Source organism: Homalodisca vitripennis, chromosome 8 (assembly GCF_021130785.1).
Source record: "Homalodisca vitripennis isolate AUS2020 chromosome 8, UT_GWSS_2.1, whole genome shotgun sequence".
Taxonomy (NCBI): Eukaryota; Metazoa; Arthropoda; class Insecta; order Hemiptera; family Cicadellidae; genus Homalodisca; species Homalodisca vitripennis.
This window is the reverse complement of record NC_060214.1, coordinates 12,423,469-12,567,647: the sequence shown is the minus strand read 5'-3', so window position 1 is coordinate 12,567,647 and position 144,179 is coordinate 12,423,469. Positions and strand designations below refer to the sequence as shown.

The window sequence follows — 144,179 nt, the reverse complement described above, 5'->3', positions numbered from 1 at the left end:
TCTTCACATGCCCCATCCACTGTATTCTTCTTCCTTCCATTGTCTCTTGCAGTGAAACTACCTTCAATCTTTCTCTGGTTATTTCGTTCCTTATTCTATCTCTTCTTGTAGTCTTCTCTATCCCTCTTAAAAATCTCATTTCTGCAGCTTGCAATCTGCTTAAATCATTTTTAGTCCACGTCCACGTCTCTGCTCCATATAATAAAATTGGTTGGAAATAAGATTTATACATCAATACTTTTGATTCTTTCCCAATGTTCCAACTCCACACAATCTTCTTCACCATATTGAAAAACTTTCCACTCTTCCATATTCTGTTTCCTATCTCTTCTCTTATTGTGCCCCTATCTGTTATGATACTTCCTAAATAACAGAATTCCTTCACCTTTTCAAGTCTTTTTCCTTCAACTAACACGTCTTTGTTATTTCCATCCCTTCTCTCTACTTTCATTACTTTACATTTTTGTATGTTCATCTCTAAACCATATTTCTTCGCCACTTTTGCCCATTTGTTTAACTCTCGTTCTAACTCTTCTTCCCTATTTTCCCATATCATTATGTCATCCGCATATGCTATTGTCTTAAGTTCTTCTGCTCCTCTGTTTCCTTGTACTTCTAGAATAATTTCATCCATTATAATATTGAAAAGGAAAGGTGACAATATGCTTCCCTGCCTTACTCCTCTCTCTGTTTTAAAAGTATCTGTATATTTTTCTTCAATTCTTACCCTGTTTTTACATATGCCGTACAGGTTCTTTATTCTTTCTACTATTCCCTCACGCAATCCTCTCTTTCTCATACTCTCCCATATCCTTTCTCTCAGTACCTTATCATATGCCTTCTGTAGGTCTATAAACGCTACCATTGTATCTTTTCCGTATTCCCACCTCTTTTCTAACACTTGTCTCATCACAAAAATAGCATCCACCGTTGACCTACCTTTCCTAAAACCACATTGCTCCTCTCTTCCTGTTTCTTCCAGTACTGGTCTAATTTTCTGCAACAGTATTTTTTCATAAATTTTTTGTGTATGGCACAACAAAGTTATTCCCCTGTAATTCTCGCATTTTTGCTTATTGCCTTTCTTAAAAATCGGCACTATTATTCTCATTTTCCAGTCTTCTGGTATCTTCTTTTCCTTCCAAATCACTCTCATCACTCTGTACAACCATTGAATTCCCAATGGGCCCGCCGCCTTTATCATCTCAGCCGTCAGCTCGTCAGACGAGTTTATTTTTGTATTATACATAAATTAGGAACTCGTCTCAAATCCATAAATGACCCGCTTCAGAAACTTAGATTGTAATATCTCCATGCATTGTTTAAAGCACTATTATCTGTAAATAATAATGAAGTATGATTTATATTAATAATCTGTTAATAATGATGATTTATTATTTATATTTAAAAAATATATAAATATTTTTAAATCCATACTAGGGAGCTGTAATCTCGGTTACATGAAAATTACACTTCTTAGAAATTGTACATAGAAAAAGCTACTTAGTTTTGCAAAATTAAAATTATTTATGTTCATCACTACAAAGGTTTGATACGGAAGTATTCAATACCCCATTGTCAGCTGATTGCCACAGAACTGAACATCTCAGATTGGTTATGGGAAGAGGTATAACTAGGACGGCTTTGGGGGGGGGAAGAGTTGATATGGATTAAATCTTAACAAAAATAGGCCTAATTTAAAGTAAAACATTATCTTCTATATTTTAAACCAGTTAGATTGCTGTTAAACGGATAATTTTTAAAAGCTTTAGGGCTTTTGGGAACCCCCATCATGATAGTCACGTCACTGGTTATGCCATCATACATTCCTGCCACAGCGCTCTGTTCCGTTAGTACACGTACTTGCACCACATTTAACTATTACTGAATTACTTAAACAAAAGGTTCGTCCCTCCATCCCCATTCCCGTCTAAAATGAAATGAAAAATGTCTTTATTAGAGATGAAGTTAGGACTATAAAGTCCTCTATACCAACTAACCTAAAAAAAAAAACTAACACATATACATTGATAACTAAACATAAATAATTTTAAATTATATACAAAATGAACCTCAGCTTTAACACTATACATGTTTACAATATTACAAGACAAACTCGCTTTCATTCTACTTGTATTCCAACGCCCCAAGGCTGCCAACTGTTAATACTCCCTGAGCCTGAGCTATACCGACCTGACGCACTGGCGCTGTCCCAAAAGATAAGATACGACCCACTTGACTTGACACTACCACCAGAGAAAAGTTTGATGAGAAGGGAGTAATGAACACAGTCAAAAGCCTTTGAAAAGTCGAAAAGGGTCTACATGGTTACCTAACTCTTATCAATTCCAAGGCAGATATAAATTATTTTAAGAAACCAGATTAAAAATTTGATAAAATTTTATCATTTTCAAGAAATTTTGAAAATTGCTGATGAACAATCCGCTCCAGACACGTTGATAAAACAGGGAGTACACTTATTGGTCTGAGCTGTGAAGGATGTTTTGGAGCACTTCTGAAGTGGACGGCTGGCCTAAATCAGACATCCATGCCATTGGGAGCACTGAAGTAGCCTGGGAATGAAAGAGCTAGCCAACCGGGACTCAGCGTCAATTATGACAGGCCCTCAACCGTTCTGCGGTATTCCAAGGTGTGAATCCTTTGGGGCTGTCTCATGTTCATACTGAACATGAGAGAAGATGGAGGTTGCATCCAGGCATGAGAATGAGCATAATGGTACTACTGTCGCCTTCCTCCAGAGTGGCATCTGACCTTCTCTCACTAAGTAGATCGATGTCTTCTCGGGTTATAGGTCTGATCATGGTACATGGTCACCTGAGGAAGTATCTTCACAGAGTCGGCATCCTTCAGGAGGATCCGCTCGGTAGAATGTGTGATGAGCAGGATGAAACTGCTGAACACCTGCTCTTTGATTGTCCTACAATAGCAAGGGAGCGGTATGCCATCTTTGGTATTTGGACAAGGGTAGAGAATTTCCCCAGGAAAACCTGATAGGTTGTTTTCGGCAGTTTGTGGAACTGCTGAAATCATAGACTGGTAGGGCTCATGATGTGCTTCCAGGGTGCACAAAAGGCCCTTGAGGCCTAAGTGCATGGCAGTAGGCCGCCCCATAGAAGAAGAAAAAGAAGAAGCCAGAGGTTTATTGAAAATAGTGGTGATAGTTGGAAGAGTGACAGGAAGAGTATCTTTTATGAATTTTATAGAAATGCCATCGGCTCCGATAACGTTGCTGAGATGGTCGGTTATGTAACAATCTGCCAATAAACAGCCAGATACTTTTGTAACAAACTTCATACATAGTGCACGATACTTACCAGAAGTAGGACTTTTCAATACACAGCTTGCAGGTTTGATGGGTGCTAATACTTCTGGTGGTTTTGAACTTTGTACAGGTTTTGGTTGCTGAAAATTAAAACAATAACTTTCACAAAATTGACAACGTATTTTTTAAAAATTACCAAACAACCATTATAATGATAATATAAAGAATCAACAATAAGTCAGACACACTGTTTAGTAATAATTGTGTTGTAATTTTTATCAACATTTTAATACTTATTTTATTTGACAAATCTCCTTTCTTAAAAAAGACACTCAATCAATTCTCAATATAAATTGTACTAAGTCTGATAAAGATTACTGTTTAAAATTGTACATTTGTACAGTTTTTGGACTGTGTGTGTCTGGTAAAAATCAGCCATATCAATATGCAATAGAACATTTTTATTATGAATATAATACAAGAAATTAACACATATTTATTTCAGAGAATCATAAGGTTCTCTTTTAAATAGATAACTGAAATTTGTTTAAGTCAATACATGTAGAAAATAAACCTTTGGAAAATATTCTAGTTAGTTGAAATAGGTAACTTGAAGCATTCAAAAGCAACAAAAAGTGTACTACATAATTATGTAATTATTTTAAATTGACCAATTTAAACATTTGTTTTAAATGAACGTATCATTTTATTACTATTAATTTATAATACTACATTATACAAGGTACTTTAAAATGTATTGTCTACTGATATCTACTGACAGTACTTTCATAATAAACAGAGAGAAAGTTTGAAAGTTACAACAAATATACCAATATGTATAGGAAACCAGATTTTTCCAGACATTTGCCATTGTTCAGTGATACAAAATATGATTTTTTGCATCACAAAATGATAGCAAATGTTCAACGATAGCAAAATCCTGTTTCCTTCACAATCCTTTCATTGTCAAAAAAACTTTTAATACAGAATTAAATATGTATGTTCGTTATTTTCCCAATACTACCTTTAAAACAATCACAGGAGTTATTCAAAAGTTTCATAATATAAGTATTTGTCTGATTAATAAAGTGGTCTTTAACAACCTACCTGTGGTACAGGGGTTTGGGAAGACATGACTTCCTGCGGTGCAGTAGTTTTGGCAGACCCGGTCTCCTGCGGTGCAGTGGTTGTGGTAGGCTTGGCTTCCTGCGGTACAGTGGTTTTGGCAGGCTTGGCTTCCTGCGGTGCAGTGGTTTTGGCAGGCTTGGCTTCCTGCGGTACAGTGGTTTTGGCAGGCTTGGACATAAGCATTGCCAACTGTGCCAACAAACGCTGTTTCTCTTTTTCAATGTCCATTTCCTCATCATCAATGTTTTGCTGAGGTGTTCCTTGCTTTCCAGGTGCAATTCCAACATCTGTAACAAAACCCTTATTAAAGCAGCTAAAATACAAACAATATTGTGATATTTAACATTAAATTTATGTGTGTAATGATAATTCTATGATTTGTTCCTGAAAACTGAACACCAATGTATTCGAATCAAACAATTTGTACCGTGACAACGGTTTTTAAACAAATTTGTTGGTAAATCAAGGTTAAAACCATGCCAAACTTTGGGTCAGTGTGAGTCTTTATGTTCGTCCCACAATGAACAATATTCCGACTCAAACACTGAAGTAGAGGTAATAGAGGTAGAGTTTCACCACAAATTTTAACGATCTAGGTCAACTTGTTAGACAGTTATCTTGTGTACAGTCTGACAGAAAGTGGATTCTAGCTAAAAGATCAGCCAATTAGATAATATTCAAGATTTTTAACAATATTCACCAAATTTTGTAAGTTTAAATAATGATCTACAAATAAAAAATAACATTCAAAATATTGTTAAATTTTTATTTTGTTTTTAAATTTAAAAACAAAATTATGTGAAGGCAAATTAACTTCAAAAGGGTATTATTAATTTTATTTAGTATATATAATTTAAAATTAAAGCAAATGTAATTTGTTTTGTTGAAAAATAATTATTTTCATGGATTTTACAATTCAACAACAAAATTACTGACTGTAAAATTACTAACTAAAGAAAAAAAATGAGTGTAGGGTTTTCTTTACAATCGCGACTTTTATATATTAAAGAAAAATGAACTAGTTATTTGTAAAAAAAATATTGGAAGTAGTGCGAACTTAAGACTTACAGGCAATGAAAGAAAAACTTATTGAAATTATTTACTGGGTTATATAAGTAATTAACATAGTATCCTTTGGATATCAAAATATACAAGTTTGAAATATTAGATAAGGGCAGGTGATACAAATCTACAAGATCAAACTAGTTGGAACACATACATTTCTTACATAATTTGAGTCTAAAATTGTGAATTGAATGATGAATATGAAGCAGAAAATGAAACCTCAACAAATGTTTTATTTACTCTAACACTTTTACTAAAAATTTGTACAGAAACAAACTTAAAATGGAAATCTGATTCAGAAATTAAAAAATCCAAATCATTATAATTTTATAAAATGTAATGCATTGGAAATTTTTATTTACAGTTAGTAAACAATCTGAAAGAATATTAACACGTTAACTGCCACCATAAAGAATTCTAGAGTTCCCTGTATTGCCAAAATTTCTGTAGTCGTTGTCTATGTGATATTGTTTTTGTGGTGAATATAACAGTAAATGAAAACGATTTATGCAAATTATATGATATGGGGTGTTGGGCTTAACTTTGGACCGATCAGGTCGGCAGATTTATTTTTCATCCGAAATTGCCTGAAAAAATTTCTTGCCAACCCGATTGGACCGACATGGAAATCTTAGTACACTTTGAGATATTTAGTTTAAATAGCTGTGAAGACCCGATCGGCTTTTTAGAATAGCCCGATTGGGTTGGCAGTGCATAGTAGCAGCAAAATATTCGCCGACCCAATCGGGTCGGCATGGCAGTTAACATGTTAAACATAGACTTCTTCTTTTGACAATCATCCACACAATTTTACTCACTGATTGGACTGATCAGTCAATCTATCAATCTTTTTTTTGTGTTTTATACAAACAGTACATAGAGAATGATCATTTTTGTTGTTTTATATATATATATATATATATATATATATTAATTAATTGAATACAGAGAATTCAGTATTGGCATTCATCATCTTGATCCGTCATATTGAATATTTTAGATATTATGTGTGCCATCTGACAATTTTATCTTCTATGCTTGAATATTATTTTACTACCATATTATTACCTTCTTTGCTTCATCTAAAACGAAAACAACTGTCATCACTGACCTTCATTAGGTACTACGACCTTGGAGCCAGTAGGACTGGCATTCTTCGATGCATTTTCAGCAGCAGGCTGTCCTCGATCCAGCTTCTGTAACACATACTGTCCTCTCAATTCTGCAGTGAAATACGGCATATTTCCTTTCTCTGATTCTCCTTCTCCACTATGCTCTAGATTGGCAGTTAAAATAAAAGTAACAATAAAAGTTACATAAGTAAAAGGGAAGCGACAGAGTTTTACACACATAATGTACCTATGGTAGGAAGGGTTTATTCAATTGAATTTCGAGTTTAGCTTAAATTCACCTTCCTTTTATTGCTGCGTCTGGTATCTGACACTGTCTCAGACTTGACTCCTGGAATCTGGAGTCATTTTTGTCTGAAGAGATCGTCATGTTCGTCATCTCCATGTGTTTAAAGATCGTGTCTAACACATTGTATTGCGCTCTGATGAGACTACCACTTCAGTCTCTGATGTTAAAACGATGTAAATGATTCGTTTTGAGCTTTTTCGTCGTCGACTTTCTTTGGATCTCTCCAGATGAACATGACTCCAGATTCCAAGTCTGAGACAGCGTCAGATACCAGACGCTGCAAGAAAAGGAAGGTGAACTTGAGCTAAACTCAAAATTCAATAGAAGGGAAGGTTGTTGTAATGGATTACCTGACCACATAGAACAATGTTCAACAAAATAAATTTCACAATATGTGTGGTGGACAGGACACTCGATCTGAAGGGAGGAAGGAAGAATGGTATACGAAGAGGAAATCAGACAGAAAAGACTCTCTAGAAAGGATGAAGGACCAATTAGACAGGGACCTATGGAAACTGGCAGGAGTGGAAAAGGATGGTATATACCGGGAGAGATAAGGATGGCTTACTGATGTGAACCTGGTTATCCATAGGAGTGAGTAATATACACTCTTCATGCACACAAGCACTTGAGTCAGCTGTGCTGCAACGACCTTGAGGTGACCCACATGATCAAGAAAAACAGCAAATTTCAGTTCATTTTCCAGTATAAATAATTGTTCCGTCAGACACAAAAGTACTCTTATTTATCCATTCAATAAAACACGAGCCTTTGAGAAATTACCTGAGCTGCAGGAATTCGTGTCTATAATAATAAATTTGCCTAATTATGTTAAATCATAAAACTGTTTAGAAGTTTTTAAGAAAAAAGTGAAGGGCTATTTGCTGGATAAGTGATTTTACAATGTAAATTAATTCTGAACTGAAAGCAATAAGTTTTAAATTATTATGATATGCTTTCCTAGGGATTTTACTGTTCATGATCAATAATTTATAACTGATGCTTTATATTGAATGTTTTATGTTTAAATTTTAATACTGTATGTTTAATATGCACTAGTTAAATTAAATTTATATTTTACTAAATATAGGTGTTTTTAACAAACTGACATGCCAACTACTAAAAAGAACTAAAGCAATTTTTTACTTTTTAAGTTGAAGAAATACTTATTCTTTTATTATGCTTATTAGAACTACTTATTGTAATTATCTGCAAAAAACACGTAAATAAATAAGGTTGGGGAGTTATACTCCTTCAATTGATGTTAGGATTTTCTCATTATATAGTTTTTCATAATTGAACGTTAATTGTAAAATCTTCACTTTTTCTTAAATTTTTTTCTATTTTTAGGCACAATTAGGAGAAAAAACAGGAGAAAAATGAATTAAATCTTTAAATACACCATAATGAAAAATTGATAAATAACCAAACATGAACATGCAAAATGGTCTAGTCCACAAAACACAGACAAGGAAATTTATATTCTTTGGACAATTATATTCTGCATTTTAAGATGGATGACTTTAGGGGTGATTAGTTACACTTCTGTAGATTCTTCCAATTAACCCTGGAACTGGCAAATGCCTGATATCGGGCATTTTAGTCGCATCCTAGATGGCAGCGCCCGATATCGGGCGTTTTAGTCGCATCCTAGATGGCAGCACCCGATATCGGGCGTTTTAGTCGCCTCCTAGATGGCAGCACCCGATATCGGGCGTTTTAGTCGCCTCCTAGATGGCAGCACCCGATATCGGGCGTTTTAGTCGCCTCCTAGATGGCAGCACCCGATATCGGACATTTTAATATGTCTTTTATTTCTCAATATTAAGTACTTAAAACACGATCAAAGAGTATCGATATTGATACCAATCGAAAGAGGAAGGTTCAATTTATGTAAATAATACACTAATAAATAATTTTATCGTTTCGTTACACGTCCATACGTTTTATAATCTTGGAACTGTTTGTTTACATTCTCCCACGTACCTACCGCGCTAGTTGCGCATGCAGCGATGAGTCAACTGGTTCATTCGGCTATTGTTATTTCGTCAGCTGGATGGCGTTTTGTCTGGTTTATTGTTTGTTTGAGTTCGTTGTAATGATGGTTGTGTATATGACACAATAATAGTAAGTTTTTTGTGCGTGTTTACGTAATGGATGTACATGAAATAAGCAACGTTGAGGATTCCGATTTAGACATTCAATCAGAACATAATTAAAAAAATATATAATAAAAAATAGAAAATTAATATGAACTAATAGTTAAAAGATTGTACAAATCCAAGTGAGCTTTGAAGTTCTTACTTTTGTTGGTAAGTAGCAATTTCGAATATCAGTGTATGATTTTTGTATAGTTTACCACATGTAAAAATAAATACCTTATAAACTATGTGTTGTTTTATTTTTACTCAGAATTACATGCTCTTTCTTTTTTATATTTTGGATTTTTCATATCACTAACAACAACAATTTTACAAATCAAAAACTTTGAACTAACTTTTCTTTTTTCTAAAAAAAGTTTTTTCATGAAGAGGTAGAGTAAGGATATTTTTTTGTTTTAATTATATTATGTGATAAATGTTCCTTGAACAATGCTGAATTAAAAAATATATAATATGACATACGTACTTTATAATAAACATGTAATAATAAAATAAACGTAAGGCAATGTATGAAGTACTAAAATCACTCCACCACTGTGAGAAATATGACCGCCAGTTCCAGGGTTAAAACCCCACTTGGTCACAAAGAAGAGTGCTACCCAATTAAACACACAGAATTGGGCAGACTTCTCTCTTTCCCAAGGGACACTTTTTAATAATGAAAATATGATTTCCCAAGTTTCCCGTTTCCATCTACAGTTATCTTAACAGTAACAACCCTTTGGGGGATAGCCCCTTATGGTTGTCTGTCCTAATTCCATTGTACCATGTGACATAATGCTGGACACTATGTAATCATATATTCTATTCTACCTCTGCTTCCTTTGCTTTGTCTTCTCCACCCCTGTTGCTCCCACCTCTCTGCAGCTCCTTGAATCTCCTCGCTTCCTCCAGGAGCTGTTCCTGTTGTTTGATCAGCATCTCGTCTACGTCTCCTTCCAGCGAGAATCCATCATCTAAGACCATCATTAGCGTTAAACAACTCTCAGAGTTTTCTGGACACTTCGTTAAGCACTGATAACGCAGTTAATGAGTATGAAACAAGTATTTGTTGCAGCATTCTGGCCAATGCACACGCTTTAATATTTACATTGTGTCCAACATTTTCAAGCATTTCAAATGTTACTACCATTTTAAGGTGTCGCATGCACTACTTTGATTGCTCTATCATTGCTGTGATGCAATCTCCTACTTGTAGTATTGCGCGCAATAGTGGAGTCAAATTTATTTGTGAGTGTGTGTATGTTTAGTTTTGTGTGTTTTAATTTGTGACGAAGCCATCCACACCACAGCTACAAAGGTCTGAAGATGAAGGAAAAAAAGCATCTGATACGTGTCACCATAGAAACACATGACCATTCGGGGTCGAAAGATGATAGGATATGAACCTAATTTTTAGTGATTATATAAAGGATTCTGGGAACTACACAATGATTATGACTGAAAATAAAAGTTTTCTATAATATCCTTTTATATGTCTTTTAGAGGATATCACAAGCTGCCCTTTATTCAGTTTTTGTATTGTTGGCTATATGCTGAAAGCCTCTATGTGGGCCATGTCTTGTCACAGTAAATTTGCTCTAAATTAGTTATTATTATTATTCAATTTAAATAATGTTCAGTGTCATTAGATTTGTAATAATATCCTCTAAAAACTGTTATTCATGTAATTCTGAGAAAAAACTGCTGGTTTTTAAGATATACAAAGATTAAAAGTTTTAATTGCCGCCATTTTGAAAATACTACAAATAATTTAATGATAATTTTTTTGAATTGGCCTTGTTATCATAAACACTTTTAAACCAAATTTGGTATAAACTTATTAGTTTTTAAGCTATCATTATATTTTTTTCTAAAAAACACATACAAACATACAGATAGGAAACTAAGCATCAGAGACCCATGTTTATACGAGGTGTGTTGAAAAAGTATCGTGAATTTTGAATTTTCCCGGGTTACATATATTCAAATTTCGATTTTTTTGTGGCGTTATGTTGGCACATATGTCTCTCACTTATGTTGACAATTTCAGCCATTTTGAATGTTCAGTTAATTGTTGACAGCTGCTTTGCTTGCACGTTTTTTGGTTCGTCTTCAATTTTTACCTATTCAAAAAAATGGAACAAAGAACCTATATCAAATTTTGTGTGAAAAACTAAATTAAGTGCACGGATGCATTCCGAATGTTGACTGTGGCATACGGAGAAGCTACTTTGGACAAAAGCAACGTTTACCGGTGGTACAAAATGTTTTAAAAAGGCAGAGAAGACGTGAACGACAAAGAGCGTACCGGACGCCCGAGCACTTCAACAACAGACGAAAAAAATTGATGAAGTGAAGAAAATGGTATTGGCCAATCGTCGAATCACCGTTAGAGAAATTGCAGAGGATCTAGGCATATCGATTGGCTCGTGCCATTAGATTATAATCGATAATTTGGGCATAAGATGGGTCGCCGCAAAATTTGTACCAAAATTGCTCAATTTCGATCAAAAACAGCATCGCATGAACATTGCTAATGAGATGTTGGAATCTGTCCGCGACAACCCGAATTTGCTCCAGAGGGTCATAACTGGTGACGAATCGTGGGTTTATGGTTATGACGTGGAAACCAAAGCTCAATCATCTCAATGGAAGCTGCCGCACGAACCAAGACCGAAAAAAGCACGCCAAGTTCGGTCGAATGTGAAAGTTTTGCTTACAGTTTTCTTCCGATTGCAGGCGCGTGGTGCATCATGAGTTCTTGCCACAAGGTAGAACGGTGAATAAGGAATATTACCTGCAAGTTAGGCGCAATTTGCACGAAGCAATCCGCCAAAAACACCCGAATTTGTGGAAAAACAAAAATTGGCTTTTGCACCACGATACGCGACTTCTTGTCCAAAAACAACACACTAATGATACCGCAGCTACCGTGTTCCCCAGATCTGGCCCCCTGTGACTTTTTCTTGTTCCCGAAACTGAAGAGGCCCATGAAAGGACAACGCTACGCCACGATTGACGAGATAGAGACGGCATCGAAGGAGGAGCTGAACAAGATACAAAAAAATTATTTTTTGAAGTGCTCCAAGATTGGAAAAAACGTTGGCAAGGGTATATCCCAGGGGGATTACTTTGAAGGGGACAAAATAGATATTCACGAATAAATAAATAATTTTTGAAAATACACAAACTTCGCAATACTTTTTGAACACACCTCTATGGTGAAATATGTTTGTGGTATACCTTTGTGCAGAGAGTTACAGAACACCTATATATTGTTTTTTCCATATAACAGAAAATGGGTTCATATGTCAAAACTTTGGTATTAGTATTTAGTGTAAAAAGATAGTCTTATTACAATAACTGTAACTATTTTTAAGAAAAAACATGATGGATGCCTATACTGAAAAGTTGTTTGGCAATAAATGATTTGATTATTTATGAGCTTACTTCATTTTATACCCATACACCCATTGCCTATGTCATGTTAGTAAAATAATTGTCACTTAATAAAGTTTCAGATTTAATTAACTCGAAGCAATTAGTAGTAAAAACTAGTAGATTCTCACCAAATCCTGATGCTTCATCCAAGTATCCTGCATCGAAATTGAAATTATTGTTGTTGGAGAACCCAACGTTATCTCTCTCTTTTGTGTTCACATTTTCCTGTAATAAAAATACAAAGTTATAAATCTAAAAAGCAGTAAGAAAATAGATGATACTGTCCAACTTTCTTACTTTGCTAACATTTCCTTGGCTTTAAAATACAGAATTCATTTACTCGTAAAACTACAAATAACCTCACCAAAAGAGGTTGGTTATGTTATTCGTGTTTGTCTCTTTTCAAACGAATTCTTTAATATTTAGAAGCTGTAAGCTTGTTAATAAATCTTTAAGAAGATGACATCATCACAATACAAAATTTAAATTTCTTGAGATTAATTATAACAAAAGAAATAAATATGCCCTAGATTTACTACCTGCTAGACTTACAAAAACAAATAACAGCATATTTTGCATGAAAAATAGACTATTCAACAAACTGCCATAATCCACTCACACTGTCATTGTTAATAAATTTAAAAATTGCTTGAAAAAAATGGTTATAGGAACAAGTTTTCTACAAGGTTGACGACTATCTAGCTAATGATTATGGTAAATAAAAAAAAATCTTTTACTAATTTTGAATTGGCGGCTAAAGTCAGATTAGAGAGTTCAATGTATGTATTTTTATAAATGTTGATGTAATGTTTGTAGCCTATTCATTGGTCATTGTTTTAAATTTTGTTAGTTTTTGATGTTGCCTAATTCTTTATTTGTAAATGTATGTCTTTTAATCTGTTAATACATTTACATTTCAAGGTTAAAACTATTAAAATATAGTTTATATAATGTTATTCTATATTTATTTTAATTTTTACTTAAATGTAGTAGTTATAAACAGAATGCAACAAACGATAAAAAAGTAAAATTGTGTTATATTGCTATTGATGAAATCTATTGCATCACTGTATGTTTAATGATAAATAAAATCTTGAATCTAATGAGAAATTTCTGTAAAGAATTTGCATCCAATCTCCTAATTGATTATTCATAAATATAAAATGGAATAATTACTAACAAAACGTACAAAAACACAGCCAGAATAAGCCCTTTATAAAGTAATTTCAATTCTTTTTATTCTCTCAACAATATTTTAACACCTAAAATTAAGGATGTGTTCATTCCATGTCAGTCAGAACTCAAAGAGCAATGTGAGTGTTGAGTTTAGCTCCAATTCACCTTCTTCTTAGTGCAACGTTTGGAACCTGATACTGTCCCAGACTTACGTTATGTGTAGAAGACTTGGTTGATGCATCGTGCTTAGACATCATGTTTAATAGATCAAAGTGCACCTGCTAAAACGAGAATAACACTTCACCTAGATTACACTATATTTTTGCGTGTCTCTGATGTCGAAACGATGTAAAAAGTTCATTTTGAACTTCTTCTTCACCTACGTCTTTTGGATCTCTTCAGATGAACACGACTCCAGATTCCAGGAGTCAAGTCTGAGACAGCGTCAGATTCCAGATGCTGCACTAAGAGAATTGTGCATTCAACATTCACATTGAATCAACATTTCCGACCAAAGCTACGTCAAGACACAAACTTGGCAGCAACCTTTTTCATTCCAAAATCTTCCTTTAAAATTCAACTGAACCGAGGTCAAAGATATTCCACTAATCTCTGACAGTTGATCAATTATCTTTTAAAGGTCTGTGAGCACAAGCTCTCGAATTTTTCAACACGTTCATCAATCCGGGCATTAAAACAGTTTCAGTATTATTTTTACAGAGCAGAAAACAAAATTTCACAGCTGCAAGTTGCTCACAAAAGAAGTGCTATCAAGAACAATCTATGCAAATGAACAGAACATGCCAGGAGGCATTGAATCGCATAGAGGCAGGAATCGTACTACACAATTCCCACCCATGACAATGTTATTCTGGTTACACTTTGCCTCGAACATAGAATACAATGAATGATTCTGCTAATTTTAAAATGTGAATCTAGCCTAGAATTAACATGAGTGAAATAAATACAGCAAATTCTTATCCGTCATCCTTTTAATGAAACAATATCTACCTCAGCTTTTTTAACTTCCTTTTTCTTATTCTTGGAACTGTTCTGGGCTTGTTCATTGAAGATCAAGCTCTCCAGCATCAGTTGTTCCTCCATCGATTCTCCATCCAGCAAGCAGTCCGCATCTGTTACACAACAGTAGTGACTGGTTAAAATTGGCATGAAAACCATTTGTTACACTGCTATTCTCTATAAATGTGGTGGAATTAGTTACCAGACAACAGGTAGGCAATTTAAGAAAGTTGAATCGGGTCTTAGACACAACGGATAGCCTCAGTTAGTAATAAATAAGTGCAATCGAACCAGAAGAATCATTCCTGAGTTAGAAAAACAGAATAGTGATAAATCTGCGTTTATGTCAATCCCTTATGTGCCGGGTTTATCGGAGAAAATTAGTAGAGTAGGTAGAAAGTACAACATTAGAACTGCGTTTAAAACACACAATACTTTTAGACAAAGTCTCGTAAAAAAACCAAAAAATGGCACACAGGATTCCAAAAACTGTGATTACAGTATAAAATGTAGTTGCAATAGGAAATACATAGGCGAGACAAAAATACCATTAAACTTAAGGATAAAAGAACACAAAGAAATCACACAAAAGGGTATCACATTTGTCAAAAATTGCACACCATTTTTGGTCCGAAAACCATCATATGAATTGGGATGAAGCCAACATAAAACATCGGGAACCTCATTTATTTAAAAGGAAATAAATAGAGGCAACATACATTAAATTGGCAGACCAATCGATCCGTCAACCATCAGTCGAGAATATGCCGCACTGGTTGCCAATTCTGAAAAATGAGGTAAAAACAAAACCAAAAGTATCAAACAGATTAGATATTTGTAATAAACCAATGCGGAGTCACAGTATGGTTTTAAGATGTTCATCTAGCATAAAAAAGGCCCAATCCTGTTCCCTTCCTTTTTTGCCGCCATCTTGTTTCTGCCGTGGCGATCGCCATTTGCTATTGGCCTCTGGGCAGTCGTAGGTGGTTGGTAGACGAATACAGAACTACTGTGACCTGTATTCTGTAGTTCTTTTTTGATAATTAGTGTTGTGTTTAGTTTTGTATTACGTGCAAGTTTTAGTCAGTAAAGTTGATACACAACATGGTGATTGTGATTCCTGACTTGTCACAATGCTCTGTTATTCAGATTGTCCTATGCGATTTTAAGTCGACAGTTCTTTTGGTCTTCTGTCAACAGCCGAGGAGCAAATTTTGCCGAAACACCGTTCATTTTTATATAATGGTCAGATAAAACAATAAAAAATATCAAATTCATTTGAAAGCCAAATAACTGACAATAATAGTCAGATTAGTATAAGGTTTGTATAAATATTTAAAATAAGATGTGACAAGAATAATGTAATATAGTATATAGCGTGTATAATATGTTTCCAGTAGGAGATGACAATATAAGGATGTTACAATATTGTTTATCAGTAAGAATATGTTTAGGATTTTTTACAAGGTATTTGTGTATTATCATAACTTGTGTGTGTAAAATCTAGTATAATCTAATAGTGTTAACTTGTATTGAACATTATATTATGTCAAATGGACACGTTAAACATTATATTCTAAACGTGTAAAGGTTACATGTATTCAGTTTAAAAATATTAAAAACTTTAGTACTGTTCTTATATATATATTCATTGATATTTGTATAGTTAATTATATTCATTGAAATTTGTGTAATTGATTTATATGAACACTGTAATTTATGGAGTTGATTTATATATTCATTGATATTTGTATAGTTAATTATATATTCATTGAAATTTGTGTAATTGATTTATATGTACACTGTAATTTATGTAACTGTTTAATATTAATTGTAATTTGTGTAGTTGATTTATATATTCATTGATATTTGTAGTTGATTTATATATACACTGTAATTTGTGTAGTTAATTTGTGTTATATAATTGTAAGCATTTGCTTTGCTTTGATATTTTACTTTCTTTTAAGTGAATACTCTTACAGGTGTTAACAAAATTATCAAGAAATTTAAATAATAGTTTAATTGAACAAAAATTTAAAAGATTTAATTACTTGGAGGAGAAATATAAATTGACAACAAATATGTGATCAATTTATATTTGGGGGTTGTGTAACAGATCAAATTACGACATTTGAATATTTGCGGGGAATTGGCAGACTGTGACGTCAGTGAATCGGCAGACTGTGACGTCAGTGAATCACATGTTGTCGGAATTGAGATTTATTTAATTTATTAACGGAGAAATATATTAAACTTTATACGGGAACAAATTTAATTAACTAAAATGAGTTAAACATAACCAAAATTCGTGTTTTACAAAAGTACTAAATAAAATTACGCAGAAAAGCCAATTGTGGGATAAAATGACTTGCATATTCATGACGTCAGAAAGCACATGTTGCTAAAAATTTAAATAAAAAGCTTTGGAAAAATAATAAAAGAAAATAGAAAGACTTAAATTGATCAATTATAGTGAACGTGATAAATTTCGACAATTATAAGAAAAGAATCAAATTATGGAATAATTATAAACTTGGAATAATATGAGTTAGCCAACACGAAGCAATTTGCATAACCAATGAGGGACAGCACACTTGAATACCGATTGTGAGAAAATTGGGACAACAAAAGGGGGCCTGGAACGTAGCAAAATCGTACAGCCAACTGCAGACTGGAATGTAGCAGAAGGGCGACCAAAGTGGATCGTAGCAGAATAAGGCAAACCAACGAGGGGACCGCAGCAATCTTGTTTCATAGTGGATTGACGTGTATTTAGTTTTAGTAGTAGAATTCTTTTTAAAAAAAAAAAAACAGATTTGTAAATAGTTTTCTTTTATCAATAAATATGTTAATTTTAAGTCAAATGCCCTGTTTTTTTACATTTTTTGCTTTTACCTTTTATAATTTAGTCATACTCAAAATTAAGTAGAAAAATTCATTTTACTTGTCTTGGCATTATAGGAATTTTAATGGATCTATTAGTGGTGTCCGAAGGGTCACAAAAATATCAAACTTATTACTTATCATATGATACCAATTAAATCCAACATCAGTTTTCAGGATTTTTACGCTAAATCTGCGACCTCTTAAGACTTTTCTAAGGAGTACCTTCTCTTCCCCAAAAGGAAAAAACTTATTTCCTACAGTGAAAAGAAAACACATGAAAACTAATATGTACATATTTAAAGAGTTTATTTTCCAAAAGGTGATTGGAAGGAACCTCTAGACGAAATCAAGACTACAAATATTCAACCAAAGATAAAATAAGTAACATTTATAAAAATGATTTTTTGTAATTTATTGAATTACCTTGAGTATTTCCATGACCCAGTCTGTGTCCTGCATCTATATGTTCATGTTTCTTCAACCATTTCTGCCTTTGCTCTTCTTTTTTCTTATTCTCCTGTTCTTGACGCTTCAACAAATTCATCAAACATTACTCTTTAGAGTATTATTTAACATCTGTCATCATCCTATTCCACTATTATACATTGATAAATTGTTCAGGACAACTGATGTTGTCCATTGCATAATCAATTTTTAAAGAATGTTAAACTCAATTTTGGAGTTGGGAGCTGTTTCTCCATTTACAAGGGTGTATTAGTGATTACATAAAAGTTATGTAAGATAACATACACAGTTGCATGTAATTAAGGAAGGGTGATAAAAAAGGAATGAAAAGAAGCAATAGTCCCATCCATCAACAGCCTTCACACGCCGTCAACCAAGCCCATAGCTGTGGTCACACACAGACAGCAGCCAAGCCCGTTTCTGTATTTATTCATTCACTGAAAACAACCAAGCCCATAGCTGTGGTCACACACAGACAGCAGCCAAGCCCGTTTCTGTATTTATTCATTCACTGAAAACAACCAAGCCCATAGCTGTGGTCACACACAGACAGCAGCCAAGCCCGTTTCTGTATTTATTCATTCACTGAAAACAACCAAGCCCATAGCTGTGGTCAGACACAGATAGCAGCCAAGCCCAGTTCTGTATTTATTTATTCACTGATGGCAAACAAGCCTATTGCAGTAGTCACACACAGATGGCAGCCAAGTCCGTTTCTGTATTTATTTATGCACTGATGGCAACCAAGCCTATTTTAATGATCACACACTGACAGCAACCAAGCCTATTGCTGTAATCTTATGTTGATAACAACTAAGACCTTTGCTATCTTCACATGCTGATACATCCAAGCCCATTTCTGTATTCACAAACTAATTGGTTTATATTTATCAAGAATTTAAAAACTATCAATGATCCATTACCAAACCTTATTATTTGATTATAAATCTTTATTATAAAACTGTTATGAACACATTAATTTTCTTTATAAAACTATTCTTTAATATTCAAATAAAACATTTAAAAATTTAACTCTTTTTAAACAAAAACAGAAAACCAACCCTTGAAATAGTTAATGAAAATGTTTAAAGTGAGTGAGGATATTACTAACTTATGAAATAATACATGTTGTTCTGCATAATAACTTGGATGTTCTGCAATTATATATCATTGAGCATCTTTTCTCTGAAAACTGTTTTGCAATGATACTTCACTAACAAAAATTATAAAAACACATAAAAAATGTGTAGCTTTTTATATGCTTGAACATTTTTTCTCTGAAAGACAATTCTATTAGCTGAAGAATAAGATAAATTTCATGCAAATATCATGATATATGAGAAAGTAAAACACTTCGAAAGAGTCAATTTTAGCTGAACAGTTTGGCGTACCATACGTAATAAAAACCTGAACATTTTTCAGAAAACTTTTGTTGTTGTGTGTGAATAATCAAAGGATTGGCCTCTCCCAACGCCTGACCACAACGGTGGCCATGGCTGTTTTCTGCTACAGATCGGTCAAGTCATTAATTTATGACCAAGTCCTGTCCCTTAGCTCGGCAGGCCACGTCTAGTGGCCTTTGCTGTTTTGTCGTTCAGCTCGTCAGGCCACTAGACGTGGCCCACTATATTGCGCATTTATAGAATTCAATCCTTATCCAATTGTGATTGGAAAAGGTTTAATTAAAGTAACTAAATTAATATTTCTCCCGTTGTTTAGAATTATTATTTATCCAAGTATAAGAGTCACTGTAGCTGCTATAGTGTATCCTACCAGTGTACTAATATAATAAAGCATTTGGTGGAGACGAAGCTCTAAATATGGAAATGAGTTTAAATTTTGATAATATAGACCTACTTGACACCGATTGTATTTTTATCCTGCAATTAAAAATACTTTTAAAACAGATCAACCTATTAATTAAATTTCAAATTGCTTGGTTTGTTTAAAAGCAAATATTAAACAACCAATTGATAAAGTTTCAACATTGAAGCTAATAAACTCAGTCAATTATTTGAAAATTTAATGTAAATCTCAGTCATTTAAATAGCCGAAGGTCAAATACTACAATTTGAATCGGAGTAAAAGTTATGTACACTGTGACACAAGCGCGGCAACTATGCGTGGCCTGGCGAGTTGAGAGGACAAACACCTGAGACTCCGTCCGAACTGAGCGAGAGATTTGCCACATTAGAGGCCTTCCGATCACAAAGGGTTAAGCAGTACAGATTTACTTTTTAGAATTTCACTTACAATAATGGATAACTAGCGTAAAATCAAACTTGGAAAGAGTATTCAGACTGCAAAAAAAAGCTGTTCGAATCATCGCAAAATTGAACAACAGAGAGTCATGTCGAAGTGCCTTCAGGGAGCTCAACTTGCTAACTCTACCCAGCTTGTATATTTTAGAGACTTCATTTTACTGTCGATTTCAGTGTATATTGACATAGGGCAGTGATATACATAGATACGAGACAAGAGCTTGGGAGCGCTTTCGAGCCCAACAGCATAGAACAGCAACATTTGAACGCCTCCCTTCTCAAGCTGGATCAAATTCATTACACCTGAACCTACACTGGGCGAAAGATATGGAACCATCTACCACAACCATTAAGAGAGCTTCAGGGTAACGCTTTTAAAAAAGCACTCCATGACTTGCTTGTTGGACAGCCTTTCTACACCATTGACGAATTCTTGAACCAAGACTGGAGGTCTCAACTGGAACTCAACAATCGCTCTCAAATGTGATGCATCATCGGACTCAAAAATTATTTTTCCAAAACAAGTTTATCTAATTTCTTACTCTTTTACTGTTCTTGATGAATATGCTAATAAAGAAGTTTATCTATTGTCTATTAACAATCTCCCTGAAACACTAAATTTAGAAACAAATCCACAATATGTAAAACCCAATTAAAACACTACCTGGTGTATTGTGCTTTTTACTCAGTTGGCGAGTTCATGGAGCACACTTGGGATTGATATTCGCGGTGGTGTTGCAATCCTGGGGTTGATCCCACGAATTATGAATTTTGTTTCTTTGTATGTGTGTGAATGTGTGCCTGCGTGCAACTGTATGGAAAGTCGAGTGAATGGATTTAGTTTTTAAGATAAATACTGTAAAAAATTGGTATTATTGACTATTGCAATACAATGTAATATATATTGTCAACGCAATAAAATATATTCTGTTCTATTCTAAAATTTACATCATACCAATCGCAATTCCTAACTGAACAAAAAGATGACTTTCTTTGTTAAAAATTACAATTACATTTTTCTAGTTACATTAATTGTTTTCCTTATATTGGTAAACATAAAAGAATACAGAGATAACTTAGTGCGCTGCCCTCAAAATGTTCAACAAAATCTAATGTTTACATGAAAGCTTAACTTTTGTATTTGGGTATAATGGGTAAAATCTCTGATTGCGACACTAGATAAATACAGATAGATTTTGTCTTCAATCACTCTACATAGAATGTTCTATGTTTATTTCTAATTAAAAAATATTTTAACTAGAGCAGCTCGCAGGAAAATAGTCTGATGGTGGCTGGTGCAGATCCTGAATCTCTCCTCGACACCCCGCGTCCAACACTGTTACCAGTTTTACGTGTATGGAAAATTACTGATCCGTCTCTACGCCTGCTGCGATAAACAAACAGGCGAAGTTCGGTGGAGGAAGAGAGGGCTAAACAGCCCTAACTCCGCCTAAAAAAAACATTTCATTTCATAAATATCACCAGTTCTTACCGTACGCAAATATATGTACATTTGAGTTAATTCATCGGCCTGTTTCGCATAAATAGCTGGTCAGCAGCAATATGGCAACACTGCCTCAAAATCATCCGACTATTTTGGTGCGGACTGCTCTAATTTCCAATCCTCTAGTAGCGGTACACCAGCTACAGTTCTTACAGACATATCGGAAAACAACAATTTGTCAAATCAAATCAAATCTCTTTATTGTCGTAAGGCAGTTACATGCATTGACAACGTCAAAATTATCTACCAACAGGTTTTGTCAATCACAAACTGGTAGCAGTCAAACTTGGCATAAGTCCTAGTTTGGGTTACAAACTAATTGAAAATTCAAACATTTTAGCTATAATTATAAAATAGCCTAACAAAAAATTTAACATTTTTTTAGGTTTACGTTAAAAACAATATATGTAACAGACAACATATTAAAATTAAATAACAATAAAAAATAACAAGTTTCATTAAAAAATTTAGAGAAATTAACAAGTTTTATATATAGATAACAAGATAACAAATAAAATTTTTAAATAAACAAATAGGCCTAGTTAAAAATATTTGACATTAAAATTTATTGTATAGGTTAATAAAAATACCGTACAAAATTAAAAATATATACTTTGACATGTAAAGAATTCGCTCAAAGAATAAAATGGGTTCTTCAACAACCACACTACTAACTTATTTTTAAAGATTTGAGTATTGTACATTTTAATGAGGTGACTTAACTTATTATAAACTTTCTTTGACAAAACAGTATGACTTTTCAAGGTTTTACTTAGCCTGCAGTGTACAAAGGATAAATTATTTTTATTTCTCGTGTTATGAGCATGAACATCCTCGTTAAACAACCAGTCAAAAGATTTGTTAATAGCATATACAACAAGATCGAAAATATAAAGATTTACAATAGTAGTAATTTTAAGTTCTTTAAAAATAGGTTTACAGTGGTCAAGCCGTTCAGCATTAGCAATGATTCTTATAGCTTTCTTTTGAAGAATTAAAATTTCACTTAACCGACCTGAATTTCCCCAGAATAACAGACCATACTTAATAACAGACTGGAAATAAGCAAAGTAAACCACTCTAAGATAGTCTAAGGTAACAAGTGACTTTAAACGCCTTAAAAGATAGATCACTCGAGATAACTTGGGTACAATGTGGTCTATATGACTACCCCAGGTAAGCTGATTATCTATGACAACACCCAAAAATTTTACATCATTTACAGTTATTAGATTACTGTCAGTTGGATCAAAAGGCCTTAAGGTAAACACAATATTTTGAGTTTTATTTTGGTTAAGATAAAAGCCATTTGTTTCAAACCATACAGATGCATCAGCCATCACAGAATGGACAGTATTTTTAAGGTCGTTAATACTATTACTTATGCTAATAAAAGACGTGTCATCAGCGTACAAAAATGTTTTGGTCTTGACATTACAAGGTAGATCATTAATACTAATTAAGAAAAGAAGAGGGCCAAGAACTGAACCTTGGGGTACTCCAAACTCGAGTTCAATATCCTGTGACCACTCCCCATTGATACACACTCTCTGTCTGCGGCTATCAAGATATAAATATAAATTTGTGTTTCATACCTCATCGTCTCGATGCAGATTGAGTAAAGCATCCAGACGTAACTGCTCTTGTTGTCTTTGCCGGATCTCTTCAACGGACGGGGCTGACAGCAACATAAATTTTAAACACAAACACTGTCATGTATTTCACATACATAAATAATACAATATTTAATACAATTTGTTGTGTGGTGAGTGTTGTTTTTAGTTTTTTTTGTTGTGAGGGTATGCATGGTAGGAGTATCTATAGTGGGATGGTATAGTGTAGAATGAACCTTTATTGGTTTGTGGTGTGGTAGGGAGGGGGGAGTGGCAGATCCCAGGGGAGGGGTGATGGCCCCCTACATGATATTGAAAAGACGTTTCAATGAAAAAATTTTACATCATTCTTGTCATTAAAATGATAAAAAGTCGTATCAAAATGCAAAATCATGTGTTACACAAATCACGTATTAACTGAAACCAAGGTGTCCCCACTCCCCAAAAATCCCCTCGGGGATGTTTGTTCCCCGTAACCTTACGTTACATGAAGGATCCAGAAGACATTTAACAAGAGTCATATAATAATACAGTACCATGGAATATGATACCAGTTCGTTGAACAAAAAACTTCCATGGGTCACAGTTGCCATCTGTGTAAACCCAGTTTATTTTAACCATCAACATTTTTGTAATTTTTAAAAACTCTGCTAAATGCATAATTATATCTCATTGCTAATTTAAAATGCTACCAATTGATTTTGACATTACTAGAGACAGCCATGTAATTATTTTTGCAAAAGATAAGATAAATTGAATTTTACGCAATGAAAACCAAGGCTACAGAACAATCTTTAGGCATACTTGATTACTGCAGTTAATATTTAACCAGAACACCAGCTTTTTTCATTAATAAATATATGGTATTATACGTACATACAAATATGTTCATAATTCATACCATATTTATATTAAAGAAATCAATATTAAGTAACTTTAAAATGGATTAACAGTTTACAATTCTCGTTGACATAAAAGCTCAACACACCAATCTAAACAAACCAAGCATTTAATAAAGTGCTTGGTTAGTGGTTTAGTCACTCTATTTAAAAACATAAAGAGACTTAACAACATAAAGAAAGAAATGTTTTGATCTAAATGAGCGGTAGCTCATAAAGTCGCTTGGCGTTTTAAGAGTTAGTATTAACATGTTATAATACAGACAGATTATACTATTATAACCCAGAGGCAAACATGGTACGCTGCAGTTAACCTTTAAAGGGACCATTTGATGAAAAAACAATGTTTTACAAGTTTTCTGATGCATAATCATCTTAGTTTTAATTCAATACGTTGTTCATATACATGTTTACACTGTGTTCCAAATAATTTTTTATATCATGTATAACAAAATGGAGTAAAAGTAATTTTTCTTTTTATACCTATGGATAGAAAAAAATTACTGTACTTTCACTTAATTATGAAATATAGACAAATAAATTTTGTTTCTAAATGATTTAAGAAGAATGCTTAATGACAATGATCCAGTTCGAGAGCTTCGACCACTAACATTGCTAAGAAACATAAAATCTCTAGATATCTAAGTAGGAGAGTCCTGTTCTATGTTACATGTCAAAATTGAAAGGAACACTTTTACATTTCATAAACGCCATTTTGTTAATTTTCTAAACAGTTGACGTTGACGAAGGTACTCACCATGGCCTGCAGGGTCGTGTTGGTACTGCTCACCGAGGCGATGACCTAGGTCCAGGTGCTTGTATCTGGCAAGGTACTCCTCTTTCTTCTTTGCTAATTTCTGACAACACAAGCAATCCATACTTGAGTAGACAGAGCGAATATTCTTGTAATCTTTCTCCCTTTATAAACTAGATTCAAAGAGTCAAACACTGGATTTGGATGGGAACATTGGATTGGAATGGAAACATTGTATTTCACACTCACCACACCTGAAAAGTTCCTTAGGTTGGTAGGACGTCCTTTGACTACCCTAGTAGGATTTCTGCTGCATGTTTGTACAAAATCAATGTTTTTTACAAGAGTCTTAACCCTTCCCACGCAGCATTTGTCTTTCAATTTTGAGTCATAACGCGTAATTAACTTTAAAATTTTCTTTTAACATTTTACCAACTCTGATTTATATTTTAGTTAGTGGTGGTTATTAGGAATAAAAATAATACAGTATCACAAAATAATCAGACCCCTATATTTTTTTAACAAATTTTCAAATTTTACTAAAAATCGTCAGGATTTGCCATTGCATAGAACAATATAGACCTATATCGACACAACAAATAAAGTAATAACAAAATAAAAAGATAATATCATGCTAAATACAACAGGATCACGAACAGTAAATAAGGTAATATGGCAAAACAGCGTTAAAAACTAAAATATGCCGTGCCAGGATGTATCAGTTTATCGCGTATAGGTTCGCCGCGGACTGAGGCTAAATCACGCCACGAGGGACAAAGCCACGCCCTCCCACCACTGTGACGCGCCAATGAGGTTCAAACTGTAACATCTGCTTTTCGGAACAAGTATTTAACACTCCCTTGAACTCTAGTGGATTCCACGGCAACTACAATTTATTAAATAACACAAAATAGATTTTGAAGGATATATCCGTTTGCCGCGTTTCAGTCAAAATTAGGCCTAACGGATATATCTGTTTGCCACGTGGGAAGGGTTAATCCATTTGCTAGGTTTAAGTGGAGAAAATTAAACAAAAATCAGTAGTTCCTTACAAAAAAATAATGATTCTTCACCTTGGTGAAGCATCATTCAAAAAATTTTAAAAGTAAAAATAACTCTTAATGTGATTAACCCTACCAATGCAGTCATGCTAAATCTCTTAGATGAACTCCGTTTTATGTGCTTGTTGCAAGCCTTTTTTAACAATCTGTAAAAAATACTAAACCTGTTTAATATATACATTCTAATACATAAGTTTTTTCTCTTTAGAAACAGTTACTATAATTTATAAATGGTATTTTTTTTACTACATGTTGTCTTAAAAAGAATCAGAACTAGGAAAAATGTTTTGATCACTTTTTAGCGGTAAAAAAGCTTGTAAGAAAACTAAACACTCACAATGTGTGGAACATTATCCTTAAAAAGAATATGTGCTTATTTTCTCTGTAATAATTAGAATTTCTGTATTAAGTTAAAAAAAATTGTAAACAGTAAGCTAAGTATTTTTTTATGCCTTGGAGTAAGTGCAAAATTCCAAAGAAAATATTGTTATACTGTGAAAAGAATGCCATACTCTAAAATAACAATATCTATATAAAGATATTAATTTTTTTAAAGCAAGAAACAAAATAAAAAAAATACTCTGAAAACACAAATTTTTAGTGAAAACCTCGAAAAGAAGCCATAAATTAAGGCCTATACTGAATCTTCGTATTTTTATTGAAAATATATTCTACACAGGAAACTAATAATGTAATAGAAAATAACTACAACATTATAATACTACAAGTAATAAATTAAATATACAATAATATAGGGTGTTCGTTGGCATATTTTTGTAAGATATTTTGGATACATTCATTTGATTTATGTTACAGTTTAATCTAATACATCTATCAAAATATTCCAATCCTTAACTACTTACAAAAAAAATGTTACGACAGTTTATATGCAGTAATGTGTTTTAAAAGTGTTACAGCCTTCTTAAGGCATTTTTCAAAATTAAATTTTTGTGTTTCTGATAAAATGAGTGTTTATAAATTAACAATCAATGTAGCAATAAACATCTATATTCGAAAAGGTAACTGGATTTATTAACTCATTGGCCTACTAGTATTTCCAGCCTCTCAACTCCACAGTAAATCCAATTAATTTGGCCCAAAATGGGGAATTTTACTTAAAATTCCATTAACTCTAGTTGTACTGTTTAGATTTTAATAAAACTTGGGATATTTAATAAAAGCATCCTAAACTATATTTTTGACAAAAAAAAAAAATTAAAAAGTTAATGTTAATTTTTTTAATTTTGTTAATTTGTGTTAATTTTATGTTAATTTCAAAATAAACACTTTTTATTTTTTACTGACAATTATTTATTATTAAAATGTTTTTAAGTATACAAATGCTGTCGACTTAAAAATAGTAAGTTAATGTTAATTTTGGTTAATTTTTATTTTATTTATTTTATTTGGTCAAGATTTCGAATATTTACTCCTACCTGATTGCCTAAAAACACAATATTTTTAGGTTCGTTTGGCTCGTCATTCCATATTGGAAAATTCCATAATCCAGTTACACCAGAAGCCACACTGCTAAAAACGTCTTCAACATTCTGTAAATGTAAATCATTCATAGGATCATCGGCATTATTTAGGCCTACGTCCATCTCTTCAAAATCAATATCTGAGAGGGCATTGTCAGACTCACCGTCGCTGAATTCTTCATTACCATCAATCCTCCACTCTTCTTACACATGATTAGAACCGATTTCACCATCAGATTCACTTAAAATAAATCCGTCATTGTCAATATAACGATCAATTTCACTACTACGTAAAGCTCCATGTCGCGCCATTGTACACACGCTTAGTTTGTTTACTCGAGTCAGCTGTTTACTTGTTCCGATCGTCTGTTTATGTTCCCCTTCCCCAACTGCAGTGTTGCCAAGCTGTAAAGTTAAATTATTCAATTCCCATTATTGCATAGAACACAGAAATGAAGTTAGGACTGAATGGTGCTGACATCTTGTGAGAAATAGGCGAACTACTTGGTGGCGAGATGGTTTCGTCAAAGTATTTTACCATGCATAGCGCTAGCGGTGAGATGGTCTCGTCGAAGTAGGCTAATGGGTTAAGTGAACTATTTTAGGGCAAACTTCCAGTTCACTAATATTAGATAAAAAATTGCTGTAGTGTTTGATATGTCAGACTACATAAAATAATAGTTTATTTTTTCTTGAAATTTTTCTTTCAACGCATTGACGACGGTGGACACAGGTTTATTCTGGCTTACCTAAAGTTCGTACATGTGTTGCAGTGAAGGTGTTAACAGCACAATCTGTCGCTAAAGATGTATCACAGTGTAATACATTGACTGCGGTGGACACAGGTTTATTCTGGCTTACCTAAAGTTCGTACATGTGTTGCAGTGAAGGTGTTAACAGCACAATCTGTCGCTAAAGATGTATCACAGTGTAATACATTGACTGCGGTGGACACAGGTTTATTCTGGCTTACCTAAAGTTCGTACATGTGTTGCAGTGAAGGTGTTAACAGCACAATCTGTCGCTAAAGATGTATCACAGTGTAATACATTGACTGCGGTGGACACAGGTTTATTCTGGCTTACCTAAAGTTCGTACATGTGTTGCAGTGAAGGTGTTAACAGCACAATCTGTCGCTAAAGATGTATCACAGTGTAATACATTGACTGCGGTGGATACAGGTTACTACTGTAATATAGGATAAAGTTATAGCTTGGTCGATGATGATGGCTGTCAGTGGCGTAGCTAAAGGGGGGATGAAGGATAGAACCCCCCCCCCCCAAAATGAAAAAAATATTCATAAAACTGCCATCAACTTAAGAATTAAAATTATATAATTTATTCAAATTTACATTTACACCATACCCCCAAAATGTGTGCTCTTTAATAAGTTTCATCCTCCCACCCCCAAAGCCAAGTTACACTACTGATGATGACCGGAGAGAGTGAGGCTTCTTTGGTAATAGAGTTTTTAGCAAGCTTAAACACTAAGAGAATCCTGCTCTGTGTCTACTTTGTTATATCTCCAAGGTAGATAACTTTTATCTACTACAATATCAGAAAATAATGGATAAAACATGTTATGTTTCACTGGAAGTCAGAAAAAATTCTATAGGTTACAGTGCAATCACAATGCCCTAAATAAAAAAATTAGTCACAAAAACATTTTTACCTGATTTTTTTTTATATTAGTCTTACCTGAGAGGTCTTTCCTTAATATTTATTACATTTGTGATGTGTCTGATGAAGATAGCCTTGCTACCAAAAGGCTCACAAAAATAAACCGTTTTTAGTATTCGTTGGTCTATTGGCAAAGTGATTAAATTTATTACATTGCCTAAATAAAAAATGTAATTTCAATAGTTGTCCTATGTTCGTTTCTAGATGAATTTAAACAAAGCGGTGAGCAACCCTTGTTTAGATGACTATTGGAGTTTGGTGGGGTTTATTCCGTAACTATCAGAGGTTCTTGCTAGCCTCAACAAGGGTGTGTAACCCCCTTCTGCTTTGACTGGAGAGGCTGGTTCAGTGCTCACCTCCCCTTCTTCCAGGGGGACATAACTTTGAGATTAGTGCCCTAATTCTTCTTCAGGAATCTCGATAGGAGGCGACCTCTATCCCTAACCTTACCCATCCAGAATATCCTGTCACTCCAGAAGCAGCACTAACGTTCTTATAGGACTAAGGACACTTTATAAGCTTAAAAAATATTTACGATTACATCAAATCTTACTAGAACTATCTAATCAAGTTTGTGATGATTATTGAATATTGTACTACTTACCTCCCTCTCTTTGGCTTCACACTCAGCTCGTTTTATGTCATACTCAAACTGATTTCTTTGCAGAGCTTCTGCCCTGGACAGTGTTCTCTGGTTGGGATCAGCGACTGTCCGGTTGATGTTGAAGTGTTGAGAACCTGCAACCGCCCCTTCGGTCAGACCTTGGTTGTTACCTGTTGTAGTGGGTCTTAGATAGCCATAAGTATTATTAAAATCTTCCAACTCTTTTTCTATCTCGTCCAACAGTTTATCTAAAGTATTATTTACTGGATTTGTCGAAAGAAAAACGTTAGATTCCGGTGGTTCTACTGAACCTTTTTCTAAACTAAATTTGTCCAACTCAGATAAAAAAACAGATCCAATTGTGTTGCCATTTTCTGGCAGAGATGAATTTCCATGAGTTGTTTTATTGTGATGTGAATTCTCATTTGTTGGCACTTTAAAACCATTAGCAATTAAAATGTTATTTATTCTAGACCGGCGTTCTGCAGGGGATTCTTCTCCTAATTCGCTTTCGTAGGCGGTTAAAAGTAAAGATGACCTGCTTTCTTCTACGTTCCCTGAGCACTGTTTTACACTCTGTTGTTGTCCTGACAACCTATTTTTATTTTCTAGTAAAGAATTAGATCTATTATCTTTATCATCACCTGGTCGGAATCTTCTGTAATCGTTGGCTGCGTCAGGAGATCTTGTATTAGAAAATGACCTTTGATCATCGTTCTCTGGAGAGCGTGATAGTTGCCTTCTACCTGATTCTCGATTAGATCTGTCTCCACGTGACTGTCTGGTAGCAGAATATGTGTTTCTGCCAGATCCATTTACATCACTTATGTCCCCGTGATCCATAGACCTTCTATTATTCCTATCCCTGAAGCCGTAGCCAATGTTGTTGCTGATCGAGGCAAATGTTTGACTGTCGTCACTCAAATTATTACGGACAGGAGGTGGCTCAGGCTGCCGGACATTTGGAGCTTCAGGTGAAAGTATATTTTGCATCAAAGAAGTCGCAGCAGAAGTGATCAATTTAGACACTGGCATCAACGAGTCAAACCGTTCCTTCAAGTCAGTGAATATAGGGTTATTGACGTGTATTGGTTGTAGAAATAAATCAGCTGCACCCTGCCTGGGCTGGTTGTTCCCATTTCCATGCACAGATGATGTACTGCTTGATGAATGCGACCTTTTAGTATGTCCTCTATGGAAATTATTATTTCTTGAGTCAATGGGGTTTCCACGGCCTCTGTTAGCATTCCTATCAAATGCACCCCGACCCCTGTTGGGATGTCTATCCGACATACCACGACCCCTGTTGGGATGTCTATCCGACATACCACGACCCCTGTTGGGCTGTCTGTTTCCTGGGTCATTTACAAAAACCCAGTCATCACCACGCCTAGAATTATTTTGCTGAGAGACATTAGGCTGGGGTCTTCTGATCAAATTCGCATTTCCTTGTCCTCCACCTAAAAAATACAGACAAATACTTTGAAATTAACAAACTTATCTTTAGAACCGGATCAAATGAAAAGCAATAATAATAACAGGGGGTACCCAAAACTTCCCGGAATAGCTCTGCTGTGGGCAGGGCTTTGCCGTAGAAACTTTTGCCGCTAGATGTCAGTAGTACAACTCATCGCCATTTCTGTGACGCCTGGATCGTCGAACTGGCTTGTTCAGTTCTGTGCAGTAACAGTTTTTACTGTTTTCCTTTTTTTACGATGGCAAGTTTAAGTGAACAGTGTGCAGCTGTGAAATTTTGTTTCCTCCTCAGTAAAAATGCTGTTGAAACTGTTTTAATGTTCAATACTATTGATGACAAGGCTTGTTCCGGACATCCACTGCCCAAACACATGAAAACGTTCAAGAAATTGTGCTTTCAGACCGTCAACAGACCCCTGATCAAATTTGATTAGCGGGTTATCTTGGAGCTCGGTCCAGTAAATTTTATTTAAAGAGATTTGGAAATGAAAAGAGTCTCTGCCAAGTCTGTGCCTCACATTCTGACTGACGATCAAAAAGAACGCAGAGTTGAAACATGCCATTACTTGAAAGAACAACTTGAAACCGATCTTAATTTCCAAGTTTGAAGGTGATGAGTCGTCGTGCTATGGTTACGACCCAGAAACGCAGCAACAATCAAGCCCATGAAAGACGACATTGTCACTCCTTCCAAAAAAATCATCAAGTTAAATCAAACATCAAGACAATGCTCGTTTACTTTTTTGACGTGAGAGGGGTAACCCGTTCAGAGTTTGTTCATCCAGATCAGACCATTAATCAGGCATTTGGAAGTTTTAAGAAGAAAGCTGCAGTGTTTGTCAAAAAAGACCCGATTTGTGGCAGACTGGAGACTGGAGTCATGAGATAACGCACCTGCACACACACCTCCACATCTGTTAACCATTTTTTGACAAAAATGGCCTGGTTCCGCAGACCTCACACACCTTACTCACCTGACCTAGCGAATGATGACCATGTGATTTTTTGTTATTTCTACGCATGAAAATAAACATGAAAGGACTAGATTCGACAACATAGATGACATCGACAAAAAAGGGTATGGTGCCACCACAACCTCACACACCTTACTCACCTGACCTAGCGGATGATGACCATGTGATTTTTTGTTATTTCTACGCATGAAAATAAACATGAAAGGACTAGATTCGACAACATAGATGACATCGACAAACAAAGGGTATGGTGACGCCGCAAACCTTAGTTGAGAGTAATTTCAAGGGAATAGGGTTTGTAAATAAGAAAAAACTAAATACATAGCTTTTAAAAAGTAATTCCAGTTTTTTGGGTACCCCTTTGTATATTAACACTGCAAAGTGCACAAAGAGACTAGCTTAAATGACCAACTCCTTTGATGAATCTTGATTAGTGTTGTGATGATACTAATTAATAAGGTTACTAATAAAAGAGTTGTTAGTGTTGTTACTTTTGACTCCAAATTGGTAACGTAATTTGAAGAGATTAAATGTTAAAATTCACCAGGCAAACAATAAAGGCCTTATTTACATGTGTGATCAAACTCAATAATATACAGGGTAGGGTTATCATAAAAGAATGGTGCGGTTTTGAAAATGGTTTAAAGAAAAACCGAATTAATTACAGTTAAAGTTGTTTATTCATCTAATTTTTCATCTCAAACAATTTTTTTACATAATTAATAAATTTCAATATGTGCGCCCTTAGTCGCTTGATAAATGTCCAAATGATACTCAATTTCTCTCCAAACATTCGTTACAATTGTTCGGTTACGCTTGTCATTGCTATATTAATCCTGTGTTTTAAATTGTTCAGGTCGCAAATTTTTGTGAATAAACAACGCTTTTGATGTCCCCCACAAGTAAAAATCACAAGGTGTCAGGTCTGAACTCCTTGGAGGCCACTGCATAGTCCTTGCCGGCCTATCCATCGATCTCGAAAATCTTTCGTTCAAAGTGTCCGTGACCAATGCACTTCAGGTGTGGGGGAGCACCATCTTGTTGGGAGAAAAGTTGATGAATATTTTCGAGTTTATCTAGATCAGGAAAGCAATAATTGATTAACATGTCAAGATACACAAATCCTTTAATTGTTTTTCCAACAAAAAAGGAAAGGCCCTATTACGTGATTTTTCATTACACCACACCAAACATTAACTTCAGGCAAATCAAGTTGATTCCCATCGTGTGGGTTTTCAGAGTCCCCTATTCGTGAATTGTGTCTGTTAACACGTCCATTCACATGGAAATTAGCTTTGTCTTTAAATACTATATCGTCTAAAAATTATTCGTTTCCACTTATTCTGTCCAACACTTCAACAGTGAAATTGTAACGGTTGACACAATCATTGGGTTTCAATTCCTGCAGTATCTGGATTTTATGAGCGTATAATTTGAGTTTTCTTATGTAAAACTTTGTTTTTACACTGTTGTTTTTGGAATACCTAATTCAACGCTTCAACGAGGGATGGACTTCTAATTACCAAATGTTTAATTAGTTCAACCGTTTCGTCTGGTACACCTGGTCTGCCGGTTGATTTCTGTTTCTTAACTGATCCAGCCTCTTCGGATTCTTTAAACCAACAATTGTTATGTTATTTTTGTGTAGTGGATTTGTTCCAAATTCACGTTGGAAAGCGTGTTGAACCAAAACTACGGATTTTAATTCAGCCAACAATAAAACACATTATGTTTTATCTTTATCTGAGAATAAGGTAACTCACTAATCTCACCGCAACAACAATATAAGATCTGATTTTGAGATTAAAACAGCTTATAAACAAACTTTTGGATTGCAGGCTTTCAGAGATACCATTATAACATCTAGAAATTTCCCTACTATCTTCCTACGAATTACTCAAACCACACCATTCTTTTATGATAACCCTGTATTTTGTGAAACACTATTTTAATTATTTCTATTCCATAATGCCATCAATAGATTCACCAGTAATAAATTTAAATCCTATAGAGCTTAGCTTATAAAATCCTTGATCGTACATAGAGCCAACGTGAAATGACTTTAAATAAAACTTTTTAGGATTCACCTTAAAGTTAAATACTTAGATTTATTAACTTGACTGGTTCTGTATTTCGAGGTAGGAGTACCCACCATACTCGCTGAGGTTGCATGCAAAATTTTATGTCTATAGCTTATTTCATGTGTCTTTATGTCACATATTAAAATGTCATGTGATTGTACCCAGTTTGTTTACAAATTTGTTATTCTGTAATTTTCTCGCAACATCGATGTAAAATGTTCACTAACGCACAACAAAAACCCACGGAGTGACAAAATTTCAAGTCTAAATGTCAGTTTTTTTTCTGGATATTATGCGGATAAACAAATAAAAATTGTATTTTTTCCACCAACCAGTGATAGACTTTGGTAATGCACTGCCAAAAAAGTTACAACTTTTCTTACTTATGAACACTACTACGCTGTTGGAACATCTCTTAAATATATTTATTGTTTCATAAAAAGTTTTCAGGCTAACTATTTTTAAGTCATGGCAGCCTAGCACTGTTATAGAAAGGATTTAAAAAACAATCAATCTTCAAGAACTTTTCTTTATTTACAAAATTGTTTTAAAATACTTATATTTAAAGAGGGAGACAATAATTTAAATTTAATACTCTAATATCCATCCTTAGATGATTTATGAAAAACTCATGAAAAAGAAAATTGTTAATTTTTTAAATAAGACAGATTTTTTTAGTAAAAATCAATTTGGCTTCAGAGAAAATATGAATACCGAAAGCGCTCTATTTAATTTTACAAAAATGTATACAATGGCCTAAATTCAAGTAAATGTATAAGTGGTTTATTCTTAGATATAAAAAAGCATTTGACACTGTAGATCATACAATTTTATTAAAAAAACTTTATAGGTGTGGTATTCGAGGAATAGCTTATTCTTGGTTTGAAAGTTATTTACGGGATAGGTATCAGTGTGTCAGAATGCACTCCACATATAGTGAAATGGGTAAAATCTTATATGGCGTGCCCCAAGGGTCAGTATTGGGAGCAATCCTTTTCATTATATATATAAATGATCTATGCGATGCCAGATTTCAAGGAACACTAACATCATTTGCTGATGATACAGCCCTTAGCTATGTCAAAGATAGCTGGACTGATATCCACATTGCTATGAGCAAAGATCTAGAAATAATTCAGTGGTGGTTCACAATGAACCATATGCTTTTAAGTACGGAAAAAACAAAATATGTCAATTTCAGTCTCAGAAAAAATGACATTATATTTGAACCTGTTTTCTATAGATGTGCTGACTGTATTTTGAAATCAAGCCAAATCAATAATTGCTTAACAATGGATTGTTCAACGATACAAAAATCGGATATTATAAAATATTTGGGAATTCATATGGATAGTGAATTTAATTGGAAAATTCACATATCGAAAATTACAAAAAAAACTCAATAATATTATAAGAATTTTTTATTTTTTAAGAAACATTTGCAATTTAAAAATACTTAGAATGTTATATTTTGCGCTTGTACAAAGTCGAATTGAATACGGCATATTTCTTTGGGGAAGTGCGTATGATTCAAATTTAAACTCATTACTTATGCAGCAAAAGCACTTTGTCAGATTAATAACCCACAGTCATATATTTGAACACTCACGACCATTATTTAATCAGCTTAAGATTTTCCCTATCAAGATGTTATTTATATATAAGGTATTAAAACAATACTATGATTTGATAAATACTACCAACTCAGAAGCAAATGAATACAGCTCAAAACTAAGAAATTCAGGAAATATAAGAGTTCCAAAACCAAACAATACTTTTTTTAATAAATCATTCATTTTTATGTCACCGTGGATTTTTAATAAATTACCTAACAATATAAAAAACTCAAATAACAAATTAGTATTTTTAAAAAAATTGGGAAGGTGGTTGTTTGAACTAGAGGATATAAATTCAGTTTTATATATTCAGACATAGTAACTGGTTTTTTACCTCACGGCCCATATATATATATATATATATATATATATATATATATATATTTTCAAATAATTTGAAAAATCTAATCTAACTCAAATAAGCAGGTTGATTACAACTATTATGATATTATGTTTTGATTAAATAATATATTAATTTATATCCTCAAGAGAGATCTAAATTGTTAAATTAAGTTGTTTGCTGATGTTTTTTATGTGTTAAAATATAATAAGGAACCTCCAAACAGGCTTAGCCTTGGAGGCCCATATTTTCTCATTTATTGTAAAGTATAGGCCTAAGCGCATTTAGATGTAGGTTATATTTTAACTATAAATTTAGTTTATAGGTATTTTGAAGAAGTAATTTTTTATTTCCAGTCTCTTGTAATGGTGCAGTCAGACCTGGCAAGATTTAGGAAATTATAACTCCATTATATTAATTTACCGTTATGTATTGATGTATGTATTTTACATCTTTGTATAAAGCATAGAAATGATAAAGAATCCTTCCGGTTCATTCTATTCATTTCTTATGTGGCAACTGAAATATTGCAGGGTTGCTACAGGAGTCCAATAATGAAATTCCCTGACTTTTCCCTGATTTCCGACCAAATTTTTCGTTTTTCCCTGACTTTTTTCGACGCAATCCCCAGGGTTTTTGGCAATTAATGGGTGGAAAAAAAGCGGTGTTGAGGCTAACAGGGTGGCAAATATAAAAAAGCAAAAAATAAAGTGAACACAGTTTAAAACGTACAAAAAGATTGCCTTAAATGATCTGATTAAATGATCGCGGCGGCAGTAAGTTTATTTGTGTAAAGGGATTTTATATTTTTCCCTGACAAATGTCGAAATTCCCTGACTTGAGACCGGATTCCCTGACTTTTCCCTGATTTCCAGTCCTGTTTTTTTTCCCTGACTTTTCCCTGACTTCCCTGATTTCCCTGACCTGTAGCATCCCTGTATTGTCAATTTATTCTCATGGGATTATAATGTACTAAATAAGTCAAAAAGCGTTTAAGATGTAACTGAAGTTTTCCCACAATATTTATTAATATAGTGTTCTCTAGTTTATTGTAAATAAAATTATACCGAACATAATTAGGTTACAGTTTATAACAATTTATAAACATTGTTACAAATTTACTCGCTTTTGATCACGAAAATCATACTTCTTGTACTAATTTCAGTTTTTGTGTTAAACTAATTCATTTTTTAGACTCGTAAAAAACTATACATTTTCTGAAACTAGACTAAATTTGTGACCTTTAGGCTATTATAGAATTATAAATTTATATACTGAACTATATATTCCAGGTACACCCCTTCCCCTTTTTTACATGCAAATAAAAAAACATTTCCCACTCACCGTAAAACATTCAAATGAAAGTATTTACTCTAGTGACTTATTATAATTGTATTATACTGCTTATTGTTAACAAAATTATACCAAATTCAGTTAAGTTTGCAGTAAATAAACAATTTTCTCAGATTTTAGCAAAATTGCTTGCAAAACAGAGCTAGCGAGAAAAAACGGCTTGGCGTTTAAGCAAAACACTAAAGGTAGTCAAAGGGCCGCCCAGTGCCCTTAAAGTAATGGCCGCCCAAAATCCCGGCATTACTTTTTGGAGACCCTGTATAGTATGGGCAAGTATATGAATAGTTTAGCTAATTGCCTTACATTCCACTTCACATGAACCAATAGGAGTTTCATTTCAAATACTTTAGAATACAATACATAACTTGAATACAATTGAACAATTAGAATACACTTTCAACCACAGACTATGATGTACACATTTAAACGTAATTAATGTACAAGGTTTTAATGTTTTCTGATGAGTAAAACGTAATTTGCCAAAATGAAATGTGCCTGTATTTGCTTTTTTTTCAAAAAAACGTCCCTGTTACACAGTTGTGTTCTCTGTACTAAAGCAAAAAAAAATACATCAAGTGTTGTTAGATAAAGTTAGTGAGTAATACCGTTCCTTAGTGTAGAAAACAGTGAGTTAAATCATCAAGTCACTAGTCATCAAATTGTCTTCAACATAACAAAAGTCTTTCTGCCGCTATCTCGTAGTGTTTTGATAGAATTTACTTTTGTCAAATAGATTCAACTATCATACACTTGAGCTGAAGCCATGGGAGATAAGAATGATAACATCACACATTACTACTTCCTTGTCACTAGGTAATCAATGGTAACAATTGGTTGTCTGTTGAGTACACGTACATCCATTCTTTTATAATTGATTTTCTGTTTCAAAACCTATTATAATTGATTTTCTGTTTCAAAACCTATTATAATTGATTTTCTGTTTCAAAACCTATTATAATTGATTTTCTGTTTCAAAACCTATTATAATTGATTTTCTGTTTCAAAACCTATTATAATTGATTTTCTGTTTCAAAACCTATTATAATTGATTTTCTGTTTCAAAACCTATTATATATATTTTATGATAAAAATATATACATATATATAAATATATATATATAAACACAATACAACAATAAACACGTAATAAGGATATGCTCGGTAACGCGTACCCCGTCGGGCACACATTGCGCTTTATGCATGCCCGGTGTGTACCCAGTTGTGAACGATTGCATGTACCCGATGGGAACACAGCGTGGAAAATAAGTTCACTCGTTGTATACAGAGTGGTCAAAAAATATCAAAGTCGTATGGTTACACAGCATTGTTATGCTACCTCTTTAAATATTGTAGCAAAACCAAATCTAAAACTCAGTGAATTGAACCAGAAAGTTGTCGTTCCTCACTGAACTGCTGATAGCATGACAGATTGATTTCCGCACATTTTCTTTTATTTTAAAAATACTATTGAATTTGTGCTGAATTAATTTGGATTTCTTAGTAAAAATTTAAATAAATCAACTTCAAAGACGTCCTCTTTAGGGAGTTTCTACCGCTTTTAATAATTAAAAATGATATCTAGAAATTATATAATCTATTAATATTATACAAGAAATCAAACAACACAAATGTTCACATTTAATATTTAGAAATGTTATTATTCTTTTAATAATTAACTAATGGAATGTCCATGGTGAAATATGAACAGTAAATTATGCTATTATTTATTTCCTAGTATCTCAACAAATATCAAAACAGACATCAACTAGGCTTAGACTGAACCTGAGAGAAGGTGGAGGATAAGTAACAATGTTGCTACGCAACAACACAGTTGTCCCCGAAAAGTATTGCGAGAAACTACCTGTTACTTTGGCAATGTCATGACAACACACAATGAATTCATATGTTTTGTAGCCGGCAACAGTAAACTTGACCTAGAAACGGTCTAGAGCGGCAGACTCGAAACTCTTCAGCTGTTATTTAAGCAACGGGGGGGTTATAGCGAACACAGAGTTCTAACGTGACCATTAATATTTAACCCTTTGAGTGCCGCAGCGTCTACATAGTAGATGTTGTGAAATGTGCATAAATTGCCGGTATCTACCCAGTAGACGATTTGTATTTAATTAATATCACATATAATTCATTTTTGTTTTGACAAATAACTTATTTCACGGCAATCTACAAGTTTCGAACAATCAATTGTGATTGATTTTTATTGTTCACCGCCTCCTTGTAGTTATTTGCCATCAGAAAAAAAACGGATGACGCATAGTTGGTCAGCTGCTACTTGTTGCCATTAACTACACAGTTTGGTTCGTTGGGTGTTTACATTGTGCTAGTTTCGTGTGTTTATACTGAAAACTGTTGTTATTACTATTCTGCAATTGTGTTCAGTAAAACTTACAATGCATTTATAAACTTCTTTTTTCATCTTTATATGTTTAGTGATGTACTTTTGACAAAATTGAACAAAAATTGCTTTTTGTTGTATTTTGTATATATTGCAGTATCTGGTTAAATATTACTGTAACACACCATATTATGCATGATTTTTGTTCAGTTTCTCATGCTCTTTCATATGGTATACCTAAAAAAAATAATTGTATATATAAAATTTTAGTTGAAACTTGAAATTTATTTTTTTTTCATTTTTTAGTTTTTTGTTATAACCTATATTCTTTTTGTGTAAATAAAAATAAAATTATAATATTATATGGAAAAAATACCTTGTTTTATAACACACAAACTAAAAAAAAAAATTATTCAAATCGGTTGAATAGTGTTTTTAATATAGTTTTTTCCCCACACGCTTGTAAAACAGAAGGAAATGCTCCGGCAATTTATGCATATGACTTGGGAAAATATGCTGTGGCACTCAAAGGGTTAAATGTATTAAATGTAAAAGACCATAAATTATACTTTTAACTATCTGAAATAAATTATAGTAACGAGGCTAAGCAGATTTAATGATAAAGTTTGAATACATTATGATAGTAACAAATCCCGTGTTTTAGTAACTTATTGTATTTCAATAATGTTCTACAATAAACAGCCACTGGAAAACGTTATTCAAAGAATGTTGTGCAATGGATAGACGGCAACGATTGTTTAAATAGAACGTTGCCGCAACCTGTTGTCGGTTGGCAGAGTATAGGCCACAATGCGGTGCTGCTAACAACTTTCATCTTTAATAGGCTGCCCCTAAGAAATAGAAGATAGGGACTACCACGAGGGATGGGTTTTGTTTGTTTTGTTTGTTGCCATCAGCACGAGGTACCTGCCGCAGCTCACTCTAATGGCTCGATATAAACTTTTATTCTTAGGTCTAAAAGAAAAAAATATTATTTTTTTGGGTTAAATCCACCTGATTTTATTATTGTTTTATTATCTATCCAAAGATGACGTAGCAGCTGACGTCAGAAGGAACCAATGCGAGTTTGACTCACGGTCGCAACAACATCCCGTGATGATTTGCACTCATTGTCACTGCTGATTTTGTTTCAATTATGGAAGTGCAGGCATATTTTCAAGATCGATATTGAAAAGATCTAGTGAACGCAAAAAGCTTTTTACTTCTGTCGGAGCTCCCATACAAGCTTTCTTTGTCTTAAAGTTTAAGGTTCAGATCATTGGTGTGTTTAAAAATATCTGATAAGAAGCAATGTAAGTTGCATTTTCTTTATCGCTAAGAAAACTTAAAAGTATTGGTTGATGTTTGATCAACGTTGAAAAGAAATGTCTTTAAGTTTTCTAAAATGGTGAAGAATTGTTGTTAAACTCAGGCTTTGCTTAGCCATGTCACATTATTATGCAACAACCGATATTGATCGTCCAACGAAATAATCCATCACCGCTTCGATCATATCTTCTCCCCAGGTTTTTCCTACTAACAGCAAAATAACTAATAGCTCCTCGGCAAAAAGGTTCTTTAATTTTATCCAAAAAAAGGTGCAAATATGACCAATTATGTTTTATCAGTAATGTCATATGATTCATCCATAACCTATAATAGTCGGAACTATTTAATTGCCCTTTCACATCACAATGATTTTCTTCTGCCAAACATGTTTTTCTTGAGTGAGTACTCGCAGACAACGGAATCCGTCAGTAGTTTCAACATCATATTTTCTGTTATACAAAACATTGCCTGCCTCGAGCATGCATTCCTCAACTATGTCAGCATGGGTGAATAGTTTCATATGCTTAGCAAGAGTCCAAGAAATACGTAAAGAAGCCTCACCACATTTCCTGCTCATTGAACGACATCATTTGAGTCGAAGATACGTAGCTTGACAATAAACTCACAATGTTCGATTTACGCAGGTTACTGCCAAATCGAAAATTATCGGCAAATTGTGATTGGTCTCATAATGTCATTTTATATTAGAGATTTTACTAACGCAACTGTTTGGTGACAAGTCAAGCATATTGGTATAACTCCAACCAGTGAAACAATACAAATCATCCCATTTTGGCTAAAACTGTCTATTATCAACTTCCAACTCTTTTTAGTTCCTTTGTAAAGAATAACAAGTAGGCCTAACTTAACTCATAGCGTGGCGTAGGTACCAGGCAAACGTATCTGCGCATGCGGTGTTGGTGTCCGTCAGTCAACGTAGAATCAAAACACGGTAATTCTGAGCAATTACTTGGTCAACCCCAAACTTTTTCATATTTTACTACGGTCATAAGAATGTTCTCAGAAAGCAAGAAACATATAATTCAAGAAAGCAAGAAACATATAATTCAAGCCCTGCAAGGCCGTCCTACAGGTTGCCACACGATAACAGTGGCTTGCAGGAGACGCCCGGAAGGCCAGTTGTGACAGTATCATTATGGCTAGTGGTTCCTCCGATAATCCTTTTTTATGTGACAGCGTGAGAACATGTTACTTAGTTTCACGGTTTCAAATGAAGATCAGGAAAACGTTTTTTGTACAAACACAGCGTTTTGCAACGTTCCAAAGTTTGCCCTCTAGAATTTGATATTTTACTGATAGGTACTATCTCGAGAGATTTTTTTCTTTCGTTGACATCAGCGCGGGGTAGCACCGAACGCACTGATGGCCAGAGGCACTCGTTTCAACTCGATAACAACTAATTAATTTGTAGTTCGAAATTTACGAAAAACATTGTTCATTTGGATCAAAATTCTGCTCATTTCAGTATTATTTTTCATTTATGTTAACTTTCCAGGGCCTAAATTATGTTTTTTTAATTTCACATACATTTCTACATTATCGTAGTAAAATATGAAAAAGTTTGGGGCTGACCAAGTAATTGCTCAGAATTACCCAAAACACTGCCTGACTGAAGGCGCGGGTAGGCGGCGTCGGCGTGTACTACTTAATCTCCACGCAGATCCCTTGATGAATCGATGATGATAGGAAAGACAAAGCGCAGAAAAAAATCAAATAACGTACTCAAGTTACGTATGTACAATATTTTGAATTGGTGACACATGGTTCGCACAAAATAAGTTGGCAGTTCAGATCCAGAATCGCGGTCTGCAATTTGGTGACCCCTGTTGTATTACTTTGTTAGCCCACCACTTGTAACCTTATACTGTATTGTTTGCCTCAGACGGAAGATAGCAACAGCTTAATAAAGTGAAACTTGAAATGTGCTACTCCATAGCAACCAATATAAGGTTGAATCACGGTCACAACAAGATCGTGTGATGCCCTGGGCAAATGTACTACAGGTACAGCACACCCTCATGATGACCGGAGACATTACTGTTAGCCTGTTCTACTACTAATGGCTTTGTGATATTAAGTCTTTGAGAAATTTAACTGTTATCTTTTTTAACCCTTTGAGGGCCTTAGGGTTTTGCTAGATGGTATGCATAAAACGTCGAGCGAAAATGCCTGATTCTGCAAGGGTCTAGTTAAAAATTCGTAACAAAATTATTTATTGGTATAAAGTCTTGGGTTTTTGTTTTTTTTTTTTTAATAAATATATTTTCTTTATACATATACCGTAATACATTGATCACTTATTAAACGTTTTTATACCAATAAAAAAATCATTAACAAAAACTTTATGAGCAAAAACATTTTGTTTTTTATTTTGACACAACTTAGTGTTTTTTTTTCCCTTGGGGCGGCCAACTGCCATGCACTTAAGCCTCAAGGGCTTTTTGCGCACCCCGGAAACACACCATGAGGCCCACCAGTCTACAACTTCAGCAGTTCAACAAACTGCCGAAAACAACCTATCAAGTCCTCCTGGGAAAATTCACCACCCCTGTCCAAACTATTTTATTGAAATATTTTATTTTTTCACTTTTAGTTATTCTATCTTATACTCCATTTAATTCTTTACAAAAAGCCATATAAAAAAAAGTACTAGCTGCTTACGATCACCGTAACTCACGGTCAAGTCATTGTTCTACTTACACAGACTAGAACAACATACACAAACAAAATAATTTGAAGATACTAACACTACAAACCCATTTACACTTAAAAACTTTCAATATTTACAATAATTTGTGAAATAAACACCAGCGTAAACAAAACATGTGACGGATCATCCGCGTAGCGGTCGATTCTAAACTCGACTGACACGCTCACTTTACAACCGCCGTAAAAATCAGAATCTATCCAGAACGCAACAAAACCTACATCAAAAGTTAAGTTGAAGCCTTTGGAATGCGTATGTTTAGTCATTGAGCCAATTCAGATAAATACTAGAAAAAATATAAGCGTTACTGCAGAAGTCGCAAATAGCGATTCTGGCATTTCTTGCATATAATGCACGATTACAAATAGCAATACTCCGGCACTCATAGGATTAAGTTTCAAGCATTTTTGTTTTAATAAAAACAACGGTAATTGTCAGATTAACGGCCGGAGCGGCAAAATACGAGTTTCGTGTTATAAACTTATTGGAATTGTCCTACAGAACAAAACAATATAAGGTATGACGGGGTGGAAATGAGAAATAACGAAGTTCTAGAACATCAAAAATGGAACAACTGTTCAAGCGCGGAGCAATATTTCCATCTTCTACATCCACATCTGGCATCACGTGATCTTTTGTGACCATGATTCAAACTCGTGACGATGTCATCGGATGCGGCGCCATCTTTGCAAACGTAAATGAAAAATAATACTGAAATGAGCAGAATTTTGATCCAAATGAACAATGTTTTTCTTAAATTTTGAGCTACAAATTAATTAGTTGTTATCAAGTTGAGACAAGTGCCTCAAGCCATCAGCACGGGGCAGCACCGAAAAACACAGGGCAAAGAAAACATCCCTCGAGATAGTACCCATCAGTAAAATATCAAATTCTAGAGGGGCTGATCAGAAATAAAAATTGAATTGTAATGGAAAGGCAATTATGTACCGTGTAAAAAACTTAATAAATCATGAATACCCCTAATATGAATACATGTATAAATGGAGATTAATAGAGAACACTTACCATTAGTGTGTTCCACAGAATGTACAGTAACTAAATAATCTCGTTTTGGTCGAAACATAACCTCTTAACATGCCCGAAAAAACACTCCGACACACCAATTCACTACGATTGGTCGAAATACTGGATGGTTGATCAATGATCGCCACACACTTACTCGATCCAAATTACAGTACACGATATCTAGTGAAGCACTGACTTCTGCCCCGGAGCGTTTAGATAACAGATACGCTATCAGTCCCAGCCGCAGATAATATTTACGATACACCAGTTCACTACGATTGGTGAACTAGTGGAAGGTTGATCCATGATTGTCATGCACTCACTCGATCCAAGCTACAGTACACGTTATCTCTGACTTCTGTCCCAGAGCGCTCAGATAACAGATACGCTATCGCTATCAGTCCCACCAGTAGATAATATTTACAAATATCCAGACACAGCACACAAACAGAACATAAAACATTAAGCGTACCAGTAAGATTAAACGCCGGGGCGGCAAATCACGAATTTGACGTTACCAACGTATTCTGCTCACCCTCCTGAACAAAAAATATATATAGTACTATGGGGTGCAAATGACAAATAACATGATTTTAGGGGGTATATTGATAAGTGGTTAAGTTCCTAATGTTTTAATGTTCAGTTTGTGTGCTGTGTCTGGATAATCTGTTTACTTGAATATTATCTGCGGCCGGGACTGATAGCAGCCTGATAACGTACCTGTTATCTGAGTTCTCCGGGGCATGGGTCAGTTCTACACAAGATATCGTGTTCAGTAGGTCGGATTGACTGAGTGCGTTTACAATGATGAATCAACCATCCACTAGTTCAACCAACCCTAGTGAATTGTGTGTGTCGGAGTGTTTCGTAGGGCACGTAAAGAGTTTACGTTTTAACCAAAACGAAATTATCTCTTTTTTAATTGAACATGGAATTTTTTAAAATGAGTGTATGTGTTCGTCGTGCGGTCGAGTGGTGTTTTTAAACCGGGAGACTTTGTCGTTTCGTTGTGATAGACGACTTTTTTGTTGCTGCTGCTCAGCTGTATCCGCCAACACACTAATGGTATGTGTTCTCTGATCCATCTATATATTTGAGTTTTTCATGATTTATTTAGTTTTTTAACTTTACATAATTGCCTTTGCATTACATTTCAATTTATATTTTTGATCAGCCCCTCTAGTATTTTATATTTTACTGATAGGTACTATCTCGAGGGATGTTTTTCTTTTATTGACATCAGCGCGGGGCAGCCGAAGCCCGCGCTGATGGCCGGAGGCACTCGTAATTAATTTTTTCTCGAAATTAAGAAAAACATTTATTTTTATAAAAATTCTGCTCATTTCTGTATTATTTTTCATTTACGTTTGCAAAGATGGCGGCGCAACCGGTGACGTCATCACGAGGTTCAATCATTGGCCACAAAAGGTCACGTGACGCTAGACGTGGATGTAGAACATGGAGATATTACTGAAAAGTTATTTAATTTTTCATTTTCTAGAACTTCGTTATTTCTCATTTCCACCCCATCAAACCTTATACTTTTTTTTCTATATGACGATTCCAATAAGTTTTTAACGCAAAACTCGTATTTTTCCGCCCCGGCCGTTAATATGATAATTACCACATTAAGAACTTAACTATTTATGTATATACCCTCTAAAATCATGTTATTTGTCATTTGCACCCTCGTAAACCATATATATTTTTTGTTCAGGAGGATGAGCAGAATACGTTGATAACGTCAAATTCGTGATTTGCCACCTCGACCTTTAATCTTATAATTTCCTATTTGTCATTTGTCAGACACTAAGTTCAAGAATTCAATCTACTATTAGATAGTTAAATTTTTCTTTGAAATGGAGTTCTGGTGTTGTTAGATAAGTATTAGGACTAGACTACTTATCTAACAGAACTCCATTTCAAAGAAAAATTTAACCATAGGCCTAATATTAAGTAGAGTAAATTCTTTAACTCAGTTCTTGAAGAAAATCTTCCACTTTGTAGGGTTAAGCCTACTTCTTACAAAATGTTTCAAGTAGTCATAGTATATAATTTTAGATATTAGTACATATTCTAATCTTAATATCTTTCAAGATATCCCATGTCCGACATGTCAAAATATATCTTCTAAGCTCAATAATAGAAACGAATATTGTAAAACTCACCTCTTCCCTTTTGCTTTGTGGTGGTATGCGACATAACTAATGAATCTATCTGTATCTGTGAGTAACCAAAACCACAGTGTTAGCTGGACAAGCACTTGATTTGAACTAAGGTTCGTTTTTCTGGTTTACGTATATAAAGAGTGCTTATACTGCAGCTGATAATGTATGGTTAAGGAAACGGTTGTGAACGTGGTAGAAAAAAGGTTTGTATTCTCGATTAACCAAACAATGTTTGTTGGTGTATGATGGTTGTGGACATGTGGTATAATGGGTATAATGCCTTTGATTGTTCGTGTACACTCAAGGGTATAGCCAATACTATAAAAATAACCAGTATATTTCACTGCCATTATAGCCATAACTTTGCCTTAACTATGAGAATCAGAGTAAAAATAATTAATCGAAAGCGGAAATATGGTGTTATAAGTCGTTTCAAAGATTTAATTTCAACGACTCTCATTGCAGTACCCAGTATAGCTCAGCGAAAACCTCTGCGAGAGCCTTGGTTTTCGTTTATTAGTCGTCATAAATCACAACATAAAAGGAGTAAATAAGTTAAAATGGCGGAGTTGAATTATAAACACAGTATTACGTTAATTAAAATAACCATGAATAAATATAGCAACATTGATAAACCATAGATGTGACTGAGCAAAACGAACTGTAAAAAACGTAAATCACGAATAACCACTTGAGTTTATTTTGACAGGTGATATTTTGGTATTAATACTGCAGAATAAACCCTTCAATGGTAAGACAGCCAATGATTAACGTCCTTTAGTTGTGGTACCCAACCAGCGCCCTCATAACAGAACGAGATATGAATCATGGCCATTTCACCATAAGTTAACCTGCCCTGTAGATCTTTAGTTGGACCGACCTCTCGTGGCACCTAGGCTGAGTGAATAGTATGAAAAGGCTAGAGACAGACCTTGCATTTATATTATATGGCGGGAAAACACGATGCTTGGTTAATACGTAGATCTTTTTAACGTTTTAGATTGAAGTAGCGTCGCTGCGCATTCTCTTACCTTCAGTTTATTGCCAGGAAACCAAATATGAGCCTTCGTTTGTTCAAAACACGTTTAGATTTCTGTTTGTCAGACTGTCTCTCTGCAAACAAAAATAATATTTCAAAACCGATACAGCTAATTTAAGTCAAACTTAGGTCCACAAATTTTTCATTGGGATTACTTGATGGGCTGAAAATGTTCATTTCTGTCTATCTGTCTGCATGATATCTCGAAAACGATCTGACCTGTAGACTTGAAATATTGCATGAAACTTTATTTAAATATGAGGAACACTGAGTTACATTGGATTTCGTAATATTCCATTGGGTCCTTCAATACTCCTTTGAAGTTTACCTATTGGCTGAGTGTTAGCGAAGTCAGTGTAGAATATTGTATTTTTGCCTGTCGGTCTGTTTGTACAATACCTTGAAAACGAACTTACCTGTGAAATTTTGCGCGAGGCTTCATTTTTGTATAGGCAATACTAAGTTCGATGATGGTGCATGTCACCCATGGGGTTTGGCTGAGCATTAGGAAATACCTTTACATTGGTCTTATGGGTAACCAGTATGGCAATAAGGGGTTAGCTGAATAAATAAATTTGTAAACAAGCTGAGTACAATCATATCAGATTTTAATATTTCACATATTAACACGTTTAGCTTAGTAAAAAGCAAATTAATAAAGTGCAAATTGATGTTAAGATTTTGTAACAAAATTTGATTTCAGGCCACTCTTGTGCTAGTACACTCCCTACGTCACCTGAACTGTTATTGTTTAAAAGCTATTATGAAACCTAACTCGATGAACAACAATGTGAATATATTATGTAACAAGATATCTCAAGATGTCATATGTAGATTTCAAATTTTGCATGAAACTTGATTTCTATTATGGACAAGAAAGTGTTTTGTGATGGTGTATGTCCATAGATGGGATTAGGCTAAGAGTAACTAAAGACTATGTCTGTGACTATTTCTGCGTCACTAAGACTATAAATCAGGTGGGTGTAAACTTTTTTCTGTCAGATTGTCCGTCTGTTTTCCACAGGATATCTCACAAGTGAAATTAGATTGCATACTTGCATGCAACCTCAACGAAGCCTGTAGCGAACACGGAGTGGTGTTACCTCTACCTTGTAATAATCCAGCATGAGCTCACTGTTGTAATAACCAAAATGAATCCATATTACAACAATATTACAAGTTATTTTTTAATGCAGTTTCCATTGGTAGTTAGCTTTTAAGAAGGTTGTGTACCTCAAAAATCAGCAAACATAGATGTTTGTTTTCTTAATAATCTAAGTTTCTTTCAGGGTAAAGTTATATACAATATTTCAGTAAAAGGATAGAATATACTTTATTCCAGAAAATATAATTCACAAAAATTGACATCAGTACTAGTAGGAATTACTAGTCACAGTATCCAGTAAGCGTGGTTAGCTCAAACTGAAAAGTTGTACTTAATTGTATAATGGACCAGTCGAATCTTAACAAGTAGGCTACATCGTGCGGTTAATCTGCAGTGTGCACACCCACAGTTAACATTTATTTTTAACACTTTGTACCCTGGGCCCTTAATACATGTTTCGGCGTGGCTCGCTAGGGTTTTTTATGATGCTTTTAAAAAATTCTGTGTTATTACAGTAATTATGTTATAAACTCATACTATATATCATTTTAAGCATAGAGATACATACTTTTTTTTTAAATGTATACAAATATAAAGTTTGTTTTTCAAAATAAAAATTATTACATAATATTGAATATTAACAAAAAAGTTTTTGCTACATAGCTTGTTAGTTCAGGTAATTGGCCTTAAGAGTGGTAATGTTTAAAAGCACAATGGTCTGAATCAAATACAGGATCTCGCAAATTTTCGTTTAGATCGTTCATAAAATCAATATTTGGTCCCTGGTGTGTATCAAAATCATCGTCACTTTCCGACTCGCAGTCAAACAAAAGATCGCGAATTGCATCACTTTTGATTTCATCACCCATATTATTTAAACTCGAAAAATAATAATATAAAATAAAATCAACGGAAAAGTCGAGAAGAAAGAACAAAGTGAGTATAAATACAAAACAAAACACACGGATAACCTCACATTGCTTGCATTTGCCTTTACTTCATTCAGTAAGAAACTAAATTTCTGATTATTTACAAACAGTTAAATTCACATTTATAATACATTATAATAACATTTGCTTCAGTATTGTCGGCAAGATTTGTAGAAAAAACTTAGTAAGACATCACTAAGACTCACAACAACACACAACGTGAAACACTACAAAGCAAACTGACAGTACCGACGATCAGCCGCGGCGCCTACGATCAGCTGTCTAGACTCACTTGTAGTACGACGAAAAAATATACCTACGTATTTAATTACTAAAACGTGACCCAGGGATCTCAAAACCAACAAATACAAACTTAGACAACCAATGAACATAATCAAAATGTTTGAATCCAAAAATAAGATGACTGAGGTAAATAATACAATTAAATAACACGACCCGAGCTATACTCGGGCCGCCGGTAGCAGGCGCTGCCGACGCAGCCCGACCTATACTCGGGCTCAGGGTACAAAGTGTTTAAAACATAACATTTTTTAGTTATAAATTTACAAATTAAAAATCTTTTAATATAAAACTACAAATTCCTAAACTAAAATTTGAAAAAAGCTATAAATATTAATAAAATTTAAAAGCCAACTTTTCAAATTTAATCTTAAATTTGTTTCTATTTTTACAATTTTTTTATTTGTAAAGGCATAAAGATTAAAAAATTTTGGACCCAAAAAAGAAAAACTTTTTGGAAAATTGGACCTTCTGTCTCATGAAACAGCCCCAGCATGTCACCTCTTGTTCTTTGGTAAACTCTGTCGTTCCTGTTTCCACTTTTCTCATAGACAATTTTTAATACTTTGAATAAAAATAAATATTTTAGTGGTAATATTCTTAGATATTTATAAATCCCTAAGAATAACCATGTCATAAATTATTTTTGAAATACACTGCAGTGGTGAAGTTTGTTGATTTCTGTAGCTCTGCTTTCGTTTTTACAGTGTATATAGTTACACCTTTACATAGTTATTGGAATCTTTAGTTTCTTGTAGTTGGCAGCACTGAACATCTACATTTACAATAGCCTTGTCAATGGAAAATGTAGCTATAACAGCGTATTCTTTAAAAACATCCTTGACAATGGGTTTGCCTGTAATATGCATCTTTGTCAGTTAAATTTGTAATTTGTTACACATATGAAATAATTATTGACAACTTTTTTACTTTCGCTTTTTTTAAGTGTATTAAATTTCAAGATGGTCATTCCACATTTGGAAAAGGAATGGTTATATAAGTTATCATGCATTATAGTGCAAAATAAAAATTGCTGTTTAAAAATAATGTTTGTTTCAATGTGTTTTTTATATTAAGTATTTTTTCATATAGCGGGCGTACAAAATTGTATACATTGCAGGAATAATTGAATAATAGAATCAGACGAAACTTGGTACACAGATAGCACTTGTATATGGCTTGAAGGAGTTGTTAGCCGGTCTTAAAAATGAAATGTTTCAAGATGGCAACAATGGGTTTTCAAGCTAACCTTTAAACTGAATTATTCCGCAACTTAGACTCAAATTGATTAATTTTTAGATATAACATGTAATTATAAACAGCATTTATTATTTTAATTGTGTGTGTGTGTGTGTGTGTGTGTGTGTGTGTGTGTGTGTGGTGTGTGTGTGTGTGTGTGTGTGTGTGTGTGTGTGGTGTGTGTGTGTGTGTGTGTTGTGTTGTGTGTGTGTGTGTGTGTGTGTGTGTGTGTGTGTGTGTGTGTGTGTGTGTGTGTGTGTGTGTGTGTGTGTGTGTGTGTTAAGGTGTTTATGATGGCGGATATTCGTAGTTAGGAAATGAATGTTTGTATATAACTTATATATAATATATATACAAGTCTATACTCATTAAAGCACAAAACAAAAAGTGTTTCAGAATTCTCACGCCATTTGCAATAATGTATGTTCTAAAGTTTATTATATCACGTATCAACTACCATTTCCGTGTTGGTGGCCCGGAATTTAGTTAAGGAAATCATAACACGATTTAGTACTCACTGTGTACTAATTTGTACAACAGTACCAGAATTTGTAACAAACACAGTAAAAAGTTATCAGAAAAATACACTTAGTGGCCGGGACAGCGACATGCCAACTCGGCATTGTGTCTAATTTGTACAACAGTATCAAAGTCAAAGTTAAAAAATCTTTATTTGTTTTAGTTACAATGATGTAACATTTGAATAGTGTCAGTTTAAACTAGCTAAAAACTAATATAAAATAAGCCTATAATAAAACTAAAATAAAACGACCTGATTTGCAAATCAAAATATTCATCTAATGAATATAAAGCCTTGTCCACCAAGTATGCTTTAAGCTTTCTTTTAAATATTTTATGTTCTGTTTCTTGTTTAATAGCAAGTGGATTGGATTTAAGAAATTTTGATTCAATGTATGTCGGTTTTTTTGTGAAAAAATTTAGCCTATGGTGAGGTATTAAAATATCATTTTTATTACGTGTATTATACAAATTAATTACGTTGGTCATACCAGTAGGCCTATTTTAGTTTTAATTTTAGAACACATAATTGTATCCATTATATATTGACCGTAGACAGTTAAAATTTTTCAATTCCTTAAAATATTCTTTCACAGAATCATTTATTTTTAGTCCAGATATTTTTTTCTGTATCCGGAGAATTTCATCAAGATTTGATTTTTAGTAGCACCATACAAACAGAGGCCATATGCAATATAAGAGTTTATATAAGAGAAATATATTGTTCTCAATGTATCAGTGCTACAGATAAAAGAAATCTTCGTCAAAGAATAGATTCCCGAGTTTAATTTTGTAATCAACAATTGTACGTGTTAATCCCAATTGAGATTTTCATCAATGGTCAGACCTAAGAATTTGGTACTCTGATTTTTTGTTACTATTTGGTTATTTACTATGATCATTGGCTCAATGATTTCCTTTTTTTTTGTTGCGCTTTAAACGATATATAATTTGTGTTATTTATATTAGTTTTAAATTGTTTTCATTTAAAAAAGAATTAATTCAATTACAATAATTATTCAATTCCAAATATGAAAGCCTCTCTATCTCATCTACTGAATTAGATGATAGTTTGAGGTTTGCATCATCTGCATATAAACAAAGGATTTCCTGGGGAATGTGTTTTAAAACTAAGCTGCATATCTTTCAAGTAATACAAGAATAGCAATGGTCCTAAAATTGATCCTTGGGGAACTCCAAAAACTATTTCTTTTTTAAGTTTGGAGAATACTCTCGAGATTTTATTTTGTAAGGATATTGAAGGAATGTCTACATATTGAAATCTTTTAGTAAGGTAAGATTGAAACCATTTTAAATTGGTTGGATTTATTCCTCACAATTTAATTTCTTAATTAAAATTGAGTGGTCTACGCTATCGAAAGCCTTTGAAAGGTCCATAAAAATACCTAGCGCATTTTCCTCTTTATCAACAGAATCTATTATCGACTCTAAATATTGCACTGCAGCACTTATTGTCTATATACCAGTACGGAATCCATGCTGGTTATTGTCTAATAGATTATGTTCCCCTAAAAACACGCCGTTAGCTGAGAGTGAACGATTCTTTCATAAATTTTTAATGTTGAGGGAAGTAGAGATACAGGATGGTAATTTGACATTTCTTTTTTGTCATCCTTTTTATGTATCGGAAAAATTTTGGCTACTTTAAATTTATCAGGGAAGATGCCAGATATAAATGACGAACTTACTAAATGTGCCAGTATTTCACACAGATGTTCTCTAGCAGATTTCAAAAGTATAACTGGAATTTTATCAGTTCCACTTGAATAATTATTTTTCAGTAAGCTTAATACATTATTGACATCCCTAGCAGTCAAGGGTTTAAATCTAAAAGTTGGTTTTCTTAAATTCTAATTTGAAAATTTGTTAAATGCCTCATCAATGCAAGACATGCTGGAGACTACGTTGGCTAAATAAATCAACCATATTTACAAAATAATCATTAAAATTGTTTCTAATGTCTGTAGGGTCTGTTAATGTTTTATTACCTACTTTAATTTTAAAGTTATCATAATGTTTTTGACAGTTTTTGTTTCCTACTTCAGAGTTAATTATGCCCCATACTGTTTTTGCAATATTTTCCGTCTTGAGAATCTTATCATTATAATATGATTTTCTAGTTTCACTAATGTTTTTACTATAATCCATCAGTTTTCTTTTCAATTGTGTGTTTGTGTCTTTATATTTAGATTGTCTAAATTGTTTACTTAATTTTAACCAGGTTGGATTTTTCTTCTTTTAACGTATATGTTATCCATTTATTATTTCAATTTCTCTGTTTAATTGTTTTCATGGGGAATGCTTGATTGAAAAAGAATTTGAGTAAGTAATCAAATTTTTCAAAATTTTTCCTCAACTAAACAAAAATATACATTATACCACGATTCTTTTGATAACAAATAAGAAAATGTCCGTAGATTTTCTTGTGAGTAACAACGTGCCTGAACTATTTGTAAAAGTGATATTACTAACGGTATTTTCTGGGCATCCGAATTCTAGAATTTGTCCATCATGATCTGAGAGACATGTTACACATCCTTCTACAGAAATTAGATTTGGTAAACGCTTTTTGGCAAAGAAATTATCTATAGCGGTTTCTGAAATGTTTGTTACTCTAGTTGGAAACTTGACTAAATATTCCATATTATGACTAGCCAACATGTTTTTCAGCATTGTCTGCTCATTAGAATTAACTAAAATATTTATATTTGTATCTCCAGCACACAAAAAAACAGAGCAATCTTTATATAATTTGATTAAATAATGTAGAAGTTGACTTAATTAATCCAAAAATTTGTTTACACAACATGCTGGAGATCTATGTAAACCTACCATAATAAAGTTACAATTCCTTACTTGTATTTACAAATACAAAATTCAAATTGCTTTTCTTCTATTAAATGTGTTTAATTTATTTGGTAAAACCACCCGCTTCCACCTTAAATCCCGTCTACTTAAAATCATTATTCCACCCTTACTACACATTTGTCTACAGAAATAGGAATTTATAATAAAGTTGTTTATATTCAATCGGCCTAAATCATTTTCTTTCGTATCGTGTTCAGATAAAACGATAATATGGGGTTCTATTTCTTCTATAATAATTTCTAAAGGTTCGATTTTAGACTTCAAATGTTGAATATTTTGATGCAAAACTTTTACTTTAGAATTTTGACTTAAACGTGTCAGGGTTTTTCTGGAAGTTGTTTTGTCAATGACAGGAAGCGGATAATTTGTATACACTATTATTTAAATTCAGATTAAACTGATCCGAACTGTTCAGGTTTCCTGGGCCATCAACTACACAACAATCTGAATTAAAATGATCAGACTTAAAACTACTAATTACAATTTTATTGACATTTTTAAGCAAACTATTCTCACTGGTGGCATATACAGAACTTGTGTTGCACTCTCAGCACTGGCCGTATTGCTCTGCTTGAGCATCTCATTGAATGTGTGGACACCTGGAACCACTTTCACTTGTTCGCACTGTGTTGCAGCATGTGATATTTCGGTTGCTGCTGCTTGTCATCATCTCCTCTGCTTGACCTGTGGTGGGGTTGACGGCTTCCAAGGAACTGTTGTTAAACTTTATGATGATTTTAAAAAACTACATTTTATATTGACTGTTTTCTATTTGTTTTAGGAATTCACCATTTCTAAGAACACGGTGTGATTTTTGAAGATGCGATACTATTGTAATTTTTGCTTTGGTTTTCTGTTGGAACTTGAGAAGGTTGTCAATGAAATGGGTCAGCACTATTTTGTCCCGCACACAGCCTATTGGTGAACATATTAAACATTTAGTCGCCTTTTCTTAAAGTTATAAGCTAGGTGACCAAAAGCAATATCATAATCGTGTTTTGCCGGTTTACCAAAATATCTACTTTTAGTAATCAAACTGAAGACAGAGGCACAATTTTTGTTATTCTGTTTACTAAGTACCAGAATGTTTACCTAACACAGTAAAAAGTTATCAACAAAAACTTAGCGGCGGGGACAACGACATGCCAACCCGGCATTGTGTACTAATTTGTAAACAGTATCAAAATTGGTAGGCTACTCAACACAGTAAAAGGTTATTAACTGAAACGTAGTGACCGTCTAGAACGTGTAAAAAGCGTTGGCAGGACAGAGTAATTTTAGTTTGTAGAGTGAGTTATTATTTTACAAGTGAATATTTATAAAACTAGTTAAATATTTTTTATAATATAAAAGAGTGTATGTTTGAATTATTTAACATGCAACGTGTTTACTTACAGCCAGATCTATTAGAAAGGGTGATTACATTAGGTAGGCCTACGGTCCAGTGTTATAAACATTCCACTGTCGTTTCTATTCAACCGTTTCTGTTTGTGTTATTCGTTTGAACAAAATTAAAATAATTGTTATGATTTTTTTTATATATATTTAGAATTTAAGTTGTAAAATTATTTAATTATAACCTAAAACAAATGATGGCCTGGAGAAAATACAAATTGAGAAATTTAAAAACATAATAATTATGATGGAATAAATTTCATTTAAATATTTTAACATGTTCAACAAATGTATTTACTGCAACATCCGCTTAGCCTTCCGGCAAAGGTGTGATTGAATGAAAAGAGTACAAGAGACAAGGCCGTAGCCAGCGAGGGGGTTCGAGGGGTCCGAACCCCCCAATTTTTAGTTACTTTATTTGCAAACAATTATTATTATTTAAATAATTCAGTATTACTGACATGTACTGCTGAAAGATCGTTCTCAACAAAGAAACGGGACAAGGACCTTTTAAGAAACAAAATGGGGCCTTACTCTCTGTCCACTGCGGGGAAAATATCAGTTGTCTGGACTTCTCCCTCCAAATTTCTGGCTATGTTCTTAAAAAAAGGAATGGATCCTTTCGCGGACCTTCCAAGAAATGGAATATAACAAAACAGGAGTTCTAGTCGAACAGTTTTGGCTAATATGTTCACTGGGCCGTAATGCATGTTATAAAACATAGCCTACCCGCTCTTCTAGTAAAAGTAATTAGGTGGTAAACCTTTGAATGGCCATCCTAGAAGCCCCTTGTTTCATTATTATCAGTTTCTACATACAAGAACGTAGCCAGGAAAAATTGTGGGGGAGGGGTCCTGACAACTAATGTTTTCCCGTAGTGGACAGAGAGTAAGGCCCCATTTTGTTCCTTAAAATTTTCTTGATCTTTGTCTTTGTTGAGAACGATCTTTCAGCAGTGCATGTCAGTCATACTGAATTATTTAAATAAAAATAATCGTTTATTAAAAAGGTAATTGTAAAAATTGATAATTGGGGGGTTCCGGACCCTTTGGCACTTAATTATTTAAATATTAATAATCGTTTACTAAAAAGGTAATTGTTGACATTGATAATTGGGGGGTTCCGGACCCTTTGGCCTCTTCGCTGGCTACGTCCTTATCTACAGATGTGACAGGCTACTTCTGTCAACTGCAAAATTCCTGGAATTGAGATTAAAACTTCCTACAGGAAATGCATCTACTTTTGCTTGTAGATGAATAAAATTACGCGTGCAGTACTACATAGATATTGCAATACTAATCATTTTACAGGAACAATATTGGTTTAAGAAAAACCTTGAAAACTCAGTACTATTTGTATTGTCGTCTACGTCAATAAAAAATAATATTAATATAGTGCAATAATGGTGTAGTTTTAATACTAATTTAAACTATATAAATACAGCTTATCCACAAAGTATGGACTCACCCGTTACTGGAATTGTCTTAATTGAGAGTTACGTTTGGATTTAAATGTAGGCTACTGAATTAAACCTGTTTGTCAGTATTTCAATGTGTTAAAACGATATAAAGGACAATGCGAGTAACAAATATTATTTTTTTTATTATTAATAAACAAATTAATTAACATTTAAACTGAGTTGCTTTTAAAAAATGCTTAAAACTTGCAAAATGAACTTAATATGATATCTGGCGCTGTCTCAGACTTGACTCCTGGAATCTGGAGTTATGTTCGTCTGAAGAGATCCAAAGAAAGTCGATGATGTAAAATCTAAAAACAAAACATTTACATCGTTTCAACATCAGAGATACCTATAAATAGGTAGAGTGGTAGTCTCATATCTCTGATGTTGAAACGATGTAATGTTTTGTTTTTAGATTTTACATCATCGACTTTCTTTGGATTTCTTCAGACGAACATGACTCCAGATTCCAAGAGTGAAGTCTGAGACAGTGTCAGATACCAGACGCTGCAATTAAAAGGAAGGTGAACTGGAGCTAAACTCAAAATTCAATTGAATCAATCCTTCCCTACCAAGGCTGAGTTATGTGTAGTTCTATTGTATTCAAATATAATTGCATTAAACATACGCCACATCACGTGTCGCTGAGGTTCCATGCAATATTCCAACCCTAAAGCTCATTTCATTCACACGATGTTTCTACGGGCAGACAGACAGACAGACATAAAGCAGAGAAATTTGTACATCCCTCCCCCCGCCGCCGCCCCCGGGGAGGCATGTGTCAAGTTACTGAGTGATAGATAGGCTTCAATTATTGCACTCAGCCAAATTTCATGGTTGGGCATGCATTATCATAGAACTCAATTTTGTGTATGTAGAAATTCAGTTTCATCCAGAATTTAAAGTGAACTGATAAAATCTTTTTGAGATATCATGCCACATGATACATTTAAATATTTGTACATTAAGTTAGTTTTCAAAATTATAAACACAATACATTATTGAAGGAAACAGGATTTTCCGGACATTTGCCATCGTTAAGTGAAACAAAAAATCATTAACACTACGTTTCGAGATCTGCAATCTGATCTCTTCTTTCAGGTCGTAGGTGGTTAGTAGACGAATGCAACGTATTCGTGACCTGTATTCCGTAGTTCAGTTTTCAATTGATTAGTGTTGTGTATAGTTTTTTATTAAGTGCATGTTTTTAAGAGTTAGTGAAGTTGAACAGAACAACATGGTGGATTGTGATTCCTGACTTCCGGCCACAACGCTTGGTAAGATCGTTTATTTTAACCCGTTTGTAATTATGTATTAGGTTAGTCCTTTACCTGAAGAAGAGATCAGATTGCAGATCTCGAAACGTAAGTGTTACTGATTTCTTGTTTCATTGAACGATGGAAAATGTCCAGGAAAAAATCCTGTTTCCTTCACAACCCTTCCAATCGTCAAGAGTAACCTTTAAACAATACATTGTTGTTGATATAATAAGACTTATTTCCGATAAGCTAAAGAGGGTACTAGGGGAAGTGCGCTTAAGTTGCATCTGGCCCTAAAATGCCACCTCTGTGTTTTGGCAAAAATGAACAGACATACAGTGCTCCACGAGGTACCAAGGTGAAGCTCAACATGTAAAAAAGTCATCGCCAACTCACTTGGGTTAATGAGCGAGTTGATTGCCGTTCGTATAAAAAAAACTTTCGTTTTATTCACAGTGCGCGTGATATTTTGGTGATTTTGAGTTTATGGTACCACGATTCCTGTGAAGGGTGTAATAAAATTCTTATTAGATCACATATAGTAGAGCAATCTTAGCTTTTAAATGAAACGGCTAGTCCGATTTAAAATATGCAACCTAACCTCAAACACGAAGTAGTTAGTTCAATATGGCGATTTGCCTAAAATGCACCGCACAGGTTTTTCTAAATTGCACCACTTTTTTTAACTGGTGCAATTTTAGGCGAATAAGATATTGTTCGTTTCAGATGGCGCATAAAGGCAGAAAATACGTTATATGGAAGTAAGAGGGTATGGAAAGGGCGATTGCGTCAATCAAGAACGGTGATATGGGCATTACTGCAGTTTCGGGTGTACGGGGTGCCGAAAAAACATTAAATCGTCGCCTCGCCGGAACAAATATCTATCAACTGATTCTAAACAGTGTTCGGTCGTTCCCAAAGACTTGCCACTGAGTTTGATAATGAAATGGTACACGCATGTATTATAAGATTTAGAGAAAATGTTTCTTGGAGTTACCCGAGATTTGAAAGAAGTTTGCGTTTCAATAGGCTGAGGCTAATTGGTCTACCGCATAGATTCAATATGGAAACCAAAATGGCAGGGATAAATGTATTATTCTTTTATTTCAAGGCATCCACAGTTGACCTTTAACGAAAACCGTATGGTAACATTTATGGCTAGGGCCAGTGGGTTATATAAAGGAGAAAAAGGATATTTTCTACAATACACTGACAAAAATAGTTGATGAAAACAAGCTGCTACCTCCTGACAATTTTCAATGTCGGACAGACTGCCCTTCTCTACCGTCCAGAGGTCCACGTATGATTTTGAGCTCAAAAAGGCAAACATCAAGGTGGTCATTGACTAGTGCAGAAAGCAGGGGTACCCTTACTTCCAACTGGGATATTTTGTATGATGCAGCTGGTGTTTTGTACCACAATGCTTGTTTTCAATTTTGGGTTATTCAAACCCGCATGGAAAATAGGAGCTCCTCTTGGGGTCCCCTGTTGACATGACGAGAGTAGTTGTAGCAAACGCTGAGGTATTTTTGAACTGGTCAAAAACCTTTTGTGTCTTTTATTCAAACCTAGTAATGATAAAAAATGTCTCATTATACTAGATGGGCCATAACTCGACATACAACAAATCTGGAGGTTTATAGAATATAGCCAGAGGTTCATGGGTCATCTTGTATCCCTACCATCACACACAAGTCATAGTATGTAATGATATGGTATGACACGAAAAACGCAAAATGAGATTCCAGTTATTTGAGTTTAAAAGTTGTGTTGGATTCATGATAACATAGTAAAGTTTTCCTTTTCATTCCCATCGATTACAGAATAAATGTTTTTTTATGACATATCGTGGTTTTATTCTCCCAAAACTGATTTTAAAAGAGTGCATTTAGGCATAATGGAGGTGCCTTTTAGGCACATAAACGTGCAATTTTAGGAAAACTTTTTTGTTTAATTTAGCTCGCCAATTTTGTTAAATGGCTACTTATTCCAAAAATGGCCATTTAAATCTTCTTTGTATACGCCCTTATGATAACACTGAAGAAAAGAAAATATTCAAAAAAATTTTTGTTTCCTGAAATATACATGAAAAGTGCTCTAAGGGGTGCGATATAGGCGCACTTACCCTACCAACACGGTAGTGCGCTGAAATAAAATCCCTAACAACTAACTGTAAGTTTACTTTCCCCTTCTATTACGTTTTTTACCTTGATGAATAAAAATTGACACCATTAAAAATGTGATATGGTTGAATACAAAATTTATTGATTCTCTCTTGTCCAACATGTTTACTAATGAACCAAGTGTAAAGGAATATTAGCTAATGCTCAGCCAATCCCATTACTATATAGGTATTTCGTTTTGAAATGTAAGTATTTCAGACAGAACAGACACATGCGAAACTTTTCCCAGCCCCTTAAAGAAAAGGCCCACTTACGCTCAGGACCATTATTGTTAAATGTATACATTTTCAACAAATATAGTTACCTTTTGTATGAATTGTTTCTTTTATTCCTAACGAAACCTAACACACTACCCAAAAACTCCACTCCTACACACAACCAAAAACTAAAACAAAACATAACCCAAAAACACACGACACACAACCAACCACTAACACCAACTACCCCAAGACCACAACCAATCCACTAACACCAAAACTCAACACCCAAACTTTTTTTCCTAAATCCAAACGCAACCAAACACACCCAAGACACATAAACCGATAACTAAACAAAACCCAACAACAACAACAACAACCTTAAAACCAACAACCAAACAAAACATGTACAACACTAGCAGACAACTACACCACAACACAAAACAAACCAAACCACCCAAAACAAACTAAAACAACCACAAAACTACAACCCCCAACAACACCTCCCATAATCAAAAACACATAACACACACAAACAACAATCAAACCCAAAACTAACCCAAACAACACAACACACCCACTCACACAACCAACAATAACACACCACGAAAACCACTTTCCTAACACACAAAAACCCCCTAAAACATACACCAACAACAACACACTACCTAAACACCACCAAAACACCCTCCCTGAACCACAAAACAAACTCTACACCAACCCACCGAACCTTCCTAACCAACAACACAAACACTAACAACCACCAAATCCCTAAAAACGTATAAAATCAAAACCAACACTATACCACAACATAACAAACAACGACAACACTCGCAAAAACCATAACACCTCCAGAACCAACAACAACACACATACAACCACCACACTTGTAATTTCTTATTTTTTATTTTTTTTTGATTTTTAAATAATTTTTAGTTTGTTTTTTTTTTTTTTTTTTTTATTTTTTCTTTTTTTTTTTTTTTATTTCGAGAAACTGTGTTTTTATTCAATACTTCAATGCGTAAAAAAATTGCCAAGAAAGAATGCAAGTGACAAATTTTTATTTTTTAAATTTAAGAACTTGAGTTATTAAACCAAGAAACTCTCTACAGTATAAAAATTGCATAGCACACTTGAATTATATTTAAATGAAGTATTGCATTAATTATGTATTAAATATAATTGATTTTCGACAAAATATTGTTTTTTACACCGATCCCGGCAATAACAAGAATACGAAACCTAATGCCAAACCGAAACCATAACCAGCACCCCAACGCTAACCCACATGCGACTGGCACAATAATATGATTGAATATATGTAGATTCACTTCGCTATAATCGAATTAATTCTCCTTTGTCCCAAAGTGAGACAGGTCTATACTTGGCGTCTGCGAACTACTCGTGCGTAAACTTCCATTACTTTTTGTGTGTAACAACAATACAAGTGTTACGTTTTCAGTTCATCCTGGTAGATACTAATTTAAACTTTTTTGTTCCAGGATAATCATTTTAAAAATTGGTTCTAACAACAAGAAATTATTAGTAACCAACAAATAATTAGTTCAGTTTAACGTTGATGTGATCTAACAATGGTATTAATACAATTTATAATACAAAAGTGACTTTTAAAAGTTTTCATTTTTTCTTAAGATAAAAAATGTAATTTGTGAATATCGAAAAGTGATAGAAGTAGTAAAATATTTATAATTCATCGCCACTTTTGTTTATATTATCATAACTCTATTGTGTTACGCCATAAACCACTTATGAACTCACATATTTCATTCATGTGTATTTACGTATAAATTGAACATACAGTTTCATGATTTTATAGCAATGAGCGCATTTTCATTGTTATCCATAACATGAACACAAAACATTTCATAAAAGTATACATTTTACCCCATTTAAAAGTCTAATGCTGATTGTAGCAAATTGTAATAATGTTAACCGAGTAACAAAATAAATGCTACGAATAATATGTCAATAGCGCGATTTCACTATATAGTCCTAAAAATATTTCATACCAATTGATACCGATTCTAGTGGAGGCAATTTTTTCAATCGTATCAATAAATTGCGGATTCATAATATATATATATGTATAAATGTTTTAGCTATCCCACATTAGCCTATATAACTAAAGACTGGATAATGAAATTTGTTTCCCTAAGAAGATATGGACAAAAGTCCAAGTAATATACAGATTCATATTAACAAGACTAATAAAAAAACCTAGATAAAAATTAAGTAAAACATCCAATCCTTCTTCTCTTTAAGAACGAAACAGTGTTTCAAGTAGTCTATAATTATTGTAATATATGATAGTACGATAAAACAATTGCCATGAAATGCCTCGTTTTACGCCCACATCCGTAGTATAAATGTGGGCGATGTCCGTTACAAAAATTGACCTGCCTCACGCGAAATCAAATTCCTGACTGTTTACATGAGTACTAATTTTGCAGATAGTAAATATCTAATAAGCCGAGGAACTTTTTGTAAACACTAATAATAACATATTGTGCAGTAAATGAAAAAAGTAATTATACAAAAACATTACAGTTGCTTTTTGTATATGGCGATTGAAACTAGTTGTGCAAATAGGAACCTCATCTCGAAGAATAAGTTTTTATTTAGTTAATTAATGGTGATTGAAGCTAATTAATTGGGGTTGTTTTAGGGTCGGGTCAACAATCATACTAATCAGCCTTACTTCGTGGATGCAGATATGTTGCTACGCCTATCTAAAGGACGTATGAGGAATGTATTCAGGAACTTTGCTATCATCATAAAGAAAGGTGTTCAGGGCCTAGATTGTTTTCTAAACGCTATGCGAGTACGTTGTGTCAATCAGAGATGATTTTGCCTAAGCAAAACGTCAAACCTAACAGTGCGTTACAATCGAATTATTATCAGTTCTGAAGGCTAAATATTTATTTACTAGAGATTATATTAGAGTTATCATGTCAATATCAGACAATTTTTACCTCATTAGACAACCCAACACCTACCTAACCAAACATTATGGAACCGTGCTTACTATTTAAGTTATGACCAAATGTGGCACAATCAGTAACATTAGATCAAGAAGAGTTGTTCAAATTGACTGATTTATTACTGAATGCCAATCATTCATTTGTTACTAAATTTATCAGTAATTCCATTTTCTTACAGCATCATTTGTATTTTGTAAGAGTTAGTCACGTACTGTTCGGTACCTAGTAAAAATCATCATCACCTTTTATTTAGACACAAAACTTGTAAAAAAATCTTATCTACCTTATTTCTATAAGAACAATAATCTAATTAATCAAACACAGTATAACAATGTGTGTGTGTGGCATATAGTCCATAGAGAATCAAATAATCATGCTTATAATATTTACCGGTTAAGAAAATATTACTTAATATATTATAAAAACTGGTGTAACCCTACTGTTTTTACATCGTTTGTCATCAAAATACAGGAAGAATGAATGCTTAACTAGTTTCTGATGCTGATAACTGGTGTAGATCAGTGTGGTGATGGGATGTTTGGGTACATTTTGTTTATTCTAATACTTTAAAAGGCGTTCAAAAAGTATTCATAATAAATAAATAATTTATTATTATCACTGTTAAACATTTATACAGGGTGTCAATTAAGTCTGGAACCTTTTTTTAAATTTTTGAACCATAATAGAAAGAAATACCAAAGTTCACACGTGCTTACTGGTGATAGTAACGCACACATCTGCCCAATTGCCGACCGGATAATCCCTTTGGGGGACGGTCCACAAGGAGTCAGACAAAATTCTTAAATAGAAGCATAGGTCAAGTTTAGTATCAAATTAAAGGTCTTACTTAGCAGAGTACAATGCCACAAACCGGACTTAAAAAGGTGGATTCATTCAGTAGTTATAGCTATTTGAATTTTAAAACGATTGAACAATGTAAATATTAAGTATTACAAGTAAACACCAATTTTTAAATACCTGTGATCAAAGTAAGTGTTCAAAATGTTCCCCTCCCATCATCTGACAATGTAGTAATCGAAGCCAGGAATCAATAATTATTACCAATAACACAACTACTGATAGAATGTGAAAGTGGCAGTTTGAGTCATACACAGCATCCACAGAAACTTAACGTTTGGGCAGGTATTATAGGAAATCAAATTATGGGCCCATTTATATATCAATGGTAATTTAAATGGCGACTCGTATCTAGCAATGCTCCAAAATGAGATAATTCCTGCACTACAAGCTGCTCTTGGTCGACAATTTCAGAGAATTTATTTCCAACAAGATGGTGCGCCACCACACTTTGCTCTCCTTGTTAGAGAATACTTGGATACAATATTCCTTCACAGATGGATTGGAAGACGTGGTGCAGTAGAGTGGCCTGCTCGTTCCCCTGATTTATCTCCGCTGGATTTTTTCTTTGGGGATACCTCAAAGATAAAGTTTATTGTACTAAGCCTCAAGATTTGGCGCACCTAAGAAATCTCATAGTCCAAGAAGCTCAAGATATTCCTCGTGACTACCTTCAAAATGCAGTGGATGGCTTTTACAACCGCCTAGGACATTGCCAGACGATGGTAGGGGAACATTTTGAACACTTACTTTGATCACAGGTACTTAAAAATTGGTGTTTACTTGTAATACTTAATATTTACATTGTTCAATTGTTGTAAAATTCAAATAGCTATAACTACTGAATGAATCCACCTTTTTAAGTCCGGTTTGTGGCATTGTACTCTGCTAAGTAAGACCTTTAATTTGATACCAAACTTGACCTATGCTGCTATTTAAGAATTTTGTCTGACTCCTTGTGGACCGTCCCCCAAAGGGATTTTCTGGTCGGTAATTGGGCAGATATGTGCGTTACTATCACCAGTAAGCACGTGTGAACTTTGGTATTTTTTTTATATTGTGGTTTAAAAATTAAAAAAGAGGTTCCAGACTTAATTGACACCCTGTATATGTTGCTTTTAAATTTCATTGTCATTGTTTGACACTTTCTTAAGTTTACTTTCAACATTTTTCTAGGAAATCATACTTATTGTTACATTTTTATCAAGAGCAAAATAGGATATCCGAAGTTTAAAAATCTTCAGATGGGCCATTAACACGGTATAATTTAAAATAAAAATATTATGAATAAATTCAAGATAACTTTGTTACTAAAACATTCCTTGATAAGATATACTTTCAAAGATATAAATAAGTTATTTTCCAGTCACATCCAAAGATGTAATTTTGAACCGTTTCTGAGAGAAACTACATAATGCTAAAACAAGAAAAATATGTAGTAGGCCTATAATAGGCCCCTAGTACCATAAGGCTTGCTCCCATGTTCAAGCTAAACTAAAGTGGTATTTTCATGGAATGAATAAGACACAGTTAGGCATAGACATTCAAATGCAGTTATCTATGAAATGTTGTGTCTCAGAATTCATAGAATGAATATCTAGAGTTTAGTCTAGGTTGGCATAACTGACAGCGACGCCACTCTGTCGGTAGGAAGTGCGTGCTTGTGCATTCCACAAAGATAAAAAACGATCTGACTGTGGACAGTTAAAAATGCAAGAAAGTATTTCTAGGAAATACCGCTGTTCCGAGTCTCATTCACCGACAGAAGGAACGTGACCTTGACGATCGTGACGTAACGCGGTGACGACTTCAGCAAACTAGTCCTGTTTTTACTTTCATCCATTGAGTAAATACAGACAATGCATTCCTTCAAGGCGTTCCTTACTTAACCTTAAGTTATGATACTTATGCTAATATAAAGTACTAAAATAAATAATAGATTCGTGACGGTGGGTAGGCCAAAACATTTCTTCTTGTTTTCTGTCGTTTGATTTAATGTGTTTAATTTTAATTGTTTTTTACGTGTCAAGTTTCAATATAACCTCAATAATACATTTGTTAAAATGTAAAACCTAACTGTGTGTAGGCAATTAATTAGTAAGTATAAATAAATACACAATTTCCCAGGATCTGGTTAAATTGTTGTAAATGACCAAGTATAGGTAACTATTTGTCCTAGTAGTTTGCCAGTCAAACATCCAAGGTTCCGCTTCCAATAATAATAATAATAGTATTTAATTACCATGGACATTAAACAAACTCATAAGTAATTGGCATTTTAGAATAAATATTATACACAACACGCTATGTCATTAACTCATTATAAGACTGATCAGTTTTTAAAACATTAACTGAATTTAAAACTATTGGAATGTAATTGAATTTTTGTAAATTAAGTGTTATTTAAGTGTTGCAGATATCTTAATTTGGTATCATTTAAGAATGAATCAATGGTGTTATGAGGTTACTCAGCTAGTACTTGTTTCGTTTTCTAGCAAATTATTTTAAAGATTCTTCTGATTTTAATAATTTGGAACTGCTATTAGCTTAAGTTTAAAACGATGTTATAAATAGGAACAAACTATTTCAAAATAAAAATAATTTTAATTTCAGACACATATATTTGATTGTTAATGGATCGTTAAGTGTACGATAATTGTTAATAATAACGGTTTATAAAATGGCTATGAAATATATAATTTTAGAGAAAATAACATTTTAAGGGGACCACGTAACCTCTATCCTTCCCATGTTAATTTTGCCAAACTTTATGTACCTTTTTCTCAAAAACTATAAAAAATGTGTGCTTGAAATTTTTACCCTATGTACTATATACACCTTTTTGTACACATTTATAACTTTTTGTAATAATTGGTTCATAGCAGGAGTTTTTTTAATTTTTTTGTATGTGTAAACAAAATTATTTAAAAAAAAAAATGTTTTAATTTTGTAAAAAATGCTTAGATATAATTTAAAACAACCAAAAGTTATAAAAATGTAGAAGGCTATAAGACAAACACAACAAAAAAATTTTATCTTGATATCTTGTATGGTTGCTGAGAAAAAGGTACATACATAATAAAAAAGTAAACTTTCGGAAAACGCAAAAGAAAGAAAACAAAGAGAATTTTTGACATTACCTATTTATTTTATACGATCCAGATGCCTATGATGGTTGGTCTGGCCCCTCTTCCTCAGCATACAACTCCTCCAGTTTCTTTTTAGATAGTTGTTTTGACTGTCTGGCTTTTTTTAATTTCTGCATTTAGTCGATCCGCTCTCCATATGCGCTGGTCATCAAAGGTTTTGAATACTTTTGCAGAGTGTCTTCCAACTTGAAGGCCCAAATTATTCAGAACCAAGCACTTGCTGATGTTTCCTTTGTCAAAGGCAATAACTGTATCATAAGCTCCCAGTTGAAGTGGTTTTAGTTTAACAAATGTATTCTTCGGAATTCGGTTCCATACTACATTGTTGAAGGATTCATTGGGGTTCTGGCTTTTTCCACGCAAGCATTTTTTTTAGTAAATCAGGTGCAGCTAGATCCTTGTATATAGGCTTTACAACCTCCATGATAGCTTCAGGCAGATAAAAATGTGAAGTATGGCCATATTTTTCTTTATTTTGCTGATATTTACACCATGATGATTCTCCTCAATGGAAAATTTCTCAGTGTATAGCATACTTCAAAAAAAATTTTCAAGCATTTATACTTATCATATTTTTATAATTTATACATCATTTTAAACCGGAAAAAGAGTAGAATTATTTTAAATTATAACCTGAAAATTGACAATTTTTCGATTTTTTTTGGTTACACGGTTCCCTTAAAACACAATAAGAAATTCTGAATGGTACGATTAAAAAATGCCGGCTTTTAAGTTTGGGAAAGAACAGATAAGTGTGATTATGCCAAATGTTTATTTTATTTATATGTCTAAGGGTTTTTATAGTTACATAATAATGGAGAACATGCAAAAAATAGAGGGAAGTAGCTATTTTCAACTTACACTCACCTAAGTGTTCATTGCTCACAGTTCATTTTTACAGTTTCTATTCAGTATGTGCAATGATGTAGATGTTGGACTACTGCCCTAGTGATATTATCACTATCCTGATACCACACTGCACACTTGATTACGCTTCTAATGAATTCCTCTCGCCAGCTCATCTTCAAGAAGTTATTTTCCTCACCTGCTCTACAGCACAAAAAAAGCTCCACTGTAAACAAACTAGGAGCATGTTCTGATATGCAGCCATTGGGATTTTCCCCAGAAATTGCCCGAACTGTGAGTAGTAGGCTATAGCGTTCAGGTCTACTCTACCAAAGCATGCTTACAGGGAAAAACTATCAAACGTATTGTCTTTGAAATTTATTAACATATTTATTTAAAGAATTTATTTTTTAAATTTATGACTGGAAATCTTGATAAAATAACGGGTTTTGAACAAACCGAAAATTATCTTTAATAAATGAATATTATATACATAATATTATTTATATAAAGATATATATATATATATATATGCCGTAAGAATATAGCCTACTGTATTTATTAACAAATAAAGTTTGCACGAATTAGATTACAGTTGTTCATCGTGTATTTTAATTCAATATCGATAACTTTTGTCCCTAAAAGGATCGACTTATTATTGTTATATTGAAAATTATAATTTAACTGTGATGCCTGTAACTTGGAATGCTTATGTTAATTCTGGAGTTTGTTTGCGACCTTTGGATAAAGTTAAATAAAATAAATAGGCAATAATTACTACTATATAACTTATAGTACTTGAGTACGTAATAATGGTATGCTACAAAAACATCAATTTTTTCTGAAAATTAAGGCTAACATTAATATTATAAAAACAAATATATGTAGCAAAATAATACGTTAATAATAATACGGTTGCAAACAAAAAGATATTGGTCTGATTGTATTGGCGGGGCTGAAACCCAGCTCCCACTCCCGGTCGCTATCCCACTACTGCACACCACGGGGACTTTTGGCTGCTGAGTTTCCCCCCTGGCCCGGTTCGCCCCTCCTTAGCCAACCTGGACACCCCGGGCTCCCCCAGTGCGCCCATGTTGATGGCGAGCTTAGTGCGGACGTCCAGTCAACGTGAGAGGACTGAGCCCAGAACTCCCCGCCTCAAACCATCCACAACACCCGACCTCCAAGTAGCTGGATTACAGGAGCGCGCCACAACTCCCAGTCGAGAGCCGAGTGCAATGTACGCTACTTCACCGCTTCTAAACACAAATCGTAACCTCAAACACCTTTGTAACATTGTATTAATATTATTCCACTACACAAATTACAATATTAGTAACAATAAATTAATAGTACAGAACAAATAATTATGATTTATTATAGCAAAATAGTAATACAAAACCGTTATCTATTGACAAATGATTCTGTAATTGACAACGCTCTTCTGTAGTTCCAGTTTCTCTCACAGCGTCGCACAGTCGCCGTATCTGAATCGATGAGCCAATGGTTGGTTGAATCACCGCTAGAGTGTGTGACCTGCCTAATACCGAGGCCTGATATTATTATTGTTTTACTATTATATATAATATTATTATTGTCTTGTTAATGAACAGATCAAACTTTATATTTGTACTGAGAAACATATTATGAGTATAGTTGTGTAATGATAAAGGCATGTCTTGATGCCTTTGATAATAATAAGCTCAGGATTATTTGTCTTGTAGTTATGGTAATAATCAGGCTGTTTTCTTGTCTGATTACGTAACCGTGCTAAATTTATGATTTTTACAAAGTGCTCACTTACACCATGGTCAAAGCTTGTACTGAACGTTTTATAATAAACAAATATTTAAAAATAATAATGAAACCAGTAAAATTAACTAATAATAAATACAAAGTTAGTAAAATAGCAGAAATGTATAAGATATATTACATAATGTTTTCAGAACTAGGCTCTTATTTTTAAAATCTCACAGAAGCCACATATAATGTGTAAAATGTGGTTAACGTACAAAAGTTATCACACCTTTTTTTCAACGAATTATATCGTCTACTTTTACTTCTTGGGTCTAAAATAGCCTATAAATAAAAACAATATACCACGTATCAATATAACGATGATACTTTTGATTTTATATAGAACCTGGATTTTATAGATTATAAAATGGGCTTCCAGAATATACGTCTTTTACTTGATAAAAATTAGGATGCATTTGTATTACTTATTATCTACTATAAACTAAACCGTATCCCAATACGGTTTAGTTTATAAACCGACGTAACTTAGACATGGAAAACGCAAATCTCAAGTTTAATATTACTTACAAAACCACGATAATTTTATATTATTTTTTTAATTATAGATTTTTATACAAAAGCCCATTTTATTGATTGGTAAATAATAGTTGCAATATTTTGCAGCCTCCACCACCAAGTCGAACGCCCTCTCTCCACATAACATCCAATTTCATCTAACCTTTTTATCAGCGAAAGTACAATAATTTATGCAACTCTTTCCCTTTTTACACGATCGTCGAAGCTATCACCCTAGGCGACCGCCCAGTAATGCCTTATAGATACGCATCGCCATAGTAAAAATGATAAGTAAATAATTTGTAAATCAGCTGTAGTCCACGAATATACGACCTGCAGTAAGTAAACGAACTTACAGTTTACATAGAGGACACGTACTTTCAGAGAAATTTAATTTAAAAGACCACGATAATTCCTTACTGTGTGGTTGTAGTATGCATAGAGATTAAAACAAACAAATAACAAGCAATTACTCTACTCATTGAAATTGAAGGAAAAGAAATACAGTAGTATTTGCCAAAGAAGTTAAACTTTTGGGGTAACAGTTGACAATTATTATGGGCATGCTCACACCAAAACTTATAAATAAGGTTAATTCTGGCTTGTACACAATAAGGAGAATGTCCTGATTATTGCAGTACTGACACCTTTAAAACTTATCTATTTTACTCTCCACATTACATATGGGCTGTGTGTATACGGGGCTACTAAAAAAGGAAAATCTCGATGCAATTCTAAAAGTTCCAAAGTAGCTGTCAGAACAACTTTAAAAATAATTTTTTTGAATCTGTCAACGAACGTTTTAAAGAATTTAAATATATTCTATATATGGACTTATGTTTATGAAGCCACCATGTACAAACATCCACCAGTAGCCAGCAATAATGTGGTGCATCACTTATGACACTAGGTGTAAATTTAATTTTGGAATCACGTGTCATCGTTTGAAAATTATATAAAAAAATGTATTATATGTAGGAAATAATTTCTAAGAAAATCCCTAGTTATATAAAAATTAAGAGTAAATTTACTCATTTTAAAGAAAGTTAAAAGAGTTTTTGGTAGGATTAACCTTATATTCTTTGGAAGAATTTGAGTACTTTTCCTTAAGACCTTAATATTAATTTTTGTGAGTAGTAAGTGCATACTGTTTAATACTCGTTAGGTATCTGTTACAAATTAAATTATAAACTTGACATTATAATTATATATTGTAATTACTGATTATTCTTTACTTACTTTATTGATTTTAATTAAATTATTGATTACTTTTTTCATTCAATTGACACTATTTGGTGTACAAAATGTGCAAATGATCGAATAAAAGATTATTTTGATTTGATTGTTGCGAGCACTTGAAACAAAATTTGTTCCAAGTCAATGTAAACAAATTATTGTGTAAAATTAGGTGTATTGGAAATTTCCTGTGAAATGGTTAAAAGTTAGTAAATTAATTTGCATAATTTACGTAAGTTGACTTAAAGACAAACGTTTTGCTAAACATCTAATTTATTTCTTTTAGGATGCCCGTACACTATTTGGTCATAAACAATACAGAGAAGCGTAACAAAATTTAATTTACTGTTAAAGAAATTACAGGCTTTAAAATAGTACAATCATCAATGCACAATCTTTATCAACAAAAGTCAATACATGACTAGCGTCAACAATGAATACAATTAAAAGATACACATGGATGTTAGATGACCTGAGCGTTCATTGCCATTACATGGATCGTTGTAGCACAGGAAGTGTGAGATGACCGCCCCAACGGATTGCAGATGGATTCGTCATTCCGCGAAAAATTTCAAATTGCAGTCTTGTGGTATTCTCTCTGGTCTCTGTTATAGTTGCAATATCAACACAATTACAAAATAAAACCGAAAATGTGTTAGATAGACACAAGCCTATATTTTCAGTTTAAAACAAGTTTTAATATAGCTTAATTTTTTTATTATTGGAGGGAGGCAAGAACCTGGCCGAAAAAATTTTTTTTGGGGAGGGGGGTCCAGGCAACTGATATTTTCCTGTAGTGGACAGAGAGTAAAGCCCCATTTTGTTACTTAAAAAGTTCTTGACCTGTTTCTTTGTTAAGAACGATCTTTCAGCAGTACTACATGTCAGTAATACTGAACTATAAAATAATAATAATCGTTTACTAAAAAAGTACCTAATTGAAAATTTGGATGGGGTCCGGACCCCTGGGATCCCCCTTGCTGGCTACATCCTTACAATGAGAACTTAAAAATTTTCCCAAGTTTTATGTAAAATTTTGCTGATAAATTAATTTTTCATTTTATCAAAAATATTGATCAATACTTTCAGTATTATTTTTTGTATGTAACCCAACTCCAGTATCAATACATTGAATTGTTATTAGTAATTTATATGCAGTTGTAAGAGACCAAAGTGATCTGAGTAGGGATATGTTATTCTTGGGTAAATTAACAGTGCGTAAACTACAGGAAGGATGAGGGGGATAGACCCTCCCAAAAATGTTATAAAATATACATAAAACAGCAACCTAAACAACTATTGTGAAATCAGCAGTTAAATGTTTTACTTTGAATTGGATCTATTCAAATTTAGATGTATTCATATTTATTCCATATTACTTGATGTATGTATTGCAGATTCATTATCACTCCTTCCCAAAAGCAAAGTCCAACCTCGCCACTCAGAGACCAATAATACGAGCTTGACTCCAATTGTGGTGGTCTCTGATAATAAACAGCTCTGAACACGTTTTACTTATATCAAGATGTGTGTCAACAAAGCTTATCATGCGAAGGACTGAAAAAATCATTCGTCTGTCTGTGTGATGTCTCGAGAACGAATTGAACTTTAGATTGTAAATTTAGCATGAACCTTCACTTCTTTATAAGCCAAAGGACGTAGCCAGCGAGGGGGTCCAAGGGGTCCAGACCCCCACCAAATTTTCAATTACTTTTATTAGTAAACGATTATTATTATTTAAATAATTCAGTATTACTGACATGTACTGCTGAAAGATCGTTCTCAACAAAGAAACGGTTTAAGAACTTTTTAAGGAACAAAAAGGGACCTTAATCTCTGTCCACTACAGGAAAATATTAGTTGTCTGGACCCCCCAAAAATTTTTCCTGGCTACGTTCTTGATATAGGCAACATAAAGTTTGATGTTGGTGTTGTCATTCCCAGGATTTGGCTGAGCGATAGACATTTTTACATTGGTCTTATGGGTAACCATGACGGGAATGAGAAAATTGCAGAATTATTAAATTTGAATTGAGTACAACCCTATGACATTTGACATAAAGCCTAACTATCCAGAACTTATCTGTAGAAACATTTAATCGTTAGACACTGAATTTGTGTAAAACATCATTTCTACATGGACAAGAATGAGTTTTATGATGGTGCATGTCTATCCATGGGATTTAGCTGAGTATCATTGATGATCACTTAGTGCTGGCACAATCTTTGATTTGTCTGCCTGAGAATGTAAAAATTTATTTTACGTATGATTGTCTGTCTGACTAACTGTCCGCAGCATATTTCAAAACTAAAACGAGCTACAGACTTGACATTTTTTCAAGTAATCTCATTGAAGCTTGTATGTGACATCTGGAATAGCGAACTCCTACCCTATTTTTAATAGTTTTGACAATAGTTTGAAATCCTATTATCCTTTGAAACCATCCAACATCAATAACAATCTTCAATACTTTCACTGCGACATGATAATGTCCAGGTTCGGCCACGGTTGATTCACACCTGACGATGGCATCTTTGATGATAAAGGCCTCGTGTATAAAAATAAAATTATTGGATAATTGTGACTTTTCTTTCATCAATTAATAGAAAATAGTGTATTCTAATAAGTAAAGCTCCTCCTTCAATGAAGTTAATTTTTGTGTTTTTTAAATTTTTGTTCTTTTTTATGTGTTCCCCTGAGTCATTTTTAATATCCATTCCCGTTTTATCACCACTTCAACGAAGCCAATCATCTGTGCTCCGGATATTTCCATGGTACAATAATCACTAGAAATAAAACCACAAAATACTCCAGGACAGGTGACATGCACCGACACCCGGTAGCGGTAGCGAATTTACCAAGGTGCAAACACTCTTGACAGAGGACTAAGGAAGTGCTGATGTTTAGTACAAAACACCAGAACTACTGGTGCGACTTGTGTTTTTCATAGAAATGCTTCTTGCACAATATTACGGCAGACAATGGAATAAAACAGGAATGGTATAATGATACGTCATTACTAAATCTGAAAGTGAATTTAATGAAATTCTTTTAGGAAAACTAGAGTGTCGTCTACAAAAAATATTTCCTCTCAAAAATATAGTTTTGTTATACTGTTAATGTAGATAAGAATAAAATTGGGCTGAGTGCATGTCCCTAAATTACACCATACTCTATGTTAGAGACATTATAGATTGTTTGATAAATAACTATTAAACCACATGTGTGTGTTGTTCCTCACTCCAATGTTAATAATCAAGCAATTTATATGTATCTACAGAGTCGAAAGCTTTTTTAAATCTGCAAAAACAATCATAGTTTTTTTATTTTTCAATATATTATTGTTAAGCTCCTTGTTTACATGATAAAAATGAATAAAAAAAAATATTTTTACTTTTTCTAACTCGTGCTGATTGTTTGAGAAAATTCTATTTATTTGCAAAACCTTTACAAGATGTTTCCTTTACAAGATGTTTTTGTGACACCTTGGTGTTAACACCCCAAAATTTCAACAAATAAATTAGTTTAGCCTAATACTGAGCTGAAAATTCTACGAAAATTTCTTATTGTTACATCAGTGATTATTTTAATCACCTTTATATTGGAAGTCAAGACCTCCACAACATGTAACAATGCCGCCATACACATCAAGTGCCATTCGGATTAATATAGGAAAATATAGGCGTTAGGGCCACTTCAGAAGAAAGGGACAGGAGTTCTGCCACAGCCTGTATATGCATTAAATTGAAGCCTGCGCGTGGTGCGACAACACTGGTGTTGTCGCAGCCACGTGTACGGAATGCGCTGAAATCAGCAATAGTTGTGTTGTACGCAGGCCTTGAGCAGTCTAAAAGCACCATGTACGTACTTTGTTAATTACCAAATGAATCGCCTAGGCGGCAGCACCTTCCAGAGTACCATCCTAAGACGAAACACGCTCTGATTGGTCTGGAGCCTTGGCAGCGGGAGGATCGGGCGATGTTGAAGCTATGCTCGGGAGTCGGTTAACTTGTGCGAGACGCGGCAGACGTTAAGTTAGGCCCTCTTCTCTCTCCCTATTTTAACTAACTTGAAAATTTGGTAGTTTTCTAAAAACAGCATTACTAGTAATATTTATTTAAAAGATGACTTACCTCTTACTGGGTAGAAGAGTCAATTTTCTCAACAGAAAAACCAAAAAGACCTCAAATCAAAATGAGTCTTCACACTCATATGCCAGTTCATTGCGATGTAGAAGATTTAAAGAATAAAGGGCGAAGCGACGGAACATGGAGTGCATATCACAGCTACTGACATCATGCAACCCAAGCTCCAGCAGGTTAGTCCACATATGTGACCTTGTTTCAAACTTGGTTCTGAGTTAAAACCTCCTAGATTTCAAGTATGATGAACATTTCATAAATAGAGCTTTGATGCTTGAGTTTATATTCTAAAACCAAACTTTGTTTAAGCTTATTGCTGTTTAGAAATATTTAAACAGATACAAAAGTCTTACAAATTAATTTCTGGAAGTTTGGACATTTGAGCTGTGAAATGAAAATGACCGGAGATTAACGAATGCTAGTAGTGCCTCTACGACAACACTCCAGTCCACATGATTTTAGTTGTGTTCACCTACCTTCTTCTTCTAGGAGACGGCCATTGCCATGTGCTCAAGGGCCTTTTGCACCCTCCGGAAGTGTACCATAAGGCCAGTTTATGGTTTCAACAGTTCTACAAATTGCCGAAAACAACCAATCAGGTCCTCTTGGGGAAATTTACCACCCTTGTCCAAACTACCGGCTTACTGCTCCCTTGCTATTGCAGGACAGTCAAAGAGCAGGTGTTCAGCAGTTTGCTCCTGCCCGTCACACATTCTACAGGGCGGATCCTACCGGGGAATGATGACTCAGTGAAGATGCTTCCTCAGATGCACATGTCCCGTAATTAGACCCACAACTCCGACAAGAAAACACAGATCTACTTAAGGAGAGAAGGTCAGACGCCACCCTAGGGGAAGGCGACTGTAGGACCATTCTGATCATCCTCAGACCCAAATGCAGTCTCCACTTTCTCTCATATTCAGCGTGAACCCACTTTGAGTCAGTCCCAAAGGATTCACACCTAGAAATACCACAGAAAGGTTGAGGTCCTGTTATGTTGGACCCTAAGCCCAAGATGGTCACCTACCTACCAGATAGAGGTTGCAACATCGCCATTGTCACTGCCCAGCCCCGATGTGTGCTTCACAAACTTTTCCCTGCTTTCGAAGATATTTCTCAATGAGCAGATTAAATAGTCCCTGCAAGAAGTTATAACAGCTGACTTCCAGGAAGTCTTTCTGGCATAGGGATCATGTTGGCAGAGGTATTCCTGTTCTTGGAGGCTTTTGAAACTATTTTAAAGACTTTTAAAGATAGGTACCAATCAGACTGGTACATTCTTTTTCCCACATTTAGTTTTGTTACTTTATACATAAACACTGCAAGCTTGTTTGTGGTATCAACTTTAATATATGAATTTAATATAATATTATTTTTACTTATTTGTAGCTATAATTATTGGAAAAACCACGTAAAACTATGTGTTTGATTTCTTTCAATTACATACTATTTATGTTGAATAAAAAAACTACGAATAAATCTGAAGGTACCACTATTATTGTAGTATTGAATGTTTCTGTAAAAGATGAAGAAAAACAACAAAATAATTAGTTTTTAACATTATACCAGACATTTTTACATAAAAAATAATAAAAACTACACATTTCCTTGGTTTACAAAATGCATGGAAAGTTGAATAAAAGACTGATTACTCTGTTATTCAAAGCAGTAATTTATTTCTAAATGTACACATAGTCTCACTTACTTTGGTTTAATCACAGTTTAACTTTGAGTTAAGGCAATAATACTCTAAATGGTTTACAACAATGTTGCTACAAACTAAAACATTCCTTTTACAAAACTAGTTTGGCAACTAAAAGGTAAATAACAATAATATTCTACAGAAGCACCATTTGTTATTGGCAAACAATATCTTTAACAGTAACTATGTTAAATTTGACTACCACTAACAGCTAAATATTAAAAAAAAATAACACCAACAATTTTAATTGTTACAGAACACTGATTTTAAATTGTTGAATTCAGTAATTACGCATACCTAAACATTGTACTGAAAAAATCTTTGGTTATAACGTTTTACAATAACATATTAATTTAATTAAACTTACTTAATAGTACTTTTGGCACACTAAATTTTAATAAAGAGAACAAAGCAATATTTGTGCAATTAAATAATACTAAACTTAGTACCTATTACAAATATTATTGTCGGTAGCACCAAGGTCAGGAAATTGAAATAAAGGAACAAACGCATATAATACTAATATAATAAATACATATACAGTATACTATAAACTCATTAAAAATACAAACAACACTGTAAATTTGTTTAACAAAGTGAAAAATTAAGTAGCATTCTTTAGAAAAAAGCTATTCTTTCCAAGTTTTAACTGTACATTATCAATTTTACATCAGTTAAAATTGCTATACCAAATCATGACGTCTGTTTTTCAATTAGACGTTTATTGGAACTGAACCGAAATATCTATAAGTACATAACAGAAATTTGTTTCTTTTCGCTCTTTCAAGAGGAAAGGTTGGATCAGTGTATTTAACACAAGAGTAAACGAAAACGAACTGAATGTGAGAACTAGTTTGCAATGTCGATCAATCGACAAACACGTATTTAATCTCTAGAACTTGCAACCTGTGAGTTTTTCCTCAAGATATCATTTTCCAAGATGAGAACAACAAAGAACAAAGGTTGTACTATTCATCATTTGAATGCTAAGAACTGGATTTAAATTAACGATCTCGAGTTTTACCACAAAAATATGTGAGACAAAAATATCTCTGGCAAATTCCAAACATTTGGAATTAGTTACTAATGATCAGCAAACATTATAGTAGTATTTTGGTATAAAGTTTTCGGGAGTGTACGATGGAAAACTAATGTATAGATACAAATTCTTGAATGTGTTGAAAACACCTGTACATACGAACACATGAAACGCCACTCAGCATAAATCTATGATTTAAAGCAGTTTCCGTTTATCCGAATATTTAATTATCGGAGGAAAAGGGTTTTTCCCATCGTATTCAGATTATTGTATGGCTGGGTAATAATCGAGCCGATTTAAAGTCAGAAATTTAAGGCACTATGTTTCTATACATTTGTTGACAAAAATACAGAAGTTAGTGTCATTTAAATTAGAAATTCTCAATTATTTCTCGCTAGAATCCGTGAAAATTATAGCACTGATCGAGATCTGCTCATTGTGACATTACCTTTGTACAGTCCACACTAATTTTCTATGTCTTACATGTGCTTTTCAGCGACATTAAAGCTTGCTGCAGAAAAGTTCTGCAAGTTTAATAAAATACCATAAAATATCACACATTTTGTTCCAAAAAGGCTAACAAGTGTTAATGGTAACATTGTGATGCGTCTTGCAAATACTGTGAGTTAATAGTAAATACTTATTCTTTGGTTTTTATTCTGAAGAATAATTTGTGCATACTAAACTTGGTTAAAACAGAACATCGTAAAAATCTACAAAAGCAAACATAACGATTACGATTCCAAGAGGCTCTTGAATGCGGTGGAGTATTTTGGCTTGGATGGAGAGAAATTAAATTAGATTTTGAATTGCTCAGGGGATGCTCCACCATAGAGCCAGATTCTCTCTGTTGTCAAAGGCAAATCTGAAACACAAAGTCTTTAATTATTTTGAGCTTAGACAATTTCTCTCAAAAACCAAAACCTATGTAACATGAAGCATGACCTATGCAAACACTCAATTCTCTCCAGTCTACAAGAAGCACAAGGTACAGTCAAAACCAAAAGTAGTGCTGTCACACAGGTGGGAAGATAGATTTTGGAGAGGGCTGTAGTACGTGGTCTAGTACAGCATGATGGGGTATTGGAGAGTTTCTTTCAATAACCCCAAGGACGATTGAGATACCATCTAGAAATGGGTTGCCTAAACCTATGGTATAACCGTTATTGTAGGTTTAGAATCCTTACAGGTTATACTGCAGGAATTAAAAGCAACACTATTATTTTAAAATAACATGGTATAAAAAAGGAAGGATCAAGTAGGCCTAACATTCCGGGGCTTAGATTGATTTAAGCATTTTTGACAAATACAAGTAGTAAAGAGGTTGTATGATTTTAAGCAGAGGAGAGTTCGAATCAAAGTGGGTGAATTCCCCAGAGTTGTTGGTTATTCAGTTACTGGAGGAAAAACAATTTTTAGTTCAACCTAACCACAATTGAAGCCAATAAGTTTAAATTATAGTTATTGGTACATAAATCTCCATCTTCAAATATTACATTTTTTTGGATAGGTTAGTTAGATCTTTTGATTAAAAAAGTGACCATATTGTATAAATATGAATATGTACTTGCAAAAAATAGCAGCCAAACTAGAATAAAATAAATAGAAAACACATACCATTTTTATAGCTTATGTACTTATAACTCTTTAACACGTTCACGATGACGTGTACCCCATCAGGTACACACTGTGCTTTTGTAAACACATTGTGCATTTAAATGCATTTCCTTATTGCATTTTTATTGTTTGCCTGTCTTGGTGGTTTGTTAAATTTGATCTCGTGCTTAAATAAATACCTCATACTATCGTGTATCCCGTCGGGCGCACGATTGCTTAATTTTTAAAGTAAATAAAATTTTTAGGTGCCACTTGGGGTACACGGAGAAATTAAAAAATAAAAATGAAATAATTGTTCGTGCAATAATTGGGAAGCCTATATACTATTTTTGTTCAAACTTAAGACGTTTAAAATATTGATTACGTTATTTTGCCATTATTATAGAAAAATTTGTCAGCAAACAAAAAGATCCGGAAATAAGCCGTTTTTGTGAACATGTTAAGATAACTTCCTAAGTACAGATGAAATAGAGAAAACAATTTATTTGGTATTCCCCTTGAAACTATAAGCATTAAAAGAGCGCAATTTAGGCCTATATCTCGACACCAAAGTGCAATCTTCGTATGAGTCTTCTAACACAACTTCGATGGTCTGTCACTTCTGCAGGCAAAATGTATATTTTTGACCTTACAGCAAATTTATGAAATTCCTTTAGAGCTGAACAGATCCTGAGAGTTTCACAGACAATTAAATGGAACTTACCGATGTCAAAGTGCTTGTCCGGGATCCCAGCGTCCGCGCGGGCTGACTCTAGAGCTTTGCGGAGGGCAAACACAACGCCTATGCTCATGCAGAGAGGCGGCTCACCAGTGGCTGGAAAAACAACAGATTTGACACGGCTCTTACCAATACAATAGATAAAGATTAAATAAGCACAATGACAATTACAGCACATAATGTTTAGAGAAGTCAAAATTTCATCCACTTATTTTATTATCATTTATAGTAATCGGAAACAAAATAATTGTATTGCCACATCTAATAACTGACAAATTTTAAGTGATTAAAAATATAACAATGGTATTTAAATATTGTCATAGTGTAACAAATTTTTACTTTGTGCTTTGCTCTTTCTTTTCTTCTTTTTACACTGAATTACTCAATACATGGCCGCAAAAATATAATTGAATAAGTTCTTTGTTATATAAGTATAGGTTGTTACAACTACAGTTAAAACCGATGTGTCACTTAAATCTGGGAAACCTTATGGATGTCCAGGAGCAGCACATCACTGAACGCAAGTATCGAGATATTGCGGTGAAAAGGAAGATCGATAGGTCTAGTCTACGGAGGATGACGGATGTAGTTGGTGGGGCTCCCTAAGTGTTAAGGACTGTTGCTAGCCTAGACATAAGGACGTGCACCCCCTGTCTGCTTTGACTGGAGAGGCTGGTTCAGAGCTGGGTTCCCCTTCTTCCAAGGAGACGTAACAGATTAATGTCCAAAATCCTTCCTCATGGATCCCAACAGGAGGCAACCTCTATCCCCTACCTTACCCATCCAGAATATCCTGTCACTCCGGAAGCTGTGCAAAGGTATTTTTTGGACTAAGTGCAATTTTTAAGCTTCTTGTCTTAAGAGAACAATGGGATTTAACGATATTTGAGACTTACCTTTGGACTTGAGTACCCCCACTGGATTTGGCGCATTTTTCCTCATCTCAATTCTGAAATCTATTGGTATATCCTTGGCACCCGGAATCTTGTAATTCTAAAAAAAAAAAATTACAGTTTATTAATTTTAACATTTTACCCTGTTAATTAGCTCTACAGATAAACCATAAATAACTTGTTGATAACATTGAACGATGAAATTACTAAATCAACACTTTGGTGTGTCAGATGACGATTTTGATGCTCATGTACGATACAATAGCCAAATATGCGGTCAGGCAATACACAAGGTGGAGTAAATTACTGAATAAAATGTTATCTTATGGTGTCATAAGTTTTGATAGTTAGAACACTTCAAAGATATTTAAATAAATGATTCTCATCCAAATAAATTGGGATGAAAAGCGTAAACAAACAAGATTATTATCCACATCAACATGCAACATTTTTGAATATACGTTTATATTTTAAAGATAAAACGTAATTAAACGTATGATGGATCGTTTCCATAATACACTTGAGAAACCACATTCTATACAGGAAAATCCAGAACAAAAAAAGGAAAATGTAACCGACCGTGGAGTCTTTCAATTAATCTGTAGTATTACATGTCTAACTCTCAAACAGTTACAAGGAAATCCAAATCAATAATGTTGATTTATTGACAATGCTGAAACCCACTTTCTGATCGGATGATGCCCTTTCATTGTTCTTCACTAACTTCTGTTCCGTAGAGTTTACTGACCCATTGACATGCTATGATGAGGGTAAACCACAGAGTTACCATAATCACGTTGTTACAGTCTCGAAATGAAATTTCTACTACATAGTTGTATTTTGTCTGCTGAATACTGGCACTGAATAGACTGTAAATTACGAAGGGATCATTTGCATCATCCAAATTTACAAACAAAACCTTGGTGGCTAAAATTGTCAATTTGTTATTATATTACTGTGAACGCCAAACATAAGTTAATAGAAAAACAAATTACATTGGAGATGCAACAAATATTGTTTATTCTAAAAAAATTGGACTACCTCCACTCTGTAAAACCGATCCCGATTACCCAAAGATCTGGATAGATAAGGTCTGGATAAATGAGGTTATACTCTATATGTATTTTTCTTTATTATAATGAATTTAAAACACAAATGTAATTTGGTAAAGTTTCATCACTGTATTTCCTACGGAACTCAAGCTGTAGCAGTTAGTTTGTAAAACGAGTCACATCATAATAAAAATATAACATCCTAGGTGCTAAATGGTCCTTTAAAAGTAGCATGTAAATGGAATAAGGATAAGGTCACCATATAACCGGAATTACCCATAGATTACCAAATTTTAGAGTGTAAAAATAAAACACCAGAAAATTTACACAAAACACTAAAAATCTCCTCTTAATTATCCCACAAAAATGTGTTTATAAAACGGAAACTTTGTGATGTACTCATATTTAAAACTGATAAGAATTAAATAACTAACTTTTACATTATGTAATGGTTAACAAAGCTAAATCCACTCTCCCTTTACACTTACTCTGTCATATATATCTGTGGTTGTGTTTCCAGAGGAAACTTTATATTAATTTTCAAAGAATTTTTACTTTTTTATAAAATTTCTGGGTGATTTACAGTAGTTAATTATACAAACATTTCCTATAAAAATGTAGGAAATATAGGTATAATTTTGGCTAATGATTTTATTATAATTTATTTTAGATATTAAAATACAGAAAAGTGTTTTAAAGCTTAATTTTCGGAGAGGTTATCCCCGGACCTCCCCTTATACAAATATGGCTCATCAGCAGAAATCTCCTTTTTCCCAACATTATCACATGGCAACTAGTTAAAGATGACAAATGTGAAAGGACAAAATCCTAAATTTCTCAACACTTGATTTTCTATGGCTTCACTTACAGCTGATTAATGTGATACTCACCCACGTGCGGTTGGTGAGCAATCTCCCGGTGACATCTTCGTACTGTAACTCCTCACTGGTGTACAGTCCCAGACCCATCACGTAGGCACCCTCGATCTGCCCTATGTCCACTTCAGGGCTCAAGCTCACCCCTGTGTCCTCCAGGATGTCAGCTCTTAGAATCTGTCATCAGTTCCTCTCTTTAACTTTAATTACTACATTTTTATGTATCATTAACCCTTTTAGCGCCAAGCATATTGATTAGGTCGTGTCACACAACACCAGAGTTACTTGTGCGAGTTTTCCCGTTGGGCACCGCGGCATAGCCGCTGTGTATGTAGCGCCAGGATAATTTTACTAATTATGACACACATAGATATAACTCATTTCACTAAATTTTATGATAAACTAATGATTTTGGTCTCTTTTTTCCATTATTAATAGAAGAACAATGCCATGTAATGGAATTTATGAAATATTGATCTATTAAAATTGTATACTTTTAAAAGTAAATATTTTTATATTCTTTGTGTGTAAATTAAGAACTCAATAAATGCCTGAAAAAAAAATTATTTACTCAACAAACCTCTGTATTATAGCGTAATATATTTAATTGAGAAAGACCTGTGAAAATTTGGTAAAACAATACTAACAATTTACAGATTTATGTATTTATTAGTAAACAAAATACAAAACTGACTTTTACCATAAAAACACTTGTGTTTTTAGATAAAACATTTTAGTGTGTATTTATTGTTATTTTGTCTGAATATTATATGAATTTCTATACAATGCTACTTGCTATAATACATTTTACATAAAATGCATAAATCAGTACTAATTTTATTGATATTAGTCAATAAATGGTTGTGTACTGCATGAAAATGTTGAGAGCCTAAATAAAGACTCTTGGCACTTAATTTCCGAACTTTTCCAACCTTTATATATAGGCTTTTGGTGTTTCACCACCAACATAGTTTGAGCCTACATAAAGACTCTTGGCATTTTATGACTTAACAGGTTGAGCCTACATATAGGCTCTTGGCGATAAAAGGGTTAATATATTTTCTTTTACCAGTTACACAATTTATATTCAAAATATTGTTCTGAAAAAATGGATTATTTAACAGTCCATGAATTCCTATACTGAAATAGTTGTGTAATAAGGAAATATTAATAAAATATTGTTAAAGCCAAAAAAATCACATTTTATAAAAAAAAAACATGGTCATACGTAAGAATAAGAATTTTATTCTGTCAGAAAATATTCTACATAAATACACTGGCATGTCAATAGAATGTTATAACTTTTGAAAAACAATGAATATTCTAAGTCTTGCTTCGTTCACACTCTTGAGACATACTCTTCCACTGAACAGAAAGCAAATTATTTACGTTAGCTTTAAATTCATTTATCACTTAGTAACCTTCTTTCTAATGGTCACTTATTAGCCTAATAGCCATCATCTTGGGGAGTTTGTCGGTCTTAGCTAGTCCACTTGAGGAAGTTGATATTGTTACAACTTCTTGTTTCATAATTGTGAATATTGTTCCTTAGGTTTACTTTATCTTAATTGGCTCAGTGGTATAGTAGGCATTGTTGTATATATAGAGAGAATAATGTCAAAATTTTAAAGCGTTTGAAAAGTTCTCGGCAATTATGATATTTACTGATTCCTGCCAATATTTTGATAGCTTTTTTTTTTGAAGATGAATACGTGTTAGTTACTGAAATGTATTAGAGAAGTATTAATTTGTAGATACAATAGAGTAAATATTTGTACACCTTGGATAACTATCAAAATACAAAAAAAAAAAGTTAATTTCCCTCGTTCATCACACTCTTCCTTTATTTTCCCTTACACAACTGCAATTTTGCTACAGTCCTCAAACCTTCAGGTACTATTGCAACAACTGATAGGATGGGGGCACGATTATTAAATATCAGTTCGCATACATCCATAACTTTAAATGTAAATTACTAACTAAAAATAGGTGACAGCGCAAAGAGAGCACTCAGTAGAACACATTAGAAGAAGTCTTTCATTTGATATACGGTACTTATAAAATAACTAATGGTATGACGAGGTTCTAATATTTTACTGCGAGGCAACACTAATAATATTATGTACTTAAGCTTACCAAATGCTGACCAGTCAAAATATCCACCTCCACCTCAACTGCGGTAACCCCGTAGATTGTATAGCTCTTTCCGTCATAACTGGGTGTAAACCTGAATAAAAAATCGTTGACATGAAGATTACTACCATTTTATTTTAATCATGACTAAAACACAAAACGTAATATACGACTTTAATAGATAGATGATAGGGTTACAAATATTTACTATCGTTGTACATTACAAAAACTTATAGACGACATTTCGAAAACTAGTATCTGTTCTCTTCTTCAGATATCCAAAGCCAATACTACCAGTTTTATGTATGCTGATAACACAATACTACCCACTAACAGCAACACAGCAGACGGTCTTCTTACAAGAGCATGAAACAGCTTATAAGCAACTTTCAGATATTCCAGACGTAATGACCCAGTAGTAAATCCTTCCACGACGGTCCAGGAAAATGGAAGTGAGAAAAAAGGAAAGAATATAAACATATCCAACATCGTTATCGACAATCAAGTAACATTCCTTGGTGTAACCTTTATCTAATTCCGACCACCTGCTCGTCAGTTCTGCGTCTCCACAGAGCCATAACCAAACATATCCATGGTGTGTATTACTGCTTTCTCAGCTGTCACGAACGCGCGTGTCTACTACGTATCTCGTTATTCTTCATCGTGTGGTAGTGTTGTAATTAGTTTGAAATATTTATCTTGTTTTATAGTAAAATGTAATTGAACTTTTCAGTTTAGTTACATATTAAAATTAAATTAAAATTTATTTGAAAAATAAACAGTTTTGTAAATAGTTTTATTTTTTTATTTTTATCAATAAATACGCTAATTTTAAGTAATATGTCCTGTTTTTACACTCTTTTTTTACCTTTTAGAATTTAGCAATTAAAAAAATTAGCTTTAAACTTAAACAAAACCAAATTTTTTTACTTGTCTTGGCGTTATAGGAAAGTTAATATAGCTTTATTAGTGGCGTGTGAAGAGTTAGGAGGTAACGCAAGTCAGCTGCTGACCATGCATCCGAGGGCTCCGCTTTTAACAAGGGACTTAAGTAAACATTACTTTATGAAACTGGAATTCTTCTCAAATCTACAAATGGGTTCATTATAGATTTTTCACGTTTCAATGGGAATGAACTGTTAAAAAATAGGATTATCTGTTAATACTGTTTTATAATATATATTCAATACAGAGTTCCTTATGGTAAAATCTCGACTGAATAATCGTATTTTTAACAATTGAATAGCAAGACACTAAAGTCCAAACTTCCGTAGTGAAACATTTCAGTACTTGAGCATGAATTTCTATTCACGACACAGTGTTAAACTTAGTCCCATGTTAAAAACGGAGCTTAATACGCGTGCCTGGTAGCTGACTCGCGTCACCTCTTAATATAAATCTTCGATAAAAGGGTGGTTGTGCGAAGGCCGACTTTCGTGGTCGCTAATGCTGCAGAGAACTCTTTCAAACACTTCGGATTCTCATCGCCACGCTCTACGTATACAAAAAGTTATTCTTCACACTTGAAAATTAAGTCTTCCGACAAGCAAAGAGATACACACATACAACACGTGGCAAACAGTCATCTACATACTGCCACACCATCACAAAAGTCTCTTTGAAAAGAAGGCTTATTGCATAGAAAGCTAGGAACATCCTATTCCAACATTTCATCATTCTGAAAGGATATGAGTTCAAGAGTTTTTGGCGATTTTTGGACCTTGGAAGAATTCAAGAGCCATGACAACTACTTGGCGTATTCCATTTGATTCTTAGTTTTTGACCAGCAATTTAAAAAAACTACTTAATACCTGTATATTGTAATTGTGTTAGACGCATTACTGTACTTGAAATTCATGTGAAATACAGAATTAGACTAAAATGTAACATTTTTTGTTACCAATACTACAAGTTCACGAAATTTCATGTTTAAGTTATTGTGTACGTACAATAATAGCAATTTATCGTAATTCTGTTTAAGTTTTAGTTTGAGCTTTATAAGGTGATTTAGTTCTAATAAAGTCTAGTATGATCTATTACTGATAAAACTGAGAATTGTATTTTATTTATTGTCTCAGTACTGCGTAAAATATTAACTTCTTTAGACTGGCATGATGAACTTACTTTGTATGCTTTTAAAAATATGCATGTTTTAGTTAATTCTGATATGATACTACCACCCAGCACTTATGCACAATGTGACAAAACACTTAGTGAACAGTTTTCATGGATTTTGTCCTAGATTTTTTATTACAAGTTCATCAAGACAAGATGAAGCTCTACCTTACAGTGTTCCCCACTTTTGGAATCAATGCACCATAGCTTCACTCACCAATATTCCTTTTTCATATATCACAAGGATGGTGGTATATTTAATCTTTGTTATTGATGTTTTGAAAGAATAGCAAGATTATGGACATCGTTTTCTTATACAAGGGCTATCCAGAAAGATTACGTTTCACTCTGTAGCCACTAGGGGCGGGACTATCATGGCCATTTTGTTTTTCCATTCAGTGGCAATACAGCCGTGCTATTGAGAGGTTATTGTCACTCCTTGTTGTTTATAATAGCAGTTTAAAATGTGTGACACTATGAAAAGCCTGTGAGTCGTGGAAGTGCGGTTGGTAAAACGGTTTTTGTTGGCTAAGCACAATAAACCAATTGAGATTTATCGCCAACTCTGTGTTGTTTATGGGAACGATGTGATTACTGAAGGTGGAGTGTGTCAGTGATGCATTAGGTTTAAAAATGGGCCGAACTAATGTGCATGATGATGAACAAAGTAGACGGTCAAGCATTGTCAAGCAGACCGATGAAATTGTCTCTAAAGTCGATGAGAAGATTGAAGAAGACCGCCGATTGACAATAACAGAACTTTCATTTAGTTTTACATTTAGTTTCCTAAAATTTTAAGGTTATTACACAAAAAATTGTTTCGCAGAAGTTAGGTTGCCATAAATTTTGTACAAGATGGGTACCGACCACACACGACAAATGGATTCGAGAAGTCATGGATGCTTTTAAGTGGGAGGCGTTTCCACATCCGCCTCAAAATCCGGATCTTGCACCCAGCGACTACCACCTGTTTCTAGCAATGAAGACCTGGTTTGCGACGCAACGCTTTGATGAGGACGTAGAACTGCGGGAGGGTGTGACTACCTGGTTGAAGTCTCAGGCGGCAGAATTTTATAACGCTGATTTTTCAAAACTAGTTTAACGCTATGATAAGTGCCTAAATTTTTAGGGTGACTATGTTGAAAAATAGTATTTTAATGTAACTTACAAATGTATATAATACAATTTTTTCTTATATTTTGTTTTTTGTTCAGGTCAAAACGTAATCTACTCTTTGGATAGCCCTCGTATTTCTCGCTTTTGGACAAGACAGCCATGTTTTACACTTTGGTAACCTCTGACTTTGAGTGATAAATTCTATTTTGATTAAAAATAAAAAAAAACCAGCAGATAGAGGTAAAAACTAAGGCTGTTACCATTTTGCAAAATTATTAAATGATTACTGATAAGATACTTACATGTAAGAAGAATTCAAGTTGATCTTCTGAGCTTTAGCTAAGGTAATAAGTTCTTTCCATGAGGCTTTTGGATTTTCCTTCTTCAGAGGGGCCAGTCTTCTCATGATTTCTTCACATGCAATTTTCGTAGCCTGAACATTGAAATTTGTAACAAATCTTAAACCACATACATTTTTCAATTCCTATTAACTTTTAATCAGGTTGCAGTTAGTGAGTTAAATTTAACATGTGTAAGTTAGATGGCTTTCAACAAGTAGCCAATTGATAACACAGAGAAAGTGTAAAATTATCATAATAAGTAGAAGGAAAGAAATCATAAATCCCACATTGACTGTTGACAATCAAGTCATTCCTGTAGTCAATAGCCATAAGATCTTAGGTATTATAATCGATAATAAATTAAACTTTAAGGAGCACATCCAATCACTGGTAAGCAAATCCCTAAAAGACCTTGACATCCTGAGGTCACTGGCTTGTGGGAGGCTAGGTGTCCACCCGCAGCTTCTAACAAAGGTATATAAAAGTGTAATTAGATCTAAGCTGGAGTATGGTTGCTTTATTTTTGGTCATGCCCCAAAAGTCAACCTTAAAAGCCTACAAATAGTCCAAAACCATGCTTTAAGATGCATTCTCGGAGCTATGAAATCTTCCCCAACTAATACTCTGCATGCAGAGGCAGCATTACCTCCCTTACATATAAGGAGAGAATTCTTAACAGAGAAAATATTGTTTAAAACACTAAGTAATCCACAACACCCATGCTATGTGAATATAAGATATTTACATGCAGTAGCTTATCATCATAAGTACTGGGTCAAAAAAACCAAACCTCTATCTATACATGGAACTGGTGAACACAGTAGATAATCTGGCGAATCTAAACAATATGCAGTAAGTGATTCAAATCTTTTGGAATTCGTTGATAGCCCCCTACTGCTAAAGAACTTAAAAATATCATTTGAACTACAGATTGATGACACAGTTGGGAAAAAATCATTACTCCCATCAGAAGCCGTTAAAGCATTATTTCTAGAATTAATGAGAAAGAAATATGAAAACTATCTAAGAATTTACACTGATGGCTCACGAAGTAAGGATGGCGCAGGCTCTGCCGTGTATATACAGGACTTAAAAATAGAATACAAATATAAACTTCCAAACAAGGCATCCAGCTATTCCGCAGAACTGTATGCCATAAAGAAAGCTGTTGAAATAGCAAACGAACAAAATTATGATAACATTGTAGTATGTTCTGACTCAAAAGCTGCTATACTAGCCATAAAGGCAGCAAGTTCAGCAGATTATGAAGAAAATCTGGCATCAGCCATTACAATCTGCATGATGAGAGGTAATAAATACTTCACTTTTCAATAGGTACCAAGTCATGTGGGGATAGGTCCCAATGAACATGTAGATAGGCTGGCAAAAGAGGCAACCCAAGCAGGTGAAGAACCAACAGATTTTAAAGTGTCATTGGAAGATTTTGTTGGCGCAATTAAACAATCACTACTTGCCCCTGATAGCCCCTCCCCATGGTATAATAATTACAAACTGAGTAGAAATAAAATAGTAACGATAAATAGACTAAGAATTGGACATGCTTGGGTTAATGAAACCCTATTTAATATAAATTGTTATTTCACTCCGTTATGCCTCAAATGCAATGCAATGCAGGTTCCATAGAAAGTCCTCAAATGCAATGCAGGTTCCATAGAAAGTCTTCAACATTTAATCTTTGATTGTGTGCAATATAACGACTTCAGACATAAATTGCTCACTAAACTGAAAGCGAAGAAAATAGATCCACCTTATATATTGAAAGATCTTTTAACAAGCTTTGATATGGAAATAATACTGGAAATTGTAAGTTTTCTTAAATATATAAATAAGGTAATATAAAAAAATAAAAAAAAACATACTAACATAACTTAAGTCTTGAAAGTGACGTTACATACAAGAATGTTTATCGAGGTTCCATGCTCAAAGTAAGCAGAACCTGCTGAAATTCAGCAAACAAGAAGAAAGAAAGAAAGAAAGAAAGAGATTACTTTGTTTCTGAGATACAATTTTTCTAACCTAGAAGAGCCACCAACAAATAATCACAGTTCTATAGGATATGACAGGTTGCAGGTTTATTGAGTGAATAAATAAATTAGTTTGAAGTGTAAAAATGTTGAGTAGCAACAAAAGTGGAGTTGCTCCAAGGTAGAGCAGATCTACTGTGTAAACCTCGGACATTATTGACACAGGCAGTTATTCAATACTTCTCCAACATTATTGTCCACACAATGTCGACCTTCGTACTGAACTTTAACCTTTAGAACTTGTGTGTTGGATGTCATCTGAAATCATAATTTTGCTGTTTCAGTCGTACGTCGGCCAGCTTCCGACAATGTAATGGTTTAGCTATGGTAGGAAGGGCTGATTCAATGTGAATGGAATTTGATACTGTTACAGACTTGACTCCTGGAATCTGGAGTCATGTTCGTCTGAAGAGATAAAAAAAGTGAGCAATAAAGAACAACAAGAAAAGGGAATTATTTGCCCTTAACTTCACTAGGGTGATTGTGGAGATGTTTTGTTTATGTCACTGTGTTTCTTTTGAATTTATTTCCCAAATGACATGTCACAAGATAGGGGTTGCAATTTGAAAATTTAAAGTGACCCCTTCTAGACCTCCTTTAAAAAGGGTGGGGAATATTTTTACCCTCTAAGTAGTCCAAAAAAGTATTGTGAAGATTTTACGTGGATATCTCAATCCGTTTATAATATATCCAGGTGTATCAGGACTTAATTTAGACCCTGTATGTTCATCTCACTCCAGGAGTTTTGTAGGGATCACCTAAATGGCAACTCCATGTGTAGGGAGTTTGGGTCATTTTATGCGGTGGCACACTTCCTATCAACCCTTTTCTATTATTATTCCCTTTTTCATATTGTTGGCAGTGTAAAAAAGATATTCACTACTTTTAAGTATGCAACAAAAAATATATTTATTACGAACTATCATCTTTGCATCGTATTAGTAGGAAGAAGTACTATCCATTACATAATATGTAAAGTTTTACGTTTATGAAATTTGAACTCACATAAACAGCAGATTCACTTCCGCCACTGCCCCCAGTAGGACAGACGTTGGGGGATATGAGGGAGTAGTAGGGCTTGATGCTGACACTCTGCACGTCGACACCCAGCACGTGAGCACATACTTGGGCTACCTGTAACAGCAGAGCATCGTCCCTGTATACCACATATATTGACCAACGATGTTAAAACTGTTAACTTTCTGTGGTACATAACTAAGAAATTGCCCAATGTCCAAGCATAGTTCAGGGGGGAAAATCGATGGAAGATGGTACTGATAGATATGGTAATCCGATCAAATCAACTTTTGCGAGTTGATACTTGTTCCCAGAAACTAACACTGAAGCAATAAATTGTATTACAATGCACAAAAATTATAAAACTCAATAAAAAAAAAACAATTTTGAGATAGTCACTTTTTCCTCAATTCTGTTCTGAATGTAAAAAAAAACTTTTATTGGCTATAAGTACAGAAAAAATACTACACGATCATAGTAGTTACACAATCATAGATAATAACATGCAGCATTTGGTAAAAACAAGCCAGCAAATATGTAAAGCATATAAAAATACAGTTTAGAATTTTAACTACATTTTGGTACCAAACACAACTAATTCTGTTGCACATCTGAGTTAAGTTATTTAAAAACAAAGAAGCGTACACATAAAGACGCTCCAGCATATTACGCCATTTGGAGGATAAAAGTAGCTAAGATTTTCATTTGGAATAACGGACAAATTTACAAGGATCGCCTTGTAATTAACATTATTTGATGAAAATTCTCTTCCTCCTTACAAATGTTTGTCCACTGTACTAAACAATATAAGTAACCAATATCCTCTGGTGCTTAAAATGTTTTGGTAATACACAGGATTCAGGACAACCAATCAGCAGTCTCCTTCATCTTGTTTCATTCCACGTTGAAGCCGAGGGAAGAAGGCTCAGAAACAGAACACAGGGGTTGAATATCATTGGCAGACACTTGATACCAATGATTAAATGCACACAGTTTAAAGCATATCACAAACTATTTTCTATTATGAATGTGGGTGAGCCAGTTTGTTCATTGTCCAAAATCTAGAAATGGAATTTTTGAATAAACAGAGAGAAAATTATGTTAAAACATTAATCTATAATGAACCAAAAAATGTTATATATTGCATCCAAAATGCATTATATAGAACTTTAAAATACATTGTACAATCATACATTGTCAATGTCTAAGAGAGAAATTAAATGACCGCTGTGCTAGTTTGGGTGGAGGTCATAATGGAAGTGTTAAAAACATGTTAAAATGTTACACGATAATTGTTGTCTCAGATAAAATGTTTTAGCTCGCTACAACTAAACAAACCATCAGAGATGTAAATAAATGCTAAATTAACATCAGCCAACCTTAAACAGACTGACTGTTTGGCTGAAAGTGACAAATTTTAAACTAATCTCTTTAATAATTGTCTAATGATAGTGTAACTGTATTCTATGTGTCTGACGGTCAGTTTTAAGCAACGAACTATACTACTGGAACGCGCACTGCCCATAAGCCACATGTTGTGTTTTCTGGTCGCACACAGCTGTGCGTTGTGGGCGTATCCATGGACTTGCAGGTGCTAAAAGTGGGCAAGAACTCCACCGAATTGTGCGGTGATCAACGGGACGATACGGCAATACGCCTTTTCATGGCGAAACACAAAATCATTGTTTTTATTTGCGTTGTTGGCAACTCTTCCTGTTTAATACGTCAAGACGTCTGAACTGAGCATCTCCAACTAGTTTGTTTTCTTTTTATTTGTCAATGTTAGTTAATGTTTGTTATTTTGTGACATGGTGAAGAGTTACTCTGCGTACAACTGCGCACGTCCATATGGACTAAAGGCAGCCACATTTCTTTTCACAAGTTATTACTATATTAACCATGTCAATATTTATTTGCAACTTTAAAAATAGTAATTTTCACCAATATTATTTTTTGTATTGCCAAATTATTAAATGGGCTACCCAAATGATTAAGAGTACGGTTTAAAACATGCTTATTACTCAATTATTTCATCCGTATTAATCCAAGTCGTTTATAGCATTTATAAATGCATAAACTTATAAATCATTGCTAAAAACAATACCTACTGGCCTACTCTACTTTATAATTATTGGGTCTTTGTGATTTTAAGTAAAGCTAAGAGTAAGAGTCCTTGGATAAATTCAAATTTGTTGGCTAAATTTGGATAAAAAGAAATTACTTGTATAAGCTGTCAAAAAAAAGACCATATGACATACATTTTTCTCAATACTTTCAACGTTTTAGTCAAAAATTTAACTAATGAAAATAAATGAAGTAAAAAACTCTTATTATTCTAAGAAATTACAAGAATGCAAGGGAGACTCTGCAGGTCAATGGAAAATAATCAATAATTTGACAGGAGGAAATACCAGGAGCAGTAAAGTTAACCGTGTCGAGTTAGACAATGGAGAGGGTGATAACAGACCCAAATGTTGTTGTAGAGGTCATAAACAAACACTTTGCTAATGTACAATCAACCCAGGATACCGGTTTCAGTGCAAATAGGTTCTCTGAACTTACATAATAGAGTTTCATCCTTTTTCATTGTACCAGTTACAGAAAATGAAGTATTGGATGTTATTAGAGGTTTAAAAAAATAAGAAATCAGTTGGACCTGATAAGATGGACACGTTCATTCATCAAATTAATTTCCAAACAAATATCCCCAATTTTAGCACACATTGTCAATCTCAGTTTTAGTTCTGGTGTCTTTCCTGGTAAATTAAAAGCCTGTGAAGTTGTTCCAATTCATAAAAAAGACAGATCTAATAAATTAGACAATCTCCGCCCAATCAGCTTATTAAATATTTTTTCTAAAATCTTCGAAAATTAATGAAGGTCAGACTCATTAAGTACTTAAATGAAATTAATTTCTTTAGCGAAAATCAGTATGGTTTTCGGTCTGGAAAATCAACAGAAGATGCATTATTAAGAGTAACTGACATGATCTATAATAGTATAAATGCAGGAAAAAAAATTGTACTGGACTTTTCATTGATTTTAAAAAGGCTTTTGATTTAGTAGGTCACAATATATTGATTCAAAAAATGGAGGCAGCTGGGGTAAGGGGGAGTTACACTTGACTGGTTTCGAAGCTTTCTCACAGGAAGACAACAACGAGTACGTGTTGGCCAAAGTGTCAGTACACCCCTACCAATTACTGTGGGCGTTCCACAAGGCTCCGTCCTTTCCGCTGCCCTATTTCTGATATTCATTAATGACCTACTTGAATTGAATTTAAATGGGATACCTAGTGCATTCGCAGATGATGTCGCTTTCTTTTTATTCAAGTAACAAATATTGAGACCTGTACAGACTGCTTAAAGAGGATATTAGAAAACTGAGGAAACTGGTGCTTAGCAAATAAAATGTTTATAAATGTAAAGAAAACAAACTATGTTAATTTTGATTTCCAAGGTTTTGGAACTTTAATTTAGATGTGAAATATCATGCAGCAGAGTGTATTGTTGATGTCTGCGATAGCGAAAGTAATAAAAAGAGTTACTTCTTTTAAGTATCTAGGAATAGCCTTGGATGAGAAATTAAACTGGGATGTACACGTGTCGTCATTACAAGCCAGATTTAAAATCGTCAATAAGGAAGTTCTATTTTTTGAGGAATATATGCTCTGAATCTCTGTTAAGAAGTTTATATTTTGCGTTGGTCGACGCTAGACTACAGTATGGAATTGTGTGCTGGGGTGGGACCTACAAGTTTCTGATAGAAAGGCTTAGAGTTATTCAAAATCATTTTTTGAGAATAATATTAAAAAAACAAGTACGAGAAGAAAGCTCCTTTCCCCTTTTTTTAGATTTAAAAATACTTCCTATTCAGCAATTGTACGTTTATAAGGTTCTTAGGACTTTTCTATACAAGAAGCGGTAATATGGGAACAAACAAATCTTGTATATGGAACAAGGAGTATTCAGCGTAGAATTTTTAGGGTTCCCAAAGTTTAATAAATCAACCTTTAAGCATTCTTTTGTATACAATGGGACCGAAGTTTTTTAATCAATTACTTATAGCGTTTAAAGAAGTAAAGAGTATAAAATTATTTGCCAGCAAAGTAAAAAAATTGGTTACTTGATATCTCAGATGTAAGCTTCTTACGAAATTAAAATAACTACAGAAGTAGAAAGATGTAATATGTATAGAATTAATATACATTCTAGAAATGTCAATAGTAATGATGTGCAGTTTGTTCTTCTTGTTCTAAAATTTTAACGGAAAAGAAAAATATAAAGATTATCAGTCTCCTTTTGTAAATAGTCTATAGCATAAGTTAGATTCTTGATATAACAATATTTCAAAGGTCAGCTGTGTCTGACAGACGTCACCTCGGTTGTAAGCAAGTGATAACATCTGGACTCTGACACTAAACTGTAATTGTTTCTAGTTTATTCCTGGCCACAGTACTTGTAAGAGTGGCCAGTGAAATTCCAAAACCTAATATTGTGCTTTATTAATACTTATGTGTAATATGGAATAAATCATTACTTTCATTACTTTCATTTTTCAGCTACCTGTATTTTATTATTTGTTAATTTGTTTGTTTTACCTTTCCATTGAATGATGACAATTCACTAAAAAAGAGGATTACTGCGACAAAGAGAACAAAATTTTAATCCTTATTGGATAACATGTTTTATGCAGTAAACATTTTTACCGAACATGATTACCATTTAATTTTGCCTGACATCATCATCATCGTCATCATCATCGTCAGACGTTTCCGTTCTCACGGGTCGTCGTCGTACACAGCCTCCTCCACTTTAGTCTATCCTTCCAGGTCTCCTCTTCATCCACCTGTATTTTTCTGTAGTCCCCTTCTCTCTATGTCTTTCCACACTTGGTCCTCCCATCTTCCTTCTCGGTCTTCCTCTTGGTCTTCTTCCTCCTTCTCCAGTGCTATTCTAGGCATTCTATTATCTCCCATCCTCTTCACATGCCCCATCCACTGTATTCTTCTTCCTTCCATTGTCTCTTGCAGTGAAACTACCTTCAATCTTTCTCTGGTTATTTCGTTCCTTATTCTATCTCTTCTTGTAGTCTTCTCTATCCCTCTTAAAAATCTCATTTCTGCAGCTTGCAATCTGCTTAAATCATTTTTAGTCCACGTCCACGTTCTCTGCTCCATATAATAAAATTGGTTGGAAATAAGATTTATACATCAATACTTTTGATTCTTTCCCAATGTTCCAACTCCACACAATCTTCTTCACCATATTGAAAAAACTTTCCACTCTTCCATATTCTGTTTCCTATCTCTTCTCTTATTGTGCCCTATCTGTTTATGATACTTCCTAAATAACAGAATTCCTTCACCTTTTTCAAGTCTTTTTCCTTCAACTAACACGTCTTTGTTATTTCCATCCCTTCTCTCTACTTTCATTACTTTACATTTTTGTATGTTCATCTCTAAACCATATTTCTTCGCCACTTTTGCCCATTTGTTTAACTCTCGTTCTAACTCTTCTTCCCTATTTTTCCCATATCATTATGTCATCCGCATATGCTATTGTCTTAAGTTCTTCTGCTCCTCTGTTTCCTTGTACTTCTAGAAAAATTTCATCCATTATAATATTGAAAAGGAAAAGGTGACAATATGCTTCCCTGCCTTACTCCTCTCTCTGTTTTAAAAAGTATCTGTATATTTTTCTTCAATTCTTACCTGTTTTTACAAATGCCGTACAGGTTCTTTATTCTTTCTACTATTCCCTCACGCAATCCTCTCTTTCTCATACTCTCCCATATCCTTTCTCTCAGTACCTTATCATATGCCTTCTGTAGGTCTATAAACGCTACCATTGTATCTTTTCCGTATTCCCCACCTCTTTTCTAACACTTGTCTCATCACAAAAATAGCATCCACCGTTGACCTACCTTTCCTAAAACCACATTGCTCCTCTCTTCCTGTTTCTTCCAGTACTGGTCTAATTTTCTGCAAACAGTATTTTTTCATAAATTTTTTGTGTATGGCACAACAAAGTTACAGGGGAATAACTAATTTTGCCTGACACACTAAGAAAATGTCTAAAAAAATTAAGCAGTTGAAACAATTTTTATTTTCCATCCTCATATACAACAGCCATTGGAGAAACGAAGGAGAATTATTGTCGGAAAGAAGTCATCCATTGAGCTACCTAATGCTGATAAATGTGATTTGGATTTGTCTTTGGATGATGAAATTGAGAGTGCCATCCCATGTATATTATGGAAAATTATGATAGTTCTAGTTTTAAGGATGAAATTTTATACTGTATTTGTGGTGTGATTGTAAGACGTATTGAAAAATGTATTAAATGTAACGATTGTAGTTCTGTACTCCATGCCAATGATTCTGATCTTAGAACACATTAACTTTTTATTGATTTTAAATCTAAGGGTAAATTAAGTAGATCAAGTGATGATGTATTGAAAATTGTAAAATATTGTTATTTGCTCTAGTTATCTCAAACAAATGCGACCACATCTAAATTGACATTGAGAGTTTGTAATATTGTATTATTGTTTGAGTTTACTGGTAGTGTTTTCAAGGGGCATTTAACTAATGACAAGTTCACTGGAAACCACGAGTTATTTTTAATTAAAACTGTGACTAAACTATTTTTTTTTAATAATATCTCAATCCACATCGAAAAACAAAACTTTTGACATTAAAAAACACCCAACTTAGGAATAAGGCAAAAATTTGTAAAAAATAGTTTTATTTTCTAAACATCGTAGATTAAGTATGTCATGTTTGTACATTTTACGTAGTTCACTTTGAAATAAAATACTGTCAATAAAAAAGTTGTTTTTTTTTTCACCTGGGAAATGTTTTAATGTTACAGACATCTTCGTTTCCGACTTTGTAAGTAAAATACCAAGTCAAAATCTGTTATTTTAATATTGTAAAAAAAATCTGTTTTTTAACTAAAAATAAAAATCCACGGTAAAAAATCAGTTATTAACATTTGTAATAATAAATAAATTGTGGTATCTAACAATATTATTAAGTCTAGAAGGCGTTTTAAAGTGATGTTATATAATTACTATAATGCCTGCCATATGGGCGGAGTGAGTTCTTGCCCATTTCCAGCGCTGCAGACTCGGAACGCAGCTCAGGATTTCGGCTCGGATTCTCCGGCCCAGAGCGCGTTCCATTAATACAATTCGTTGGTTTTAAGTGTGTCAAGCTGAAAGACATAATCTGAGAAAAAAGTTATCGTTTGATATTTTCAAAACTTTTGATACATTCCTATTTCAGCCTCCACCAAAACCGACACGACTGAAGGGAAGATTGATTTCTTAAAAGAACCTACACTATTACTTTCAAGAAAAACCAGATTATATGCTTAACTAGTGCTCCAAGTCTATTTTAAATGTTTTATTATATTGATTATAACAGGTTTCGCCATTATGCCAGTAAGCAAACTCTTTTATTCATAGGATGTTACAGGAAGATTGATTGATTATCTCTTCTTGCATAAATACAATATTATATTTTGTATCAAAACTCAGTGATTTTTGCACACTGTTATTGAGGTTATAAAGAGTTATTTAAGCTACCCAAGACTAGCCTTATTAGAATCGAGGATTTCGCCCATTTGAAAACACCCGAAGACTCACCTTTGTATTGAGGCCTTGGCCCATCTCAACACATCAAAAACTCACCTTAGTATTGAGGCCTTGGTCCATCTCGATACACCCAAGACTTACTTTAGTATTGAGGCCTTGGTCCAACTCGACACCCAAGACTCACTTTAGTATTGAGTGAGGCCTTGGCCTAACTCGACACACCCAAGACTCACTTTAGTAATGAGGGCTTGGCCCATTTCAAAATACCCAGGACTGACCTTAGTATAAAGGCCTTGGTCCATCTCAACACAACCAAGACTCACCTTTGTATTGAGGCCTTGGCCCATTTCAAGACACCAAAGACTCACCTTTGTGTTGAGGCCTTGGCCCATCTCGACACAACCATGACTCACTGCCACTGAGCCATCGTCACCGTACACGGACACCATGGAGTGGTAGTTGCCGAAGTAGGAGAAGGGGTACGCCATGGGCACCAGAGAGATTCCCCGTTTCCTCCACCGGTTTGTCTACAACACAGTCGGCAGTGGGTCTCAGTCACGGCAAGTATCACAGGACTCACTTATTTTCTAGCTAACGAAAGGACATCACAGAGATTTCTCATGTTACACTCAATTTAGCCTCTCCGAGAACATTAATATATTTTTATCTTTGTGAGTAAATGTAAATTGCAGTTTATACAGGATGTTTAAAACACTCTCACTGGAAACTTTAAGACTATGTTCCATGTTTTTTTTTTATTACTGATTTTCTTAAAAGAAGGGGCTGATCCCTTTTAAGCCTTATTCTGTCCGTACTCATGGGCCACTGGCCTGTGCGAGGATCTCATCATACAGAATAAGGAGGAGATTCGATACAGTACAAGCTCGATGGTACTGATAAAAAGTGCTATGAAACATACAGAATTTGAACGTGAGCTATCTCTAGCTCAGATGCAAATTCCGACGTCTTAGACCGTTCTGCCACCCCATGTACTGAGAAATGCTGAAAACAAAATGTAAGCAATGGTCTTTCTCTTTTCGTCAACCATCTGTATGTGTTTCTTTCTTTAAACACCATATTATTTAAACAAATTGATCAACTTCAACCTACCTTTAGTAAACTCTTTTATGTTGACAGGATCTACCAATAAAAAAAGGTTTGGTTGAATTTGCAAGTAAAATTAAAAAATGATAGCCATTTAATATATTTAAACTAAAATATCTCAAAAATTGCTAATTTTACAAAAATAAATTGTTGTAAAAAGTTTATTAAAAAATCAAATGTCACAAAGTGTTGAAATCTAATATAAAATAACTGCTTCATTGCAAGTTTATTCAGGATATGCATGTTTTCAATGTCGAGTATCTTCACAATAAGATTAAGTTCAACAATGAACGAGTTTAAATAAATTAAAACCTTCTATATAATTTGTTACCTGTTATTTCTTTCATAAATTTTTTACCAAATGTTAGTTTTGTAAATTTCTTGTAAAATTAGTACTTTTAAAAGATTCAAAAAAATACTCTTTAAATGGTCGCCATTTTGAAATTGTATTTGAAAATGCAACCAATGTTTTATATTGATAGATACTGTCAACATAAAGTTTTGCTAATGTTTTGTTAGAATTGTCTGATTAGTTTAAAAAATGATTTTTTAAATAAATAGAAACAAAAAGAGACATACCATTGTTTGCATTCAGTTTTTGGCTCGTCTTGGTCCATGGGATAATTTCCAAAAATTTGTACTAACCAATTTTTAAATAATCATTATAATTTTGGAATATTAATATAATAAGCTAAATATGTTCTGCAAATTCATCATTCATTCTTTTAAAAACATTGGTGAATCTGCTCTGTTGAATGTTGGTTTCACTAAGTGCTAAATATTTGAAAAACTCAATCTCAAGATTATTACTTACTTTGTTGAACTTTTCAATAGCCTTGATTCTCTTGTCAAAATCACTGGTTTTCTTGAAGTCTTCAATCATGGAAGGTATTGGAGAGTCCTCTTGTCGCCTGTTGGCCATCTTGACTTCAATTGGATCTTTCTTCACGACACGAGCAATGTGTTCCATGATGGTCTCAATGATGGAGATCCCCTCAGTTGAACCTAGCAAGAACAACATTAAGTGAAGACAAGTTAGGAATTTACATTGTGTTCCATGATGGTCTCAATGATGGAGATCCCCTCAGTTGAACCTAGCAAGAACAACATTTAGTGCAGACAAGTTGGGAACTTACAATGTGTTCCATGATGGTCTCAAAGATGGAGATCCCCTCAGTTTAACCAAGCAAGAACAACAGTAAGTGAAGACAAGTTAGGAATTTACATTGTGTTACATGATGGTCTCAATGATGGAGATCCCCTCAGTTGAACCTAGCAAGAGCAACATTAAGTGAAGACAAGTTGGGAATTTACATTGTGTTACATGATGGTCTCAATGATGGAGATCCCCTCAGTTGAACCTAGCAAGAACAACATTTAGTGCAGACAAGTTGGGAACTTACAATGTGTTCCATGATGGTCTCAAAGATGGAGATCCCCTCAGTTTAACCAAGCAAGAACAACAGTAAGTGAAGACAAGTTAGGAATTTACATTGTGTTACATGATGGTCTCAATGATGGAGATCCCCTCAGTTGAACCTAGCAAGAGCAACATTAAGTGAAGACAAGTTGGGAATTTACATTGTGTTACATGATGGTCTCAATGATGGAGATCCCCTCAGTGGAACCTAGCAAGAACAACATTAAGTGAAGACAAGTTGGGAACTTACAATGTGTTCCATGATGGTCTCAAAGATGGAGATCCCCTCAGTTTAACCAAGCAAGAACAACAGTAAGTGAAGACAAGTTAAGAATTTACAATGTGTTCCATGATGGTCTCAATGATGGAGATCTCCTCAGTTGAACCTGAGCAAGAGCAACATTAAGTGAAGACAAGTTGGGAATTTACATTGTGTTCCATGATGGTCTCAATGATGGAGAACCCCTCAGTGGAACCTAGCAAGAACAACATTAAGTGAAGACAAGTTAAGAATTTACAATGTGTTCCATGATGGTCTCAATGATGGAGATCTCCTCAGTTGAACCTGAGCAAGAGCAACATTAAGTGAAGACAAGTTGGGAATTTACATTGTGTTCCATGATGGTCTCAATGATGGAGAACCCCTCAGTGGAACCTAGCAAGAGCAACATTAAGTGAAGACAAGTGTTAAGTATTATTGCGTTAAATAACTTGTTTTTTATTGCCTAATATGAAAAGGCTACTTTTATTGAACAATAATTATGTATATATTTTTTTGGGCAATTTATACTCTATAGTTGCCTTTATTTTACTAAACTGTATATACTGCATTAATTCTATATCTCTTTCTGCGGCCTAGTGCCTACAATACCATTCCTTACTGGATTAAAATATTCACGTACAGTGACAGACCAATGAACCATTGTTTCATGAATCAGCTGTTTACTGTACACTCACCAACCAATCACAACGGTTGACTTATCAATTGCCCACCTTGCAAGCGACTGCACGTTTGCTCAGTGTACGCTCAGTCCCGCATGGGGCACTTATATAGCACTCTAGCCACTGCTGACCATACTTACTCAACACGTGACTTTATGCCCCATGTGTTACTCTCTCACTTAAATATTAGTTTATCTCTATTTGTTGCACGTTTACATTAACATTAAAGTCAGTGCTCTGGATTAGCAATCTCTACCAGAACGTCTCTGTTCCCGGACACCCGCGTCTACCGTGCTCTACAGGACTGGCCACAGTGTTACGAACTATTCGTTTGCGGTCGTATTGTGCGTGAGTGAATCCGTGAAGGACATCTTCCGTCTTCACAGTATATAAAATGAAAGGTTTATATACCTTGTTTACCTTGTTAAAATTTTTAGTGCCAAAGCAAGTGTACAGTTTAAAGACTTCTACGGACTAGTTAGTGCTGAGTTTTATTTTAAACTAATCAGAGAAGTATACTGGTTATATTGATAAAATAGGATTACTCTGTTTGCTGCAAACAAATTAATTAATTCAGTTGTTCAAAATATATTTAACTTGCCTGATAAAACCACATGGTTTAGAGCACATTTTTGAAGCCTGATTTCACATTAAAAAAAGGCACAGTAAGTAAATTTCACGAGGGAAACACAATCCTATGTACATATCTGAACTGTTTCACAATTTAACTAATATAATCGAAGAAAAAATCAAAAGCTGGCATTTCTTGACACTGAAAACTTGTTTTGACTGGAGCAGTAATTTTCCTGTTGAAAACTGCTGAGTCCCCACCACTCACAACAGCTGTTTACTATCACAATATTTCTGTCTGCTATCAGCTGATTGTAGTTGTCTGCATTACAAAAAGACTGAACTGTCAAATAAACTACTTGACAGCTGTTTGGAACTTTACTTTTTTCTAGTCAAAACAGTGAATGCAACAGAACATAAAGGAAATATTGTTGTAAAATAAAGAATATTAATAATATAATGTTTTATAACCAAATAAAACACTAGAGCACCAATATTGCTAAAATTATTATTTAATATGTGGTGTTTACCAAATTACCATACATAAATATGTGATGGTAGAAAAACTCCCCACAATTAATTTTATTAATTCTGACAAAACATCTTTAACAGTAAACTCTGAAACAAGATGTCAAAATACCCCTGTGGCACATGTGGTATAGGGGCTCTTCAATAGCTTGTACAGGGCCTTGCGGGTATTGGTATCATGCAAAATGTGCTGGAATATCAGGTGGTGATTTTAAAAAGCTTCGTAAAGCTGGCTATACCACCTGGAAATGTCAACAGTGCTGTTTGCTCCCAGTTACTAATCAGAATAATTTTGAGGACGAAGACTCCACACATGAACTAGTAAACAACCATAACTATGATAGTTCTAGCTTAAACATAACAGAAAAAATGGAAGATGTCCACACGAAAATAAAAAATTTTAAAGAGGGGGATGACCTTGAATCATCTCTTGTTTTAGCAGCAGAGGTTGGAATGTCCCTTTTGGCTGAAAATAATCAGCTAAAAAATAACTTGCAAAACATAAGCTCATTAAATACTCAACTGGCTCAGCGAATAGCTGAACATGAAAACATTAAGGAAATTGAGTATGAAGCAAAAATTCAGGAAGTGGAACTCAGACAAGAAGCTTTAATTCAAAGAAACTCCACTCTAATCGATACTCTAAATGAAGTTGAGCAGAAACTGGCTAACGAAAGGCTCCAGAAAGATAAATTTATGCAACTGTTTGAGGAACATGATCAAGAAAAAGAAACAATAATTTCAAACTATGAAAAAGAAATTAAGCAGCTACGAGGAATAATAAGCAAATTAAAAAAAACTGAATTGCCAATGGATTCCAAGACATATACAGAGTCAACAACACAAACATGTGACTCCAGAATAACAGCTCAGAGTCCCTCTCCGTCTCACCTACTAGGATTAGCTGAGCTGAAAATTCGTCAAGACCTTATCGAGCAGTCTATGAAAGCATTGCAAGATAAATTCAATTTAGAACCGAAAACACAGCCAGAAAGTAAACCACCATCACCAACTGTGAAACTACCTCGCCCTTTCTCACACAACTCTAGCAAAAATAAATCATTCACTAGGAGGAACTATTTTAGCGTTTCACTTCAAATGGCCAAGAGCAAGTCTCAGCATGGTGACATGAAAAATATATACCCTGAAGCTCATAATGACTCCAGTCATCACTTCGATCTCGATAAAATAAAATCACCAATGATTAACTCCAGAGCAGACACCATTTGTCGGACAGGCTCCGTCGAGCTTCCAGCATCTGACAGCGTCCCCAAAGAAAGGATGCCGACTTCCTAACCACCGATAACAGCAAAGCTCCTTCAACCCCAGGAAGATCTTGAGGATTTCTTAAATGCCTACATACATTCGAATAAGGTCGGAAATTCTGGAACAAGAGGAAGAATCTCAAATAAGGAAGTCTACATTCCCAATGGAAATGAAAATACCAGACTCCCGGTAGAACTCAATCAACCTGCAGGCTCACTCCATGCAACAAGGAACTCTTTTTTAGGAATGATTCAGAGGAAGAAGGTCAAAGAGAGGCCAGCACAAGGAAGCAGAATCTTCATAAACTCAGCTCTGAAAAAATTATAATTTTCCACCAAAATGTCGACCGCCTCGGAAATAAGATCGATCGGCTTAGTCACTGTCTGAATCAGTTACTTCCTAACATAGTAGTCATAACCGAGCACGGCCTCGATCAGTCTAAGATTATCACCACACATCTGGTAAACTACAACCTCGTTGCATTCTACTGTAGGGAACATCACCAAAAAGGAGGGGTCGCTATTTACATACACAAATCCTTTGGCAATAAAGTTGAGGAGATTGAAATGAAGAGGCATTGCTTGGAACTCGTTTATGAGATGGCCAGTATAAAAATAGCTCTTAATGGAGGGAAACATCTTTACCTGCTTGGCATCTATAGACCTCCTGGAAGTGTTCTGGAAGAAGCCTTGACTCGAATCTCAACTGCCTTGGAAATGTTCCCGAGCAACAACACCCCTATATGCATGGTTGGCGATCTGAATGTTGACAGTCTCAACACGTCTAAAGAAAAGGAAAATCGAGCCCTTAATAACATTCTTGCCTCCTTCGACATGCATAGAGCCAACCTGCCACCCACAAGAGTCACCAGTACCTCTGAATCATCCATTGATGTCGTCTGCAGCAATTTAAATCCAAGAAACTTCAGTATCAAGGTTATTCATGAGCACATATCCGACCACAGTGGCCAGCTATGCACTCTCGACATACCTGCTAAAACTAAAACTGAACCAATCCTCACTCGCAGACAAGTAAGTGACCAAAACCTGTCACAATTAAAGGCACTTCTAGCTGAGGAATCCTGGGTTAATGTCTACCAGACAGCTGATGTCAGTGAATCTCTTTCAAACCTTGTCCGAACTCTCACATTGGCACTAGACGCATCATGTCCCTACAAAAAATCACGATCCAAACGCCCAAGACTAAGGTCATTTCAGTATGATCCAGATGTGAATGTACTAAAGGCCAGTTTCCTCCAAGCCCAGAACAGATTTCTGCTTACTGGAAGAGAGTGTGACAAGCTGGAAGCTAATCGGAGGAAGAAATCCTACGATTTAAAACTTAAATCCTCTAGGAGAGCTGCAAGTGAAAAGGTGATCTCAGAATCTTCCAATAAAACCAAGGCTATCTGGAGCATTGTAAATTCTGAAAGAAGAGCATGTGCTGAACCGAGAGAAATCACCTGGAAGCTGAATGTTTCGAATAAAGTCGTTGAAGACCCCAAAATGGTTGCGGACTGTTTCAATGAATATTTCACGTCAATAGCTGGAGAAACGCTTAAAGCAAACACTTCACAGAGAACTACCCTACCTATTCAGCTCCTCCAACCAGCTACGGATTATGGATAGGTCTCGTTTCATCCAACAACTACTGATGAGGTTCGATGCATTATAAGAAGTTTAAAACCAACTCCATCAACTGGCGTGGATGACATATCCTCCAGGCTCCTGAAGTTTTGTGAAGGGGAACTCTGTCCACCATTAGCTGATATTATTAACAAATCCTTGGCTCAGGCAATCTTCCCTGGCAGCATGTAGATCGCTAAGGTTTATCCTCTTCATAAAAAAGGAAAAACTGATGTGATGGGGAATTATAGACCAATATCATTGGTCCCCACTTTTTCCAAGGTACTAGAAAAAGTGATTTTGGCTTGCCTCCTGAAGTATCTACACCAGAACAACCTTCTGCCAAGGGGACAACACGGCTTTATACCTGGTAGATCCACCATCACCGCAGTTGCAGATATAGTAGAGCACATCCTTGACAGCTTAGAAGCGGGGAACACGGTCTGCGCAGCCTTCCTGGATCTCAGCAAGGCATTTGATTGCCTTGACCATCAGCTTATCTTAGAAAAACTTCGAACTTTTGGTATAGTTGGATCAGCACTCGCCTGGTTTGGATCCTACCTCTGTGACAGGCAGCAGCTAGTTGAGATCAAACATACTGTTAAGGGAACCACTAGTGTAGTGAGATCGGAGTTGTTGGGTGTATCTAGAGGAGTGCCCCAGGGGTCTGTGTTGGGCCCTGTCCTATTTGCACTTTTTTCACCAGACCTCCCCAAATACATGGACACCTACAGCCACACCGTCATGTTTGCAGATGACTCGGTGCTCTTGACCAGCAACAGAGAACTGGAGCCTCTGGAGATCAGCAACTTTATCTCTATCAGTAAAGCCATGGAATACTGCGCCAACAATGACCTGGTTTTCAATGAAAACAAAACTCAACAGGTATTCTTTGGCAAATTTAAAAATGACATCACCTGTCCTCCAGACATTCAGGTTACTGAGTCAACCAAACACCTCGGAATAATCCTGGATCAAGAACTATGTTGGGACGCCCACATCGACTACCACTGCCAAAGGCTCAGCTCTTCCATCTTTGCCCTGAGAAGAAACAACAGTGTTGGAACAGTTGATGCAACACGGGCAGCATATCATGCACTTGTTGAATCCCAACTGAGGTACGGGATAATTTTCTGGGGAAATTGTTCAAAGGAAAACACCCAGCGAGTTTTTTTCTTCAAATGCGTGCTGTTAGAGTTCTTGGGGGCCTTCAGAGGGAAGATAGTTGCAGGGATGTCTTCAGAACTCTCCAAATCCTTCCATTAGCTGCCATTTACATCTGCGAGGTTGTTGCCTTTTCGACTACCCTCAACTTACCAAGAAATTCAAATGTGCATCAACACAACACTCGAAACAGTGATAATTTCAATCTCCCTGTACACCGAACCTCCAGATTTTCTAAGAAGCCGTCATATGCTGGATCCAGACTTTTTAACCTCCTTCCAGTGGACTTAAAATGCGGGAACCCGAAGACACTCAAGAGAAGACTTCAGAAGTGGATGGTTGAGGACCCTGTGTATAGCATTGAGGAGTTTGTAGCCCGCTGTGATAGAAGGCCAACAAGCTGAAGACATCAAACTCAAAAACTGTTTAAAGTTGTGACTTGAGAATTTTAAAATAATGTATCTTGTGACACCATTTCTAAGCTCAAAGCTTATGTAATAAAGTTTCTCTCTCTCTCTCTCTCTCTCTCTCTCTCTCTCTCTCACACACGCCTGCCTACAAGACAGCAGCCTATTTCCACACTTCCTGATCACAACCTGGCCCTCAACAACAGCAGACTACGGTTACCCCTCATGAAAACAAAGGTAACTGTTTATTTTCTGCACTTTATTTGAATATGCACTGTTCATAAACTCATTATGTGTAACCTGGTGAACTCTTGTTAAAATCAGTGTGTTCGGCGTCTTCACTGCCTAGTGTGAAGTGGTCCTTCTTAATCGAGCCTCTAAAATCTTATTTCACGGTTCTCATAACCAAAATCCATTCTTTTCATGGTCCTTAACGAGCCGGATAATAAGAACTTTAGTCCATTGGTGAATATCAGTGCAATCTCAACTCATAAGCTCTATACAGTGCATATTTCAAAGCGTGGTTTCAGGTTCTTTCACGATTGCAAAGTTCGTGCAGCTGCAGAGCAAAGTGCTCGGCAGTTGGTAAACCTGGGTTCCGGTCCCCTCTCTACTCATATCAGCTGTGACGTCGTGATCATATCAGCTGTGACGTCGTGATCATATCAGCTGTGGTGCTCCGCTCTGTCGACTGCATTGTTTTGTTGACAAACAAGCTTTCAGACTGTCACAGCACAGGTGAACTGATTACTGTTTAATGGTTACCGCTTCTCAATATTGTTGGTTATCAGCCCTACTTGTAATACGCATTATTCTAAGCAGGTTACGCGAACTTAAATATAAACAATCTTGGTTATTGACACTTTACCTTGAGCAGGACTCTATACTTACGAGCACCCTTATTGCAAAATTAAATGTTTATTTTGTCAACACTATATTCTAGTCTCAGCTTAAAAAGAAAAAAAAAGCTACTTACTGCTCACAATTGTTTATTATAATTTCTATTTGAACATTGCTCACGCATATGTATGCATGGTTTATGGTTACTGTCACAACACTACCATACTTTTCCACTGACAGTTTACATGTAGTACGTGCGCATACTGTTTCCAGAGCCTTTGCTACATCATAGCTGAATTTAGCTCAACAGTAACCTTAATTGTTGTTTATTATTTAATAAAAACTTGTTTTGTTTATGTTTTGCCATAATAACAGTTTATTTTATTTTCTCAAAACAAAACTATACTATAGGCCTATACGAGCCTACTCTACTTATTGCATTATTATTGGGTTTTTACCTCAAAAAACTAAACAATATTTTTTAAATTTTTTTAATTGTATTATATTGTTTAGATACTTCTTATTTCTTGGGGAAAATACTTCAGAGGAAAATAATTTAGTTTCTATTTTTATCACTGTCTCAATTCAAGAGGACAATATTTTGTTTACTTTTCACCTTTGAAGTTTTACTCAAATTGATTAGTTTTCTACAAACACTTTCAACATGGCGATGTCTCTTAAAGTGGCCAATGCAAAGCGAGAACACCTCTTTTCTCAGATACAAAGTATCTATGATTTAACTAACACTTCCGATCCAAATATACTTCAGCAGTTGCTTGTCAGAGCTAAATCTACTCAGAGACTTAGACAGCAATATTAGACTTGTGCCACGAGTTGGAATTAAAAGTAGATACCGACTATACACCTAACTATTCCGCATTAGCGAGCGTGGACGAGTTAGTTGATTACGTTTCTGCTAACGTGCTTATGATTGAGACCAAGAGACAAGCTAAAGCTAATAAAAGCGAAACTATTCCGCCTGCCTCCCCTCAAGTCAACGTCCGGCTACCAAAATTGGAATTAAAAACTTTTGATGGAGCTGCCTTGGACTTCTGTACGTTCATCAGCGTTTATGAACATGCCGTACACAACAATGCGCACTTAAGCGATGTAATGAAATTTCAATATCTCTTGAGCGTGCTTTCAGGCGAACCACTCTCTCTGATAAAGTCGCCAAATATAACTGAGCAAAATTATGCAATCGCTTATCAGCTGCTGAAGGATCGCTATCATAATACTAGGCGTCTACTCACACTACATTTAAATCAAATACTAGACCTTCCTGTCATCTCCAGCACATCTGTGAAGAATATCCGTGCTTTTCCTTAATCTTTTTCACGAACATACGCAATCACTTAAAGCATTAAACAATGACATCACTAGTAACAACCCACTTCTCTCAGCCTTGTTATTATGCAAGATTGATAATCGGATGGTCACCCGCCTAGAACAGTTTCGAAAAAAGGAAGAGCTTCATACTTTGCCCTCGGTTGAACAAATAATTGAGTTTCTCAACCAGGAATGCAGCCACATTGAGGACAGTAGTCTACATGACAATATTGTGGACCCCAAGAACGCTTCAAGTTCTTATTTTGGGTCAAAACCCAGATTTGATAAGCCCAAATCGTCTCTTAAAAACGTGAGCTTGTTAGCGGCTTCCTCTCCACCCTCCTCGGCCTATAAACAAGGCCCATCATGTTTTTATTGCCATCAGAGCGGTCATAAAATTTATGGCTGTCCCAGCTTCGGCCAAAAGACACCTCAAGAACGGCACGGGATTATTAAACAGCAAAACCGCTGTTCTTCTTGTTTGGGGACGCCCAGATTAAGTGAATGTCAGTCTAAATTCACGTGTCGAACATGTCGTGGTCGTCATCATACCTTGCTACACTTCACTGATCGGCCAACGCGGTCCAGTGTTAGTACGTCGGACCGCGTTCGTCCCGTTGTGGAGAACGGCCGTGACAGCGGCCGGCCTGCCCAGAGCAGTGCAACACCTACACCTGCTGTCCGCCCCACGCCTGCGACCACAGCGCTCACCTCCTAGCCCGGCCGAACACACCACACTACACGCTCATGGCACACTGCATCGAGACCTCGCCCCTAGTACCACGGTTCTTCTGGGTACTTCTCTTGTCAAGCTCACCGCCTCTAACGGACTAGCTTATGTCTTTCATGCCTTAATTGATTCAGGAAGCATGCTAAATTTTATTAGCGAGAAAGCCTCCCAACTGTTGGGTACACAGCGCCGTCCGGCCACTATTAATGTCGCCGGCCTTTCTCAAACCTCTGCTCACACACGCGGATTTTTAACTCTGGGCGTGGAAACTCTTGCTGGCCACCCAGTTGCCGCCCCGCACTCGTTCCACATATTGCCACAAATCACTGTAGACCTCCCACGAGTGCAAATATCTCAGGAGGTCATGAATAAGGTTAAAAAACATTATACTGGCTGATCCAACCTTCCACCTCCCTGGTGGCATTGACGTGCTTATTGGTGGAGCGCTATTTCCACATATTTTTACTCACGAGACCTACTCTCTTGGTCTCAATTTACCTCACGCCCTGGGCACCTTTTTTGGTTTCGTGCTGATGGGGACGGCTCCCTGCACACCACTGACGCAGTCTGTCTCTACTATGGCTGTCTCTCTTCTCTCGACTGCTGAGGTGGACCTCCACGCCTCTCTGCAGCGTTTCTGAAGTACTGACTACAAGGAGCAATAGTTTGGTCTACATTACTACTGGGGGTGCTCACCTGGGGCTCTACACCAGGTGTGACTGGGAATGTCTGTCTTGACACCGTAGCAGTTGATACTCCAAGTGGCAGGGTCATAGATGCCGCTTGTCATGAAGTACTGGGTATAAGGAGCAACGCTGTCATTCTGCGACACTCCATCGTCTTGGTAGTAGTCTACGTGCAGGTTTTGAATCACCCCGTTTTCATCCACCCCAGCCTAAAAAAACCCATCTCTCATGATTACCATTAACACTTATTAATTCTTTATTCCAACAGATACAAAATTAAGCATTTTATTAAGTATCTTAGACAGATTTTGATGATTTGCTTGGAATTTCAAATACGTTTGTAAGGGTAGTTGTGGTTAAATTTATTTGACGTGAAAAATGCTTATTACCAATCGTCAAACACTGATGTTCAGCTCATTAAAATTTTCTTTTTAAGAGAGAAATTGGGAGACTAGCTCTATCCATGCAGAGTGTAAAAAAAAATCTTATTATACAGGTAAAAAAATGGACGGAAAACAGGAAATATTAATCTGAAGCCCTTGCGCACTACCAGAAGTCAGAAATTTAATCGGCGAGGATTCTTTCCATTTCATTCTTCCAATACGTTGTTATTTTGTACATTTTTACATACAAAAAAGAAAGCACAAAATTATGAGTTTGTTTTTGACCAGTATTCATTAAAATTGTACAAGGCAGCCTTAAAAAGAAATGCTTTTAAAAATTATTTGAACTTGGTAAAATTTATTTCATATTTTATCGATGTTGGGTGGGACGTTAAAAACTGTATTACTATATAAGTTGGCTTCTTTAAGAAAATGTCTTTATTATGTTTAATTATTTGTGAATTGTTTTTAGTGTGTTATTTCTTGTGTTATAGCTATGTTTGTCAAAAGTTTTAGGTAATGTGCCAATAATATCTTTTACATACAAAACGGTTTTTATGTACGAGGGTCGTCCATAAAGTAACCGCCGTTTGGGCGTGTGGCGCGATAAGTAGTGGGGGTAGCGCCGCCATTCTCACATCGGCGTGCGCAGCTGTTCAGTACGCTTCTAGCTGTGCAAGGGAGAGCATCGTGCGATCGCGCGTTCTTTTGTTACAACGTAAAAACATGAGCGCCGTGATAGAAAATCCTGCCAAGTGTGAAGTGCGTGGTGTAATAATAAGATTTCTGTGGTCGAAAAGTTACACAGCAGCTGAAATTCATCGTGAATTGAGTGCGGTGTATGGCCCAAACATTATGAGCGAAGGTGTAGTCCGTCAATGGGTTCGTTTTTTAAAAAATGGAAGAACGAACGTTCACGATGAAGACCGGAGTGGTAGGCTATCTTTCGTCAGTGATGATTTGGTGAACAAAGTGGATGAGAAAATTCGTGAGAACCGTCGCTTCACAATCTCGGAACTTTCAGATCATTTTCCTGAAATTTCTCGAAGTCTTGTGCATGAGATAGTGACAGAAAAACTAGGCTATCACAAGTTTTGTGCTCGTTGGATTCCAAAAGTGCTCACCGATGATCACAAAATGAAAAGAATGAGTTCTGCCATAGACTTTCTTACTCGGTATGACGTTTAAGGAGAAACATTTTTGAACAGGATCGTTACAGGAGATGAGACTTGGGTAGCCTATGTGAATGCCGAAACAAAACAACAGTCAATGCAATGGGGTCATACTGCTTCGCCAAGCAAGCCAAAGAAAGCTCGCCAATCTTTTTCAGCGAGAAAATTGATGGCTACAGTTTTTTGGGATGCTAAGTCATCTTGCTCGTTGAATTTATGGAACGTGGTACGACCATTACAGCTGCAGCTTACTGTGAAACCTTAAAAACGGCTACGACGAGCGATTCAAAACAAGCGTCGTGGTCTTCTGATAACTGGTGTTGTGTTTGTCCATGACAACGCCCGCCCTCATACAGCTGAAAGAACAACAGAACTTTTGGAAAAGTTCAAATGGGACGTTTTTGACCACCCCCCTACAGCCCGGACTTGGCTCCCAGTGATTTCCATCTTTTCCCGTACATGAAGCGGTGGCTTGCATCTCGGAGGTTTGCGAGTGATGAAGAGCTTCAAAACGCTGTGATAGGTTGGCTACGTTCTCAGGCGGCAGATTTTTTTAAAGACGGAATTTCAAAAACTGTTAAAAGATATGATAAGTGCTTGAATTTGTATGGTGAATATGTAGAAAAGTAGAGAAAAGCTGTAGTTGTAATATTTATATAATAAACTTTTTGTATCTCAACTGGTTTATTTTTTATTCCAAAACGGAGGTTACTTTGTGGACGACCCTCGTATATAGAGACTGTAAACCGTCATTATTCCCATTTCAGTGAAGTGATTTTTACAATGTGCATCGTGATTAAGATTTAACATAATTCTTATGGCTTTTTTTTAAGGGATAAAATTCTGTTCATATTACATAGAGATGTTGACCCATACACTTCCACTCCATATGAGTTATGTGTGTGGATCAAAACAAAATAAATAGAATAATCGTTATTAAATTACAAGATAGGGATAACCTTTAGTTGCAGAACTTGATGTAGAACATAGTTTATCAATGTGAAAGGAACAATTGAGCTTGTTATCTACTACTAATCATAAAAATATTGTATTATCATGAAAATTGACTGGAATTTGCTGTTTTTTACTCAAGTTATTGGAATTCTGATAAGAGAATTTGACAAAAGTGTACTTATTTTCAGTAAGCAATAGATTTATCGTGTTTAGTAGTTTTTTACTGTGTTTACTGCTGATTCTATTCCATGAAAAATGTTGTGCTCAATATTTTTGTCAGGGACGGTTAAATTTGTGACATCAGCAAACAGACAAGATTCATTACTAATTTTGAGTTCTGCGAGGCATTGTGGTAATTTAACTATATAACAAAGAAATAAAAATGGCCCAAGTACAGATCCTTGTGGCACTGAATATTTAATCAATCTAGTTCTTCGCCACAGTGTGAACAACTAGGCCTTGGTCTATTACAGTACTTGATGTTGTGGCCGAATCTCTGCCACTTGTAGCATTTACCTAGATCGACATATATTTGTTGTCGCGATAAGTTATTTATTATGAAATACATTAATAAATAGGGGGGGGGGGAAGGTGCCAGAAAATTTTATGGGACAATTAATTTTCTAATATAAATAATATGAAGGGACTCATTACAACATGCTTGGGAATCAGTGTATCTATCGTATTTCTGTTAGGTTCAATATATATTGCAATTTAAATTAATTATTTATTTTTTAGTTTCATATTATCGTACATGGGTTGCCAGCTTAGTCCTGCATGACATCTTATACCTATTTTTTTTGCAGTTGCCAAGTTTAGTTGTTTTATTACTTTATACAGTACATAAATTTAGCTTTCTCACAATGAAAATAATTAGGCTAAATTCTCAGCAAGTTGTTTTACAACTATGTTTCAAAGAAACCAGACCTCTGGTTTAATTTATAATTTGAGATTCTGTGTGTCAGTAAATAATATAAATTACAAAATTAATGACAAAACTTTGAGATAATTATTCAAGAAACAAAGACTTGTTTTTTTGCAAAGAAATACATTCAGTTTGTTTCATTTTGCAGGCTGGCCCTTAGCTTTATGGCAGAACAAAATAGTAATTACAGTCACAAATAAATAATAAAATAGTATTCATAATTTTACTAGTTTGAGAAAATTGGCAAATTTTATTGTAAGGTACATCTGCAGTGATTTTAGGCCAAAAACAGTGCAAATAGCATCAGAAAACAAACCCTGTCATTGAATTACAATTAATTAAAAATACAAGATATTTTGCTCATAGTTGGTAAGCCTGTACATGACAAAATATCAAATGGTCTGCAGAAAGTGAAATGGTACACAATATATCGTTAGAAACAAGAACCCCGCTGAATTAGTACATCTTAACACCGTGTTCACGCTGAGATCGTAAGTTCAGGTTCAGTGCACTGAACAAGTAACGGTTGTGAGTCTAGCCCAATGGGTTAAATGAAACCATAACATCTATATAATTTTGTGTTAGGTTAGTTATTTACCTGAAGAAGAGATCAGATTGCAGATCTCGAAATGTAGTGTTACTGATTTTTTGTATCACTGAACAATGGAAAATGTCCGGAAAAATCCTGTTTCCTTCATCTGCAACCTTCATCATGACAAGAAGCAGGGAACAAAATAGAGAGGGAAGGCAGATTTTCTCATGTAATTTCTATATTGACAAGTAGTCAATGTTAATTAAATTTATGCTAGCCAGGCCTCCGCTAGAAATCTAGTTTCACCGAGACCACAGAGGGAGAGTGCGTACCTTGTACTTAAAGAGGACGCCAGCACGCTTGCCCACGATCTCCATATTCTCCTCAAGTGTCATGATGACACGGACAGGCCGCTGCAGAAGATGTGCTGCCACCGCACTTGACACGGCTGTGATCCCAGACTTGAGCAGCTTCCCGCCGTAGCCACCGCCAATACGCCGCACTGACACGTTGATGCTGCAAAAGCAAAAAATTTAATAATGAAGTTAAAAAAAACATATTATGTTTCTCACTAATTATTCTTGAGACACAATTTGAAAACTCAATTCATGGAATCTCTAAAATCAATTAACAATTCTATTTTATATATCTAGATTTTTTTTGGTTCACGTTCAGAACGCCAGAACTTTCCCGAATAAATGAATAGTGTTGTTATTAATTATTTGTATGAATCATCAGAATTTGTGTTTGTTATATCTCTCTATCATTCTAATACTAAAATGAACAACGGGAATAGATTAATGTTAATAAGTTAAAGTAAAAATAATGACACAATTTGAGAACCCAACTCAAATTATACTTATTCCAGCTGTTTTTGTAATCAATGAAAATATCCTATTACTGTACGTAATTTTATTAGTTAAATTCAATATGCGTGCTTATTTCCAGTCAAAACACTTTTTAGCAATTATCGTATGATGGCACTGGAAAAATTAAATTAATTGAGATGACTGATTTACTTTGCTGAATCTCACTAATATTTAACAATTTTGAAACAAAATCTACTTCACGTATTTTTATTAAAACCCAACCAACAAATGTTTTAACTGACCCATTCCGTACTTATTCCCCACAGTTTAAATAAATTTATTTTTCACTTCGTTAAAATTCAATAAATTCCAGTAAATGTAATTTTGGATGGATACAGTTAAGTTACACGACCTGACAAATACCTGTTGTGGGGAATGCCCAAGGCGTACGCTATGGCGTCTTGGATGTTGCTGGGAGCCTGGGAGGCAGGGTAGACGTCCAGCCCGTCCTCCGAGGGCACGCTGTAACACGTCTGCGTCTCCATGGTGAAGTGATACTGAGAGGGGAACCAATGAGAGCCCTCGATGGTGTGCTTCACGTTCGCTATCGCATGGGACACCCACAAACTAAATATTATCCAACTATATTCTTATACTATGAAACTCATAGGGTTATGAAATCATTCTAATACTAAAATGAACAACGGGGATAGATTAATGTTAATAAGTTAAAGTAAAAATAATGACACAATTTGAGAACCCAACTCAAAAATTACCATCGCGACATGTTATTTGCAGTCTACGGTTTGCCAGGGGCTATATTTAATTTTACCTCTCCTGTTCAAGAGCCTGTGTATGTTTAACTTCCAAAAAATGATATAAAAAGATTCAAAATGTATGGGAATTTTTATATATAGTCAAGCAGGGTTGTGAAGGGGAAATTTCTCTTTCTGCTGTTGGCAGCAAGAAAGCAACTTCTGGTGAAAACATTCTAATACTCTACTTTTTCCTTTCATAGAAATAACAACATAGGTTAAAGAAGTCATTATTACAACTTAATAGTCAGATGTCATTTACAGTTCTCTGATTTGTAAGTGATATTTTCAATTTTACTTCTTTACTACTTTCTGTTCAAGAACCATCTCATATCTTTGTTTAATTGAATATAAACTTCCTCTTCTAAGTCCCTCGTGTAAGTCCTTGTGTAGGGAATAAGTGACTGGGACTTTCATATTTACCCTTACCATATATAACATTTCTTATTTATTCAACCTGACAAATCATTAAGTGATCACAGAGTAATTTAAGGACATATGTATATGCTGGAATAATCTCAACGTGAACTTTAACAAATTTTAAATTGGAATAATAGTTTAATGTTATTTTTATAATTCTAATCTATGAACTGAATAGCAAAATTAGAATTAACATTAAACCTTTAATGTTTAACGCTTTTACTTTTTATAAATACTATATATCGCTTACATAAAAGAATTTAAATAAAACTTGGAACTTGGAATGACAAATCTAGACTCTTATAAAATGTTTAATTGAGTGTTGATTATGATAGAAAACTAATACAAATTAGAAACATTAACAGTGATATCTTATGCTAAATACGTTACAGAAATGGTTAATAGATCATTAGAAACTTCCAACTCTGGCTTTTATTACTCACTTTCTTCATGTTTACAATTACTTTAACTCGTCAAGTACTATCTATATCACTTTAAAGTGCTTGCCCATTTTCAAGTGTATGATAGGGTTATTTTTTAAAATTATTTTTGTATTTTAAAAATGCGTTTTCAGAAAAAAATATGCGCTACAAGGTGAAAAGTATCAAAAAAATGGTCTTCTTGACTGGCAGAGTAAAACACATTTTCTCAATCAATGAGATATAACTTTTTTTAAATGTAATAATTGAAACTAAAAAACGTAAAAATTGTTTAAATTTTATTCTGAATAAAAATAAATGTTAAACCAAAGCTTTTTGAGCAGCCAGCTGATGTGCAGTGCTCTGGCTGATTCAGCTGACTTGTATTTCTCATAATCTTCCGATTAGTACTGTCAGTTCCACCAATGCACAGAGAAACTTTTCGTACACTTTACTTTACAAATAACACAAATATTGAAAAAAATATCACAGTGCAGTGCTAGGACTTTACTACTTTAGTAGTTTAGGTCTTTGCAATGATCCCACTAATATTATAAATGCGAGAGTTGGAATGTTTGGATATTTGGATGTTTGGAGGTTTGTCCTCGAATCACGCTGAAACTGCTATACGGATTGTGCTGAAATTTGGAACAGGTATAGCTTTTGGTCTGAATTAACATTTAGAGTGCTTTTTACCACCCATAACACATTCATTTCACCAAATAAAGTCAAATTCAAATTGAAAAATTTCATAAACCAAATTAAACAGGCACTAAACAGCTGTTCACACCTTCAGTTTTATGTCGACAAATTGGCTGAAACATCTGTTTACATTTAAATTTGATCAAATATTAAGTAAACAATGTAATGCAGATTATAAATAAAAAGTTAATATCAAAATTTTACCCCAGATCACGCCAGTGATGAATTAAAATCATCTAATGCATTTTATATATTATTTAAGCACTGTTATGATAAATATATATTTTTTTGAAGGCACAAATTATAGTAAGGGAGGCGCAAAGGTCCTTTTAGGACTAAGTGCGGGGACAAAGTGTCCTCTTCCCTCAGAAGAAAAAACAAAAAAAGAAAACAACTGTTATAAAACCAACCTAAATTAACAAAGTTATGAATGTTTTCACATACGTTACTTTAAACTGGGGGGCTTCCTTGACATTGCGACATGGCATTTTAACAGTGGCTTATGGGAAAACAGAGAAATTAATACTAACATGCCTCAACGTATCAAAAAACCTTTATTTTGGAATGTTGCGTAACCTTAATAAGGATTTCTCCCTTATATCGAAAGTACATAGGAAATGGGTAGGACTTCTCCCTAGGCCGTAATAGGCTTCTAAGTCCTACTTATGTGTATATTTTCTTCATCAGGACCAAAAGGCAAACCCAACTATGTCCCTGGAAATATTTGAGACGGAAAGTATATTACAGAAGCCCATAGTAGATGATTTTGACCAAAGTAGATTTCCAAGAACTGCATAATCAAACTATATAGTATTTGATTCGAGGCAATACGGGCATGCTAAATTGTGACATAGTAAGTGAATTTAAATGGTCTGCAGTAGGTTACTTTTTTAATCGAAGTAGGGGTCTTGGCCCTATACGTAAGTATACTTTTTTTCTTCGACAGGACAAGGCAAACTCTAATATGGTAATATGGAAATATCTTAGACCTGAGATATGTGATAAAGGCTAGAAATAGACACTTTTTGACTGAAGTAAGTTTTTCAAGACCTGTGTATTGTATTTTCTTGATCAGGATAACAATACAGGCTCAGCTGTGTGACGTTGACGTTGGAAATATAATTAATTTGAACCAGTAATGTTCTTCCACGTGCAAAAAATTATATATTAATTAAATTAAACTCTGATACTATTTACCATGAACTTAAATAATATCCACTTGATGTATGCCTACTTACGTTTTAAAATTTTCATAGAACTCCATCATATTACATCATAAGTGCTTTTACTAAGTAATATAAGGACTTCGATTCTAAAGATTGTGTGTGGAAGCCGCGGGTAACAGCTAGTATATAATAAATGCATATTCAGGTTTAATAATGTGAAGATAATGTTTAAAAAAAATTATACAGTCACTCAGCGACCAATCACTATGTATTTAATATACAAGCTCCTGTGTTATTATAAACCTATTGTACATTTTGTTATGTTAAGTTGGCTAACCTGGTTCCTTGTTTGCTTTTCTCTCCTTTGGTGCTTGTGTTATTGTTTACAAGTGTAATTATAAAGGTTATATTTCGTAAGAGCAAAAGTGACTTGTGTTTTACATTGTAGAATGACAAAATCTAAAAAGTTGTGGAAGAAAAGAAGCTTTTGAGGACACACGCATGTTAAAGTAAATAGTTCTGTAGCAAATGAAGGAAATAGGCCTATACCTACATATGGTGATGACCAAAGCTTGAATCCTTCTGGAAACCAAAGATTGTGCAAATTTTCTTAAACGGAACTGACCGAGAATGGATTATAAACTCAGATAGAGTAAGTGAAGAGAAGAAAAAGCTTGTAAGGAAAGGAACCAGGATGGTCAAGAAGCTCTTGCCTGCTGAGAAAAAAAGAACAGAATTACTAATCTGGAATGTTTAAAACGTAAGTTGACTTCTTTTTTCTTGTATTTTTTTATTGTGATTTCCCATAAATCTACTTTCTGAACACAAATGTCCCGCTGTCACAGAAAGTGGTTGGTGAAATTAATTCAAATTTTTAGTATTTACGCTTCTAGCTCAAAAAAAATAATAAAAATTACTTAAATAAAAGTCAAAGAAAAAAAGTGATGTAAATAATTAAAAATCATTCTAATACATTAATGAAATAAAATAAAATTCCTAGAGTGTCTTCCATGTACCATATAAGTTTTATAACAAATTCAATACTGTATTTTTGTACCTTTTTTTAGATAATGGTTCATTTTACGTGCATATTTTACGGGCATAATGACATACATTTCCCCTTGGTTTTACTGAGCCCTGTTTTTGGAACTAACACACATTATTATGCCATTTGTAAACCCGGAAAAATTAGGCATTCACTCACTATTAGTTGCATCCGCCTTCTTCTCGGCTGCCAGGTGAAACCTCGACTGATCGCCAGACTCGACGATTTTCCTTACGTCTGTCTGTGCTTCTTTAACTCCGTGGTATGTGACCTTGACCAGGGATGCTGCGTGGTGTGCCAATGCGTGCGTCTCAGCGAATATGGCGCCCAGCGGGGTGCCTGCGCACGATATCTCCTTGTCTGCGTAAAGCTGCAAAACACTCTTCCACATTTAACTGTCTGCAATGAAGCAACATGTCAATTCAAGTATGAACAACCACTTACTTTCTCAGACAGTCAATTATTATAGCTCAGCTGTTATACAACAATAAAACCAATACTACACATCAACTTGTTACAATTTTTAGTTGTTAATCTAGTATACAGCATCAGAAGGAATTACCCGCGGCTTCGCACGCAATTTCCTGTTGAAAAAACCGGACAATATATTCATGTTATTCCTTTTCTATGACATAATAAACACTCCTAGAGATAACCGATAGTCACTCAAAGCTATTCCAATCTCCTGATCCATTTTAGATTTAAAGTTTAAAGAACAGAGGTTTATTTCAATAACAATAAAAGTTTGCATCTTTGTCTCCAATGACAAAAGTGTAACGTACAACAAAAAAGTTGCTGCGGTCAATATGAATTCTGTTCTGGTCGTTTAAATTCACTCCTGGTCTAATCTATTTACGGTTCCACAATTGAATTATGCTATTGCACTAACGGAATCCAGCTTAGATAAAGTTTTGGTGCTTAAGTAATTTTGATATTTTCACTGATTAATAAAGCTTCTAGTATAAGGGCAAGAGTGTGTTATCCCCATTTGCTTTTCTTCAACTTCAGTAAAAAGGGAGCTAACCACTTTCGATTACCTTATGTGCAAACATTCACAGCTTTTTACAATTAGGTAGTTTTTTAACAGTATATAAATAGCATTTTCATGGCATTAGATGGTTTATTGGATCATTGGCGTAATCTTCATCTTTGCAATCAGCATTACACTCATGATCAAGCAGTTTAAAAAAACAAGTTTTCCTGCCTCTTTAGTGAACTTCAGCTGAAAGTTTGTTAAGTATCAGTTCTTTGTTATTATGTGTTGTAGCGCAGTCTGTCAGATCCAATATAAAACACTCCAAAATCAACAACAGTTTAAAAATAAAAATTGACAACATAAACAATTTAAATTGGACGGAATTTTAAATCTAAACCATTCTCGAATCCCAAATAAAAAGACACAACAAAGTTCATTAAAATCGGTCTAGCCGTTTAGGAGGAGTTCAGTGACATACACACACACACACACACACAAGAAATATATATACATACATATAAAGATTACGGACCGTTTAAGAGAATAATTTGTTTTAATCACAAAAAACTACGAAACTTCATATTATTCCAATTTTTTGTTTATCAGGGCTACCTCAATTTCAAGTGCCTTGAACCCAAGGTTAAGAGTATACTATATAAAGAAAACTGATAATAATATATCACTTACAGGTTCATCCACAACACCTCCTACTGCAGGCGAGGGGAAAAAGGTAGGAGTTTCTTTCCTGGTATGTCCCTTAGCAGTGTGAAGAGCTACCACTCCTGGAAGTTTCTGAAAAAATTGATTGTTTAATTTTCTAGGGCCACATTGTTTAATGTTGACTGTATGTGAAGCACATAAAAGTAAATCTGTATGGAAATTCAATCTTGTGAAAAATTTAAAAAACAATTTAACCAGCTGCAGGTGCCGTAAATCAAATGTTGAAAACAGTGATAAAGAAAACCTTCTGGTTGTTCCGTACACTCACCAATGCCTCGGAGGCATCCAGCGTTAAAGGACTCGGCAGGACCCTGTGTTGCGACAATGAATGCACCCATAAACCTGGTTTCGGTTAGGTTCTCAATGTCATTTGTGTACTCCTGCCTCTCCTACAAAAACACGTATCACATTTGTAAACACTGACATGTACACAACAACTTGATTCTGGAGAGGTAAACCAGTACAGCCTTGTTCATCCGGATTAATTGTGACTGTAGGATCTGGATAAATCAGGATAATCTGTGATTATAGTATAAATCTTAATAGATTACGGATAATAAGGAATTAATTTCTTATAACTATGACAGTAATAAGTACCCAGCAGGGATCACTTCTGGCTGTTTTATACCTTCCAGTTGAACCCACACTGGGTACAGCAAAAACCGATGTGTCACTTAAATCTGGCTGTAAAGACTGGCTGTTCTCATCACCTCCTGCCCCAGAGAAGTGTAACCCAGGACCGCTTCAATTGCTAGTGTTCGGCTCATCGCTCCCGTGATGCTTAAGCAAGCAAGCCTTTTGAAGACTCTGTAGCTTTTTAGCAGCTGTTGTTTTTGTTCTACTTTCGGCCACCACACTAAGGCAGCATATGTGACCATTGGTTTTACAATAGTTTCGTAAATCCAATATATCATTCTGGGTTTCAATCCTCATTTAAAATCCAAAAAGTCTTTTCCTGGTAAAGGTTATCATATCTTGTTTTAGATGGGATGATCCATAGACCTTCCCCATGACACCAGATTTCAGGAGTTAAGTCTGAAACTGCACCAGATTTCAGATACTGCACGTAGTTGAATTCGAGTTAAATTCAAAATGGTTTATTTTATTCAAACTATTGGAGGTCCTCCCCCACTCTGTAAAACCGATCCTGGATAAATGAGGTCCGGATGAACGAGGTCCGGATGAATTGGGTCTCGGATATGAATTTCCGGATAATTGAGGTCTGGGAGAAACGAGGTTGTACTGAACGACATACAGTACCTGAGCACTGAGCCAGGGCCTTCTATCTTGGGTATGGGCTTGCTCACCAGGGCCATAAGGACTTGTCTGTAGTGATCTCCTGGTGACCGGACGACACCGGTCGCTTGAGGATCTCTCCACCGCTGCGCAGTTCCTCCTTCACAGTTTCGGGCGACAGCCCCAACACAAACTATGCAAACACACACTGTCTCAACAAACCAACAATAGATTTTTATCTGGAAATTTTATAACAGTTTTATATACAAATTCTTTCAAAGCACTGACACAACCAAAAATTATAGTAAAGCTTTCAACAAAAGCTTTCATACAAAAGTAAACCACAACTTAAAACTGTGAGTTTAAAGAAAGTTTCTATCCAATTTCAATATTGTAATGTTATTGTTACACGATGGAATTCATTTGAAAAAGTACTCTGTAGAAACAAAGTACTCAATTTTAAGTTTTTGATTTACTCCAGTAAAATTAATTCACTTAGGAAACAAACAAAACTAATGCCACAATATAAAAACTCTTAAATGACATGCAAATAATTTTGAGAAGTGTATTAATGTTTAAAGAATGGACATATTATTGACTTAAATTTAAAAAAAAAATTAATTTCCAAAACTGTACTAACGCATATCAAAATTAATTTCGACACCTTTCAACTCAAGAAATTGTAGGTATTACTATATAAAATCAATTCATTTCCAAATATAATTACTGTAATATCGTAAATTGCATAAAACTCATAATGCAAGTTTAAGTTAATCCGAATAAAAGTTTTGTTCTTTGTTTAGAATCTGCTAATTTACAATCCCAAGACTACTCTAGTGATTTGGAGCAGATTTCTAAGATTGCAGACAATTATCGGAATAAGAGTAAATGCCCCACAACAGACAGTAGCATAATAATGCAAGACGAGAGAGAATCAACTAGTAAAGCAGTAATAAACACACCTTGTAGAAGAGCGAATGAGCGAGACCCTCACGGTACTTGGCAGTAGCATCCGGCTTCACTTGGTCAGCTCTCAGTTCTGGACTTCAACTTTCCCAGGATGTTCTCGAGAGTGTCAGGATTCAACAGATGCTTTCCGACCTGTTTCGGATTCAGCAGCGGAAGCATGGACCTGGAAACATACAACACACTTCACTTGGTCAGCTCTCAGTTTGACCTTCAACCTTCCCCAGGATGTTCTCGAGAGTGGCAGGATTCAACAGATGCTTTCCGACTGTTTCAGATTCAGCAGCGGAAGCATGGACCTGGAAACATACAATGGACACTTCACTCTCTCAGTTCTGACTTCAACTTCCCCAGGATGTTCTCGGAGGGTGGTCAGGATTCACACAGATTGCTTTCCCGACTGTTTCGGATTCAGCAGCGGAAGCATGGACCTGGAAACATACAACTGACATTTCACTTGGTCAGCTCTCAGTTCTGACTTCAAACCATTCCCAGGGTGTTCTTGAGAGTGTCAGGGCCTCTACAAGTGATTTCTGACCCCCTCGAAACTCTGCTGTGGAGGGCATGGACTCTGGAAAACATACAACTAACACTTCATTTTCAGTAAAAGGAGTGTAAAGTGATTGTTACTATTTTGCACCAACTAGGATTGAATAATAAAATAAGAAAGCTAATTTTGAGGAAGCAAGAGGATTGTAAGATATGTTTATAGGTATTTTTCTAAAAATATACCTAGTGCAATATATAATTGTATATCTTCTTAAAAGTAATTAAATTACATATTGCATTAAATTTATTTTATTTCATAAAATTAAGATTATAAATCTGCTTATTCCAATGACCTCATATCTAGATTAAAGATTATAAATTGGTCTACTTCAATCAAACCTATGTCTAAAATTAAGATTATAAATTCTGCCTACTACAATCAAAACTCATGTCCAAATTAAGGATTATAAATCTACCTATTGCAATCAAATTCATGTTCAAATTAAAGATTGTAGTAAATCTAAACTCATGTCTAAATTAAGATTATAAATACTGCCTACTGCAATCAATTTCTCTTTAAGTTTGAACAACCCTAATAATTTCTGCTTGAAATTTACCCACATCTTTGGCTCCCTAGGATTACAATCATTTTAATATTAAGACTATAACATTAATATAATCACCAATTATTTCAACAGCTAGATAGATAGCGTTACTAAAACATCAACTTACAAATTCTGGAGTGATACCACCAAACACAAAGTTTGGCTTTCTCCAGGACCTTGAAATTATCTTTTTTTGTCCACTTTGAATAGAAAACCAGCATTGACGTAAGCGTGAGCGTTCTGTGCTCTGGGCATTATCTGGAAAAATAACATTATTGATAACAAATTTCATTATGGTGAAAGTAACAAGGTGTGTTTCAAAAAGTATCGCGAATTTTGTGTATTTTCAAAATTATTTATTTATTTGTGAATATCTATTTTGTCCCCTTCAAAGTAAATCCCCCTGGGATATTATACACTTGTGCCACGTTTTTTCCAATTTTTCGAAGCACTTTAAAAAATCATTTTTTTGTAATCTTGTTCAGCTCCTCCTTCGATGCCGTCACATCTCGTCAATCGTGGGCGTAGTGTCCGTCCTTTCATGGGCCTCTTCAGACAAGAAAAAGTCACAGGAGGCCAGATCTGGGGAATATGTGGCTGCGGTATCATAGTGTGTTTGTTTTGACCAAGAAGTCGCCGTACAAGCAGCGAAGTGGTGACAGGGGCGTTTATCGTGTGCAAAAGCCAATTTTTTTTTTTTCCACAAATTCGTGCGTTTTCTGGCAGATTGCTTCGCGCAAATTGCGCATAACTTGCAGGTAATATTCCTTATTCACCGTTCTACCTTGTGGTAAGAACGTCATGATGTCACCACGTGATTCTCCGTATGCCACAGTCAACATTCGGAATGCATCCGCGCACATTAATTTCGTTTTTCACACAAAATTTGATACAGGTAAATTTAGATACATATTTTTTTGAATAGGTAAAAATCGGAGAACGAACCAAAACACGTGCAAGCAAAGCAGCGGTCAATCAATTAATTGAACATTCAAAATGGCCGAAATTGTCAACATAAAGTGAGAGACATACGTACCAACATAACGCCACAAAAAAATCGAATTCTCCGAATATATGTAACATGCGAAAATTCAAAATTCGTGATACTTTTTTAACCACACCTCGTACATATATTATATTTTTTACATGAAAAACTAACAAAACATATCTTGCTTGATCAAATTCAGAGTTTATTTATTTGATTTCACTCCAAAATCACATGGGTCGATTTGGTCTGTATAATGGGAAAGGTCTTTGTCATCTTGTTCAGTAGTCTATGGTGATTAGTAAGTAAGTACCATTTGGTTCCGAAATTGCTGGGTAAACCAGACTTTGCTCACCCTCCTTTATTTTGTCACTGCATACTAAAGTCATTACTGGCAATTAGGTTTACTATGGTAATGTTTTTTAAAAACAGTAAATAGTCCAATGCCAACCAACTGTGAGGTTTGCTCTGTTTTTCGGTTTTTCGAAAGCAAGAAACTTTAAGGTATTAGAACTCCATGTACAGACTGAAGAGATATATGTGACAGTGCAATGATACGTGAAACCACAATGTGAAAATAAATTTAGGCAGTTCAGTGAAGAACGGACAGAATGTTCACGCTGAAATATGGAGTGGATCGGTCTTTCATTGTCTTGTTGACCAAAGAAAATTAAAGACAAGAAACAGACAATTCGTAATCAAATTGCTTTCAAATGAATTATTACAAGTTTGGAAAACTATTTGTATTGGAAGCGCTTTGTATGTGACGACAAACAAACAATTTTTGCATTGGTGTGAATTATTTTCCTTGAGGAAAAAAGCTGTTCACTCACTATGGCAATTTGCCTGAAAAATGGTGAGAAACATATCAAAAAAACGTATGATCTTTCTGTCAAAATAAAAATTATGTTAAAACAAGATTATTTAGTATTCTTAATTCAAACAGGGCATTTTTTGTGTACGTATCCATTTTCTTTAGACTAGGTTGTGAGCAACACTCTGACAAAATTAAGAGCGATGTAGAAACCTACTGTAAAGAGGGGGCTCAGGGAGCTCAAGGCCCCCCCCAAAAAAAAACCTTTGAAAGACAAACATTAAAATTACACTCATTAGTTTTTTTAGGGCCAGAAGGCAATTTATATGGGTTTTAAAAGCTCAAACAATTTCCCGGAAGAAGAAATCCTGGAAGCCCCTATTTTTTGGAGAGATACCTCCTAAACCACCTGTGTTTTAGCCCCACGAAATGAATTTCTATATACGCCACTGCTCCTCTAATCCTCTTTACTGGAGTACTGGATTCATCTGTTACTATAAGTAATTGGCCAGCAATTTCCAAGAATAAAAATGGCCAAGTGAATCAGACTACAAAAGGGTTTCTTTCTCACACATTATTGTTGAGCCAAAACATTGGTCACATCTTTCATGTAACGGTGGTCCTCATTGCTTTTAACCCTCATGTGGAGGCCATTTTTTCAATTGCGGCAGGCCTTTTCTGATCATTTGTGTGGCAAAAGGTTTGTTAAATTAATATATATATACGAACATAAAATGTGTTATATGTAATTTTACTCAGACTGAAAATAAAAATTAATTTATAATAAAAAAATAATCAATTGATGACTTTATAATATATAAAGGTTGCTTAAAAAATGTCGGGAATTATTTTGGGGATACGGTTTTAATCGATGACAATATAAAAAAAATTACTCTAACAACATGGGTTTTTAATTTTAGCCCCTATGTTTGTGCCTGTCTGTGTATTTTTAATTTTTTAAACTCATAACTCAAGATAAATGTTTAAGTTACGCATTTTAAATTTTGCCATGTTTATAAGTTATGACATCCTAGGATGTTATAACATATAAACATGCAAAATTTATAATGCGTAACTTAAACTGTTTCTTGAGTTATGAGTTTAAAAAATTAAAAAAACACAGACGAGGTCACAACATAGGGGCTAAAAGTAAGACCATGTTGTTTAGAGGATAATTTTTTTTTTATTGTCATCGATTAAAACCGTATCCCCAAAATATTTCCCACAATTTTTTAAGCAACCTGTATATATTCTTAAAGTCATACAATTGTTTATTTTTATTTATAAATTAATTTTTATTTTCAGTCCTGAGTAAAATTACATATAACACATTTTATGTTCGTATATATATATTAATTTAACAAACATTTTTTTTTTTTTTTTTTTTTTTTTTTTTTTGTTTGTTTTTTTTTTTTTTTTTTTTTTTTTTTTTTTTTTTTTTTTTTTTTTTTTTTTTTTTTTTTTTTTTTTTTTTTTTTTTTTTTTTTTTTTTTTTTTTTTTTTTTGTTTTTTTTTTTTTTTTTTTTTTTTTTTTTTTTTCTTTTTTTTTTTTTTTTGCACACAATTGTTCAGAAAAAGGCCTTCCGCTATGAGGAAAAAATGGCCTCCACCATGAGGGTTAAACAATGAGGACCACCGTTACCTGAAAGATGTTCAATGGTTTGGCTCAACAATAATGTGTGGGAGAAAGAAACCTTTGTAGTTCTGATTCACTTGTCCATTTATAGTCTTGGAAATTGCTGGAAAATTACTATTATATGTAACAGACGAATCCAGTACTAATCCAGTAAAGAGGATTAGAGGAGCAGTGTGCGTATATAGAAAATTTATTTCGGTGGCTAACACACAGGTGGTATAGAAGGTATCCCCTCCAAAAATAGGGGCTCAGGATTTCTTTCTCCCGGTAAATTGTTTGAGCTTTTAAAACCATATAAATGGCCTTTTGGCCCTCAAAATACTTACGGGGGACTCGTAGTTGCAATTTTTAATGTTTGTCTTTCAAAGGTTTTTGGGGGGGGCTTGAGCTCCCTAAGCCAGCTCTTTTACAGTAGGTTTCTACATCGCTCTTATATTTTGGTCAAGGGAGTGTTGCTTCACAACCTAGTCCTAAAGAAAATGGTTACGTACACACAAAAATGCCCTGGTTTTGAATTAAGGAAATACTTAGAAATAAACTTGTTTTAACCATATTTTTATTTTGACAGAAGATCATACGTTTTTTTTAATATGTGTTCTCACCATTTTTCAAGCAATCGTCATAGTGAATGAACAAGCTTTTTTTTCCTCAAGGGAAAAATTCACACACCAATCGCAAAATTGTTGGTTTGTGTTGTCGTCACATTCAAAGCCGCTTCCATTACAAATAGTTATCCAAACTTGTAATTAATTCTATTTGAAAGCAACTTGATTACGAATTGTCTGTTTCTTGTCTTTAATTTTCTTGTCAACTAGACAATGAAAGACCATCCACTCCATATTTCAGGCGTGAACCATTCTGTCAAACCATTCTTCACTGAACCTGCCTAAATTTATTTTCACATTGTTTCACGTTATCATTGCACTGACACGTTAAATCTCCTTCAGTCTGTACATGGAGTTCTAATACCTTTCTTGCTTTCGAAACCCGAAAAACAGAGCAAACCTCTCAGTTGGTTGGCATTGGACTATTTACTGTTTTTAAAAAACATTAACATAGTTAATCCTCATTTAATTGCCAGTCATGGACTTTAGTATGCAGGACAAAATTAAAAGGAGGGTATGGAGCAAGTCTAGTTTACCATCAATTTCGGAACCTAAATGGTAACTTACTTATCATCCACCATAGGGACTACTGAACAAGAAGGACAAAGACCCTTCATTAGACAGACCAAATTGGGACCATGTGATTTTGGAGTTGAAATAAACATAAATAACTCTGAATTTGATCCAAGCAAGATATGTTTGTTAGTTTTTCGTTTAAAAGTAATATAGGTTACTTCAATTATGAAACTTGTATACAATAAATGTTATTTATTTTTCCCAGATAATGCCCAGAGGCACAGAAACGCTCACGCTTACGTCAATGCTGGGTTTTTTCTATTCAAAGTGGACAAAAAAAGATTAAGTTTCAAGGTCCTGGAGAAGCCAAATACTTTGTGTTTGGTGGTTATCACCATCCAGCATTTGTAAGATGAATGTTTTAGTTATACGCTAATCTATCCAGCTAGTTGAATAATTGTGAAATTATATTACATTTAGTTTTAAAAAAATATTTTAATCCTAGGGATGCCAGAAGATGTTGGTAAATATCAAAGCAGGAAATTATTAGGGTTGTTTTCAAATTAAAGAGAAAAACTGGATTGCAGTAGGCTGATTTATTAATCTTAATTTGAACATGAGTATTGATTGTAGTAAGGCAGATTTATAATCTTAATTTTAGACATAGTTTGTTTGAAGTAATGGACCAATTTAAATAAGCTTTAATCTAGGATATGAAGTTCCCATTGCCAATAAGCAGATTTTATAATCTTAATTTTATGAAATAAATTTATGCTAGTATGCAATTTATTACTTTTTAAGAATATATACAATAATATAATGCACTAGGTATAATTATTTTTAGAAAAATACCTATAAACATATCTTACATCCTCTTACTATCCTCAAATTAGCTTTCTTATTTTATTTATTCAATCCTAGTTGGTACAAATAAGTAACAATCACTTACACTCCTTTAACTGAAATGAAGTGTTAGTTTGTATGTTTTCCAGGGGGGGTGTTGGGGGGGGGTGGGGGGGGGGGGGGGGGGGGGGGGGTCCCAAGCCTCCACAGCAGAGTTCGAGGGGGGTCAGAAAATCACTTGAGAGCCCTGACACTCTCAAGTACACCCTGTGGGAATGTTGAAGTCCCAGAACTGGATAGCTGGACCAATGTGGAAATGTCAGTTGTATGTTTTCCAGAAGTCCATTGCTTCCGCTGCTGAATCCGAAAAACAGTCGGAAAGCATGTTTGAATCCAGCCACCCTCGAGAACATCACTGGGGAAGTTGAAGTCAGAACTGAGGAAGCCTACCAAGTGAAGTGTCCATTGTATGTTTCCAGGTCCATTGCTTCCGCTGCTGAATCTGAAAACGGTCCGTAAAGCATTCTGTTGGAATCCTGCCACTCCCGAGAACATCCAGGGGAAGTTGAAGTCAGAACTGAGAGCTGACCAAGTAAAGTGTCAGTTGTTGTATGTTCCATTCCATGCTTCCGCTGCTGAAAATCCGAAACGGTCGGAAAGGCATCTGTTTGAATCCTGGCCACTCTCGAGAACATCCTTGGGGAAGTTGAAGTCTGAACAGAGAGGCTGACCAAATTGAAGCCGGATGCTAATATTTTTCAGGGGTGCCAACGTACCGTGGAGGGTTTTTTTCTCGCTTCATGTCCGCTCTTCTACAAGGTGTCGTCTTATTACTCGCATTTACTAGTTGATCCTCCTCTCGTCGTTTGCATATTTTACTACTTCCTGTTGTGGATCATATACTCTTATTTGCCCGATAATTGTCTGCAACTTAGAAATCTGCCTCCAACCACTAGAGTAGTCTGGGGATTGTAAAATTAAGCAGATTCAAACAAAGAACAAAATTTTCTATTCGGATTAAACTTTAAACTTGCATTATGAGTTTTTGTACATTTACGACCATTACTGTAATTATACTTTGGAAATGAATTGATTATATATTGTTCATATCCTACATATCTTGATGTTGAAAATTGTCGAAATTAATTTAATATGCGTTAAGTACTGTTTGGAAATTATATTTTTTTTTAATTTAAGTCATTTAATATATGTCCATTCTTAAACATTTAATACATTCTTCAAAAATTATTTGCATGTCATTTAAGAATTTTTTATATTTGTGCATTTAGTTTTGTATGGTTTCCTAAGTGAAATTAATTTTTACTGGAGTAAATCAAAAACTTTAAAATTGAGTACTTTGTTTCTACAGAGTACTTTTTCCAAATTGGAATTCCATCGTAATAACAATCAAACCATTAACAGTATTGAAATTGGATAGAAACTTTTTCTTTACTCACAGTTTTTAAGTTCGTGGTTACTTTTGGTATGAAAGCTTTGTTTAAATGCTTTACTATAATTTTTGATAGTGTCAGTGCTTTGAAAGAATTTGTATAAAAACTTGTTATAAAAATTCCAGGATAAAAGTCTATTGTTGGTTTATTTTGAAGACAGTGGTTTGTTGGCATAGTTTGTGTTGGGCCTGTCCGCCCGAAACTGTGAAGGAGGAACTGCGGCAGCGGTGGAGAGATCCTCAAAGCTACCGGTGTCGTCGCGGTCACCAGGAGATAACTACAGACAAGTCCTTATGGCCTTGTGAGCAAGCCATACCCAAGATAGAAGCCGCTGGCTCACGTGCTCATGTACTGTATGGTCGTTCAGTACAACAACCTCGTTCATCCGACCTCGTTCATGCCGCCCTCGTTATCCAGATCGAGATTTACAGAGTTGGGAGGTCTCCATATAAGATTTAATATAATAAACCATTTTTTTTAATTTAACTCGAATTTCAACTACGTGCAGTATCTGGAATCTGGTGCAGTTTCAGTACTTAACTCCTGAAATCTGGGTGCCATGGGGAAGGTCTATGGATCATCCCATCTGAAAAAACATATGATAACCTTTTACCAGGAAAAGGACTTTTTTGGATTTAAATGAGGATTTTGAAACCCAGAATTGATACATTGGCTTTAACGAAACTTACTATAAAAACCAATGGTCACATATGCAGCCCTAGGATGCGGTGGCCGAAAGGTTAGGAACAAACAGCAGCTGCTAAAAGGCTAACAGAGTCTTCAAAGGCTAGCTTGCATAAGCATCACGGGACGACGATGAGCCCGAACTGCTAGCAAATAGAAAGCAGTCCTGGGATATACTCCTCTGGGGCTAGGGGAGGTGGATTAGACAACAGCCGCTTCTTTACTGCCAGAATTTAAGTGACACATCGGTTTTTTTGGCTGTCCCCAGTGGGTAGGTTCAAACTGGAATTTATAAAACAGCCAGAAGTGAACCCTGCAGGTGGTACATTATTACTGTCAAAGTTTATAAGAAATTAATTCCTTACTATCCGTAATCCTATTTAGCGATTTTTATACTAATAATCACAGATTATCCCTGAGTTAATCCCGATCCTACAGGTCCACAATTAATCCCGGATGAACAATGGCTTGTACTGGTTATACTTCTCTAGAATCCAAGTTGTTTGAGTACATGTCAGTGTTTACAAAATGTAATACCGTGTTTGTAGGAGAGGCGGAGTACACAAATGACATTGAGAACCTACCGAACCAGGTTTTATGGGTGCATATTCATTGTCCGCAACCACAGGGTCCAGCCCGAGTCCTTCACGCTAGGATTGCCCCGAGGCTTTTGTGAGTGTAACGGACACAACCGGAAGGTTTTCTTTATTAATATTCATTAAAATATGAAACTTTATTGCTGTTTTTCAAAATTTATTTTTACGGCACCTACAGGTGGTTATATCTTTTAACCCTTCCCACGCGGCAAACGGATATATCCTTATGCCTAATTTTGACCGGAAACGTGGTAAACGGATATATTCTTCAAGGTCCTATTTTGTATTATTAAATAAATTGTAGTGGCCGTAGAATCCGCTAGTGTTAAGTTTAAAGGGAGTGTTTGAAATACATGTTTTCCGAAAAGCAGCTGTTTACAGTTTGAACCTCATTGGCGCAGCGCCCAGTGGTGGGAGGGCGTGGCCCTTGTCCCCCTCATGGCGGTGATTTAGCCTCAGTCTGCGGCGAACCATTTACCGCGGTAAACGGATATATCCCGGCACTGCATTATTTTAGTGTTTTAACGCTTGTTTTGGCCATATTTCCCTTATTTACCGTTCGTGTTCCTGTTTTATTATTTAGTCATTTATATTATCTTTTTAATATTGTTATTACTTATTTTGATGTGTCGTTATAGGCCCTATATTGTTCCTATGCAAATGGCCGAATCCTGACGAATATTTTTGTAAAAATTTGAAAATCTGTTAAAAATGTAGGGGTTCTGAATTATTTGGGTGATAACTGTAGTAATTTTTTATTCCTAATAGCCACCACTAGGCTAAAAACAAAATTAGAGTTTGTAAAATGTAAAAAAATAATGTTTAAAGTTAATTGTTAAAAGTAAATTTTCACAAGATTGAATTTCGCACATATAGATTTACTTTTATGTGCATCATATAGAGTAAAACATTAAACAATGGCCCTAGAAAATTAAACAATAAATTTATTTCAGAAAATTGCCAGCGAGTGGCTTAGCTCTTCACACTGCTAATGACATTCCATGAAAGAAACTCCATACCTTTTCCCTTCGCCTGCAGTAGGGGGTGTTGTGGAATGAACCTGTAAGTGATCATATTTATTTATCAGTTTGTATTATATATAGTATACCTCTTAACCTTGGGTTTCAAGGCGCTTGAAATTTGATGTAGCCCTGATAATACAAAAAATTGGAATAATATGAAGTTTCGTAGTTTTGTTGAATAAACGAATAATTCTCTTAAAAAAAAAAAAATCGGTCCGAAATCTTATATGTATGTATATATATATCTTGTGTGTTGTCGTGTATGTCACTGAACTCCTCCTAAACAGTCTAGACCGATGTTTAATGAACTTTGTTTTGTGTAAATTTATTTGGATTCGCGATGATTTGATTTACAATGCGGTCCAATATTATAAATTGTTTTATGTTGTCAATTTTTATTATTTTTAAACTGTTTTTGAATTTGGGAGTGGTTGTATATTGTATCTGACAGTACTGCGCTACAAACACATAAAACAAAGAAATGATACTTAACAGTTTGGTTTAAAACTTTTCAGCTGAAGTTCACATTAAAGAGGCAGGGAAAACTTGTTTTAACAATAAAAAATTTATAAAATAATTTATTATTTTAAAACTGCTTTATCATGAGTGTAATTGCTGATTGCAAAGATGAAGTTATTATCTAATTTCTAAATTTTTGATTACGCCACATGATCAACTAAACTATCTAATGCCATGAAAATCGTATTTAATATACTGTTAAAAAACTAACCTGTATTGTACACAAGCTGTGAAATGTTTTGCACATAACGGTATCGAATGTGGTTTAGCTCCCTTTTTACATTATGAATGGCATATTTTTACTGAAGTTGAAAGAAAAGCTAATGGGGATAGCAACACTCTGCCCTTATACTAGAATCATATACATTAACATATTTATTTAATTCAGTGAAAAATATCAAAATCACTTAAGCACCAAAACTTAATCTAAAGCTGGATTCCCGAAACCAAACATAATGAGACTATTTTGTGGTTTAGCGCAATAGCATTCAATTCAATTGTGGAACCGTACAAAAGATTATAACCATTAGTGAATTTAAAACGAACCAGAACATACATGGAATATGAAATTCAATAATGACCGCAGCAACTTTTTGTTTTTACGATACACTTTCGTCATTGAGACAAGAGAGGCAAACTAATATTGTTATTGAAAACATCGAAGAACTTAAATAAATTATTATGGCATGTTGGAGGGAAAATACGAATCTTATAAAAACTTGTTTCACACTTTAAGGACTTTCAGGATCCCAAAACCACCGTTCATTTAAACTTAAATCTAAAATGGATTAGAGATATTAAAATAGCTTTGAGTGGGACTATCAGATTATTGATCACAGGGACTTTTTATTATGTCATAGAAAAAGGAATACATGTAAAAAAAGTTTTTTTTAAATATATAGGTCCGGTTTTTTCAACAGGAAATTGCGTGCGAAAGCTGTGGGTAATTGCTAGTTTTTTTTTTAATAAATACAATAAGAAATTTAAACTACTTTGCGGAATGTCTGTTTTAAGCTTTAGAGTTATTTTCATTCCTTCCCTTTATTTTGTGGCATTGATCTTGTTAGCCAAGTGCCATAATGATCAAAATTAAAGAATGCAGATGCTGTAAACCTAGATGAACAACTAAAAAAATTGTAACAAGTTGATGATGTAAGTATTGTGTATTTATTGTTGTATAACAGCCTGAGCAAATAATAATTGACTGTTCTGAGCAAGTTAAGTGCTTGTTCATACTTGACTTGGGACCACGTTGCTTCATTGCAATGAACAGTTAAATGTGGAAGAGTGTTTTTGCACTTTACGCAGACATAGGATAGTATATCGTGCGCAGGTTTACCCCGTTGTGGCGCCATATTCGCGGAGAACGCACGCACCTGGCACACCACGCAGCAATCCCGGCTGGTCAAGGATCACATACCTCTGAGTTAAAGAAGCGCATACAGACGTAAGGAAAATCGTCAAGGGAGGAGAAGAGTCAGGGCGACCCAGTTCGATGTTTCACCTGGCAGCCGAGAAGAAAGGCCTGATGCCACTAATATAGTGGAGTGAAAGGCCTAATTTTTCCGGGTTACAAATAACTTATGGCATAATATAGATTTTTAGTTTCCCAAAAACAGGGCTCAGTAAAACCAAGGGAAATGTATGTCCAATTATGCCCGTAATAAAATATGCACGTAAGATGGACCGCATTAATCTAAAAAAAAGTTATAAAAAATACAGTATTGAATGACACAAGTAATTTATTTGCACCACTTTTATCTTTTTGACTTTTAATTTAAGTAATTTTTATTATTTTTCTTTTTTGGGCTAGAAGCGTAAATACTACAAATTTGAATTAATTTTCACCAACCACTTTCTGTGACAGCGGAACATTTTGTCAGCGGATGTTTCAGAAAGATAGATATATGGGAAATCACAAAAAAAATACAAGGAAAAAGAAGTCAAACTTCCGTTTTAAACATTCCAGATTAGTAATTCTGTTCTTTTTTTCTCATCACGCGAAGAGCTTCTATGACCCATCCAGGTTCCATTCCTTACAATCATTTTCTTTCTCTTCACATACTCTATCCTGAGTTTATAAATCCATTCTCGGTCAGTTCCGTTTAAGAAAATTTGCACAATCTTTGGTTTCCAAGAAGGATTCAAGGCTTTAGGTCCTTCACCATAATGTAGGTTATAAGGCCTATTTTCCTACATTTGCTACAGAACTATTTACTTTAACATGCGTGTGTCCTCCAAAAAGCTTCTTTTCTTCCATCTAAACTTTTTAGATTTTGTCATTCTACAATGTAAAAACACAAGTCACTTTTGCTCATTACGGAAATATAACCATTATAATTATCCAAACTTGTAAACAATAACACAAGCACCAAAGGAGAGAAAAGCAAACAAAGAACCAGGTTAGCCAACTTATAACATAACAAAATGTACAAATAGGTTTATAAAATAACACAGGAGCTTGTATATTAAAAATACCATAGTGAATGGTTCGCTGAGTGTCTGTATAATTTTTGTAACATTATCTTCACATTATTAAACCTGAATATGCAATTGATTATATACTAGCTGGTTACCCGCGGCTTCCGCACACATTCTTTAGAATCGAATGTCCTTATTATTACCTTAGTAAAAAAGCACTTATGATTGTAATATGATTGGAGTTCTATGAAAATTGTAAAACGTAAGTAGGCCCAAACATCAAGTGGGATATTAATTTAAGTTCATGTTAAATAGTATCAGAGTTTTAATTTAATTTAAATATATACTTTTTGCATCGTGGAAGAACTATTACTGGTTCAAATTAATTTATATCCAACGTCACACAGCAGAGCCTGTATTGTTAATCCCGAATCAAGAGAAAATACAATACACAGGTCTATGATAAAACATACTTCAGCAAAAAGTGGTCTATTTCTAGCCTTTATCAACACATATATCAGGTCTAAGATATTGACCAATATTACCATGATTAGAGATTTTGCCTTGTCCCTGTCGAATGGAAAAAAAGAATACTTTACGTACTAGGGCCAAGTCCCCTACTTCGAATTTAAAAAAGTACCTACTGCAGACCATTTAAATTCACTTACCATGTCACAATTTAGCATGCCGTATTGTCCTCGATCAAAATAACTATATAGTTTGATTATGCAGTTCTTGGTAAATCTACTTTGGTCCAAATCATCTACTATGGGCTTCTGTAATATACTTTCCGTCCTCAAATATTTCCAGGGGACCATAGTTGGGTTTTGCCTTTTGGTCCATGATGAAGAAAATATACACATAAGTAGGGACTTAGAATCCTTTTACGCGCCTAGGGAGAAGTCCTACACATTTCCTATGTACTTTCGATATTAAGGGAGAAAATCCGTATGTAAGTTTTACGCAACATTCCAGAATAAAGTTTTTTTGATACGTTGAAGCATGTCAGTATTAATTTTCTCTGTTTTCCCATAAGCAACTGATAAAATGCCATGGTCGGCAATGGTTCAAGGAGCCCCCCAGTTTAAAGTAACGTATGTGAAAACATTCATAACTTTTTGTTAATTAGGTTGGTTTTAATAACAGTTTGTTTTCTTATATTGTTTTTTCTTCTGAGGGAAGCAGGACACTTTGTCGCCCGCACTTAGTTCCCTTAAAAGGGACCTTTGACGCCATCCCTTACTATAATCTTGTGCACCTTTCACAAAAAAGTATTATCATATATCATAACAGTGACTTAAAGTAATATCATAAAATTGCAATTTTAGATGATTTTAATTCATCACTGAGCGTGAACTGGAGGTTAAAATTTTGATATTAACTTCTTTATTTATAATCTGCATTTACAATGTTTTTACTTAAAATTTGATCAAATTATAAATGTAAACAGATGTTTCAGACCAATTTGAGTCGACATACTAATAAACTGAAGGTACTCATTTTCAGCCGTGAACAGCTGGTTAAGTGGGCCTGTTTAGTTTTGGTTTTGATGAAATATTTTTCAATTTGAATTTGACTTTTATTTGGTGAAATAGAATGTGTTGATGGTGGTACAAAAAGCACACCTAAATGTTAAATCAGACCAAAAGCTATACCTTTCCAAATTTCAGCACAAATCCAGTAAAGCAGTTTCAGCGTGATTTAGAGGACAAACCTCCAAACATTCCAAATATCCAAACATTTCCAACTCTCGCAGTTTAATAATATTAGTGGGATCATTGCAAAGGGACCTAAACTACTAACGTAGTAAAAGTCCTAGCACTGCACTGTGATATTTTTTTTCAATATTTGTGTTATTTGTAAGTAAAGTGGTTAACGAAAAGTTTCTTGTCCTCTGTGTATTGGGGGAACTGACAGTACTAATCGGGAAGATTATGAGAAATACAAGTCTGGCTGATAACAGCCAGAGCCACTGCACATCAGCTGGCTGCTCAAAAAAGCTTTGGTTTAAAACATTTATTTTTATTCAGAATAAAATTTAAACAATTTTTACGTTTTTTTTAGTTTCAATTATTACATTTAAAAAAAGTTATATCCTCATTTTATTGAGAAAATGAGTTTTACTCTGCAGTCAAGAAGACCATTTTTTGGATACTTTCACCTTGTAGCGCATATTTTTGTCGAAAACGCGTTTTTTTTTTTAAAATACAAAAAATCAATTTTAAAAAATAACCACTATCAATACACTTGAAAAATGGGCTAAGCACTTTTAAAGTGATATAGATAAAGTAACTTTGAAGAGTTTAAAGTAATTGTAAACATGAAGAAGTGAGTTAATAAAAGCCAGAGTTTGAAGTTTTCTATTTGATCTTATTAACCATTTCCAGTTAACGTATTTAGCATAAAGATATCAACTGTTAAAGTTTTTCTAATTTGTATTAGTTTTCTATTATAATTACACACTCAATTAAACATTGTTATAATAGTCCTAGATTTGTCATTCCAAGTTTACCAAGTTTTAATGAAATTCCTTTTATGTAAGTGAAATACTGGGTATATTATAAAATGTTAAAAGCGTTTAAACATTTAAAGGTTTAATGGTTAATTCTAATTTATGCTATTCAGTTCATAGATTAGAATTATAAAAATATAAAATTAAAACAATTATTCCAGTTTAAAAATTTGTTAAAGTGTCACGTTGAGGGATTATTCCAGCATAATACATAATGTACTTAAATTACTCTGTGATCACTTTAATGATTTTGTCAGGTAGAATAAATAAAGAAATGTTAGTATATGGCGTAGCGGTTAAATATGAAAGTCCCATTCACATAGTCCCTATACAAAGGACTTACACTGAGGCCATTAGAATAGGAAGGTTTTATATTCAATAAAACAAATGAATATGAGATGGTTTATCTTTGACACAGAAAGTAGTAAAAGAAGTAAAATTGAGATATCCACTGACAAATCAGAGAATTGTAAAATGACATCTGACCTATTAAGTTTGTAATAATGAACTTCTTTAACCCTTCTGTTGTTATTTCTATGAAAGGAACCCAGTAGAGTATTTAGAAAATATTTTCACCAGAAGTTTGCTTTCTTTGCTTGTGAACCTGCAGAATAAGAAATTTCTCCTTTTACCATACATGTTGAATCTTTTTATTATAATTTTTTTGGAAAGTGTTAAACCATACACAGGCTCTTGAACAGGAGAGGAAAAATTAAATATAGCCACGGCAAACCGTAGACTGCAAAATAACATGTCGCTGATTGGTGTAAATTTTTGAGTTGGTTCTCCAAATTGGTCGTCATTATTTTTACTTTTAACATTATTAACATTAAATCTATCCCCGTTTGTTCATTTTAGTATTAGAATGATTTCTTAATCCCAATGATTTTAATGGTATAAAAATAAAGTTCGATAATATTTAAATTTGTGGGGTGTCCCGTGTAATAGTGAAACGTGAAGCACACCATCGAGGG

General features: G+C 34.5%; 2 protein-coding genes across 2 annotated transcripts in view; both read right to left on the bottom strand.

Annotated features, from left to right (window-relative positions):
* LOC124368022 overlaps positions 1-47,469 on the bottom strand; it is a 49,088-nt gene extending 1,619 nt beyond the window's left edge. The window contains exons 1-12 of the mRNA XM_046825294.1: positions 47,329-47,469; positions 30,529-31,344; positions 29,885-30,018; positions 25,062-25,161; positions 23,388-23,470; positions 17,986-18,091; positions 14,668-14,789; positions 12,609-12,705; positions 9,871-10,013; positions 6,588-6,672; positions 4,391-4,698; positions 3,336-3,423 (exon numbers count right to left, since the gene is read on the bottom strand). Of these exons, the coding sequence (XP_046681250.1) occupies positions 3,336-3,423; positions 4,391-4,698; positions 6,588-6,672; positions 9,871-10,013; positions 12,609-12,705; positions 14,668-14,789; positions 17,986-18,091; positions 23,388-23,470; positions 25,062-25,161; positions 29,885-30,018; positions 30,529-31,344; positions 47,329-47,362 (2,116 nt within the window). The 5' untranslated portion in view covers positions 47,363-47,469. The remainder of the gene's footprint in view (positions 1-3,335; positions 3,424-4,390; positions 4,699-6,587; positions 6,673-9,870; positions 10,014-12,608; positions 12,706-14,667; positions 14,790-17,985; positions 18,092-23,387; positions 23,471-25,061; positions 25,162-29,884; positions 30,019-30,528; positions 31,345-47,328) is intronic.
* A 31,570-nt stretch (positions 47,470-79,039) lies between these two features.
* Positions 79,040-127,587, bottom strand: LOC124368021 (xanthine dehydrogenase-like; the record flags this gene model as incomplete). Its single annotated transcript, XM_046825293.1, has 18 exons — positions 79,040-80,997; positions 82,453-82,563; positions 83,364-83,460; positions 85,303-85,464; positions 87,424-87,514; positions 90,954-91,084; positions 94,043-94,171; positions 102,025-102,183; positions 103,575-103,765; positions 114,278-114,476; positions 118,566-118,749; positions 119,466-119,646; positions 123,769-123,979; positions 125,273-125,367; positions 125,574-125,694; positions 126,016-126,085; positions 126,613-126,734; positions 127,504-127,587. Coding segments are annotated over 18 exons (2,406 nt in total), but the record flags the coding sequence as incomplete, so codon positions are not given.
* Positions 127,588-144,179: the final 16,592 nt, after the last annotated feature.